This window comes from Silene latifolia, chromosome 6 (genome assembly GCF_048544455.1).
Source record: "Silene latifolia isolate original U9 population chromosome 6, ASM4854445v1, whole genome shotgun sequence".
Taxonomy (NCBI): domain Eukaryota; kingdom Viridiplantae; phylum Streptophyta; class Magnoliopsida; order Caryophyllales; family Caryophyllaceae; genus Silene; species Silene latifolia.
In genome coordinates, this window is record NC_133531.1 from 4554164 (window position 1) to 4660255 (window position 106092).

The 106092-nt window shown below is 38.2% G+C and overlaps 11 protein-coding genes across 12 annotated transcripts in view; 9 read left to right on the forward strand and 2 right to left on the reverse strand.

Annotated features, from left to right (window-relative positions):
- LOC141586077 (transcription factor MYB17) overlaps positions 1-2876 on the forward strand; it is a 3381-nt gene extending 505 nt beyond the window's left edge. The window contains exons 1-3 of the mRNA XM_074407199.1: positions 1-884; positions 1616-1745; positions 1923-2876. The exon at positions 1-884 is cut by the window's left edge and continues 505 nt beyond it. Of these exons, the coding sequence (XP_074263300.1) occupies positions 752-884; positions 1616-1745; positions 1923-2553 (894 nt within the window). The 5' untranslated portion in view covers positions 1-751 and the 3' untranslated portion in view covers positions 2554-2876. The remainder of the gene's footprint in view (positions 885-1615; positions 1746-1922) is intronic.
- A 39760-nt stretch (positions 2877-42636) lies between these two features.
- Positions 42637-43800, forward strand: LOC141587262 (uncharacterized). Its single transcript, XM_074408712.1, has 3 exons — positions 42637-42717; positions 42811-43502; positions 43566-43800. The coding sequence occupies exons 1-3, from the start codon at positions 42637-42639 to the stop codon at positions 43798-43800; spliced, it is 1008 nt and encodes a 335-aa protein (XP_074264813.1).
- Positions 43801-44105: 305 nt separating this feature from the next.
- Positions 44106-44570, reverse strand: LOC141587268 (uncharacterized). The gene has a single exon (XM_074408718.1). The coding sequence runs from the start codon at positions 44568-44570 to the stop codon at positions 44106-44108; it is 465 nt and encodes a 154-aa protein (XP_074264819.1).
- A 492-nt stretch (positions 44571-45062) lies between these two features.
- LOC141586079 (tRNA-specific adenosine deaminase TAD1) lies at positions 45063-49266 on the forward strand. 2 transcript variants are annotated; one of them, XM_074407202.1, is made up of 10 exons: positions 45063-45285; positions 45985-46105; positions 46629-46816; positions 46982-47110; positions 47518-47631; positions 47744-47855; positions 47969-48058; positions 48353-48472; positions 48833-48920; positions 49078-49266. In XM_074407202.1, the coding sequence occupies exons 1-10, from the start codon at positions 45141-45143 to the stop codon at positions 49186-49188; spliced, it is 1218 nt and encodes a 405-aa protein (XP_074263303.1). In that variant the 5' UTR covers positions 45063-45140; the 3' UTR covers positions 49189-49266. The 2 variants fall into 2 exon arrangements, with proteins under 2 accessions (XP_074263303.1, XP_074263302.1); XM_074407201.1 differs by having other exon boundaries at positions 45065-45285; positions 47744-47913; positions 47982-48058.
- A 95-nt stretch (positions 49267-49361) lies between these two features.
- Positions 49362-54853, forward strand: LOC141586078 (uncharacterized). The gene is made up of 6 exons (XM_074407200.1): positions 49362-51165; positions 51999-52555; positions 53132-53315; positions 53402-53466; positions 53688-53898; positions 54349-54853. Exons 1-6 carry the CDS (start codon positions 50962-50964, stop codon positions 54688-54690), a joined length of 1563 nt encoding a protein of 520 aa, XP_074263301.1. The 5' UTR covers positions 49362-50961; the 3' UTR covers positions 54691-54853.
- Positions 54854-55885: 1032 nt separating this feature from the next.
- Positions 55886-60448, forward strand: LOC141586080 (uncharacterized). The gene is made up of 6 exons (XM_074407203.1): positions 55886-56163; positions 57408-57955; positions 58321-58504; positions 58723-58787; positions 58941-59151; positions 59943-60448. Exons 1-6 carry the CDS (start codon positions 55981-55983, stop codon positions 60282-60284), a joined length of 1533 nt encoding a protein of 510 aa, XP_074263304.1. The 5' UTR covers positions 55886-55980; the 3' UTR covers positions 60285-60448.
- Positions 60449-61327: 879 nt separating this feature from the next.
- On the forward strand, positions 61328-65335 carry LOC141658489 (uncharacterized). The gene is made up of 6 exons (XM_074465429.1): positions 61328-61661; positions 63059-63606; positions 63691-63874; positions 64019-64083; positions 64173-64383; positions 64715-65335. The coding sequence occupies exons 1-6, from the start codon at positions 61398-61400 to the stop codon at positions 65057-65059; spliced, it is 1617 nt and encodes a 538-aa protein (XP_074321530.1). The 5' UTR covers positions 61328-61397; the 3' UTR covers positions 65060-65335.
- Positions 65336-65744: 409 nt separating this feature from the next.
- Positions 65745-68209, reverse strand: LOC141586081 (actin-depolymerizing factor 10). Its single transcript, XM_074407204.1, has 3 exons — positions 67873-68209; positions 66808-67073; positions 65745-66145 (listed from the first exon to the last, which is right to left on the reverse strand). The coding sequence occupies exons 1-3, from the start codon at positions 67873-67875 to the stop codon at positions 65995-65997; spliced, it is 420 nt and encodes a 139-aa protein (XP_074263305.1). The 5' UTR covers positions 67876-68209; the 3' UTR covers positions 65745-65994.
- A 4893-nt stretch (positions 68210-73102) lies between these two features.
- On the forward strand, positions 73103-75219 carry LOC141586083 (multiple C2 domain and transmembrane region protein 7-like). The gene is made up of 2 exons (XM_074407206.1): positions 73103-73240; positions 74524-75219. Exon 2 carries the CDS (start codon positions 74574-74576, stop codon positions 74976-74978), a length of 405 nt encoding a protein of 134 aa, XP_074263307.1. The 5' UTR covers positions 73103-73240; positions 74524-74573; the 3' UTR covers positions 74979-75219.
- Positions 75220-78044: 2825 nt separating this feature from the next.
- On the forward strand, positions 78045-82821 carry LOC141586082 (multiple C2 domain and transmembrane region protein 5-like). The gene is made up of 2 exons (XM_074407205.1): positions 78045-78274; positions 79606-82821. The coding sequence occupies exon 2, from the start codon at positions 79649-79651 to the stop codon at positions 82658-82660; it is 3012 nt and encodes a 1003-aa protein (XP_074263306.1). The 5' UTR covers positions 78045-78274; positions 79606-79648; the 3' UTR covers positions 82661-82821.
- Positions 82822-84969: 2148 nt separating this feature from the next.
- Positions 84970-92207, forward strand: LOC141587273 (uncharacterized). The gene is made up of 10 exons (XM_074408724.1): positions 84970-85065; positions 85672-85858; positions 86005-86260; positions 86354-86570; positions 86653-87005; positions 87113-87616; positions 87711-88887; positions 88981-89331; positions 89447-89684; positions 89887-92207. Exons 1-10 carry the CDS (start codon positions 84970-84972, stop codon positions 92205-92207), a joined length of 5700 nt encoding a protein of 1899 aa, XP_074264825.1.
- Positions 92208-106092: the final 13885 nt, after the last annotated feature.

Consider the following 106092-nt stretch of genomic DNA (forward strand, 5'->3'; position numbering starts at 1 on the left):
ACCTCTAGAAAAAGGGATTTTTGTTTAATTTAAAGCTCAAAGATTGAGTCTTTTTTTTGTGGGTTACATTAGTTATAGTTGTAGTTGTAGTGTTGCCGTACTTATAAAACCGTCTTACAGCTTAAGAAAAACAGTCTAAACGGTCTTACACAACAATTATTGACGTCTTTTTTTGACTGTAGGGTGATCTGACCCTAAAAAAAGGACTTTTCATGAATTTAAAGCTCAAAGATTGAGTCTTTTTTTGTGTTTTACATTAGTTACAGTTGTAGTGTTGCAGTATTACTAATAAAACCGTCTTACAGCGTAAGAAAAACAGTCTAACACGGTCTTACACAATAATTATTGGAGTCTTTTCTTTCCTGCAGGGTGATCTGACCCTATAAAAAAGGACTTTGCATGTATTTAAAGCTCAAAGATTGAGTCTTTTTTTTTCTAGGTTACATAAGTTATAGTTGTAGTGTTGCATTACTGGTCGTAAGAAAAACAGTCAAACGGTTTTACACAATAATTATTGACGACTTTTTTTTTACTGTAATGTGATCTGACCCAAAAGAAAGGGACTTTTGTTGAATTTAAAGCTTATTAAAAGATTGAATTTTTTTTATGTGTTTGTTTGGGTTGCATTAAATATAGTTTGTAGTGTTGCAGTACTACTGTATTTTCATTATTTTGCAGTCACTTCATTAAACTCTCTTGTGAATTTTTCATTTGACTACTGAAAGTTTAGAGAAAAAGTGAAAAAATAAATATGGGAAGAGCACCTTGTTGTGATAAACAAGGTCTGAAGAAAGGTCCATGGAGTTCTGAAGAAGATGACCTTCTTCTGAATTATGTTAATCTACATGGTCATGGTAATTGGCGTTCTCTTCCCAAAAATGCTGGTAACTTTTTCATCTCCTGTTTCTCTTATATTCATTCCGACTTGTTATTTGTTCACCTTTTATATTCATTGCGACAATACTTTGTTATTTGTGAATAGTTCTATTTTTAATGAACAAATCTTGTGGCTTATTTAATCAACAATCTAATTGAAGTAACATTATATATAGTTAACTCGGAAATATTAATCGATTTTTTTTTTTTTGTAAAATAGTGAAATTTCTTGTGTTTTGTACCAGATTCTATGTTACTCAAGACTCGTTTAGAAGTATCTGACACGGGTGCGTGTCCAAGTGTCGGACTCGGCTAAATTTTTGAAAAATATGCATATTTTGGTCTAAAATGAGGTGTCCAAGTGTCATACCCATGTCCGAGTGTCGAGTGTCGGACACGGGTCCGCGAGGAAATTAGAAGAGTCGGAGTACCATAGACCAGATTTAGGCTGTAACTTTTTTAGTACTCAAGAAGCTCTAAACCAGTTGTTTATTTTCACCTGTTTTTCTGAGTGAATGTTTAATTTTCATTTTGAATATGCACCTAATTCAGCTGAATTCGGCGAAAATTGAGAATTTCATACAATCTGCAACTCTGCAAGTATTGTTTAACCTTGCATTATGATTTATGATAAATCTAGAACAATTTTATTCTATGAATTTGTAGATAGCTGATACTGTGTTAAGATTTAAGAATGCTGTGATTCTGTGAACATGACTGAGACCGGGATTTCTTGCAGGTCTTCAGCGGTGTGGAAAGAGTTGTAGGCTTCGGTGGACTAATTATCTTAGGCCAGACATTAAACGTGGCCCGTTTACTGCTGAAGAGGAGAAACTTGTCATGCAGCTTCATGCCATTCTAGGCAACAGGTATTTCTTCTTGCAGATCGACACCCTTCGTCATTGATGTTTTAAGTCCGAATTACATAGTTTGTAGTTTCTAAAGGGATAAATGTTGCTGTACACTACTGTACAGTCGTCTTTGCTCATTCAGTTTCGTATGAATTATAATCGCATGATAACTTGGATTGAAAACTTGTGGTACAGGTGGGCTGCAATTGCTGCGCAATTGCCGGGAAGAACAGATAACGAGATTAAGAACTTATGGAACACCCATTTGAAGAAACGGCTAGTGAGCATGGGTCTGGACCCACAAACTCACGAACCAGCTTCAATATCATGTGGGCCATCTTCCAAGTATCAAGCATCGCCTTCAACCCGTCACATGGCTCAATGGGAGAGTGCTAGACTTGAAGCAGAAGCTCGGCTGTCACGTGAGTCGCTGATATATAATCCACAGTCATCTGTATTCTCTGATTCTGATTTCTTCCTCCAACTCTGGAACTCAGAAGTTGGAGAATCATTTCGGAAGGTCGACTCAAAGGAAAATCCTCCAAGCCCGGTCTCTCAAGCATCGTCTTCTACAAAAGATGCTTCAAATTCCGGTGTCACAGTTGATACATGCCGAGATTCAAAACCAGACGAGTGCAAGGACTCAAAATCCCAAGTAGTGCTTTTAAATGCGAGATCATATTCTTCGTGTACAGACGAAGTGGACGATTCATCAGAGTCGGCTTTACAACTGCTGTTGGATTTCCCCGGAAACAATGACATGAGTTTCTTGGAAGATCATATCAATGACTACTCCTTATACCCTCCTTTGTTGAGCAACATTTGAAAATCGTCTTAATTAATTATTAATGGTCCTAATTTTGACCTCCTAATCGTCGATTTAGTCATATTATGTATAGAGGTTTAACATTCATGTACCCGGTGTTAGTTCTCGACTCTCGAGAATCGTTAGGTTAAGCAAGGTGTGTTACATGGTAATATTGTTCAGCCATGATCTTTTGTATATCAGACTGTAACACAATGCACAACTAACCTGCCTGGTTATTATTAGTCTTCTTGTGTTTAGGGTTGGTTGTCTACTTGTAGGGACGAAGCTAGGTTCGAGTTCTACCTAGACTGAAATATCAATTTTATCTTTATTTCTAATCATCATAATTTTTTTTTTTTTTGTTTTTTTGGAAAATGGCAGTTGTGTATGTTTTCCTAAAACACTTACTCGGGTCATGGCCTGATCAGCCTGTGCTTAGCTTCATCCTTGTCTACTTGTTCGTGGCTTGCCTAACAATTTGGTGAAAGCGTAAACAATCCGGGTGATCAACGTTGCTACTAGAGGTCACCCGTATATGTTTTGGATTGGGGTAAGGTCTAATGAGTTGTATATATCAAAACCTTTCAATTTAACACGAGTTTACAAATTAAATTAATTAAAATCCTAAATTACATAACGGATTAGATTAAAATGCTAATTATTCAAAACATGACAATAAAAAGTAGAATTAAATCCCACTTTAATTTAATTAAATTATAGTATTTTCTACTTCCTTGATCATTTAATATCATTGCACGAATATTTTATGAATTAAGCTAAGTTATTCTAATTAATTACAAACTAAAAGACCAATAATAAGAAAGAAAAAATAAAAAAAAATTATACAAATGAACGAAATAATTGGAATTAAGTACAACTATGTTAGATGAATTAAGTACAACGTTAGTTGATTTTATTTAATTAAATCGTTCTTTTGATTGCAAGGACATGAGATAATCGGGAGCACGACCGATTAACGAGTTTCCAACTCCATCATAGATCAACACGATTCATACTCATACTATCCTAGTCTGCGAAGTTAGTAGGTTAGTAGTCAACAACGATAATCAAGTTGTTAGACGATAATAGATAAAGCAAATACAAAAAAAAAAAAAAAAAAAAAACAAGTGTTCATTAGTAAAGTCGGGATTTGTGTTACACTCTAAACGTAAATGTGAATCGGGACACCGTCTTGGGTCGTTAACGATTTTTAATTCTAATTGATTAGAGGTACGGTTTTTTTCAACAATTGATTTTCTCGAAATAGTCGGGTATGGTTTGGTGTTGATGAGCACGGGTTTAAGGGTCAATTTAATGTGGGTTTGGAGCTTGGCATATGAGCAAGACGGGTTGGTGGTATGGGCGGCTGCTGTTTCGACTTTGGGCCTCGAAAATAGGGGAGTTTTGGGTTTAAGATGGGTGCATGGGACTTTGGGCCTCGAGCAATATAGACGGGTTTAAGTGAGGAATAAAGCTCGGTCTGGACAACGGAAAACAGGGGAAGAGGCTGTTTACTGCGTGGGTTTTGGCCTTTGGGATGTGGATATGGCTGGGATGGGGCTCTCAAACAAGGGTCCATGTGGACATGTGGTGGCTAAGGTGAGAAAGAGAAACGGATCAAAATCGCATCACAAATCGAGCTAGAAAGTTGAAATCAAGCTTGAAAATCAAGTTTAAAATCCTTTTTAAACTTAGTTTAAAACGAAAAGTGAAACGATAATTTATATGAAATTCAAAATCGATTTATAAAAATATGAGATCCCTGGAGTTTAAAATAAGTTTAAATTTTTATTATTATAAATTAATTTGTCTTTAGAAGTTATTCGTCAAATAAAACTTTTTAAATTAACATTAAATAAATAAATAAATTTAAAACTTATTAAATCAAAATATACCCAATTAATTCACATTTACATTGTAAAACGAACTCCATTAACCGACGGTATCATCGGGTCTATTTGGCATTGCATTGTGCTTCCATTTTGCGTTCTTAGTAGACGTTTTCTATGCCTTTCTCCCCGTTTTTGCTATTGTATGTCGTTTGTGTAGGAAAGTACTCAAAAGTATGCATTTTGGAGCGTTACCTGTTACATTTGGAGGCTCGGAGGTGTTTGACCGGAGTTCGAGGTGCAAAAGGAGCTAGGAAGGTTGATTAGAAGTGCCGGAAGCTAGCGGAATTGTCACTGAAGCTAGAAAAGAAGCTTAGCACGCTATTTTAGACTTAGGTCGATCAACTGGGTCTATTTTTCGTCAATTTCAGTATTTTTAAGTTGAAATTTCTTTTAATAAACTCCCTATATAAGAGGAACAAAGGACTCAGACTTAGACGACGCTTTACATCTCAGTTTTAGAACCCTAATTATTTTTCTCTCGGCATTCGAATCTTGCTCTTTTAGATCGGATACTTGTACTCTTGTTAATTTTCCTTCGGTAATTCAATTAACCTTTATTTCTTTGTTCATCTTCTTTGCTTCTATTTAGTCTTTTCTTATTAATCTCTTTGTTTAATGTTTAATTGCTCGAATTGTTGTTTAGTTATGAATTCTTCCATATTGATTATTCTTATTGCTCTTGTCAATAATCAAATCATGCGTAGCTAATTCTTTCACTAGGATTTAGGGTATTTATGGATTAATTTGGGTGTTTGCATATGGTTAGTAAATCAATCAATAACTTTATTAGTCTAAATCGTTAATTGCATCTTTCAATTATAAATAGATCGTCATTCGCATCATTTTCTCTTGCTTATTGTTTAGTTAATCAAATCAAACAACCTCCAATTGTTACCAAGACGGACCGTTTATTAGCATTTAGAATACGATAGTCTTCCTATGGATTCGATCCCGATTTTTCCTGACTGCATTAGTTAGAGACCGTAGGGTTATTTTTGAGAGGTGTGCGATAGCTTGTCACGGGATTTCCGTAAATACAAATATCGACATATACGAGTATCACAAGTGGTAATTAGCCCCCTTAACTTTGGTTAATTGCGAGATTAACCCCCATAAGTCACAATTGTACTAACTAGGCCCCATAACTTTGATGAAAAGTTAAATTCAACCCAATTTTTATTTTTTAATCAAAATTACACCAAAAAAATTCAACTTCATTCATTAGGGGCCGTTTGGTTCAAAAGGTCGGAATTGATTGGAATGGAATGAGATACCATGAGAGGATGGATTTAGAACCCCATACCAATTAATTATTGTTTGGTTCACTCTAAAATTGTATGGAGGGAGAATGGAGTTAGAAACCTGAGTGGGAAGGTGGGCATGAGATTCCAAGGGGTTGGGTGGAATTAGAATCCATCAGGATTCTAACTCCATTCCAAAATGTCTCAACCAAACACTAGAATCACTCAAATCCATTTCATTCCATTCCAACACCCCCAACCAAACACCCCTTAAAAGTTCCCAAAAAGTATCAAACTAAATAAGGAAACAAAAAGACTTCTTCTTTAAATTCTTATCATGTCATAAAAATATAATCTTTTAATCAAATAATAATATTTTCTTCAAAATCTAAATTATAATATTTTAGTTAAAATAAGATAAATTCACTATAATTATAAAATGTAAATTTCTACATATTTATTATGTATTATTGTATATCAGAGAATAAATTGACACATTTTGTATAAAAATAACATTAAACTGATATTATTTGTATCATAAAAAAAAATCATTAACATAATTTGAGAAAATTATTATTTGTAAACATTAGTTTTATGTTAAAGAAAAACATTAATTAAACACATTTTATAGCTTTACTAAATTATCTTGATTAGTTCATAATTTTTTTCTCATATCGAAATACGATGAGTATATAACAATTTTATGACGTATCAATTTAAAATATTTAAATAATAACTAAAAAGTAAAAACAAAACTTTTAAATATACCGCAAATATGCGGGATCTACACTAGTTTATAAGCATACAATAGAACTTATTATAAATTTAAAAATTTCATATGCAATTTATTACACATTTTGAGAAAAAAAAAATTTGAATGAATTACACAAAAATGAAAGTTTGTAAATGTAATTATCTCTTATGAATGAAAATTATAAGAAAATTAGTAAAAAAATATTAACTATATTCTAAAAATTATGTTAATAAATTTAAAAAATTCTTTTAAATTTTTTAGTGTACAATGAGCTTATATATAAAAGCGACGACGATGACGAAAGTGGTGATTAGCCCCCAATTATTTTATTTTTAACTAAAATTACACCAAAAATTCAATTTTATTAATTTAAAAGCATACAACAAAACTTGTTATAAATTCAGAATTTGTGTAATACTCTAATGAACCGAAGACGTTATTCGGGCGGAGTACCCCCTTTAAGAGGTCCACTTATAAGCTTAAAATTTGACTAGTGCTTAAAGAGATTGAAATAAGTACAACTACTACTCTATCAACAAAATGCACTTTCTTTTCTGGCTATACATGCAAAAGAACTCCACAGTTAAGCGTGTTTGGCTGGGAGTAGTCTTAGGATGGGTAACCTACTGGGAAGGTTCCTGGGATGCGCATGAGTGAGGACAAAATGTGCTGGAAAGGACCCGTGTTAATCTATGGGCCATGTACACAACAACAACAACAACAACAACATCAGAGCCTTAATCCCAAAAAGATTTGGGGTCAGCTGACATGAATCATCCTTTAGAACCATCCATAGGTGACCGTACACCTCAAAAAGCGAATAGAAAAGGGAAAATGAAAAATAAAAGGGTGAGCGAAAATGTAATGGAAAGTCAAGGTAAACTTACAGGTTTTAAAATCGAATTTCAGATTTCTTTTATAAAAACTTAAAATTTAAATTGAGAGAAAAAATTAAAACGATTTTGAAAACCGAAATAGAGTTAAGGATCCGGAATGCCTTAAAAGTAAACCAAGTAAAATATATAAGAAAGTGGTCGGTAAAAAAATGTAATAAAGGAGAGAAGAACAAATAATTTAATTTTTTAAATTAATAAAAACACTAAATATATCAAAAAATCAAATACTAGAAATCAACATGTATCCTTTCCCTCCATTGTGCCCTCTCCGTCACCATACTCTCCTCAAGCCCCAGAAATCTCATATCGTGCTCTATCACTCTCAACCATGTCTGTCTCGGTCTTCCTCTACCTCTAGGGATCTTTTCTGTTCTCCAAGTCTCCGGCCTCCTAACTGGTGCGTCCATAGGTCTCCTTCTCACATGGCCAAACCATCTTAGTCGGTTTTCCATCATCTTGTCCTCTATTGGCGCCACTTTTAACTTTTCCCTAATCACCTCATTTCTTAATCGATCTTTTCTTGTATGTCCGCACATCCATCTCAACATACGCATCTCGCCACATTCATCTTTTGAATGTGACAATGTTTCACGGCCCAACACTCGGAACCGTAAAGTAAGGCAGGCCTAATTGTCGTGCGATAAAATTTTCCCTTTAATCTTTGGGGCATATCTTTATCGCATAAAAACCCCGAAGCACCCTTTCATTTCAACCATCCCGCTTTAATTCTGTGAGCCACATCTCCGTCTAACTCCCCATCTTTTTGAATAATAGATCCTAGATATCTGAAGAAATCTGACCCCTCAACAACATTCCCATAAAAAATAATACTCCTCGCCTCTGTCGATCTCAACCCCGCCACTTTAGTGAACGGACACCTCAAATACTCTATCTTACTCCTGCTCAACCTAAACCCACGAGTCTCTAAAGTCTGCCTCCACAATTCCAACTTTCTCTCCACCCCCTCTTTCGTCTCATCAATCAACACAATATCATCAGCAAACATCATACACCAAGGGATGTCGTCCTGAATATCCCTCGTCAACTCATCCATAACTATGGCAAAGAGAAAAGGGCTAAGTGCGGAACCCTGATGCACCTCGATGGTAATGGGAAATTCTTCCGTTCTCCCAACATTAGTGCGTACACTTGCACTAGCCCCCTCATACATGTCCTTTATGAGGTCAATATATTTTCGAGACACACCCTTTCTCGCCAAAACCCACCAAAGTACTTCTCTTGGTACCCTATCATATGCCTTTTCCAAGTCAATAAAAAGCATATGCAAGTCCTTCTTCTTGTCCCGATATTGTTCCATCAACTGCCTCATGATAAAAATCGCATCCATAGTCGATCTCCCGGGCATAAATCCAAATTGGTTATCCGAGATGTCTACACATCTCCTAAGCCTTTGCTCGATTACCCGCTCCCATAACTTCATCGTAAGACTCATAAGTTTGATTCCTGATAGTTGGAACACTCTTGAACATCATCTTTGTTCTTGTACAAAGGGACAAGAGTGCTTCTCCTCCAAGCTGATGGCATCTTGTTGCTCCTCCAAATTTTGTTGAAGAGCATGGTTACCCATTCGATCTCTTTCTCCCCGAAACACCTCCAAACTTCTATGGGTATACCATCCGGACCCTCTGCTTTCTTTGACCCCATCTTCCTTAACGCCTTTCGAACTTCACTCTTTTGTATTCTACGCACAAATTCCCGATTAACCATGCTTGGTGTTACTTCCACATCCCCAAAACCTTGTTCCTGATGTCCATTGAATAAAGTATCAAAGTAAGAGCTCCATCTAGCCTTTATTTAGTTATCCTGAACCAGAACCTTGTCGTCCATATCTTTCACACACCTAACTCTCCCGATATCTCTCGTCTTTCGGTCTCTTATGCGAGCCAGTTTATAGATATCCTTCTCTCCTTCTCTCGTGTCCAACCTGGCATACACTTCTTGGTTAACTTTTGCCCTCGCATCCCGTACCGCCTTTTTAGCGGCTCGTCTAGCCTTCTTGTACTTTTCAAAGTTCTCATCGCTCATGCATTTCCCCAAAACCTTATAGCATTCACGTTTTGTCTTTATCGCTTGTTTCACCTCATCGTTCCACCAAGATGTGTCCTTACTTGATGGTCTACTTCCTTTAGATTCCCCTAACACCTCCCTCGCCAAATCCTTTACAACATGCTCCAATTTATCCCACGTTTCATCAATATCTTTCTTTTTGCAATCCGACCAAATATCGCTACTTCCAACCTTATCCAAAAACTGTGGGTTAATATCCGTATACTACCCTTTAAATTTAGGACTATAACGTAAATTTAAACATGTGATTATCGTCATAAAACATAAATACAAGAGAAACGATAAGGAACAAGAATTAACCTCGGGTCCTTATGGTGCACGGCGTAAAGAACAGAAATCAACGAGATTCCCTCCTAATTGTTGCACCCAAGATGTGTCCGAGATATGCCCTTGTGCTAGAAGGTGTTCTCCGATTGCCTTGCAATATTGGGAGAACTTGTTGTGAGGTTTTCGAGATGTGAGATCTAGGTTTCAGAGAGAAACTATCTCCAAAACCCTAGTTTTCTATCAAATGAAAATGTCTATCTCACAAAAGAGAGAGATGCTCTCTTTTGTTAGCTCGGTCAGCCGTGGGTTTTAGGGGGAAGTGGGCTTTTCACTTTCTCCTAATATTTTAACCTGTGGTCCGATCAATTCTGCTAAAATGTATATGACGGGTTATATTATAAACTGTCATCGGTTATCGGAAATTAAGGCATCAGCTAATAATACGGTTAGCTGAATTATTAATACGTGTCCGACAAAACAGTATTGTATAATTATATTCAATATACATTTAATTAAATATAAAACGCTTATATTTAATTTTACGAATTAACTGGTTAATTCGCCTTAGCTCATGATATTTAATCCGTATTAAATATAATATCTCAACATCACATATTTGACTAATTACTAGTCAAATAACTCGGACTAACTGGTTAGTCAATTTTGGCATCTACATGACAGTATTTTCATACCGTCACATCTCTCGAACGTATCCTATAGGTGTGACTTTTAGGGACCAGTTGATCACCGCCATCTGTATGACAATAACGTCAAACTTATCTAGCAAGCCAACCGTTATTGATAAACGTGGATCAACTGATAATAATACCAAAAGTATGCCCTTTGATCCTTTTAGAGATTTATAAGTCCTTGCACTAACTGTTAAGGACACCAACCCCAACAAGCTCCCACTTGTCCGTACAAGTGCATGTGCAATGACGTTATCCGCACTAACCTCGGAGGACACAAGCTCAACAAACTCCCACTTGTCCGTACAAGTGTATGTGCGATAACCGATTCTCATATTCATTTAAAATTTCTCCCACTCAATGTAAAACAATTTGCGGATCCGGATCCGCAAAGGTCGTATTTTACAATCGATCTGTATCTAGAGTGGTTTCCCGACTAGAGAGTAACTTAACTGATAAAACGAATCCGTATTCGAGCATGGCCATGCATTTCGATTCTGACTCCTCGAGTGGCCCCGAGAAATATCGAGTACACGATAAAGGCTGAATATTTCCTTCAACTCGACTCCTTCCGATCTAAGCACGGCATGAAATGACCCAGAAAAAATCTACTTGGCCCCACATTACGGATGACCGTGAGAAAGAAACCAAAGTCACCCAAAATGCCTTAGTCTCAAGAGACGGTCGATAGTCAAAGAATCGACTCTTAGGATCACCATGGAAGTCCTATCCACGACCGGGCAACGAATGTTATAAAACATTTAGGACTCCACGTCGATGTCACAATAGTGTCCTACGAAATATCCGTATAAATCGCCTCTCTGATTGGTCAGTCAACCGGTTGACTTATGGCTCGTTGAACCCACCATCAACCAACGTCACAAAATAATTGCGAGTTATCACTCATGAGGGCAATTAAGGACCGAAAAAAAATATAATGTTCGTTCGAGTTCACTTTGTGGTGTTCAAAATTTGTCGTACAAATCCACATGAAAAACAAAATATATAAATATCAAAACGATGATGTTGTATAGAGTACAAAAGGGAATGAATCTGATCCATAAAAGAGTACTACAACTTAGGAACACGTTTAATTCCCATGGAATTAACGTGCCCTTCATGCTTATCTTGTCGTAATGGTTTTAGTGAGAGGATATGCTATATTAACATGTGTAGCAATCTTTTCTATCACTACTTCCTTTTGCTCCACGTAATCTCGGATTAGATGAGCTTTCCGTCGTACATGTCTAGACGCGACATAGTACTCGGACTCAGTCGTAGAATCTGCTGTAACACTTAGTTTGGAACTCTTCCGGTGGTGATCAAGCGCCATTAAGAGTAAAAACGAATCCAGACTGAGATTTCGAGTCATCTCGATCCGTTTGGAAGCTAGCATCTGCGTAACCGGTTGCGCATAGCTTTTGTGAGCCTCCATAAGTCAATGCCCAATCTTTAGTCCTCCGGAGGTACTTAAGAATGTTCTTGACAACTAACCGTGTGATTCACCTGGATCTTTGTTGGAATCGACTTGTCATACTCAATGCATATGCCACGTCCGGACGTGTGCATATCATGGCATACATGATTGATCCTATAGCCGAAGCATAAGGAATCCGTGTCATGCGCTCTTTTTCTTCCGGTGTCTCCGGTGCACGAGACTTGCTCAAATGCACCCCTGGAGCCATAGGAAGAAACCCCTTCTTGGAGTTAGTCATGCTGAATCTCTCTAGGACTTTGTCTATGTAAGACTCTGATCGAGAGATAACATCCGACGTGATCTATCTCGATAGATACGGATGCCTAGAATTCTTTGTGCCTCTCCCAGATCTTTCATCTGGAAATGGTTTTTCAACCATACTTTCACCGAAGTTAAGAGAGGTATGTCATTCCCAATCAGGAGTATGTCGTCAACATACAATATTAGGAAGACAATCTTGCTCCCACTCGACTTGATATATAGACATGGTTCCTCGATAGATCGAGTAAATCCATTTTCTTTTATCACTTGGTCGAAGCGATGATTCCAACTCCTTGATGCTTGCTTAAGTCCATAAATGGAACGCTTAAGCTTGCACACTTTCTTAGGATGTTCCGGATCGATGAAACCTTCGGGTTGTACCATGTACAACTCTTCCTCCAAAAAGCCGTTTAAGAAGGCGGTTTTCACGTCCATTTGCCAAATTTCATAGTCATGAAAAGCGGCAATCGCTAAGATAATCCGAATGGAACGCAGCATGACTACGGGTGCAAAAATCTCATCGTAGTGCAAACCTGGCACTTGGGTGAAACCTTTAGCAACTAGTCGTGCTTTGTAGATATCTTGTTGACCTTCCACAGAATGCTTTATCTTGTAAAGCCATTTGCATTGAAGGGGACGAACCTTAGCAGGTAAGTCAACAAGATCCCACACGTTGTTCTCATACATGGAGTCCATCTCGGATTGCATGGCCTCAAGCCATAGCTTTGAGTCAGAACTAGTCATGGTACCTTTATAGGTTGCGGGTTCACTACTTGTTAAGAGTAGAACGTCATCTATGTCATGTTCCTCGACCATACCGATGTATCTGTCCGGAGGAATAGAGACTCTTCCCGACCTCCTAGGTTCCTCAGGAATATTCACCGCAGCCGGGATTGAAGGAACAAGTTCCTCCAATGGTTGCTCGGTGTTTGGTTCTCGAATCTCCGACAGGTCGAAGGTTCTATCACTCTTTGCATTCTCGAGAAATTCCTTCTCTAAGAATGTCGCACTAGCCGCAACAAAAACGCGTTGTTCGGTTGGCGAATAGAAGTAATGACCAAGTGTTCCTTTAGGATAACCTATAAAGTATGTCTTGACCGATCGCGGGCCGAGCTTATCCTCGTGTCTCCACTAGACATAAGCCTCGCAGCCCCAAACCCGTATAAAGGACAAGTTAGGGACCGTTCCCTTCCATAGTTCATATGGAGTCTTGTCAATGACTTTAGACGGACTTGATTTAAGTATTAGAGCGGCGACATAAGAGCATAACCCCATAATGAATCGGAAAAACCGTGTGACTCATCATGGATCGAACCATATCAAGTAGTGTTCGATTTCTCCGTTCGGACACACCATTCAATTGAGGTGTTCCAGGTGGAGTTAACTGTAAGGCAATCCCACAGTCCTTAAGGTGTTGATCAAACTCGTGAGAAAGATACTCGCCACCACGATCTGAACGTAGTGTTTTAATCTTTCTACCCAATAGGTTTTGTACCCTATTCTGGTATTCCTTGAATTTCTCAAAGGATTCACTTTTGTGCTTCATTAAGTAGACATAGCCATATCTACTTAAATCGTCCGTGAAAGTGATGAAATACCTATAGCCTTCTCGTGCGGTGATTGACATAGGTCCACATACATCCGTGTGTATGAGTCCTAATAGGTCAGCAGCGCGCATTCCAACACCTTTGAAGGAAATACGAGTCATTTTACCAATGAGACATGATTCACACGTGCCAAATGATTGAAAATCAAAAGCCGAGATAGCTCCATTTTTGATGAGCTGTTTTACGCGTTTCTCATTAATGTGTCCCATACGGCAGTGCCATAGATATGTTTGATCTTTGTCACCAACCTTTAACTTTTTATTCATTACGTGTAATATTTCCGTGGTCTGATCTAAAACATAAATTCCGTTCATGGAGACTGCCTTGCCAAAAATCATATCGTGTAATGAGAAAATGCATTTATTATTCTCTATTACAAATGAAAATTCAAGCTTGTAAAGTGCAGAAACTGAAATAATGTTTTGGAAAGACTGGGTACATAATAGCAGTTATATAAAAATAACTCAAATCCGCTAGGAAGCTGGATCACATATGTCCCCTTTGAAATGGTAGCTACTCTTGCTCCATTCCTAACACGCAGGTCCACCTCACCCTTTACGTGGGGTTCGATGTTCCGGAGCCCCTGCACATGATTACACAGATGAGAACCACAACCAGTATCAAGTACCCAAGTTCCGTAACTTGCGTGGTTAATCTCAATCATATGAATAAAAGTAGAAGAAGATGAAGACATACCAACAGGTTTAACACGACCTGCCTTTAAGTCCTCATGATAAACAGGACATGTACGCCTCCAATGCCCAGTCTTGTGGCAGTGATGGCATTCCATGTTATCATTCTTGCTCTTTGTCGTGCCTGATGAGTTGCTCGACTCACCAGGCCCACTCTTACCTGATCCCGACTTCTTAAACTTCGGTTTGCCTACTGCTAGGCCTGGCTGAACTTTGCCCTTACCCTTGCCTTTGTTTGACACAACGAGAACATCCTGTTTCATGCTCCCACTGAACTTCATGTCCTTCTCGGTCTGTACGAGAAGGGAGTGCAGTTCATGGGGAGTTTTCTTCAAATCATTCATATAGTAATTCGCTCTAAAGAGCGCAAAACCATCGTGGAGTGAATGAAGCATGCGGTCGATCACAATGTTCTTGCTGATCTTACAATCAAAGGTCTCCAGTTTCTCGACATTCTCAATCATGCTGAGAATGTGTGGGCTAACCGGTTGGCCCTTCTGGAGTCTCGCATCAAAGAAGCGAGTGGTATGCTCATAGGTCACGATTCTCGGTGCTTTCGAGAATTCCTTGGTGAGCGTGGTGAAAATCTTGTTTGCACCTTGGGCTATGAAACGTTTCTGCAAATTGGGTTCCATTGCAAAAATGAGTACGTTTTTAATCGCACCCGCGTCCAAAGCGAAATCGTTATACTTGTCGATCTCGTTGAGTTCAGCCGTGGGGCCTGGGTTTGACGGCATGGGCTCAAGCAGAAATTTGAGCTTCCCATCAGCAGCGGCAGCATTCCGTAATGCTGCCTCCCAGTCCGCGAAGTTTGATCCATCATTCTTCAGTCGAGTAGACTGATTCATCTGATTCATGAAGATCCGAAGCCAGGACTCACGGTCCAATGTGGCACTTGGCATTGGGTCGTTCAAATGACCAGCCATTATGTTATAAGCAGTTTAATAATTCGTGTTCTACACTGAAAAAGAAGGAAAAACAAAACGAAATAAGCAACTCATCGAGGTGATTTAAGTCTATTTTAAAATTCATTTTAAACATGTAGACTCTTGCACTTGCATAATTGATCTCCCTCAAGAATGATACAAGTGATCCCAAGACTCAATTTCTGTAAATTGATAAGCCAACTGTTTAGCTAATTCTTCCGGAAGAACTCTTGGTCGATAGATTTCCGTAAATCCTATCTTTAGTCCACCATAGTCACAGGATCGTACGAGTGACCATAGTGTTGAGATAAAATAGGTCAATCAGTTCCAACTTACCCGACGTAGAAGGGGTCATAGTATGCCTACTGACGAAGAAGGGACTCATTGGAGTTTGACCTATAAAGACCGTTCTCAATTTTAGTTTATACGAGGAAGATCCCATCAACTAAGTTTTAATTCATTTTAAGTGAACGAATAACTAGCGTCCTGTCGTGAACAATTAATTTAGATGATGGCTTTAAAACGTGTGACATGAGAATGTCAATGAAAACTAACTCGTGACCTCTATATGTGTCAGTTTTCATGCAATACATGTATATATAGGTGGTTTGGTTTTTAGGCGGAATATGATGCATATTATCGTTGCAAAAATAAAAGAAAGAATGCAATACGTAAATAAAAGGTCCTAGTGTGGCCTATCCTAGTATAAGAACATAATACAACTTTGGAATCCACCGTTGGACCCGAAAAGCTTGTCTTGATGTTCCATCTTGATCCAAGTAGCGGGAGTGAGCATCCGGTCTCCATCTTTGGTCTTCTCAAAAATTACAATTAAAATTACAAAATATAAACCTAATTACATTCTAATTAAAAACTGTAATTACAAGTGAAAAATCCAAAACGGAGATACGAGATCTCAAAATACAACCAAGACCGTGTTCCATCATTACGGTAACACGTTCTACTAAGGCCACACTAAGTTACAACTGATTGTAAAATTAAATACGTAAATAAAGGCATTCACGACATTCAAGATAAACGATAAATAAAAATGCATCAACAAAAAAAACAAATTCATTCGTGACATAATTCCGTAATTATGTTAAAATTTATCCAAACCACCTTTTAATGATTAAAATTCATGTGATAAAACCGCTTCTATCATTTAATTTTAATCCATTACAATCCGTTACTTTAAATACGCTTTAAAATAACTTAATGGTACGTGTGTGAACCGTTTCACAATCATAGCGAGTGTACTATATCCGTATAAAGTACATATTGGAGCCAAAAGAAAATTTAAATCAAAAGAAACAAATTTTCAAAGCTGTCAAAACGGAAATCCCTCGATCCAGGGACACAGGTTCTCGATCGAGGAACAAAAGGGTTCGATCGAATGAGGTTGCCATTCGATCGAGGGGTTTGCCGATCAGGGGGTGCTCGATCGACTAAACATGAGGTCGATCGAGGACCTATATCAGCAAGACTGTTCGATCGAGTACGAGGGGGTCTCGATCGAGTAGTCAGGATTTAAAAATTGGTCGATCGAGTACAGCAGGGACTCGATCGAGTCAAAATATGACAGAAAAACACTCGATCGATTGAAAAACTTGTTCGATCGATAACAAAAATTTCTGGAAAACTTAAAACCCTCGTGAAACATTTTGTCGAGACAAAATCAAATGCAATTTCGATCAAAAACGCATCAAAACAAATTTGACAATTTACAAAACATGACATATTGTTATAATCTCTGTATAAAACAACAATATGCATAAATACAAATCGAAAAACAAGATGATAAAACCGTGTAAAACATGTCACGGTTTCAACAAGAACAAAACCGAATCAGCCGTGTATACATGGCACGGAATTCGAGACAAAACAGGTGAGCCGTGCATAGACATGACACGGTTTCAAAACCGCAACAACCAAATCAAAAAAAAATTTCTGCCGTGAGAAAAATTTGCTGATGCCGCACGGTTTTTGAGACAAAAACAACCGTTTCAAAATCGTTTTATGAAAAACACATAGAAAAATTTACGTGGCCTCGCTCTGATACCACTTGTGGGTTAATATCCGTATACTACCCTTTAAATTTAGGACTATAACGTAAATTTAAACATGTGATTATCGTCATAAAACATAAATACAAGAGAAACGATAAGGAACAAGAATTAACCTCGGGTCCTTATGGTGCACGGCGTAAAGAACAGAAATCAACGAGATTCCCTCCTAATTGTTGCACCCAAGATGTGTCCGAGATATGCCCTTGTGCTAGAAGGTGTTCTCCGATTGCCTTGCAATATTGGGAGAACTTGTTGTGAGGTTTTCGAGATGTGAGATCTAGGTTTCAGAGAGAAACTATCTCCAAAACCCTAGTTTTCTATCAAATGAAAATGTCTATCTCACAAAAGAGAGAGATGCTCTCTTTTGTTAGCTCGGTCAGCCGTGGGTTTTAGGGGGAAGTGGGCTTTTCACTTTCTCCTAATATTTTAACCTGTGGTCCGATCAATTCTGCTAAAATGTATATGACGGGTTATATTATAAACTGTCATCGGTTATCGGAAATTAAGGCATCAGCTAATAATACGGTTAGCTGAATTATTAATACGTGTCCGACAAAACAGTATTGTATAATTATATTCAATATACATTTAATTAAATATAAAACGCTTATATTTAATTTTACGAATTAACTGGTTAATTCGCCTTAGCTCATGATATTTAATCCGTATTAAATATAATATCTCAACATCACATATTTGACTAATTACTAGTCAAATAACTCGGACTAACTGGTTAGTCAATTTTGGCATCTACATGACAGTATTTTCATACCGTCACATCTCTCGAACGTATCCTATAGGTGTGACTTTTAGGGACCAGTTGATCACCGCCATCTGTATGACAATAACGTCAAACTTATCTAGCAAGCCAACCGTTATTGATAAACGTGGATCAACTGATAATAATACCAAAAGTATGCCCTTTGATCCTTTTAGAGATTTATAAGTCCTTGCACTAACTGTTAAGGACACCAACCCCAACAAAAACGCTTGTTGGTTTTCCCCTTGTAGCTTCCACCACTTGATTCGTGCCTCACCGATTGTCTTTCTCTTCCTCAAGTCTCTCTTACCCCGAAAATCAAGCACCACTAGTCTATGTTGTGTTGCGGCACTTTTCCCGAGTATGACCTTGCAATCGGTGTACTCTTTCCTCCACACATTCCTTACCAAAAGGAAGTCAATTTGACTAGCATTTCCTCCACTCCTATAAGTCACCAAATGAGAATGTCTTTTCTCGAACCAAGTGTTCATTACACCCAAGTCATATGCCAAAGCAAAATCTAATATGTCACTTCCCGCTTCATTTCTCTCCCCGAACCCAAAACCCCCATGAATGTTCTCGAAGCCAACTCGACTAGTACCCACATGCCCATTGAGGTCACCACCAATGATCAGTTTCTCTCCAAAAGGGACTCGTTCTACAACCTCTTCCAGATCTTCCCAGAAGGCTCGTCGAAAAGAAGCATCCAAACTTACTTGAGGTGCGTAAGCACTTATAACAGTCACCACCTCATCCCCAACTACAAGCTTAATGCTCATAATTCTATCAATCTTTCTTGATACTTCTACCACATCATCGATATAATCTTTATCAATGACAATACCTACTCCATTGCGACTTTTGTCTTTACCCGTGTACCAAAGCTTATAACCCCAAGGCGCTATCACCCTTGCTTTATCTCCGATCCACTTTGTCTCTTGTAGGCACATTATATGCACTCTCCTCCTTTTCATAACCTCCCCTACCTCAGCTAATCTCCCTGTCAAAGAGCCAACATTCCAAGTACCAAAACGTAACCTACTACCCTTCCTCAAGTCATGTCCTGATTTCTTTACCCGCTCTAGACCATGCTTCCTAGATCCAAACCTATTTGAAACCACACCCATACTTCGAGGTGGCGTGCCGCTTTTGGGCGACGACCTAACAACCCTTGCATATTTTTCACTACACCCGGGTCTAGAAGATGTAGCGCACCCTTGCCTATTTGACACCACCCCCAGATGTAAAGATGACGCGTCGCTTCCGGGCGACGACCTAGCAACCCTCACATACTTTTCACTACACCCGGGTCTAAGAAATGCAGCGCGTCGCTTCTGAGGAGACGCCCCAACGATGTTCAAATTTCGATTCATGTCCATAAAATGTGACTAAGTTTTTATGCCGGCTGCCACAGACCTACCGCAACCCTCCTCCTTTATCCGGGCTTGGGACCGGCAGTGAATGCCCGAAAACACTCACAGGCGGAGTTCTATGGGCCATGTACACAACCTGACAAATTATCGTGATTGACAGCTCCCGACCCATGGTTTAGGTCGGGTGTTATAATTTGCGTACGCAATTTATTAAACATTTTGGGAAATCAATTATCTGAATGAATTACACAAAATTGAAATTTGTAAACGTAATCTCTTATGTATGTGAATTATATTAAAATTCGTAATAAAATATTAACTTACATTAAAAATTATGGTAATAAATTAATAAAATGTTTTTAAATTCTTTTTATCATTATTTAATATACAATGAGCTTATATATAAAATGATTTAAATATAATTTAAGTTGAAAGGAGAAATTTGCTTGAACTTCATTTTTTGTCAAAGTTATGGGGCCTAATTACTACAATTGTAACTTATGAGGCTTAATTTCACAATTGGCCAAAGTTAAGGAGGCTAATCACCACTTTCGCGAATGACTTAATAACATTATTTAAGTTGAAAAGAGAAATAGAGTTGGCTTTCACTTTTTGTCAAAGTTATGAGGCCTAATAACTACATTTGTAACTTAAGGGGTTTAATTTCACAATTATCACAAAGTTAAGGGATCTAACTACCACTTTCGCGGGGATATCTACATGTAGGAAGCAAAATTCAATCGGAAATAAGCCAAGTTAGAACATTTAACATTGCAAACTAGTTTTTGTGCCTACTTTATAGTATTTGGGGTATATCGTGTTGTTTTTATTGTCGTTTTGGTTCGTTCTAAAAACCTTTGCCTTATTTTTATTTGGCAAAGAAGTAAAAGGGTGAACATCTAATTCTATTCCTTACTCCCACCGTCCCGGACATTTGTTTACCCATTTCATTTTACGATTCTCATTCGTTTTACCTTTCTATATTAGATAAGTTTTGTATGAGTAATTTGATCATACAAATTCCATTATATACACTTGACATCTACGAGAAATAGGAACATACATCGGATGTAGTACCTCATACCTCATTTATTTGCTCATACACATTCCATTAAAGTTTATAAAGTACATTTTAATTATTTGCCGTAAAAATTCAAATTTAAGCTTATATGTAATGTTTTTGAGTTATATTGTAATTTTTTGAGCTTAATATTTAGTGAATTTTGTAAATAACCTCCATTTATGTTCTAACTTTTACAAATAACCCCCACTTATGTCCGTTTTTACAAATTACCACCTTAAATATCACTTAATCCCAAAAATTACCACCAAATGTTGATTACGCTAACGACTTTTATAAAACCCGATCTATATACGACATTCCGTCTTAAACTTTTACAATATACCTAAACTACCCTTATTATCTATTAACTCCATCTCCCCCAAACTAACAGCATCCTTCTTCATCAACAAATGAAAATATGAACCCTAATTGAATTTCATTTACTTCCTCACCCAAATCTAATCGACAAACCCGACGCCCAAATCAATTGTTCATCCCTCTCTTTATCACAGGTATTTAACTCATTTACAACTCGAATTTCTTCTGCGTTTTCCCCAATTTAATACCTAATTTCAATTTCTAGCATTGTAAACGATCTGAGCAATCAGCTAGAAAGTGGCAGAAGCAAGGATGTGCAGTAGAGCAAGTCAGAAGTTCAGGGGACCATGTGTTAGTAAAAACAACTGCGAAAACACTTGCGCAACCGAAGGTTATACTGCCGGCGATTGTCACGGATTCCGCCGACGATGCATGTGCTCCAAGCCTTGTGTTTAATTACCGACGACCGCCTTCTATATATCACCATAAACACTATCATCACTAGCCTACTATATATAATAAATAAATGTGGTGGTAATTTTTGGGATTAAGTGAAATTAGATTTGGGTGAGGAAGTAAATGAAATTCAATTAGGGTTCATATTTTCATTTGGGGATTTTTGATGAAGAAGGATGATGTTAGTTTGGGGGAGATGGAGTTAATAGATAATAAGGGTAGTTTAGGTATATTGTAAAAGTTTAAGACGGAATGTCGTATATAGATCGGGTTTTATAAAAGTCGTTAGCGTAATCAACATTTGGTGGTAATTTTTGGGATTAAGTGATATTTAAGGTGGTAATTTGTAAAAACGGACATAGGTGGGGGTTATTTGTAAAAGTTAGAACATAAATGGGGGTTATTTACAAAATTCACTAATATTTAAGTAAATAAACTCATAAACTTTACAGTAAAACTCAGAAACTTTAAAACAAAACTCGAAAAATTTATTATAATGCTCGAAAACTCCAAAACCGGTGGTAGTACATCAGATGTATAACCCACTTACTGTCCACTAACTACCACAAAAAATTGGCCTGCTTCTTCCTTTCCTCGATTTTTGTGCCAAAATCAAAGATAAAACATAATGTATTTTAATTAAAAAAGAACGGTAAATTAAAGTAAACATGTAAAATCTCTATCTAAATGGATAGTAATGATATTTTATTACTTAATTTTACATATTGTCTTTGATCAATTAGAGATGATATGAATGATACGGAGACACTAGTAGAAAAACATTAATTTGCGGCTCTTTATTTGAGGCGTTTTTATCTAACTGCAGCAAATAAGAATTAAATTTAATATTTTTTTTAAGATACACAAAGTTATTTGAGGCATTAGGCAAAACAAGGTTCATGAGTTCACTATTGTTTTGAGTATATGCTGTTTTAGCAAGCTGATTAGAGCAAGATGCTAAACTTTTACATGTTACAACACCCGCTTTAGTACTAGACTTTCACATGTTAAAAACACCCGCTTTAGTGCTAGACTTGCATTGTTGCAAAGTACGCTCTGGTCTATATCAGTAGGATGATGATTATCGTTAATTTCTAATAGAACTGTAACCTTCTTTAGGTACTAATTATCCATTGTTGGAATTTGTCCAGAGAGCTGGTGTGGACAGTGGTGAAGAATGTCCAGAGAGCTGGTGTCGGTGGTGAAGAATGTGAATAAGTGAATTACGTATGAATATAAAGTAGAAATTTATATAAATTTAGTTAAAACATTTGTATTATTTTCAAACCATGTATGAATGTAAAGTATAAATTTTTATATATTTAATATATTTGTTTTAAATAAACTTCAGTTATTTGAAAGCAACAGACGTTTTTTAACCAAAAGAAATGCCTAAAATATTTTTTTTATTATTAAAAATTATTATTTGTGGCTCCTTTTTCCAAAAACGCCGCAAATAGGTGCCTTATTTGTGGCATTTTTAAGGAGCCGCAAATGAAATTCTTATTTGCGGCCCCCTTATTTGCTGCTACACTAAAAATGCCTCAAATAGCTTATTTTTAGGAGGCGCAAATTAATGTTTTTCTACTAGTGAGAAAACACTCTTTTAAAATTCAACTTATTTTTGTATTACTAGTTAGGCTAAAATTATATATTTATTTTCTTAAATGCAATGAAGTTTGTTAAACTTTTCTAATAAATACGGTTACAATATTAGTGAAATGACTTTTTTATATCTTCTACTTGGATGAAAGTATTTATATAGCTTATCGGTTCAGTGTTGGCTCACATAATATCTCTAGGGTCTAATTTGTACCCAATATCCTTGTAGGCATTTTTATAACTATTTATGTCATTTGTTAAATACGTGTATACATATCACTATCATGTTATACACTCCCATCCCAACCTTTTTTGTTTATGGAGTTAAAAAAGTGGCCAATAAAAGTGAAAATTTTGTACATACACATTGTTGACCTTGTAGCGCTGAGGTTCAGCTCCTTATTATGGTTTACCCACAGGTCATTACAAAATAAGGAGAGAGTTTACTATTTTACCGTATCCCGCAGAAAATAAGGAGTTTCTACTTCTTATCCATTAATTATAGGATAAAATTTTATTGGACTTACGAAACTGACTCTCTTTTACCACTTTACCTTCACGACTTCACTGTTAGTTTTATGGATCAATATTTCCATACAAAAACCATATTTTATAGCGAAAAACCTAAATGATATACCTAAACTATTAGCAAAGAGTTAATTTTTTTGGTCTAATTAGCAAAGAGTGAATTTAAAATAAATTTTATGTGAGCAATTTTTGAGCGGAGGATACACGAGAAAATGTATAAGTTGAATAATAACATCATCCTAGTTTCATTTATATACCTCTTGTCAATTAAAGGCATTTCTATATCTCTTATCGTTGGTGATGATCTTTTATATGCGTAGCTTTTAAATCTATTCCAATGAATTTCAAGGAACATAAAGGCCCGAGTAACTATGATTTGGTGTGGTTCGTCTTGTTTGGGCCAAGTCATTATTTACAAAACTAATTTGCCTACTAGAGTTAGATCAAACTATATCACAACTTAGAGCTTGCGTGAAATCCATTAAATAATTCGGAGGTAAATTTTAATTGGGAGATATTTACTAGGGAAGTTAGTTACTTGGCTAATGATTTATTTGATAATTAATATGTTTGGCATATAAGGGTAATGATTACTAAGCTAATCTTTTAGCCTATTAATCCTTACCGGGGGTAATTATTTGCCACGGGTGTGCCATAAGTCGTGGCTAAAGTCAAAATTTGCCACGGACGCGGCTATTACTCATGGCCCAATTAATTATTCGTGGGGACTATATTTTTCCTGTGGCGAACTTTCATAACATTTCACTACTACAAATCCAGGCAACTACAACGCCCCTTTAACAACGATTATTCACGAAAATCACAATAGACGTTGTAGAATGTATGGCGCGAATTTTACTAAAATGAATTACAACGGGTATGGTTATAAAAACCGTTGTTATTAGGTTTAACAACGGGTAACACATGCGGCACCGTTGTTAATAATTTGGCGCAAAATTGGCGCAAAGTTAGTGAAAAGTAATCACAACGGTTACTTTTGAAACCCGTTGTTAAAACATATTTGACAACGGGTGTTTTTTTATAACCGTTGTTAAAACTTATTTGACAACGGTTGTTTTTTACAACTAACCGATAAAAATAAGTTTATTAGTTTGAGCGGGTATATGTAGATGGATTGCCTAGAAGCTTCCGCCAAGATTTAGATACTTGTTTTAAGTTTATTAGGTCAGGCAGGGGTAGCTTGGGGAGTAACACTTCGACAACCAAATCAGAGAAAGATGATAGAATGTCTGACAAACAAATAAAAACAATAAGGACACTGTGACCAAATTCACAAAAATCACTCAAACCCTCAATTTCAATACTATCTGTTAGTTGTTACAATCAAGAACATGAAAAAAAAAAAGCGACAACAGAACGCTGGGTAGTCACCTCAAATCCCACAAATTCATCAAACCAAATACACAAATCACCTCAATCCCTCCTCAATTTCAATGAAATCTTAAAAATCCAACACAAAATGGGCAACGAAATTACAAAACTCTTGAATCAAATAGCCAAAATCTAACAAAAAGAATCAAAGTTTAAATTAAAAAAGATCGCAAATTCCGACGATTACGTTTCAATCCGAGAGATTATGCGTGAATGCGTATTCAAGAACAAAAGGGAATAAATAATATAAAAATAAATAAAAAGAGGTGCTAAATTTAGAGTTATACCAGACAATTGAGTAGGCTTCGCAGTGATAGACAAAGAACCCGCCATTTTCAATCCCTAAAAAAACTCGCACAAGAAACCCTATTAATTGTCTTCGCTTTTGGATTTTCCGGGAAGAAAAAGCGTTGAGTAATTAATCCTAATAAAGCTAACAAACATTAAACACACGAAATGGAAATGGGGAGAATTAAAGATTTGATTTTTGAGGGAAAAAAAAGAGATGAAGACAAAGGTGTGTATGATATTGTTGTTTGGAGTTAAGTGACAGTTGTGTCTGTTTTTTTAGAGTAACTAAGAAGGAGAAGAAGTTGTTGGTTTCTAGATTAATAGTCTTAAACCCGTGTAAATTGCACGGGAGTGCAATATAATTGTTGTTATTGTAAATTATATTTATTATTAGGAGATTTTAATTTTTAGACCTAAAATATATGTCGTATGATGTTTGATTGTTCAAGTACTCGTTAAAGCATGTTTTGTTCTCTTAATAGCTAATTTTGAGTTCTACTTGACATAATTATCAAAATTGAATAAAAACCGAGAAATATAAAATGAAATAGTACTTTTTTCATGGAAGATTAACATTGATTTAACGTATTCTGAATATATATGAATAGGAAGTAGTGAATAAGTTAATAAAAAGATTTATAACTGTTAAGTCACCTAAATGTCAAATATATTCTGAAATAAATTTGTTAAATTTTGACCTTATTTGATCCCGATCAGTATTTTTAGGGCCAACTCGTGAATATTGACTCGTGATCTAATATGCCTGACATGACTAGGGATGGCAGTGGGTCGATGATGCGATTCAAGTCGATATGATTCGGGTTTGGATAATGAGCTGGTAGTGAGTACGAATATGAGCAATGACGATTCTTATTTGGGTTGTTTCGTTCTCGTTTTGTAGCCTTACTTTCTTGGACAATGGGCTGATGTTGGTGATGGCACACGGCTCAAGATTGGCATCTATTACACGGTCCTTTGCAAGCTACTACACGGTCCATAATTACAAATATATTTATCTTATTTACTAGCTAATAATGTGTTTAACTTAATATGTAGTCAATAAACTCACAAGTGACCCAAGATGTGTGAGTCTAGTGGAATTCCAGGGTTACCTCAAAGCCTCCTAAGGAGGAATTGCGAGGTCCTGGGTTCGATTCCCTAGATGAACACTTTCCTGAGGACCTGACGCCCGGAGAGGGAATAATCCCCGCGGGAAAGAACTCACATGGTACAAGCGCCTAGCAGGGTGGGGTCCTGTATCCGGGGAGGATCCAACCTCCTCGTCATCAAAAAAAAAAAATAAACTCACAAGTGTTAGACCTTTCATTTTTGATTGCTTTTACGGTTGTAATTAGTGAAGGATTGATGACAACCCTTCACTAGGCTAGGAGTTTCGGTGTTGGCTACTATTTAAAGGCCATTTCAGTTTATCAGTGTAACGATTGATTTTAAGAAAAAGAAAAGTTGTTTGCTTTGATTGGTATTTGTTTTGTGCAATTACTGAGTCGAATTGATGAGCTCGATCCAAAACTAGTGATTAATTAGGACGCGTTTCCTAAATGTTACTCGATTGGAACCAATAGGTCTTGGTTAGCCAATCTCGTTCATCAAGTTATAAGTCTAACTTGGTATCTGCTTATCCCTTTTATTGTTTTTGGTATTTACAAATAAAAAAAAAAAAAAAAAACATAAAAATCTCCAATTCCGTTAATTAAACCCAGAATCGTTAAAACGAACAGTTCGTCCGACTGATCAATCTGGTCATTTCCTGCAAATCTATTTATGTTGAGATTTATTTCGCATCAGTCGGGGACCCGACCCAGGCCCTAATGGGTCAGGTATGGGTCTCATTTTTTCAGACCCAATGGGTATGGGTCGGGTATGGGTCTTAAGAAAATATTTCGGGTTCGGGTCTAAGTTATGAGAACCATACCCGACCCTTAGACCCTTAATTAAAAAAAATCAAAATCACAACTTTTATGAATTCATACTGGCAGAGCGTAGAAACCAAAGCAACTAAAGTGATAAAACTCAACCAAACTCTTCTGACAATACCACGACTCCACCACTACATCAATGATACGCGACTGACAACCACCTCTCTAATAGGCAGCGACCGACAACCACCATTGACGGTAACCATTGTTTCAAAGAAGTGAGTCTTTTTGTATCTCTATTTTTTATGATTTCACTCTTTCTTTTTCGTATTCTTTAATTTATATACGTTTTAAAGTGTTTTGAACATTATTTTATCGGTTATATATGTGAATATTGTTCTTAAAATCTTCAAGTTTGTAGATCTAGTGAACAATTAATTGATGGTGTCAAATATTTTTGTTTTTGTTTTCCGTTTTTAATTCGTTCATTTTTTTTAAAAATTTTATCAATCATTTTTCCTTTTTTAATGTTATTAAAAGTTGTAGTTATTAATAGTATCCTTTGTTAATATTTTTATATATGACATATTGTTTAATGGGTATGTTATAAAAAAATATACTCCAAATATTAGGCCATGCGTCATTTTTCTGGGCTTATTATAAAATTACGGAGTATAAATATATATGATGATTGATATTGATCATATTTAATATATTTATTATTGAAAATTATTTACGGACAATCGAACAATAGTTGTGAAATAAAATTGTGATAAATTTTATTATTTGAAATAATTGTTGTAGTTTATAATAATGTGAATTTCTATTTGAGTATTTATTCAAGCTGATGTAATTTGTAATTCAACATTGATATTCTCAAAGAACGCAAGTACAAAGTATGCAATTAATTCGGTTAAAGAACGTGGGTTCCATAAATTCAGGGAGGAAAATTGAATCTTTGAAAAGTTGACTTTCAACCACAGGCTGACACATCAGCGCTGTGGTTGTTCTTTTAATAAATAGGATACATGTTTGATTTCGATGATGTTCTACTAATCCAGCTATTTCTACTGTTGATCTCTTTTAAAATGCTAATTGTAATTTCAGAGTCCTTATATAAGTCCTTTTAATAATGTAACTTAAACTTTTCTTTTTTTAAATTATAGATCAGTCTGAATATGTAACTATTAAGCATAGGGGATCAACCACGGACTGGGGACGAGCTGGACATGGGGTATCATGGCCCTGAACTGGCCGGTTAGGCAAAAGGGGGGTGGGGAGGGCCATGCAGGACGGGAAAGACTGAGCCATGGACTAACCTACTTTGGGATAACAGTTTAGGCAAATCATGTTGGATTTGGACTTCCATTAGTCGGTTTTCTTATTTATGAAAACGGGTTGAATGTGACCGGTAAAGCCCACTAAAGTTATATGATCCATTGGGCCTAGGTCTGTCTCAGTCAGTACGGTTAAGTATATAGTGTGATGGTGACGATAAGTGTAGGGCACATTTATTATACGGTGGGCGGCAATGATGGGGGCCCAAATACAGTTCTATTATGGCTAGGTCTCTCTTCCTGGAATACCTCTAACCTATATAAATAGGTTATTGGGTTGACATGCCCCATTGATTTGTCAACATAAGGAAAACCTAGAAGAGGGAGGAGAAGATCCTAGTATACTAATTATCTTATTACTTATTATTATTATACGCTCCAGGCGATCTGACTATTGCTTCCGCTAAAGGTATGTGCCCTATACAATGATCCTATTAATTTATCTTACATGTGGTATCAGAGCAGGATTGTATTAGGGTTTATTATAATTCCATAATTATTTTTTCTACCCGTTTGATCCACCATTATTACGACGATGATTAATACTTTAGTTGTCTTGCGGAGTGATTCATATTTACTTTAGATTATAAATAATTATGATGAAGTCACTTATTATGGACTAAAGTAAGACATGAATTCATCTGTTTGTCTTGAGAGTTGACCATGTATTCTTGGTTTTCTTTGTTTTTTTTGTTGCACGTTACAATTTGGCCAACTTTCGATAATTCATCCCTTTCTAACCTTCATAATTAGTATCACCTGCATAATACGGAGAACTATATATCATACTCTTTCCCGTGTGTGAAATATTAATCGTATATGAATTATGGCTGTAAATTTCTAATATTGAGGATGAATTTGTTATTTTTTTTTTATGCGTTACCAAAGTATAATTGATCTTTGATTTTGGAGGTCAGTGCAATTGAATTAAAGAAATCATGGAATTTTGCAAAGTCATGACCTTTTGATGATGCGGCTTATTAATTTATAATATCAAAATCCATATAACAAACTTGGTCAGATCATTCTGTGTATATGCAAATGGTTGATACCTTGTTTGCCTAATTGAATTGATTCTATGTTGCATATCAACGACAAAGTTATAGAAAAGTGTATGGAATAAATATCAGTTTAATATAGAGCATGAGTTTAATATACGGGTTGTTTCGGTGATTTATTTTAATTGCAGTGGTTAGCTTGGCCAAAGCGGGCTATCTACTAATATTTAAGAAATCGTAAGGATTCCGAAATGTTTGTGCTTCTTAAATTAGTTTCTATAATTTCCTGCCCAAAGGGGGAAGTTGTATAAGTTAATTTGAGTAAGTGGTTAAGTAAATACAAGTGTGATAATTTGATTTCTTGGAAATTTATCTGCCCAAAGGTGATTTATTTTTGAGAAATTTCCTTGTCTATTTACTTGGAGGTAGTTATTATGTCTTGTGTATTCTGCCCAAAGGGGAATGCATAAGGTATAATATGATTCCTGTTGGAGGTAGTTATTGTGTTTTGTGTATTCTGCCCAAAGGTGAATGCATAAAATATAATATGAATTCCTGTGAGAATATTGCGACTCCCCTAGCATATTCTTGTGTAAAGTTATAAAGAAATTATACCCATATCATGCTAATAGTGGCCTTGATCTATTATTTTAGTTAATAAATTTTCTTTGAACAATGAAATTTGTGCTATTAAGAGTATAAAAGAGAATACTTTTGTTAAGTGGAAAATGATGTTAAGTTGGCCATTGGTTTATTTGATTAATATATGGATATATCGACTTAACTGGGCACAAATGTCTTGCACTCGTACTACATGAGAGTACTCAAGCTTAAAATGACTATCACCTTTATAGGTGGGAATTGGTACATACATAAATTGTGTATGTTGATAATGAAGAATTCGATGTCTGGGAATTTAAAGGAATTAATGGACTGCCCTATTAATTTAAATCATGTATGATGTGATTAGTAGTATTGAAGTGCATATCATCTTACTAAAGACAAAGTACCCGTTGTTGAGTTTATTCCTTGTCGGTTAAATTCTTAATTCTCTTCCGGGAAAGGAGTCACTTCAAAATAGCTTACTGCCCCAAATTGATACATGGACTGTCAAGGACTTATTTTATATGAGTGAGTATTGAAAAAGAAAAGGAGATAAAGTAAGAAGTTGTGAACTTATTCATTAAACAATTATTTTCAAAGGGGAGGTCAGGTAACATTTATACAAGAACACTAAAGAGAATAACTTCCAAAAGAACAAGTCTAACCCTTAACACAAACTTGGTCTCTATCAAAAGTATAGTCTGTGTCATACTTCTAAGGGTAATGTAGTAAAGAGTAATAAAGAATCTAGTATTACTATTGGACTTGCCTATTTGTCTTGCGACCAGACTAGTCATAAATTAATGACAGATAATTTATTGGCCTCAGTTTGTTTTGAATCATGTTTAGCAGATGTGTCACCTCATTCTTGATGGTTAGGTAGTAGATCATTTGTTTATGTTTGTATTCTCCTTCAAGGGTTCCAAAATAAATAAACATCAAGTGAGGTTATAGTCAGCGTGTCCGCAATGAATGGCGGGAAACTTGATGTGGATTTCATCAGAACAGTTGTCTTAAAGCTTAGTTCATGATTTTATTTGACTCTAGAAAATTTTCTTTATGTGTCGTATATGAGACGAAATATGATTTCTATTTCGTAATTTGACATGTGTGGATTTCTTTTGGTCACTTATAATTAAAAGGTTGAATTGTTTCATAACTCTCATATGATTGGAAATGTTTTCTTTTGTGATGATTTGTATTAATCTGGATTGGACTTGATTTCTGGTGATGTTTTCTTGAATGTTGAGAGTGTTGGAACTAAAGAAGATTGACCAAAGAGTTTTTTATTTTCTTTTATTTTATGGCATAGGATTCTTAACTATGTTTCTAAAGAGAAATTTCATGGACTTGTCAAATGTAAAATTGCATCTGGACTTAATTTTTAAGGAACTCTTAAAGGATATTCACACTAACATTAGTGAACCACTACTATTTGTGGAAATACGTCATATATCATGTTCATTGATGGTGATTCTAGATGTGGTTATGTTTACCTTATAAGTGGTAACTCTAAGGCTCTTGTTAAGTTTAAAGTATTAAGGTTTAGAGCTTCTTATGTATGACCATTATTAAGACTGAAAGATGATACCGAGTTGGAAAGTTGTTATGTCAAATTAAACATGATGATTCATGGTTGTATATGAGTTTTTTGTTTTATACTTATTGTTGGACAATATATAATGCCAAGTCTTCTTGAACAAAACGGTGTGAACAAAACGATGTGACTGAGCGTTGTAATTGTACCAATAAGGATAGGGTGAGGAGTTTGCTTCGTAATACAAATTAACGGCTTATAGCTAAATTAAAGCTTTTAAATCTGCCTTATATATCTTGGACCCAGTACCTGAAAACTTTTTTTTTAAGTGTCTTATGAACTATGGATGGATGAAAGCCAAGTTTGAACTTTTTTTTAGGGTGTGAAATTTGGCGAGTTAAGTTGGGAATTTATATTTATAATCTTTCTCGAAAATTTTGATCCTAAAACCACTCCTAAATCCTTTTGTTACTTATCCTACTGTAGATTTTAAAGATTAAGATTTGTAGAGTATATAACAGTTAAATTTTCTAGAGAATGGCTTAGAGACCTGTTGTTGTAACAGAAGGCTTATTTGTCTCATCATGAGTTTGTTGGTCTTTTATTTATGCATTAGAAAAATATTTTTTTTTTTTCTAATGGGGGAAGTATGATGACCAATAATGTTATTTCACATAACCCGTATGTTGTTGCATATTCTAAAGTGTTTTAAAAAAAGGCTTTAAGCATTTAACTATGTTGATTTTGTTGTCTATATCGGGGAAGTTGATTATGATTTGAGTGAAATAGTCAAGATTATAACCTATAAACAAGATATTTATTTTGTGCAAGCGGATAAATGAAAAGAGGTTATATATGTATGATGAGATGTAATCAATAAGACACATAATAAATTTTAGGAGTTAATTGTTACTCCAGTGGGTTTTGTTTGTTTTTTTTTTTAATCCAGTCGGGAGTAAAGTGAATTGCTAAAATAAAGTTGGTTTTTAAAGGTGATGTTAAGAAACCTAAGAAGAGATTTTGTGACAAAGGGTTATACTAAAAGAGAAGGTATGAATTTCAATGAAACAGTTTCACCTGTTACTTCAAAGGATTCTTAAAGTTATACTAAAATGGATATTCTCATTGTTCTTTTTTGAATGATTTTGTTGAGAAAGTTAAAGAACATATGGTATGTAAATTGAAGAAATCAATTTATGAATTGAAACAAGTTTCTTGTGAGTGGTATATATATATAGAGTTTCATAAATTTATGGAGTCTAATGGACTTGCTGAAAATATTAATGATATTTGCATATTTTTCAAGATCAGTGGGAGGATATTGAATTGATATTCCTTGTTCTTTATGTTGATGCTATTTTACTTGGTAGTAATGATCTTGGTTTGTTGCATGACACAAAAGCAAATCTTTTCATTGTCTTTGACATGAACGATTTGGGGGAAGAATGTTTTGTGCTTTGTATTAAGATTGTGTGTGACATGTCTAACAGAATGTTAGCTAGGATTATCTTAAGGGAGAAATAATGTTGAATAACCTGGTGTACCTCTCATATCTAAAAGTGACAATTTAAGTAAGAATGAATGTCGTCCTTAAAGTATACTTGATGAGAACACTATGTAGGAGATTTTTTATGATAGTGTTGTTTATAATTTGATGTATACTGAAGTGTGTATTAGACCTTCGAGGTTGTGTTTGATGATGTGAAATCCGGTATAGGATTTGTTTTTATGTTAACTGGTGGTGTTATCTCTTGAAAGAATATGTCTAGTTGTCTACCTATGTTATGGAGGCAAAGATTACAGCCTGTTATACATCCACTCGTCATGTCAAGAAATTGAGAGATAACATTTATAGCTTTATGGTCATTCTTCATATCACACAATCTATCACTATTAGTTGTGATAATAGGGGTTTAGCCTTATGCACTAAGAAGAATGTAAAATCTGGCAAATCTAAGTTTTTGATTTGAAAATTCATAAAGTTAAAGAATGGGTTGAACTTGAAAATGTCGAGTTTGTGTCTCTTTTAAACTAAGGAGATGATTGCAGACCCATTGACTAAAGCACTCATTGTTATTGAATTTTGAAAAGTATGTTAAAGATATGAGTATTATGATGCATTGAATTAGTGGGAGTTGTAATTGAGATATTTTGGTACTTGAGGTACTGTATATATGTTTTCAGTAATAAGGTTGATGTTTTAATTCTCACTAAATGTATGCATGTTAAATATAAGCTTAATGCATCTATGATTATTTTTATGGTTCAATTCTTGTCTCGTGAAGAGATGTTCTGCATTAAAGCTTTTGCCCTTTAGTGGGTGGATTTATCCTGAAATGGATGTTGGCTGTTGAGCCATTGCCAGTTGTGGTGTATTTGCCCATTAGTGGGTGGAGTTATCCTTTAATGGATGTTGGCGGTTTAGCCATTGCCTGTTTTGGTGTATTTACCCTTTACTGGGTGGTTTAATATCTAATATACCTTAAGTGGTATTTACCTTTTGAGGTAAATAAGGGGAATACTTCTTCACAAGTGGGTCTTGTTTGAGACTGTGACCGAATGTGGTTAAGCATGCTCATCTTAAAGTTTGGATCTATTATGCTAAAACCACACTACACTTTGTCACACTTGGGACTCATGTCGGTAAGCTTTTGGTGTTGTGATCATGGAAGTTCTTGTATGACTTAATTGTACTATGTCCGCTATGATTCACATTAAATTGCTTATTGGACCGAGTTCTGTTAACTGAGATGTTTATATGGCCATGTTGTTCAACCCGAGAGTCGTTTTACAAAATAAAAGTTTTCGAAATGTTTTCTTGAAACAAAATATTTTAATAAAACCAACAATGTCGCCCAAGTGGGAGAATGTTGGATTTGGACTTCCATTAGTCGGTTTTCTTATTTATGAAAACGGGTTGAATGTGACCGGTAAAGCCCACTAAAGTTATATGATCCATTGGGCCTAGGTCTGTCTCAGTCAGTACGGTTAAGTATATAGTGTGATGGTACTGATAAGTGTAGGGCATGTTTATTATACAGTGGGCAGCCTGATGGGGGGGCCCAAATACAGTTCTATTATGGCTAGGTCTCTCTTCCTGTCTAGAATACCTCTAACCTATATAAATAGGTTATTGGGTTGACATGCCCCATTGATTTGTCAACATAAGGAAAACCTAGAAGAGGGAGGAGAAGATCCTAGTATACTAATTATCTTATTACTTATTATTATTATACGCTCCAGGCGATCTGACTATTGCTTCCGCTAAAGGTATGTGCCCTATACAATGATCCTATTAATTTATCTTACAAATCATGGTAGCGAGCCGGAGAAAATTGGGACCTGTATTGTGGGTTGAGCCAACCCACACTTGTGTCTAGGTCTATGTACAAAAAATAAATCAATCATGTGCCTCCCTGCCATTCAACTCAAATGTTATTACTACTCCGTAAATTTTCTTACATTCCAACAATAAAAATAAATAAAACAATTCCGTAAATCAATCACAAAACTTGATGAATATCCAATTGGGACATTCTATTTAAATCTCTCTAATAATTACTTTCCAAAATTAAAGTTGACAATTAATTAGGTACTCTATCTGTTCCAATGATTTATTTTATCAAAGGAAAATAAAGCCACTATAAATTATTGATTAGACAGAGCTCACCGAAAAAGTATGAATTAGTTGAAAACTCGATATATGGACTGACGAAGAGGAGGAGGAGATATCTCATCTCTTATATTATAGACACTAATTAGATAACCATCTAGGTTGCCCCAAAATGATGTTTTTCCTCCTTCGTAGTCGGGAAAACTTGAACTCCCATCAAGAACAATATAATTTATATAAGGAAACATCTTGACGTCTTGCACATCAAAACAAAAACCAAAATTACGTCCGATAAAAATAACCCGGTTACCAATACTTTGAATCTCATTCCATTCCAATCCATCCTCGCTGATCTTATAAACTTTTATTACAGCCCGGTTAAATTGTGATGATCTCCGCCAAAGGATTAGCAAATACAATTCACCGGTCGCAAAATTCATCACTAGACGCTTCCTACATAAAACTAATTCATACCCTTTTCTTTCAGTCACACATATGTTCTTTCGATTGTGTACGGGTGCCACGATTTTCAACACTTGTAACGTGTTTTGATCAAAGATAAACCCGCCTCCATGTCGATCGACCAAAAAGAATTTGCCATTGTATACAACAACGTCGTCATACTTACACTTACTTTCAATGGTCTTCCATTGCATGGCACCTCGACGTAACATGGCTAGCTTTCCATCCAAAAGCGCAACCATGACGTCATTATTCACCACAATATTTAATTTCGGACCGCCCGTATATGTATAATAATAAGTGTAAACTTGTGACAAAGAAATACCATCGTTATTATTTATTACGTCTAACTCTTTGGGAAATTCTTGAGACGACGTCCTTGAGTCATGGAATAGATGATAAGCTCGAAACTTGAGCTTATTAATCGTACCATCGTTATTGTTACTACTGTTATTTTCATTACTGTAAACTTGTTCAAGGACAACAAAGGGATGATAATATTTACGTAGTCCATGAACTTGATAAATTGTTCTCTCCTCTAGAAGACAAGATTTTTTAAGGTCCAATGGTGACGGGATAATTGATGAAGAGTTAGGGGCTAGAGTGGACGGAGACGGGAGAGATGACCGCCATAGCTTACAAACCGATCTAAAGCGAACCGTCTCTAGTACACCATTGACATGTTGCGCTATCTCTAGCCAAAGCTCTGGTGGAAGGGTCTTCAATTCCATGACGTCTTTATTATTTTGGACTTGGTGATATTATTATTATGCTTATGGCACAAGTTAGAAAAACCGTTTCTTTTATTATTATGTTGTGAAATTATGAATGATTGTTTGGGCAAACAACGTATATATATGTTTTTGTTGGATGTGATGACACTACAATTAGGAAAGATTATTATATTTAATTTGTTGGAATTACACCATGATTAGGCAAAGACTTGTATCCCATCTATATAAGAATTATTTGTACTGCGCTGCTGCTAAAAAAAAAAAAATCACCTACTTTCCATATTTACGTAGGGTAGACCTAGCGGCCAAGACCACGTTTTAAGTTACCATAAGATAAATATGAAAAATAGGTCTATCTTTCACTTAACCAAAAGGAAAAATAGATATATTGGTTTTTTGAACATGTACCCTTAAAATACACCCGTACACGTTAATAAGCTAATTTTAGAAAAAAATGTCGAAAATATATCATAAAATATTGATAAACTACTTATACATATAAACAAATAATGTGCTTCTTGTAAATTTGATTAAGAAAGAACATCTTGTTAACAATACTTTATCCCCGTTAGTGCAATTTATAGAGTATACAACCAGTTGTATATGTTGTACGGTATAGAATCTGAGTTTTCTGATAAAGTATCTGAGCTTTATGTTAAAGAATATGAGCTTTATTAGAAAGTATTGAACTCATCCATTTACATATTAAAAACATGAACTTTAAATTAGTTCAGAAAGAATACATATAAGCTCGGATTCTTATACCTTGGTTGTACCATGTTTATGGTACAACTGGATGTATAATCCTATTTGTACCGTTATTATTATATTATTCTATTATTGTAAGGGTCTCATCAAGAAGGATGGAAAACCGGACGGCCAAGTCATGCAAGGCTATAGAATCAGTGGAGATCCTCTGTCCCATTTCATGTCCCATCTTGTGTCCCATCACTTCTCCTCTTGACACATAAACCACTTGATATATATTATTACCATTTTTATTGTCTTATGTGTGATGTGTCAGGATCTTAAGGTAGTGGGATACAAAATGGGACATAATAGTGGGACAGGTGATCTCAATTGCTATAGAATAGCTAACTGAGGAAGGGATTAGGATCCTCTCTATTTCCTTTTGGAAATGAAGAGGCCATTTTCTCACTCAATCCCTTTTAATAATGATTTTTTCATTCACTCTCATTTTTCCTTTATTTTTATGCGTAAATTGAGAACCGTTAAATATTACCAGAATGTGATCCAGACTATTAATAGGAAATGACCTCTCCATTTCTTTTTAGGAAATGGAGAGAATCTTGACTCCTGAGGAAGTGACTAGCTCGCTAATCACGACGTTCAATCATCCACTAATCTTACTATTTTAGACTATCCTTGGTAAATAGAAGTACATTCTTGGAGTAGCTACTCCTAGAGTCCTAGGGGTGGGCATAATCCGGTCCGGACCGGAAAAATGGACCGGTCCGAACCGGAATCTAGTGGACCGGAACCGGAATTAAAAATTCCGGTCCAGTCTCCAGTCCACCATTTTACAAGATTCCGGTTTCCGGTCCGGACCGGTTTGGATCGGAATTATTGTTATTTGCATTTTTTTTCTTAAAATTGTATTTTTATTCCGGTCTTGGGCCGGAATTTTTCCGGTTCGAAATTTTTGTAATCCGATCTAATTCCGGTCTATAAATTTTGTCGATTCCGGTCCAGTCCGGTCCGGTTTTAGACCGGTGCCTACCCGTAGCTACTCCGCGTATTATTTCTAATTCGGAAAATTCACGTGGTACCCTCGAACTTTGCCATTTTGCACATGGTATCTAACTTTTTAAGTTTGTGTACATTATACCCTCCATGTTTGATTTTCATGCACAACATATCCTTTTTGTCGCTGTAAAAAAATTCAATTGCGCATAACTCCTAAATCGGAATTCAGAATCGGCTAATTTTTTTCCGTTAAATGATTATCTCGTCATAATCTACAATTTTGAGAAAAAAAATTGCCGACTGACTTTTTATAGGGTTTTTTTAACAAAAATTTCAAATCAAACATATCTTGGATCTTAAATTTCCGAATGACCATTTTCGTTTTATCAATTTATAGATCGCGAAGAGTTAATCAATTTGAAAAAAAAAATTAGTCAATTCCGATTTCTAGTCTATAATTTATGTTCAATTGAAAATTTTAAAAACGATAAAGAGGACATGTTGCGCTTGAAAATCAAATTTCAAGGATATCATGTACACAAACTTAAAAAGTAGGGTATCACGTGAAAAATGGCAAAGTTCGAGGGTACCACGTGAATTTTCCGTTTCTAATTAGATTATCTTCGGGCTTGTCCTCTTCTTTACCCGTAAAAACCAATATAGCAGGTCAACCCAAATTCCATTAAGCAAGAAGCGGGACAAATAAAATTAAATTGGGATTTTCTCATTTATACCCTTCTATTATTGACTTTTCTCACTTGTACCCTCACGTATTTCAAAAGCCCACATATACCCTCAACCTTGCAAATGACTTCCATCCGTGACCAAAGGTGGTATTCCGTTAGTTAAAAACTGTTAAGTTATGATTTCACAGTTAATTAATCTCTAATCAATTTCAATTAATCCTTAATACTACATAATTATAATGAAATAAAAATAAAGTACTAATACTTTTAAAGAAGACCCTCAAATCCCCAATCACCAACTTCACTCACTACCACCGGCATCTTATCACCTTCAACCACCGTCATCACAACTCAGCCTACTTTGCCATTGAACCCCTTCGTCACACCTCGCAATAAAGTTACCGATCCGACTGCGTGCACCCTTCCTTGGTGTCGTCTCACAGTATCCCTCCCATTCAATGTCGCACCGAGGCGGTAGAATACATCATTTTTTCATAGATTAGGAGATGGTAGTAGTTGGGGAAATTGGTGGTATTTGGAGAGAAGGGCAAAATTGTGGTCGAGCGCGAATGACTATGCCGGCAGAGTAAGGTAAACCGGACTACTTTTGTAGGGTCGTCACCGATGGGAATGTTGGTGGGGGTGGTCGTCCGTGGGTTTGTCGGGCGGGGGTGGGTTGTGGAGGACTCTGGTGGTTGTAGTGGGTTGTGGGTTGTGGTGGGTTAGGAGCTGCTTTATTGTTTTTCAAAATGAATATGCTAATTTATAATGTATAAGTAGGATTTAGAGATACTTGAGGTTGATTAGCAATTAATAATATGCAATATCAGCCTTTAACGGATTAAAGTTGACGGAATTTAACTTTTGGTCGTAAATGAGAGTCACTTACAAAGTTGAGGGTATATATGGGCTTTTGAAATACGCAAGGGTACAGGTGAGAAAAGTCAATAACAGAAGGGTACAAATGAGAATTTCCCAATTAAATTAAGAGAAAATTGTTGATTACAGCCTTTTATAAACCTCATTTTGAAAATTACAGCCTTATAAATTTTTTTTTGCAAATTACAGCCAAAAGTTTACTTTTCTTCCAAAATTACACCACCATCCTCTTTCCGGCCAAATTTTCTAAAAAGTGACCGAACTACCCCTGCCTAATTAACTCCCTACTTTACCCAATTTGTTTCTTTTTACTTCTCATTCCTTACACATTTTACACTCAATTAACCTAAACCCCCTCATCTTCTTAACATAATCCCCAAATTATCCCCTAATTTGTACTGTACCTCTATCCTCTATTGTGTTTGATCCTCCATTGTCAAAGAAAGGCAGCAGATCATGAGTGGGGAGGCGGTGCCAAAGTCAGATGATACAACTGCAAAAAGTAAGTATCGAAACACCTTTTTTTTTGTTTTTTTATCTTAAATCTATCTTCAATTTGGTTGTTGTTGGTAGTGTTGCTGTAAATTTGTGTTTTCCCCAAAATGTTGTATTTCAATTGATTGAATCGTAATTTAGGGTTTATGTCTCAATTTAGATTTTGTTCTTAATTTCATTTTTTACTGCATTTAAAAGTGGTAGATATAATGGGTGTTGATTATTTTGTAGAAATTGAATCTTTAATTACTCAATTTACTCGACTGAATTTGTAGGGGCTTCATATTTTGAAGTGATGAGCAATATTCGCATATACCATTCTGGGAGGTTTGTAAATAGGAAGGGTGAATTAGCATATGTGGGTGGTGCTGTTGAATTTAAATGTGCAATCTGGCATAATAGGCTGAATATGGAGTTTTTGAGCTCTATTTGTGACAAATTCTATGATGAAGATATAGATGGTTTAGTGCTGTCATATTTCACTACTGAGATACTATTGCCAAAAGCCAGAAAGTTTCTTAAAATCCACGAGGATATAAGGGTTTGGTTGGATACAAAGGATGAGACAAATTTCATAAACCTCTACATTACCAAGAAGAAATCAATCCCTCCTCCAATACCAACTGAAACTTCTGAAACTTCTGAAATTATAACCCAACAAAAATCACAGCCCATTTCTTTAGCCCAACATAAATCACAGCCCATATCTTTAGCCCAAGAAAAATCACAGCCCAGCATCTCTTTAGCCCAAGAAAAAAGTGAGTCCATCAACTCTTCAGTCCAAAAAAAATCACAGCCTGATATTGTCATTGGTCAAAGTTCTAGGACCACTTTACAACCCACCACTCTTGCCTTTAATCCACACAGACAGGAAGTCAGTGGCATTGCAATAAATCCACAAAAAATCACAGCTTTAAGAAGGAGCCCTAGGAGAAATACCAGCAGCCCTATTATCAATCTTTCTCCTGAACAAATAAAAGAAAATTTTCCTGAACTTCCTATAGATCTTGGGGGGAGACCTGGTAAACTGCCACCTAGAAGGAAGTTGTTTATTGAAGAGCCAGTTGAAAGTGTTGTTACAAATAAGAAGGTTGAAGTGGTATCTGCTAAGAGTAAAGGGAAAGAGAAAGTTGGTGTGACTGTGAAGAACAAAGGCAAGGAGAAGGTGGTTGTTACTGAGAAGAACAAAGTAAATGAGAAGGGTGTTGTCTCTGAGAATAAAAAGGGAAAGAGGGTAAAATCTGTTGCTGTTAGAAATAAGGGAAATGGGAAGAGGGTAAAATCTGTTGTTGTTCAGTTCAGTGATTCAGAAGAGAGTGAGACAAATCTAAGTGATGATGGTGTGTCAGATCCAGAATATGAACTTGATTTGTTTTTAAACAACAATGACATTGAAGAGGTTGATATATTAGAAAGAGTTGAGAAAAGCTTGGGAGTTGAGGGAGATTTACAACCTGGTATTAGGGATGTTGATGATCTGAATGTTTTTGTTGGGGAAGATGTTGATTATAACTCAGATGAGCTTAATAGTATACAAGGCTCGGATGATGAAGCGAGAGGTTATCAAGTCTTCAATCCAGAATGATTTCAAAGAAGCCAATTGTTCTAAAGGTTGGCCTCATATTTCCAAGTAATAAGGTATTTAGAAAAGCTCTTATTTATCATTCTGTGCAAAATGGCTATGATTTTTGGTACTCTCACAATTTTAGTGGTAGGGTGACTGCATACTGTGTGCAAAGGTGTCAGTTTGAGTGGAATTCTAAAAGATCTAAACTTGGGTTTGGGGAGTGTAAGTGTGAGGGTTGGAATTGTCATTACAAGGTTCATGCTACAAAGTTAGATATGACTGATAATTTTCAAATTAAAACATCTAATCTTGAGCATACTTGTAGTTTTAGAACCCATAATAGAAAAGTGACCTCTCAATTTCTTTGTGAAAAATACATTGAATTCTGGAGGACAAACATGGACTGAAAATTGAAAAAATTCAAGGACCATGTTCTAAAGGACTTGGGAGTTGAGGTTAGCTATGATAAGTGTTGGTGGGCAAGATGTAGGGCTAAATTGATCATTTATGGAAACAACAAAGACCAGTATGCCAAGGTTTATGACTATGCTAATGCTTTAAGGAAGTATAACCCTGGTAGTACAGCTTCTGTTCAGTGTGAGGGCATTGAAAGGCCTCCAATTGTTTTCAAGAGGTTGTATGTTTGCCTCAATGCTTGTAAGGTGGGCTTCATCAATGGTTGTAGGCCACTATTGGGAGTTGATGGGTGCCATTTGAAGGGAGCATATCCAGGGATGTGTCTTGTTGCAGTTGGCCAAGATGGGAACCATAACCTCTATCCTATAGCATGGGCAGTAGTAGAGGTTGAAAACAAGGACTCTTGGTGTTGGTTTCTGGAGTTGTTATCGGTGATTTAGGCAAGGTGGAAGGGGAAGGTCGACATTTATGTCGAGACAGGAAGGGACTACTTGATGCACTAAATAGAGTGGTGCCAAAAGCTGAGGTTAGGTATTGTGTGAGACACATGTGGTCTAACTTCAAGCTTACTTGGTCTGGTGAAGTTTACAAAGATACTTTCTGGTCAGCAGCAAGAGCAACAACTGAGGTAAGATCTGGGATTTTCTGGAATTATATAAGATTTGAAACTCTATCTGTTCAATTTATATTAGAGTTTTCCTAATTTTCTATTTATATGTAGGCTGAATTTAAAGCTCAAATGAAAGGAATGGAGATGTTATCCAAAGAAGCTCATCAATGGTTGAATAAAATCCCACCTAGTGCATGGTCAAGACATGCATTTTCCACTCAAAGTAAGTCAAACATGCTCCTCAACAACTTGTGTGAGTCCTTTAATAATGTTTTGAGAGAGGTAAGGGACAAGCCTATCCTCACCCACATGGAGTGGATGAGGAGATATGTGATGAAGAGAAACTTTGAGAAAAGGGAAGGAGTTGGGAAATATAAAGCCAAGTTCATGCCTTATGCTGAAAAGTACACTAAGAAAGTTATTGAAGAGTCTAGGTTTTGTTTGGTTGAACGTGCAACAACAGAGTTGTTTGAGGTGGGATATAGGGGAGAGTTTCACAGTGTTAATTTACACACAAGATCATGCACTTGTCGTCATTGGGACCTCACTGGACTCCCTTCTATTCATGCTGTTGCTTCTATACTGAAGCAAAGACAAGTTGTGCGTGATTATATTGATGAAGCCTACTCTAAAGCCAAGTATGAGTCAGCATATGCACCTGTTGTTTTACCTATGCCTGGGTCTAAACAATGGGAGAAGAGTGGCTTACCTGAACCTCTACCACCACATGAGAGGAAGATGCCTGGCAGGCCTTCAAAGAAGAAAAGGAGGAAAGAAGCTGGTGAAGCACTGACTGAGAGAAAGTAAAAGAGCGCGAAGAGGTCAAACAAATGCAGTAACTGTGGTGGGTTAGGACACTCTAAAAGGACCTGCAAGAATCCAGCAGCAGAGGCTAGAGCTCCTAAAAATGCAGGTGGCAGACCATTGGTGAATACAGAATGGGCAACGGAAAGAAGAGACAAGGTTGCAACAAGAAAGGCAATAAAGGAAGCATACAAAGCTGCTCATCCTTCTCAATTTGCAAGTCAAGTTAATTCATCTCAGGCAGCCACACAAGGAAGCTCAGTAGCTGAGCCGAGTTGGGTTAGGGAAAATTGTTGAAGGATTAGTTTAGAAATCTGTAATTAAATTTCAAGTTATGTGTTTTGTTTGTTGTTTCTCAAAATCTGTTTCCTTAAACTTCTGATTTTGGACAAGTTTGCCTGATTTTGGCCAAGTATTGAATGTAATATTGAACAAGTATTTGGAATGCAATGTGAAAGCTTATTTTGGAACAAATCAGTCTTTTTTTGTTATATTTCTCAAGATTAATAACCAATTTCACTACAAGTACATTTATCAACTTACCTAAATGGCTAAACCATCAATACATATGGAAATTGACAAGTACAAGCAACAATTTTAACCTACAACAATTTCCATACAACCAACAACAATATTGCTGTGACAATAACAGCTTTGCAAATGCCATGTCTTCCATTTCTACCATTCTTCTCATCCATCTTCTTCACTTCTGATTTAAGGTTGTCCAACTCCATCTTCATCATTTTCCTCTCTTCCTGAAGTGACTGAACCTCACAATTTAACATACGCACCTCACTTTTCAAGCGATTTTTTTGAAACAAGATTTCATTCGCAACATCCCTTTGCCAGTTAGTGGGATTAAGATCAATCCACTGAAAAAACTTGCAACCACGCACCTTACTGACTGGGTTGTATGTAGCACAAGCTTGAAACCTCCTACCTGGGTTATTAGTCGTCCATGAAGTGGCAATAGCAGTTGGGTTGCCACAGTAGCATGTTCGTCTACCTCCAATACTACATCCTGAGCTACAAGGGGAAGAGCTATTCTCAGACCAATTTGAAGACATTTTACCCAAATTTGATGAACCCTAATTAACTTCAATTTGGGGAAATATGATTTACAAGGTATAAAATTGAAAATAGGGGAGAAATTTCGAATATAATAGAAATATGGTAGAATAAAATAAAGAAAATTTAAATAGGGTAGAACTAAATTGAAATGATTTGGTAATATTGATGAAGAAATTTCAATTGAAAATTTGAAGAGATGATGAAGGAGTGAAAATAGAAGGGGGAGTATAATAGAAGAAGGAGATGAACCAGGGATTATAAAGAAGGAGGGTAAGGGCATTTTGGTCATAAAACATGAACTTAAGTGACAAAAATTCAATTTGATATCAATTGTCCACCGGAGTAAAAACTTTGTATGTAATTTCTCATCAGAAGTAAACTTTTGTCTGTAATTTGCAAAAAAAAATTTATAAGACTGTAATTTTCAAAATGAGGTTTATAAAAGGCTGTAATCAACAATTTTCTCTTAAATTAAAGGATGTCAAGTTATCTACAATTTATTTTGTTCTATTTGATTACACACTAATAAAATTTCCGTGCCTTCCGAGACTCGAAGAGGGTCATCAATGGAGTTCAACGCAGGAGAGAAATGGGGAGAGAGTGTTTCATCAAAGGTCTTTTCTCTCTTCAACTCTCTTCCTAAGAAGGGTAAACCTCAAGGTCGTGAAATCTCCGTTCTTTCTGCATTTCTCCTCTCTTCTCCCTCTAAAGGTATACCCTTTTCTTTATTCTCTACTTCTAATTTGCTATTTTACCAATTCTTGTACGAGACCGTCTCATAATAAGTTTATCGTAAGCCCGAACCCATAGTTGAATTGGGTTTGTTCAATCAATGATCTTTAGTTGATTAGTCATTTGATGAGTAAATTTTATTAGGATTTTCATGAAGATGCTAATTTACAATCCAATTTTAATCATACCCTTTTGATTGTGAGAGATTGAAGTTTTGATTTTTGGTTGTCTTTGATGAAGCTTTTACTGTACTACCATAAGTTTGCCAAATTACCGAGTATAGGAAGGGGAGGTCGGATGTAGGCAGTCTTACCCTTGTATTCACAGAACAAAGATGTTATTTCCGAATGACCCGGAATGAATATCGCGTAAAATTGTATTGAATGACTCCTATTTCACGTTTAAAAGAAACGTAGCCAGTTTAGTTAGCCATTTTGCTATATTCCATCATAATCCCAAATTAAAGAATGACGAGTCTTTGGCTCCAATGGAAATAATATGTGGTCTAAATAATGATTTTCTAAGGTAGTAGAGAGTATGACTTACCCTGATTTGAAGTTAATCGAAATATTTTTATCATTTTTAGTGTGTATTGCATACTTGCATTTTGATAAGTGTTGTGTAGGTGGGTTTTGGGGGAAAACTGAGCTAATAGAAGACGATTACTTGAATATGCAGAATTAGAGGTTGTTGCTTTAGGGACTGGAACTAAATGTCTACCAAGATCTCTACGGAGTCCAAATGGTGATGTGGTGAATGATTCTCATGCTGAAGTTATTGCTAGACGAGCTTTATTAAGGTATGTTGTCCAATTCGCAAAACTAGGGCTGTCTTGTTGCTGACTAGCTCAGTCGTTGGCTGATCAGCTGAAGCGTACATTGAAATATTAAACTCGACTTGTGGAAGAATTGGTTGTTTTGAATTTACATATGAAATGGGTTTTCATCACTGGTAAACTAATAATCACGTTTATGGGCCTTCGGCATGTGCGCTGTAACCGGTGTCCAATTATTAGGGTGTTCAATGTGTTCTTGTAACAAAGGCCATCGAAAATTTTGAATTAAGGGGCTCAAAGTCATCGTACTCCCTTGCTAGTTGTTTAGCTCTAATAAAACAATACGACAATACGTCTAGCTTTCTGATTAACAAAGCTCAAATTTATAGTGTGTTTGAAGCAACTACAAGTTTCTCCATTTATCTCATTAAGCTAGGGGCGTGACTGTGCTCTTATCTGGCTCTGCTAAGATATGTCTTCTAGCTTCCTGATTAATTGTAATGGCTTCCAGTATGATACCGTTTGTTTCCTTTTGGCGGAATTTCAGGTTTATTTATTCACAGATTCATACCCACCACAATATTATTGATAAAGATGAAGTCAGTGGTACAAATTGGTCCGAAGGTGTCGATGCGACAAACCTGCCTATTTATTTGGAGACTGACAAGTCTGGTCATGGCAAGTACAAGCTCAAAGATGGCTGGAATTTACACATGTACATTTCTCAGCTGCCGTGTGAGTCCCAGCTCCCAAATTATGTTTTGCTTGTGTTGAAAGATTTAGGCGCAGTCTTTTTTGTTTTGACTAAATGTTTAAATCTAGTGAGCAGGTGTTCTTAGGAATATTTGTTCCAGGCATCTTCCCTGTTTGATTCTTGGGTGTACTTTGTTTTTTGAATAGGCGGGGATGCGTCACTTAGTTTGCCACCATCTTTGAGAAGTATTTCCTTTGGAGAAGAGGTATCCGTCCCAGCAAACTCTTCTCACCATCGGAGTGAACAGTCTTCTGAGTCATTATTGAAGAGCAATGGTGGAATGTATTGTTTCTTCTTCCTCTTCCGTGTCTCTTTAGTAGATTTAGTTGTTTACACTTTCACTTTAGCATTGTACTCATGGTATTATTAAGTCTTTTTCGGCTCTTGCTGCAGTCATCCGTGCAGCCTGCTATTGTTCTTGCAAATATAGTTGCTTGGACGTGTGCAACCAACCTATTTTGTGATAGTCACTATTTCTAATTGACTTAAATGGAAACCGGATGATATTCTTCTACTTCTCAAAAGAAAAAAAAAGCAGACCGTCAGGTTTTAAGAGTAAATTTATTGAGTCTATTAAATACCAAAGCTTAAGTATCAATGATTATTTGACTCCTCTAGAAATGAACGAAAACACCTCTCCGTCATTAAGAATGGAAGCAAGGACTAATGATGTTCTCTACAGACGACTCTGCAAGGTTTACTGGTTTGGTTCAAAGAAAGCCTGGTCGTGGCGTCACAACTTCATCTGTTAGCTGCTCAGACAAGATAGCACGTTGGAATGTTGTCGGAACTCAAGGTCAGCCACTTCTGAAGATAAACTGTGTCTCAATGGTTTGAATCCTCCAGAAATTATGAATTTTTCTATGGTGTATATCTGATTTCATCTTCACCTTTTACTTTCTTCGCAGGTGCTTTGCTATCCTACCTGCTGCAACCGGTCTATATTTCCTCAATCACTGTGGGTCAATCGTGCAATAGCTCTCAAACTCTTTCCGTGCAGGACAACTTGAGGAGAGCTTTGTATGATAGAATAAAACCTTTATCCAATACATTAGATTGTCCTTTTTTTGTGAATAAGGTATGTTTTTGTCTCTGTATGCCAATATTGAATGCTCTGTGTAATGTACTGATAGTTCCATGTGGCAGCCATTATTTTTCGAAGCTCCCATCCCCCCGAAGGAATTTCAACATCTTGGGTCTTCCGAGGCTACTGTAACATGCGGGTGAGCATCTTTTTGTATTTCTTGAATTTTGACACAAATACTTTTCTCTGACAGCATTTTAGAAGTGTTGTCTGAAAACTGCATTTTATTTGACCCGACCTCTAATTAAAGAATTTTCAGTGAAGACAATATCCGTATATGTGACTTTTAACGAATGATTTTACAATATCTTAGTGTAAAGCCGTCTTCAATGGATTTGAACATGTGATTGCAGTATTCCACAAGGGCAGATCGTATCCTGCTAGCTTGTCACTTTCAGGTGACATTATATGTGCTGTGGTTTGAATTTCGTAGGTACTCAATATGCTGGAATAAATGTGGATTGCATGAAGTCATCCTTGGAACGACTGGAAGAAAACAGGGGACCTCTTCTAAGGGATCCCTATCTCCATCCACGGAATCATCCTTGTGCAAGTAATATTCATCTGTATATTTATAATTTATGCTTGTTACTACCTCCATTTCAACCAATTTTATACATTTTAAAATCGTGTAGGCTAATTTGAAAAATGTATACAATTGATTGGAATGGAGAAAGTAAAATCTTACTGCCGAGAAAAAAACGAATTCTCAATCAATTCAAGTGTTTTCCACCCCAATCCTTATGCATTCCTTATGCATTCCTCGTAAATTTTATATAGCTAATAAGTCGGTCTCACTTGTAAGGCCGTGTTATATCTAAGTCTTTGTGTTCATGGCTTGGTGTTGACTGCTGACATCCTTATGTACATGCGTTTATATTCCCTTTTCTTATGCCTCGACTTACTGTTGCAGGAGAAGAATGCTGGAATGTTTTATGTCGTTGAGGGGTAACACTTTGGTCGACAAGATAGATGCCACAGTTTCTTATAAAGATCTTAAGGTAACATATCGTTCGACTCTGCATTTAATCTTGTAGTTTTAAGCGTTTCGTTTCCTTGATATTACCAACACCGAGAACAGACGATGTTCCTGGATGATCAAGCATAAAGATTGTTTCGAGAATTGCAATTAATGACCACGCCGTGTACTTCTTGCAGGAGATGGCTCAAGATTACCATCAAACATCAAGGATCTTGAAAGGAAGCCCACTTTTCGGCAATTGGCTCTTGAAACCAGTAGATTCCGATATGTTCACCATCCAAATTTAATATTTTTATTTATCGTCTTTTTTCAAACATTACTTTTGATTGCATATATGGACGAAATGAGTCGGCATTTGAACTCAACCATGATTGTCATTACTTGGAACGGTACTTTAATTGGTTGCAGTTAGAATGTCCGACTCTATGAGCCGTAGGGTGTTCACTCAATGGTTCGGACTGAAGACCAGACCGGACTGCATAATTTGGTAGGGACTATTCGAGTATTCGGGTCTAGTTAGACTAGATCTAGATTGGATTCCAGACTATGGATCCATTTTGACAGGGATCCGAGGTCGAAATTCTTCAAGATCTAGATGGACTTGGATCCACAGGCTCCAATAGATTTGGAATCTAAAAAAAGAGACCAAGATTTGAATCCTTTTCACTAAAAAGTGATTTGTATATAACCTGGACCGCTGGGCCCAGAAATTTTGTCCACCAGACCAACTGGTCAGGATCGAGTCCAATAAATCCGAGTACCAGATGAACTGGTCAGTATCGAGTCCAGTAAATCCGGGCTATCTATTGTCGTCACAATTTACTTTCACTTGAAACTATCCTTGTTAATCTCTATACCAATGAACTTTGCTTAAACGTTACATATGATCGTTTACTAATAACTCACTAATTGTCGATCCCGAGGCTAAATCTCTCCTAATACTTTAAAACTTTCAAGCTTGAGCTTTACAAGTGTTTAAGTTAGTAATTGCATGCATCACTTTGTTTACCAAGTAAGCAACACATGTTGACTTCTCAAGTTAATATCGAATAGCCCAAATATATCCGCAAATTCATCTTTAAAATGGAAATATTCGTCATAAACTTAAAATAGGTTAACTAGTGAGGTATTTTAGAAAGCATAACGCTTGGAGTTAGGGAAAACTTTGTCTTATTTACGTAAATATCCAATTATTTGGCCGATTTAAAGTTTAAGACAGATGTGTTTCTTACTAAACGGATTTTTTTGGTGGATATTAATTAAAATGATTTGTGACCAAACACACTAATCTCCACTAGAGAATTCAAACCAATAAAAGAGACCACAGGAACAAAAAAAAGTCCTAAACATCACACAATGAAAATCTGGTTGGGTTGACCATTTGATACTCAACTTAATTTAAAAATACATATAAACCTTTTTTAGGTAGATTTTTAATGAAAAATATACACTCACTCTCAAACTTTCAATCATTTGTTTACCTTCGACTTTTCAAGACTTTGACCAAAATATTCTCACAAAATAAGAGTAGTTTATCGAAAAACATTGTTATAAAAGTTCATGGTTAGAATTGAGATTTGAGAATATCATGTAAATTATTTAGTTTTCTTAGACGGTTTCATTTAAACTATTTATTTCATTGAACTAAAAGGTTAAAGGACCAAGTAATTTTCGTAAACTTGCCCATATTATTTTTTGATTTTTGTAAAGGGATCTACAAAGACGAATATGATATTGACGGAATTTGAACACGAGGCACTATAGTCTATAAGTTTGACTCTTTGAGGGTTGCTCACGTAAAAGCGTGTATTAAACCATGTTAAAATGAAATACTACCTTCCTAAGTCCCCCATAATACTAACTCAACGCCTCAAAAAAGCCTTATTTTCTTATTTCATTACTAGCTTTTGTACTTTTATTCATCAATAATTAGTCAAATTAAATCCCTAAGGATTCTTTTCCATAAAGTATAAAATCCTCATTAATTATTTGTAGTTATATTACAAACATTAATAATATTAACTATGTCTATATGTTCAAATTGAAATATAAAGAAAAATATGGAAGACTCTACTACTACTACTAATACTACTTCTTCCCCTTCAAATGACCAGAAGAAATCATCATGGGGTTTGTTCAAGTGCTCATCATCGTCGTCATTGTCGTCATCGTCGATATCAAGCAAGTTCTCAGTAGCAACAGCTTCATTCTTGCTGTTTTTCCTCTTCTTATGTACACTTGTTTTGACTCGTTGGTCTGATATTGTAAGTCACCTCTTCTTTTACTGCTTTGGCTTCTGTTTTTTCCTCGATTTTTTTTTGGGTGTAAAGGGAGTCGTAACTCATAAGGGCGCGGTTTTTAACTTTTTATGATTTGCATCCAAATCATGAGTAACAGCTCTCATAACTTTATCAACTAAGCTAGCTGTTATATGCATTTTTTTTCCTTCGTTTGTCCAATATATACTCACCATTTATTTTATGCGGAAATTAATATATGTTCGGAGTATCATATTTTCCCTTGATTGTCACGTGCACAGTAGTGTTAATGTAACACCCCACAGTAATTGAAGAGGTCCAATGTAATTTAAGAGGTCCAATGATAAGCTTAAATGACTAGTGCTTAAAGGGATTGGAAGTACTACTCATATCAACAAAGTGCAATTTCTTTTATGGTCATCCATGCGACAGAACTCCAAAGTTAAGCGTGCTTGACTGGGAGTAGTCTTAGGATGGGTGACCTCCTGAGAAGGTTTCCGGGATGCGCATGAGTGAGGACAAAATGCGCTATAAAGAACCCGTGTTGATCTGTGGGCCATGTACACAGCCTGGTGAGCTATCATAAGTAACCGCTCCCGACCCGGTTTGGGCCGGGGTGTTACAGTTAATTGATCGTAATCATCAAAATATTTGAATTATTCAAGTCAATGCTACTTCACTACGTAAAAGTTTATACAAATGATAACTAGCTTAGTTGGTAAAGTCATGAGCGATGATACTTATGACCTGAGTTCAAACCCTGTTAGCCGTTAGTATCAAGTATGTTTACAAGCGATAACATTAACACATTTTATTTTTGCTTTGATGAATTTCTCCAGTCTACATTAGCAAGCAACTCAATACCATACACCTTCTCAATGTTCTCCAAACCATACAATGCCTACCCAAAGAGAGACCAATACCTTCTAAATTGCACATCAAGCAACATGACACTAACTTGCCCTTCAAACTACCCTCCTACCACTACCACCACCAATCTCGACTCATTCTCGAGCAACGAGACGTGCCCTGAGTACTTCAAATGGATCCATGAAGACCTAAGCACATGGAAAGAACAAGGAATAACAAAAGAGTTAGTAGATAGTTTACAACATGAAGCTCATTTTAGGTTGACTATAGTCAATGGAACAGCTTATGTTAAACAATATCAAAAGGCCTTCCAAACTAGGGATGTTTATACCCTTTGGGGTATATTGCAACTTTTGAAGCTGTACCCTGGGAGATTACCTGACCTTGACTTGATGTTTCAATGCCACGATCAAGCCTCGATCAAGCGAGACAAGTATAAGAATGGTGGCGCGCCACCACAATTCCATTATTGCGCGGATGACTCCACTTTGGACATTGTCTTTCCAGATTGGTCTTTTTGGGGATGGTAATGTTCTTTCATCTTTGCTCCTTTCTTCAGTTGGTAATTTTTCTTAACATCGTTTGCCTTTTGGGGTCAAAGTTGTTTAGCTGTAAAATGTACTCCGTAATTGTTTGACCAACAAAGTCAAATTTGTTCGCAAGTAAATTAAATAAATTAAAAGAGTATGTGTAAGGCAATACGAATATGATTAATATGAAAATTTTAAGATTGAGATTTCTAAGTTGGTATATTTTTTTTTAAAGTATATCTCGGGTTTTACATGTACGATACATTGATGAGAAGTGTATTGATTGAAATTTAAATGGTTTAACAATAAACAGAAAATTTACATGGTACTCCTGATAATACTCCTATTTTTCAAAAAATAAACTTTGAATAACCATAACTCGTGTCCATGAGCTCAGGAAATGACGACTCTTTTCTGAACTCCTAGACGTACACGAGTTATGATCATTCAAAGTATGCCCATATTACATGCAAAATGACAAATCTCACTATCTCAAGGGTACCACGTAAATTTTCTGAAAGTCAAATGTATATGAAAATGGTATGATTATGATGTGAATGTTGTGTGTTTAGGCAAGAACTCAGTATAAAACCATGGGTGCCATTAGTGAAGGATTTGGAAGATGGTAATAAAATAAAGGAGTTTAATGCAAGAGAACACTTTGCATTTTGGAAAGGGAACTTGCATACTGGTGCTAGAAAGAGGCTTGCTCAATGCAACTCCATTGAGGAATGGGGTGCTCAACTTATTCAGCAGGTAATTCATTTACGTACGACTCTCGATCATGATATCGCCATCTCGTTGGCACGAGGTTATGCTAACAATCTAGCTCAAACTTGCAGAATTGGGGAAAGGAAACAAGAGAGGGATTTAAAAACTCTGATTTGTCAAAGCAATGTGTTCACAGGTAGGTTTGTTAATTATAATGTTTTCCAGTGTTGTCGTCACAAAGAGACTGTTTCTTAATGACGCAGGATATAAATTTTATCGAGAACTGCATCGAATGACACCTACTTCACAATAGAAAGAATTATTGCAACCATTTTAATGAGTCCCTTTATTTTGTTATGTCATAATCCAGAACCATCGAGTAACGAATCGGTGATAATGTGGCTTTTATGTATGCAGATTCAAGATTTATATGGAGGGATATGCATGGTCAGTTAGTGAAAAGTACATATTAGCTTGTGATTCAATGACATTACTTGTAAACCCTATTTTCTATGATTTCTTCACAAGAAGCTTAATCCCAATGAAGCATTATTGGCCTGTGAACCCTAACAACATGTGCAAATCTATCAAATTTGCTGTTGATTGGGGTAATAATAACACTCAAAAGGTATGTACATATATTTAGCCCATCAATATACTCCGTAACAACTTAACCTGATGTCTCAAAGACTCCCGAGTCCTGCCTATAACTGTTAGATATGTTAAAAACACGAAACGACTAATTTCACATTTTTCCTCGAAAAACTAATGATGCCTCAAACTCATAGACCTGGCAAACGAGTCAATCAGATAGGGTTCAGGTCGGATTGAATAGGATCAGGTCAATTCGGATTTCGGGCCATATTCAGGTGCGGGTTGGGTTATTCGGGCCTAGTCACTCAGGTAGGGTCAGTTTTGCCATGTCTACTCAAAGACTCTCGAGTCCTGTCTATAACCAATGGAATGTTAAAAACACGAAACGACTAATTTCACATTACCTAGAATGAAAATTGCATCGGCTTGAATTGTAATCATGAAATCGAAAAACTAATGAGCTTATGTTATTGAATTTGAACAGGCACAAGAGATTGGAAGAGAAGGAAGTGAGTATATATTTAATAAAATAAAGATGGAACATGTATATGACTACATGTTTCATGTTCTTAATGAATATGGAAAGTTGTTTAAGTACAAGCCATCAGTGCCTGAGGGAGCAGAGGAGCTCTGCTCAGAGAGATTTGCTTGTAGCCCACCGGGCCTCGAAACCAAGTACAAGGTTGAAACTACTGTAACCGCCCCATCGGAGCGAGGACCGTGTGTCCTACCTTCGCCTTATGATCGAGATACTCTTCAGTCGATTAGAGATCGAAATGCCAAGATCAAGGAAGTAGTGGAGATGTGGGAAAGGGGAAGTGGTTGAGAGTTGAGACTTATATTCGAGTACTTTGTTTTTGAATGTTTAGCGGAATATGTGGTTTGCGGCTATCACATATATCTAAGTCACTAAGTGTTTACCCGGTGCGCACCTAATGGTAGCAGATGTAAGTTCCCTTGTCCAAAGAAAATGTATAGTTGGCCTAGCAAAAAAACGAAGCAGATTTATTAAACTTTTCATTTGAGTAAAGCTCTAAATCAAAGTTTAATTAGCGACCGGGTTCATTTCAAACTATTTCTAACGTTCAATTGCTACTCGAAATTGCGAAGTCACACTCGTATGTAGAGCTGGCAAGTCTGACCTGACCCGAGTGACCCGACCCGAACCCGAAAATATTGTGACCCAAAACCGACCCGACCGATGACGACCCGTAACCCGATCCGACCCGATTATCAGTGACCCGACCCGATATTGACCCGACCCGATACTGATCCGATTAAATTGATGACCCGACAATTATTAAGGTTAATTTTGATCAAAATGAAAGTGATCTTGTGTTTAAATTGATATGTTTGACTTAGTAATGGATTAACTAAACCAAATAATAGGTTAAAAACTAAATTTAATGGTAAAAAAATATAATAATGCGATTAAGTTACCGGACCCGATAATGACCCGACCCGACCCGACCCGATACATCATTTGACCCGAAATGACCCGACCCGACTCGACCCGAAAGGGTATGCTGATCCGATATGACCCGAACCCGATATGACCCGACCCGACTGACCCGATTGCCACCTCTACTCGTATGGTAAGAATTTTAGGTCTAGTTCTCGATATCAAATCTTATACAAATTTTATGAATTTATATAACATTATACGAAGTACTCCGTATAAGTGTATTATTGAATAAGACAAATTACTTACGAGTAGTTTTTTTGACCCGTTTCATTTAAATATATATTGTACTCAGTTTATTTCATTGAGCTAAAGAGACCAAGTTCTCTTCGTAAATTTATCCATATTATTTTTTGGTGTAAAGGGACTCAAAGGCCGCCAGGAAGCTACATGGGTAAATATGATACAAACGAAAGTTGAACACAGGTCATGAACACGACCCCTTGTAACAATGACATACTACCTTCCCAATTAGTACCCCATAATACTCATTCAACGCCTCAAAATAGCCTTATTTAATCATAACATTTGTACTTTTCTTCATCAATAATCACAAAAAAAATACTCTGATCAAAATATAGAATCCTCATTGAATATTTCTAGTTAATTATACTAACTACGAGTATATGTTCAAATTGAAATACAAGGAAAAATATGGGAGATTCGACTATTTCTTCTCCTTCATATGATAAGAAGAAGTCGTCATGGGGTTTGTTGAAGAGCTCATCATCTTCGTCGTTGTCGTCGATATCAAGCAAGTTTTCAGTAGCAACAGCTTCAATCTTGCTGTTTTTTCTCTTCTTATGTACCCTTGTTTTGACTCGTTGGTCTGATATTGTAAGTCACCTTATTACGTTCATACTTATTCTTGCTTTACTTCTTTGTACTTCTTCGTCCAATAATTTTTTTTTATTAAAATAATAATCCTTATACTGAATATAAAGATAAATAAATGATTAAGACGGAGAGAACATTTTTTTTCCCAAGTTTGATAAGTGATATAATAGTGTTGAATGTTTATTATGTACAATCTTACCAATTTATTTTACACGGAAATCAATATATGTTTTCGGGAGTAATATAAGAATAAAAGTATAGCCACGTTTACTACTTAAAAAGTAACATAAGGAGACGATTATGGTGAAACCGAAAAATAACTAAAGAGGATAGTTAGAAGATTATAGAGTATTACGGAATAAAAACTATTTATAAAATAAAATTAAGGTACCCGGATCCTGATAATTGATTGTAAAACGTAAAAGTTATAAATATTTCCTCGTAAAAGGTTTCATCGGAAGACCCATTTTTTTCTTTTAATTTCCATTAAACGGAGTATAAGAGTAATGTTGCGTACACCTGACCGTTCAATCTCAATAGGATAGTCATGCACAAACAAGATTACAAGAGTCTGGATTGAGTGATTGACTCTTCCAATCTTTAACGAAGAATAGTCATGATAATATTATGATTTATGTATACCTAATGTTTGTATAAATATAATTTCCCTTGGTTGTCACGTGCACGGTAGTGTTAATTGATGATCGTGATATCTCCCCATGGACTTTTCTCGTTACCGACATACTCTTTCTATTTTAATTTTATTAACATGTGTCCGTGGACCATGGATATACGTTCGAAACACCGATTGATTACTTGGTAGTATGAATATAGAGTATTATAGGAGTAGATGTTTCTTGAGTTTTTTTAGGGAAGATGTTTCTTGAGTTTTGATGGAGCTAGGATTTTACAGTTAAGATCATATAACCGGTGGATGAGTAAGGATTTTAAATCCACGGGACCAAAATGATAGCAATATAGGTACGGTTAATCTTGATCACACCGGCTCTTATACCTTGTGAGAAGATCATTTCAATCAAAAATTCAGAGTGATGGTTGAAACCTAATCAATGATCTATACTCTAAAACACTATGTGCAGAGTATTTCTTAGCAAGAGTCTGCTACCCTTGTTAAAAAAAATGTGAATTTTATATTCGTGATTTGCAGGCTAATTAAACGATGGTTAAAAACGAATAAAGCAATACCACTAATGCATTTTTTTTTCTTTTGCTGAATTCCTCAGTCTACATTAGCAGGCAACTCAATACCATACACCACTTCAATGTTCTCTAAACCCTACAAAACCTACCCAAAGAGAGACCAATACCTTCTAACTTGCAAATCAAGCAACATGACACTAACATGCCCATCAAACTACCCTCCTACCACCAATCTCGACTCATTCTCGAACAATGAGACGTGCCCCGAGTACTTCAAATGGATCCATGAAGACCTAAGCACATGGAAAGAACAAGGAATAACAAAAGAATTAGTAGATAGTTTACAAGATACAGCTCATTTTAGGTTGACTATAGTCAACGGAACAACTTATGTTAAACACTACCAAAAGGCCTTCCAAACTAGGGATGTGTATACCCTTTGGGGTATATTGCAACTTTTGAAATTGTACCCCGGGAGACTTCCTGACCTTGACTTGATGTTTCAATGCCACGATCCGGCCTTGATCAAGAAAAGAAAGTATAAGCGTGGTGGTGCGCCACCACAGTTCCATTATTGTGGGGATGACTCCACTTTGGACATTCTTTTTCCGGATTGGTCGTTCTGGGGCTGGTAATCTTCTTCATCTTTGCCCGATTTCTTAGTTTTATGATTTTTATCGTGCCTGTTTGACTTTTGTGGTCAAAGTTATTGTGGTTTGGTTATTCAAGACAACTATTTTGGTAAGAAAATACTCCGTACTTGTCAACATTACTAACATTACTACCGTGTTAAAGTTTGACCATAAAAGTCAAATGTGGAAGGCAAAAAGGGGTGGAGGGCGAACGTGTGATGTAACATGTACTGCTTTATCTGTTCCATTGAATTGTTTATGTTTTCATTATTCTTCACACATATCTTGAAAAACGTAAGCAATTCAAAAGAACAGACGAAGTATATGAATATGATATGATTATGATGTAAATGTTGGTTTTTAGGCCAGAAATCAGTATAAAGCCATGGGTGCCATTTGCAAAGGATTTAAAAGATGGTAATAAAATAAAAGAGTGGAGTGCTAGGGAAAACTATGCATTTTGGAGAGGGAACTTGAATACTGGTCATAGAAAGAGGCTTAAACATTGCAACTCCATTGAGAAATGGGGTACTCAACTTGTTCAACAGGTATAATTGATTTACGACACTCGTGCTATCGCCATGTCGTTGGCACGGGGTGATTTTGTACACTTCCATGGTCGATTTTTACATTCTAGGCCACTTTGTACGGGTACATTTCTCAATGTGCCTAGAAAGAGGAGTGTAAAAATCGACTCTGGAAGTGTACCAGTTGTTTCGAGAATTAATCTCAGTTATTCATGCTAACAATCTAGCTCAATTTGCAGAATTGGGGGAAGGAAATGAGAGACGGGTTTAAAAACTCCGATTTGACAAAGCAATGTCTTCACAGGTGAGTATCTCAATGGCTCACGCAAATTACAGAATACGTAGGGGTCTAATATGTCTGTTTCTGAATGACCTCAGATGAAAAATGTATCAAGAATTGTATCGAAGGACTGCTATTTCACAATGGAAACTACTGACATGGTTTTTATGTATGCAGATACAAGATTTATATGGAGGGAAATGCATGGTCAGTGAGTGAAAAGTACATATTAGCTTGTGATTCAATGACACTCATTGTAAACCCTGTTTACTATGACTTCTTCACAAGAAGCTTAATCCCAATGAAGCATTATTGGCCTGTGAATACGAATAACGTGTGCAAATCTATCAAATTTGCTGTTGATTGGGGTAATAACAACACTGTTAAGGTATGTGAACATGATTAGCTAATGCAACAACTTTATTCTAGTACTTGAAACTAGTTTAGATCCCATATAATATATGCCCGGAATTTTATTGAGTACTTTTTAGTGTAATCCGTATTATTTAAAAATTTTAAATTAACAGTTCACTTATTTTTGTATGTTTCTCATCACTTTATTTTAATTTGAGCAATAAAAATTAAAATTGTAAAATGTCATGAAATGAGTATTTTAATGAAAGTTTTCTTTTTACCGAGAAATTAATGATGTTATTTTTAGAATATTTTACTATTAACATTTTTTGTGCAACTTCTTATCATTAAAGGTCAATGAAATGAAGATAAATTTATGTATAATGTGAAATAATATAGAATGTTTTAAATATTAAATTTATTAAAAGATTGTGCCATTAATCACCTACCATACATATAATATATGCTAAAAATACTACACTTTATTTTAGGAAATATGATTTAGGCGGAAAAAAATAAGAGTTTAACCTATTCATTTAGTAAACAGGGGAATAGGGGATGCTCGCGCTTGTGATACGCTAAGGTAAAAATGATCGGAACATTAACCCGGAACAAAAATGGCCTTGACTAAATAATCATGATTGCGAAAAAAATGTAGTATAATGTATAAATAAGCCACTTTAATTATTGACACATGACGTACCCATGATTACTTAGATCAACTTGTAATAGGTTGTTCTAGTTTAACGAGAGGTTTTAAGTTCAAACTTTAGGTATGCAGCACTGTTAAAACTTATGACGGAGAGCTTTACTGAATTTTGACAGGCACAAAAGATTGGAAAAGAAGGAAGTGAGTATATATTTAATAAATTAAAGATGGAACATGTATATGACTACATGTTTCATGTTCTTAATGAATATGGGAAGTTGTTTAAGTACAAGCCAACAGTGCCAGAGGGAGCAGAGGAGCTCTGTTCAGAGAGATTTGCATGTAGCCCACCAGGGCTTGAGACTAAGTACAAGGCTGAAGCCACCGTAACCGGACCATCAGACCGAGGTCCATGCGTCCTACCTTCGCCTTATGATCGAGATACTCTTCAGTCGATTCGAGATCGAAATGCCAAGATCAAGGAAGTGGTGGAGATGTGGGAAAGGGGAAGTGGTTGAGACTTGTATACTTTGTTTTTGAAATGTTTTGTAATGTGTATAGTTGGCCTAGCAAAATGTTCCTTTTGACACGTTATAAGCTTGTAACGAACTAACGAAAAAATGTGATCATTTTATGATAAAATGTAAGCATTATTTGATAAATAAGAATTTGTGAATAATTACTTTTTTCATAAAATTTTCATATTTCCTCCGTCATACCAGAGACCAGCTGTAACCAAAAAAAAAAAAACCAGAGACCAGCTATATTTGTACTCGGGGTATATTTGGAAAAGTCGTACAAATTTAATGAACAAATGAGTATATTTCATTATTTCCATAATTTTTGAAGCAAGTTTTGTTGTTTCAAGATTAAAATTGGGGGATTACTATTGGGCCAAGCAGGCCTAGAAAATGAAAGGATTGAGGTGAGTTGGGCCGAACCGAACCGACATCCGAACTGAGGACCCGAGCATGATTTATAACCCTGAATCAATGACCCGATTCAAATAATTATTGTTGCAATCAGACCATTATCTATGAAAAACTTTATAAATAATAAATCCGAAAATGACCTGCATTCAAAATGACACGACTCGATCAGAGCTGACCGAGATGGAGGAAGTAACTTTAGGCTATTCTCTTTTTGAGCTAGTCCTATATTATAGGACGGTTTTATAGGAGAGATTGTCATTATACGGAGTATAAACCCAAAATGTTTTTCTACTTTGGTATAATGTTCAAATAGTACAACTAAAAACAATGAAACAAGTGGCTAATTATAGATAGCTTAAAATATTACTCCCTCTGTTTTTTTTATATATGACTTTCTCACATTTCGAGACACCCACTTCTCTATTCAATATCTCTTAAAATAAAAGACTAAATATTATTATATGTATACTCATATGAAAGAGTTTTTCGTAAGGAATTTAATGATACCATTTTTATATTTTTTGAACAAATATATTTTTGTAAATATTAAAGTCAAAGGCTTACCTCGTAAATGTAAAACGTCATATATAAAAAAAATGGAGGGAGTATCAACTGGCAGTCATATAAAAATGACATAATAATTCCTCCCTAAAATAAAACATACTCCAACAAAATTGTTGGTCAATAAAAGCAAGAAAAATGATGGAGACAGAAATGCAAGACAAGGCATCTCCTCCTCATTCCCCAAATTCTCCTAATACTCATTCATCATCAAATGCCAAATTTAAATTCTGGGATTGTTTATTCAACTGGCAACTTCCTTCATCTTCATCTTCATCTTCATCTTCATCGTCGTCGTCGACAGAAACATTAAATAATGACAGTTTCTCAGCAACAACTGCTTCCTTTTGGTTCTTGTTCCTTTTCGTTTGCACCCTAGTCTTAACTCGTTGGTCCGACATCGTAAGTACTTCATTTTTTATTTTCACTCTTTTATTATTTAGCTATAGTCGTAAAAAATCTCCGTCTTAAACACTAGACTAGTTAAGACGAGTTTATGGGTTAGTTAATCAATGGTAGTGTATTTGGTTGATTAGAGCACAAGAGGAATATTGTTGTTGCTAGATTAGACGGAGTTATGAACGTAATTTTTAGTATTATAATGTTGGAAACACGTGGTTGATACGTGATTGGTGGAGGAAAATCTCTACTTTGTGTCCACTACATTTTGTTTGTTTGACTTGCATTTACATACAAATTTATTTCACATATTCTTGTTTTAAACCGAACATTTTCGTTTTTTTTTAAAGGACGGTGATCATAATAGTTCAGCTAATTTTCCAAAAGTTATCAAATTTAACTGTAAAATAATTTTAAAATTCCGTCTTTTTTAAAAAGAGCAGAATAGTCCGTCTTAAGAGAGACCAAATGCTGTCAAAAAAAAAAGACCGACCAAAACTGCATATATTTTGACTTTTCTTAGGTGATGTGAATTTGGTTAATTTCATCATTAGTTCATCAGTTTTAATTGGTCTGAAGGCAAATTTAGTTATTTTTAGAAATTATATTTTCGGACTCAGCTAAAATTTCAAACTCCGTGATTGTTTGAAAACACGATTAATAAATAGTGGCATTAGTGTAATTATTGGGTATGATCGTTGTACAGCTTTTTACATGTAATAACAAATTTGTTATAAGACAGTTTTATTCAATAATATGTGGTGCATTAGGTAGTACACCATGTAGTTTGTTAGGCGCCCATAGTCACAAAAGTGTGACATGGTTTGGCAAATTGGCAGGAAGGCGGCTACGTTACTTTGTTGACATCATGATTGATCATGTTTAGAAGAATACTATATAGTCTACCTTTTCTTTTTAAATTCCAACTTGTTGGTATTTTTTTTAGTGTTATGGTCCTTGTTGATTGTGTTAAAGGTATGTATTTAGTCAGAAAAGATGTTCAATTTATTATGGATCATACAAAATTATAATGGACCGGTTTCAGGTTGTGTGTTACAGTGTTACATTACTTGATAAGAATATGACTCGGTTATGGTACATTCAGAACCTGATTTGAATCTGATCCATTATCATGGGATTCATGGCTAGTCACTTGTATCGAAGAGCTTTTATCCTAGTAGTAAGACTAAGGTTTCATGACAATAGGTCACGAGTTCGATTCCCCCTCCCCTTTATATTATACTGGCCTTGCGCCTTATTTGACACCTAAAAAAAATCATCGCTAGTCAATTGTGGTCTTCCATGGTGAATTGGTGATTCAAAGCTAAATGAACAATGAAACCTAACATTGTTAACTAAACAAGAATACTAATCCTCATCATTTGCTCAAATAATCGCAGTCGGCTTTCGCAGGAAGTTCAGTACCATTCACCTTCACAATGTCAATCAGGAACTACACTGACTACCCAAACAAAGACTCATTTCTGCTAAACTGCAGCACAAGTAGCTTAAGTATCACATGCCCTTCAAACTACCCTGCTCGTACGACCAATCTCGACACCAAAACCTGCCCTGACTACTTTCGATGGATCCACGAGGACTTAAACACCTGGAAGAAACAAGGGATTACTAAAGGAATGGTGGAGGGTTTGAAAGGTGTTGCTCATTTCAGACTCATTATCGTCAATGGAACAGCTTATGTTAAGCAATATCAAAAGGCGTACCAAACAAGGGATGTGTATACACTGTGGGGAATCTTGCAGCTCATTAAGCTTTATCCTGGTCGACTCCCGGACCTTGACTTAATGTTCCAATGCCATGATCAATCTTCTGTTAAACGAACTACATATGGCGGTTGGATGTCGGCTTTTGCTCCTCCACAGTTTCATTACTGTGCTGATGAGTCTACTTATGATATCGTCTTTCCTGACTGGTCTTACTGGGGCTGGTATGTAGTGTTCATTCAGCTTTCGTCATTTCTGTCGCATCATGGACCGTGAATACTGTATGAATATGACGATATTGTTTGTAGGCCAGAGGTCAATGTAAAACCCTGGGTGCCCTTGGAGAAGGATTTGAAAGACGGTAATGCAATGCAAAATTGGACTTCTAGGGAACCCTTTGCTTTCTGGAAAGGGAATTTGCATACCGGTAAAAGGAAGGAGCTTGCGAAATGCAATTCCGTCAAGGATTGGAATGCTCAAATCTTAGACCAGGTACTTAAAACATTCTTTCATTAACCAATGCACTTCTACACTTCTGGTTCTGGTCGCTGGTCAAAATTTCCGAGTTTATGACCTAAAAACAGTCCTGAGGGGTTATACACTTATACTAATGCAATAGCACTGTACAATTTGCAGGACTGGGTGCAGGAAGGAAGAGAAGGATTCAAGAACTCAGATTTGTCAAAGCAATGTATTTACCGGTTTGTGTGCATTGCAGCCTGATTTCGTGTTTTTTTTCAGAGGCAATGTAGCGATTTTTTTCTTAGTATATCAGTTTGATAACATGCAGATACAGGCTGTATTTGGAAGGAAATGCATGGTCAGTAAGTGAAAAATATATTCTAGCCTGTGATTCAATGACCCTTCTTGTAAATCCTCGATACTACGACTTCTTCTCTAGAAGCCTAATTCCTCTGGAGCATTACTGGCCTGTCAATCTGAAAAATCCTTGCAATTCCATCAAATTTGCTGTTGATTGGGGAAATAACAATACTGAGACGGTATGCATTTTAATTCTCTTTTTTTCCTTGTAGGATCGACATTTTGCAAAATGACTCAATTTACCGTCTGCTATTCTTATTTTGCATTATGTCGATCCTACAAGGAAAATACATTATTGGTCGTCTGAAGGTCAGGCATACTTCAGATGACCAATAATGTATTTTCATCAAAAAATGGGATCGACATAGCAGTCAATCCCGTTTTTTGATGAAAATTCATTATTGATCATCTGAAGTACGTCTGACCTTCTAATCTTCCGTAAATGGTAGTCTTTGTCCCTTTAGAGGCACTGTGGTAGTATGATAGATTGATGGGAATGAATTTGAACAGGCACAAGAGATCGGAAGAGCAGGGAGCGAGTTCATATTCCAGAATGTAACGATAGAACATGTATATGACTACATGTTCCATGTCCTGAATGAATATTCAAAGCTATTAAGGTACAGGCCAACAGTTCCTGAGGGAGCAGAGGAACTCTGCTCCGAGAAATTTGCCTGCAGCCCACCATGGGGCCTGGAAACGGAGTATAAGACCGAGACCATGGTTACTGGACCGTCAGAACATGACCCATGTGAACTACCCCCGCCTTATGATCCTCAAACTCTTGAAGCTCTCAAAGATCAGAATGCCAAAACTAAGAAAACGGTAGAAATGTGGGAAAAGGAAAGTGGCTGAAACCTAAAACAGGCATTCAGGTTTCCTCACAGAGGAAACGGTTAGATGGTACTTTGTATATAGTTTAGGTAGGACTGTAGGAGTATTGTTAGGCCTCGACCAAGCGAGATATACACCAGAAGGGAGACCGATTCTTTTGTCAATACCACGCGGCTGTATTTTTAGGCCTTGTTTATGTATTCGTTCTTTTTGGAAATTTTACATCGATAATTTGAAGAGTTATACACAGAAGGAATTGCACATTGGACAATTTTTGCAGTGTACTAGTTTTTCGACCATTTATTCTTCAAACATTGCCTGATTACATTCATGTTTTCTGTCTTTTGCATTTAGCACAACAGAATGTTCACAGTCTGCTGCTAGAAGAGTAAATTTTTTCGAGTCTGAGATGCATTTTTACTAACATCCAGCTGGTCTAACATTCTGAGTAGTGAGTCTAAAATTCGTCCAACTCCTCTAAACGGTCCCAAGCCTTATCGCTGTGTTTACGAACAGCAGATGGTCTGTAATGGCCTAAAGTAACAAAAAATTAAAAATCTCATATGAAATTGCAGCAAACTGAAATCATACTTCAGACATCAGATTATAAGAAGTACAAACAGTTAAGCAGTCATTTTACGTCATTTTGTATTTTCGTCACTTTAAAAGCCAAAGAATAGTAAGCCTGAATGTCGAATAAGAACAGTTGACAAAACAAATTAAATTCTTTTAGAAACAAGTCTACAGAACAACAAATGTGCCAAAACAAAAGCAAATACAGGAATTGCAACATTCTAGTTTGCAGTCTAACAATCTGTAAATCACTCCAAATGCTACATTAAAACGAAACATAATGAACCAAATTCAGGTAAAAACAATTGAAACATTAGGAAAAAAAAATATTGCAGGAAACAGTAAATTTGATGCTGCATGATTGAGGAAAGGAACTCCATCCATTAAAGAGCTCTCTCTTTGACGATGTCTAGACTCATTTCACTAGCATCAGTGGCTTGTAATTCACACTGAATTCCGTCGAGCTCTCTCTTGAAGGTATCCTTTGTGCTTGCATACAACATCTTACTTCTCACTCTTGAAGTATCTGGTGACCTGCAACAATATTGATAATAGCATCAGAGCCTTAGTCCCAAAATAATTTGGGGTCGGCTGACATGAATCATTGAAACCGTCTAGGGCATCCAGTAGGGCCGCAGTAACATTCATCATTGATGAAATTTAGATGGAAAATATGATCAGGACTCAGTAGACCTGGCAAAGCTGACCCAACCCGATAAGGCTGACACGAGACCCGAAAATGACCCGAAATGCATCACCCGTGACCCGGTAGACCCGAAGTGACCCGACCCGAAATGACACGAAATGGCTTAATTAAGGCAAAATCATGATCCGAAATGACCCAAACGACCCAGATTGACCCGACCAAAATGACCTGATCCGAAGTGACCCGACCCAAAAAGGACCCGATAAGTTATTAACCCGAAAATAACCCGACCCGATATGACCTGACCCAAACCCGACCCGAATGACCCATCTGCCAGGCCTAATCAGGAGTAGACCTAGCAAAAGGGTTTCTCGAGTCAAACATGGGTTTGCTCCATTTCTGTTCAGGTCATTTCAGGTGTGGGTTAAGTATGGCCTTATGGGGATGTCCCTTTGTGTTCACCGCTTATAGTGGCTTATGCACCTCATTATATAAGAATCGGAAACTACGTAGAATGCAAAAAAACAAAGAGGGGAGTAAAAGCATATACCAAGCAAAGAAGAAAATCTTGCTCTTTTGACAGTTTTCATTGGTAGTGAAATCATAATCATAGACAGCATAACGGCATTCATTCTCAGGCAAAGAGTTAGTGAAATCGTCGTAAGTATCGTCTGGATTACCAAGCTTCTCCACCATTACTTGTTGCATCTTCTCTTCTATTTTGAATACAATAAACCTATGGTTTCTCTTTGCCTTCAACTCCATGAACTTCAACTTACATTCATCATCTACTGCCATTCCCGATTTTGCGTTCGCCTTTAAACAAGCAAACAATCCAGCATTTTAGAAACATGTAAGATCATAAGGTCTATCTAATTTGATTGTTCATTTGTTCATTAATCAATGTCAACAACAGCAACATCAGAGCCTTAATCCCGAAATGATTTGAGGTCAGCTGACATGAATATCCTTTAGAACCGTCCATGGTAATAAACAACAGCAGCGATATCACAGTGCCTCAAAGATTCGTGCAAATGGCTAGCTAAGGGGTCGGATGTACAGCATTGCCTCTATGTTATATACATTGTTCAAACAACTATTCTTGCTTTTGACGAAAAGTGAATTGAGGCATGTCACAAACAATATTTTAATCGGCTGCATCACAAACTTGTATTGCAACACAAATATGAATTTTATTGTCACATTACCTAAATTCTAAGTAACATCGTCCATATATAGGATTCATTACCAACAATAATATTACTCAAATGCCTTTATAAAAGATTGACCTCTAGGTTACTAAGAAATGTATTAAGCATGAAATATACTCCATATAAATTACTTTCAAACATTATTAAAACTTGCAAAATGAAAATTCCTTGACTTTAATTAGACAAACATAAATTTATGTTAATAATGAGATCTTGGTCTGCTGATTATGATGTATTATTTGACGCGTTAAATATCAGGTTTCTGAATTATTATTATTATTATTATTCCGAATTTGAATATACCACCATTAGCGATTCACATAATACAAACAAATAAGAAAAACACAAACGTATAGCATCAATTATATATTTTTAATAAACCAAGAAGTATAAGATAACATTACCATTTTTTAACGCCTTATAAATGAAAGCAACCTCCTTAGAATAATCAAATTAACAAAAAAATGGAAGAATTGCAAATTAATCAAGTTTTCCTAGAAACCAAGAAATGAACAAGTTTTAATATGAAGGGAGAAGAGTTTTTGTAGGGAAATAATTATTGGATAAATAAATTTGTTATTAATTTGAAGGAATATTATTATTTCTTGTTTCTTAAGACATAGAAATATAGAGTTTTTTGTGTTGTGACATGCATGAATATGGCTCCCACGTTATTTATACTATGTTACGTGACCTCACCCTAGCTAATGTATTTATGTCGTCCCACTCTTTCCCCATTTTTGTAGTCCATAGGCCTAGCTAATTATTTGGCCGTTCTATTTATAAATTAGAAACAAATAATGTCTAAATTAGTTTGACCTTACATGATACATTCCTACAATAATAATTGAGTTTCGAATTTGTAAGTGTCTTTATAGGCGCGCTAAAACTTTTGAGAAACGGTCTCTTATTAAATTTTTATAGGCCATGTGTAGTCAAATGAAAGTCGTTCAAAATCGCAGAAGCCATGGGTTAAAATGTTCCAATTTACAATTTGGTGAATAGGATTATAACTATAAAGAGGTGTGAATTTATGGTCTAAACGGAACCATATAAAAATAATTTTATTACTAGTGGTTTATAAATCTAGGTTATAAGTACACTACTTCTCATGAAATCATAACTATGTAGATTAATCTGATAGGTAATTAATAGCCTAATCGGGTCAACTTCAAATAAAAGCATGTATTAGAGGTCGCAATCGGGCCGTTCTGGTCCGGTCATATTATGTCATGTGCGCCTTGGTCGGGTTCAAGCCGCTTAAGGGTCAGGTTAGTCAGGTCAATTATTTTCTCATGTTCGGGTCGGATCGGGTAAATTCATTGTTGGGTCGAGTCATTTAGATAGATTTTTCGAGTCGGGGTCAGACTCATTTCTGGAACTCGTCTTTCTCGGATCCGGTAATTATGATTATTTGTTGGGTTTGCTTGGTTTGGCTCATCAATTTATTATCCGGTCTATTTTTTCCGATTGTTTTACTAATTTGAGTTGAGTTATAGTCATTATTTAGTGAATTTATAAGGTTAGTTAATCTTAAATAATTTATAAGAGTCGTTCATAATGTTTGTTTATTTTGGCTTTTATCGCCTTTACTTTTCGTTTATGTCAGGGTTATATATCGAGTTAATATTGGGTTATTTTTTGGACCGGGGTCAACTTTCGGGTTATCTTTCGACTCGAGTCAATTCTCGGGTCGGATCAAACATTTCTTGGGTCGATTCGGGTTTCAAATCATCTCGGCTTGGATCGGATTTGGTTTCGGGCCTTATTCAGGTTTTGTCAGGTTACAGATCATCATTGGATCGTGTCAAATCGACTTCGGTTTGAAACATTTTTTGGATCCATATAACTCGGATTCGGGTCGGGTCACTCGAATCGAGTCAGACTTGCCAACTCTAATGGTAGATACCAACTTTTGAGAGAAGGTCAACATTTTGGCCTCCAATGTCCCAAGGCTTGAGAGACTAATGTTACCATTTTTGGGTTTCAAATCTTGCAATATAGAAGCCCGTAGACTTTCCCAAAGATTGATTGGGCTACTTATAATGGGCTTAATCGCATTAAATGGGTTTGGTCTACAAGGCCAACCAGATTGGCTTTTAAATACGGAGTCCCTTCGAAAAGGGCTGGAATTAACCGTTTAGGCGATGCTTATGGCCCACGGGCATGCAATACATGATTTTTTTTTTCTAGTGTAAAGGATCGCAAGTGTGATTTTGATGCTAACGGGATTTAAAATCGGGTTATGAGCAAAGATTTACCAATTAAGTTAGTTGATATCTGCGACGTATATAATATATGAGTAACGATTCATATCTGGTCTCAGGATTGAAAGAGGAGGTGAGCAACCACCATACCATACAAAATCCGCTTGGTAAAATAAACAGCTTTATAAAAGACGAGGCTTGATCTTATTAAGATATCTTTTTTACGTGCTCATATGAGCCATAAAGGCATTATAATACAAGAGTGGGGAATTCAAACCTAAAACTTAATATATTAAAACATCTTTAACTGATAAACCCACAAAAATATTATACCTTCATTTTAATCATTAGATTAAGATATTTTTGGTCGATGTGATTCCTATCATTTGCATCCATATTAAAATAAGTTAGTTTGGTAAAGTACTTGGTTATTTTCGACAATGGTGAATCCACGGTAAACATATTTATTAATGATATATATCGTGTTACGTGTTGATGTGGTTAAATAGCATTATCACGTTTCAATCATAAGGCTCCGTTTGGCACAACACTTAAAGTAGCTTATTTGACCAAAGTAACTTATTTGACCAAAATTTCAGCTACCTGATTTTTTTTGCAAGTGTTTGGCAAGTAGCTTATTTGGTCAAATAAGGTACCTGAAATAAAATGCTACCTCAGGTAACATTTGAGAAATCAGGTACCTGAAATGACTTATTTTCCATTTTGTACCCCTTTATTCTATAATATTAAATAATTTTCATATCTTTTTACGTCATTTTACCAAAATCAGCTACCTTTTTAACTAGTTTGTCAAACACATTTTTATATAATCAGTTACCTTATCAGCTCTTACTTTTCAGCTACCTTATCAGTTACCTTTTCAATTTTCAGCTACCTTTTCAGGTTTCAGCTACCTTTTCAGGTTGTTTTGCCAAACACAGCCTTAGTTTTTTAATTTTATTTTTTTTGGTGAATCTTCAATTACAAGTTGGTGAGTCTAAATTAAATAATATATTTTCTCTATAATAATAGTATTAATTAATCGTAATGTCGTAATCTAATTGTAGTTATGAATGAATAAAATGATGACGTCATTCTAAACCTTTGTTTAAAATTGTTTAACTCAAGCTATACGGGAGTAAAATATACTTGTACTCTTTTTTTTCTCCGGTGTAAGGAGAATTACAGGCTCACAATCACGAATGTAAAGTTAAGGAGATTTAATACTAGGTCATAAATATCCTCGCTTATAAGTTAACTGAGAGCTACAATTCTGCATATACTCAATACTCTTTAAGTCTTAACCTGTTAGTTGATTGGTCAAAGCTTGTTTTGAGTTCGGTCAAAACAAACTCAAACTAAGTTTGACCAAATTCAAACCGACCCCAAACCCATCAAGGCTCAAATGGACCGTTATTAGAGTTCAGTTTAAGATCTTTTTTAAGGTATAATTTTATTTAATAATGTTTAAAAAAAAAACATATTTTAGCTCATCGTATATAATGTTAAACTGAGCTAATCTTGAGTCCATTTAAGCTTGAGCTTAGATCACTTAGTCTATTAATTAAAATCTATTTTTTTTTTTTCAAAATACTACCTACCGTATAATTATTATTAATATTAGGGTGATTTGCATACTACTACCTATTAAACTCCAAAATTTTCAAATTACTACCTAATAAGTCTAATTATGCAAATTACTATCTAATACATTACAACTAAATATATTATACTACTTTGTTGACGGAATTTGCGAATTTGGTACTTATAATTTGCCGGAGCATGTTAAATGACAAGTCTACCCTTAATTAACACACTCCCCTCAATTACCCACCTCTGCCACTCAATCTCTAAAACTTCTCACATACTCCTCCTCATCTCACTGTAAAAGACATTCATCCACCAAAAATCATCTCACATTCATTCAACGCCAAAAACCTTCTCCTTGGGTTTTGTGTTGTCCACGCCTTCACCAAAGTAGCAGACTTACCACAGTGACATGTTAATGGACTTAAGCTTTGTGAGTGAGAGTTTCTTGAAGACATTAAATTCCAGACCTACAAGGCTACAACATCAAAACCCAGAAAAATTAAAAACGAAAGGTAACTAGTTAACCGGAACAAGAAAGGACAAGAATAATGGTAGAAAAAGAGAAACTAATTAATGGAAACAAGTGTAAAGTTTAAGAGAGATAAAACTTACCTTTAATGGAGGAGAGAAGAGATGGATTGAAGAAGAAGAAGAAGCTGATAATGGAGGGAGAGTTGTGTTTTGAATGCTTATGGTGAATTGGAGAAGGGTAATATGGGTATAAAGGATGAGGAAAGAAAAGAAAAATTGAAAGAAAGCAAATCTTACCTGAGATTGGTAGAATTAGTTGCGTTTTCCGTCGATTAGGTAGTAGTCAGAGGTAGGGGTGAGCAAGTTTAGGTCCGGACCGGAAAAATGGACCGGACCGGACCATTTGGTCTGGACCAAACCCGGACCGAATTTTTTAGGTCCGGTCCTCGGTCCTCATTTTTTGAGTTTTCGGTCTTCGGTCCGGTCCGGACCAAACCCGGATATTTTAGGTCCGGACCAAATGGACCGAATTTTATCTTTCTAAAGACTATCATTAGAATATTATAAACTAAATTACCATTTTATCTTCACAAGACATTATAAATTAATATTGAGTATTTTTTTCTCAAAAACAATCGTCTAATTATTCATCGACATTTAATTTAGTGAAACTTAAATGTAATTATCATACACGAAATAGTGAAAGAATTAGTTCTAGGTCCATTTCGGTCTAAGACCGGACCGGACCGAATATTTTGGGTTTGGTTCGGTCCAAGACCGAAAGTTTTATGTCCGGTCTTCGGTCCACAAAAATTTCATTTTCGGTCTTCGGTCCGGTCCGGTTTGGTCCGGTCCGGTCCGGTCTTGGACCGATGCTCAGCCTTAGTCAGAGGTTATTTGTAGTTTAATAGGTAGTAGTTCGCAGTTTTCAACATAATATGTAGTAAAATAAAAAAACCGAACTTTAATAGGTACTTCCTCCATTCAACTCCACTCTACCACTTTGTTTTTTCACGTTTGTCAACGCGTATTTTACGCGGTAAATATCGTTAGCTACGTATTTGCAAAAATTATAAAAGTTGGATATTTTTAATATACTCGTAAAGACGAATCAAACAAGATCCCACATGAATATATTTTCACTTATGTATTAAGAGAAAATCGAGATTGAATGTGTTCTTGTGAATAATGTAGAAAATGAAAACAGGTAGAGTGGAGTTGAATGGAGGAAGTAGTATTTTGCTATTTTTCCTTAATAGTATATCAGGTTAACCAGTAACCACCCATATAATATTTAAAAAACCATTTTATAACAATATCTCATTTCCTACATTTTAGTCCACAAAAACAGACATTTCCTTGCTTACCATAATATACAAGTCTCCGACGACTCCCTCTCTGCTTCTTCCTTCACATTTCACACCACTTTTTTCTTCTATAATTTTCCATTTCTTCTTCCTTATATTTTTCATCAACTTTGGAGTTTCATCTTTTACATTAACAGGTATTTTTTTGATCATTTCTATTTTCATTTTTGATTATACACCCGAGTTTTATTTAATATTTAGTTGGTATTATGGTTGAGTCTCAGTCAATGGTTTTATACCTTGACATGTTTCTCTTAAAACGAGTCAAATAACATTACTAATCACTACTTGGATAGAGTTGAGACATAGTGTCGTTGTCTCATTTATCCTATTTAACATGTTTTATGTTCAAGATGAATATGACAGTCTTATATAAGAATTTGGGTTTAATATCCGATTGTTTTGAATGTTTTGAGTTTATGGGGATATAGGATACTTGATCATGTTTACCAATTTTGTGTACCTTTGAAAAAGACTTATTTCGAATAACTGTCCCATTTGTCATTTCCGTTTATTCACATAACTGTCATATTTGCCATATTTAGACATGTTTTTTTACTTTCTTACCTTGACTCTTTTATTTATTTACCACCCCAACCACCCATAAACCATCATATTCAATACTTTTCATTATTTAACTCATATATTCTTACCCATATACAATATTTTTCATTATTTTAACTTCATTCCTTAATTTTCGTCTCATTGTCCAAATTGGGCAGTTATTCGGAATAGGAGGCAATATATGATGGTTAAATTAAATTATTTTAGAAGAATCTAATTTATGGGAAAAAGTTTTAATTTGCTTTTAGTAATAGATTGTTCTTTTTTGTACCCAAAAAGATTCATTACTTTTGGTTATCCTAGGAGAATTACTGTCCAAAATTAACTCGATCCAACCCTTATAAATGTCACATACGAGTGTCTTACATTAGTATACGTCCTTTTTTAACGTGTGTGGCTCTGACCCGTAATTTAGAAAACAGGGCTCAATCTACTGGAGGAGCAACATATTAGAAAACAGTAGATTAGAGCTCAATCTACTGTTTCAATATGTCATCTACCAAACACGTAATTTAGTAGATTGTTGAGTCAAACATGCTAAAAGTCTTGAATATGTTGAAATTTCATCAATCTACTGTTTATCAAACACCCTCAATATCATTAGTTGAAAAGCGACCGTTGGCTTGTTCCTTTTGGCAAGAAAAAATTATGTTTTTTGCTTAAATATCACCAGGTTGCACTATTTCATTTTCTCGTCTAGAAATCTTTGATACTTGTTATTGGAACATAATATTCTTAGACTGTAATTATGAAAATGTCAATATTTTCAGTTCTTATATAAAACGGTTATATTATTCAACAAAGACACTGACGATACAAGTCATTTAGATTTTTACAGTCATTTTTTTTCGTGCAGGAAGATCAGAACTCGATTATTTCCAGTTCAGTTCAGAAGGGGAGCGCGCGATGAACTATAAGCTAGGAGTGGAAGTTACAGCAGCACATGACCTTATTGCTAAAGACAGTGACGGATCATCAAGCGCGTATGTAGAGCTCAACTTCGACGATCAGAGATTCAAAACCAGCATCAAGGATAAAGACCTTAACCCGGTTTGGAACGAGTCATTCTATTTCAACATTTCTGATCCAAACAACCTCTCTAATCTTACCTTGGATGCCTATGTATACAATTATGTCAGATCGACTAACTCGAAGAATTTCCTTGGTAAAGTTCATATTAATGGTTCATCATTTGTACCTTACTCTGAATCTTCTGAATTTTACTACCCTTTAGAGAAACGCAGCGTTTACTCTCGTGTTACAGGGGAACTTGGCCTAAAAGTATTCATCACAGACAATCCTTCTGTGTGATGATACACATAAAAAATGAGACTAAAGGTAGTTTAGTCATTTATCCCTTTTGTTTCTTATTTCTCAAGTTATTATTAGTAGTCTATATAAGGGCATTAGTTACTTTGTAATAATCAATGAATGAATTTATGAACAAATTGTGAGAATCTTCGCTCATTTAGAGCTTAGATGGAATTTTCCATTACAGTTCTACTCTTGTAGCCTATCAGATTTTATATTTGAACATCTACATTTTCTATCCTTTTATTTGCGTCTTAATTTAAATCGTATCATCCGACAGTCAGACCGGCCTCCTGTAATGGAGGCTTTTGGCAGGTCAGACTCGACGCAGCGTTTTTTGGATCCTGTCAGATCGGTAGCTCGGATTCGGGGTCGGGTCACTCAAATCGGGTCAGACTTGCCAACTCTAATTGTAGATACCAACTTTGAGAGAAGGTCAACATTTTGGCCTCCAGTGTTCCCGATGCTTGAGAGACTAATGTTACCATTTTTGGGTTTCAAATCTTGCAATGTAGAAGCCCATGGATTTTCCCAAAAATTGATTGGGCTACTTATAATGGGCTTAGTCGCGTTAAAAGGGTTTGGTCTACAAGCCCAACCAGATTGGCCTTTAAATACGGAGTCCCTTCGAAAAGGGCTGGAATTAACCGTTTAGGCGATGCTTATGGCCCACGGGCATGCAATACATGATTTTTTTTTTTTTTTTTTTAGTGTAGTGTAAAAGGAACGCATGTATGATCTTGATGCTAACGGGATTTAAAATCGGATTATGAGCAAGGATTTACTAATTAAGTTAGCTGACATATGCGATGTACCATATATAATACATGAGTAATGATTGATATCTGGTCTCAGGATTGAAAGAGGAGGTGAGCAACCACCATACCATACAAAATCCGCTTGGTAAAATAAACAGCTTTATAAAAGACGAGACTTGATCTAATTGAGAAATCTTTTTTTCGGGCTCATATGAGTCACAAAGGCATTATAATACAAGAATAGGAGATTCAAACCTAGAACCTAATATATTAAGACATTTTTAGCCGATCTCTTTCAAATATTATGCCTTCATTTTAACCATTAAAGACATCTTTAGTCGATTTCTCTGTGATTTTATGTACACTTAATTGAACTCTCAAATCGTGTGTTTTCTCACCTTTGAGATATAATACTTTTATTTTAAGCACTAGATTAAGACATTTTTAATCGATCTCTTTCTAATGTTATGTACACTTAATTGAACTTTGCAATAGTGTGTTTCCTATCTTTTGCATCCACATTAAAATAATTTAGTTTGGTAAGTACTTGGTTATTTTCGACAATGGTCAATCCACGGTAAACATATTTATTAATGATTTATATTGAGTTACGTGTTGATGTGGTTAAATAGCATTATCACGTTTCAATCATAACTTGGTTTTTTAATTTTATTTTTTTGGTGAATCTTCAATTACAAGTTGGTGAGTTGAAATTAAATAATATATTTTCTCTATATTAATAGTACTCCCTCCAAGTTTTTTCAATCCTCCCTTTTACTTTTTGCACCAAAAATAAGGAAAACAATAAAAAATGGATAAAGTAGTGTGAGTTGTGGAGAGAGAAAATAATAAAGAATGAATAATGGATAAAAAATGAATAAAGTAGGATAAAGTAGGGAAAATTGTTGACTTTTTAGGAGAGATGATGAATAAATAATGAATAAAAGATAACCAAAAAAGGAAAGGGGAAGATAAGAAAATAAGCTCAAAAGAGAAATAGGGAAGATTGATCAAACTTGGAGGGAGTATTAATTAATCGTAATGTCGTAATCTAATTAACTCGGCAACCTTGTCTTTTTAGTTATTTCTACGATAGGGTTAATTAATATACGTGCATAGCATGCATCACCATGTAATGTTGATGTTGAAGATAGTACAAGTAATTAACTAATTAGTAGATCGATCTTATGTCACCCGTAATTTGTGATAATTAGATAACTATCTTACATTTAAAATTTATAAACCGATAAATGATTACGAAGTACTGTAATTTAGATGGGTTCACTCTTTATGTTTGACTTATATTTTGTTTCGGAGTATTCAGCTTAAATAATTACTTATTACGTTTTAGTTTCATTTGAAGTAGTCCAATTTTAAATTTATCAAACCGCCCTAAATAATAAGCTAATTTCGCCTCATTAGCGAAAAAAACACAATAACATTGACTATAAGAATAAAGAATGCAATAGTATTTGGTTTGTGTCGCTATCAAGTCATACAAAGCAATTGTACTTATGACATCATTTTAATTAAATATTTGCTTAAAATTGTTTAATTCAAGTTATACGGTAGTAAAATATACTTGCACTCTTTTTTTCTCTGGTGTAAAGGGAGTTACAGGCTCACAACCATGAATGTAAAGTTAACGGGGTTTAATATAAGGTCATAAATATCATCGCTTATAACTTTACCAGTTAAGTTAACTGTAATCTGCAATTCTGCATATACTCAGTACTCTTTAACATGTTAGTTGATTCGTCAAATTAAAGCTTGTTTTGAGTTCGGTCAAAATGATCTCGAGCTGAGTTTGACCAAATTTGAACCGACCTCAAACTCAACAAGGCTCAAATCGACAGTTCATTAAATTTCATTTTAAAATTTTCAAGTATAATTTTATTTATGTTTTAAAAAACATATTTTAACTCATAAATATAATACTCCGTATTAAACTTGAGCTGACCTTGAGTACGTTTGAGCTTGAGCTTAGATCGCTCAGTCTATTAATTATATCCCTATTTTTTTTTTCAAAATACTACGTACTGACTTACTGTATTATTTTTATTAATATCATACCGAGTACAATACAATCTCTTAAGAAATTAACCCGTAACCACCCATATAATATTTTAGAAAACCATTTCATAACAAAGTCTCATTTCCTACATTTTTTCCCTCCAAGTGGTTCATTCACAATAAACTCATGTAGTCATGTTGTATACAAAGTATGTAACAACCTTAATTTAAAAAACAAAAAACGTAATTTTCTAACGGATTAAAAAAAAAAAAGAGTAATTAATGAGAGATTAGTATAACACCCGTTAGGTACATACATAGTCCACAAAAACAGACATTTCCTTGCTTACCATTTTCCTTACCATAATATACAAGTCTCCGACGACTCTCTCTGCTTCTTCCTTCACATTTCACAATTCATACCTCTCTTTTCTTCTTTATTTTTCCAAACTTTCTTCATTTTATTTTTCATCAACTTAGGAGTTTCATCTTCTTTATCAATTTTATCATACGTTTCATTAACAGGTATTTTTTTTATCATTTCTATTTTCTTTTTCGATTAAACTCCCGAGTTTTATTTAATATTCAGTTGGTTTGGTTAAGGTATAAGACCGTGAGAAGACCGTTTCAACCTAAACCTTGGGGTGACGGTTGAATACCTATTGAGCTTGTTAAGGTATAAGACAATTGACTATCACCTTAAGATTATGGTTGAGACTCTCAATGGTTTTATACCCAGCGGGGGCAAAAAATTTCAGCGGGGTATTGGTATAAGGGAAACTTGAATTTTTTTCGAAAATTCTAACTAGAACTTTTGCGATTTTCATCCACCAGGGGGCGAGCGCCCCTGCTAACCCCCTAGCTCCACCACTGTTTATACCTTAGCATGTTTCTCTTAAAACGAGTAAAATAACACCACCAATCACTACTTGGATAGATGAGACATACTGCCGTTGTCTCATTTATCCAATTTAACATGTTTTATGTTTAAGACGAATATGATCGTCTTATATAAGAATTTGGGTTTAATATCGGTTTGTTTTGAATGTTTTGAATTTATGGGATATAGAATACTTGATCATGTTTACCAATTTTGCGTTTCTTTGAAAAAGTCCTGTTTATTTGTCGTTTGAGTTGACATGCTACCTACCTATGATTAACGAGCCATGCCTTGTAGATTTTGTTTTATGGTAATCATATGATTCGTAAAGATTCTGACTTTTTGAGCTTTTGCCACAGAAAATAATCTGCGGGTCCATATGGTATATGATAGTTAAATAATTCCAGAAGAATCTAATTTATGGGGAAAAGTTTTAATTTGCTTTTAGTAATAGATTGTTCTTTCTTGTACCCCAAAAAGATTGATTACTTTTGGTCATCCTAGGAAAATTGTCCAAAATTAACTCGGACCCATATAAATGTCACATACGAGTGTCTTACATTAGTTCAAATCCTTTTTGAATGTGTGTGGCCCTGACCCGTTTATGAATTTCACAATATCATTAGTTGAAAAGCAATTGTTGGCTTGTTGTTTTTGGCAAGAAAGGCTCTCTTGGCCCCATGGGCCACGTCGACTGAAATCATGTTTTTCTGTTTAGATATTATCAGGTTGCGTTATTTCATTTTCTCGTTTAGTAACCTTTGATACTTGTTATTGGAACATAATGTCTTAGACTGTAATTATGAAAATGTCAATATTTTCAGTTCTTATATAAGACGGTTATATTATTTGAAAGAGATCATATCGAAAATTGAAATTGATAACGTCTTAGACTGTAATTTGTTCACAATAAAGTCATTAATATAGATGATAATACAGGTCATTTAGATTCTTACAGTCATTTTTTTTCGTGCAGGAAGAACTCGATTATTTTCAGTTCAGTTCAGAAGGAAAGCGCGATGAACTATAAGCTAGGAGTGGAAGTTACAGCAGCACATGACCTTATTGCTAAAGACACTGACGGATCATCAAGCGCTTATGTAGAGCTCAACTTCGACGATCAGAGATTCAAAACCAGCATCAAGGATAAAGACCTTAACCCGGTTTGGAACGAGTCATTCTATTTCAACATTTCTGATCCAAACAACCTCTCTAATCTTACCCTGGATGCATGTGTATTCAGTTATACCAGATCGACTAACTCGAGGAATTTCCTTGGTAAAGTTCATATTAATGGTTCATCATTTGTACCTTACTCTGAAGCTTCTGAATTTTACTACCCTTTAGAGAAACGCAGCGTTTTCTCTCGTGTTAAAGGGGAACTTGGCCTAAAAGTATTCATCACAGACGACCCTTCTGTCCGACTGTCAGACCCGCCTCCTGTAATGGAGGCTTTTGGCAGGTCAGACTCGACACTGGTTGATGAAATTCAGTTTGGCGAAGTTGAGCCACCTAGATCGTCTTCCCGGGGTAGAAATGGAAAAAGACATACCTTTTTTCACCTGCCTAAATCCGACAACAATCCAAATCCAAACCCAAACCCAAACTCAAACCCAAATCCGCAGGCTCAGTTTTTTTCTACTGTGACATCAGCTGCTAGAGCTGAAGCACCAGCGCCGAAATCAGTTCAGGGTGTAGTATCAAAACCCGGGTCAGATTACAAGCTTAGAGAGACGAGCCCGTTTTTAGGAGGTGGACAGATTGTTGGTGGGCGGGTAATGCGTACTAACAAGCCAGTAAGCACATATGATCTTGTAGAGCAGATGATGTTTCTCTTTGTTCGGGTGGTCAAGGCTCGTGACCTTCCTACAATGGATGTCACGGGAAGCCTTGACCCGTATGTGGAGGTCAAGGTTGGGAATTACAAAGGAGTGACGAAGTATTTTGAGAAAAGGAGTAGTCCGGAATGGAATGAGGTTTTTGCTTTCTCTAGAGAAAGGATTCAGTCGTCTGTGCTCGAGGTTGTGGTCAAGGATAAGGATCTAGTGAAGGATGATTATGTGGGTAATATTCGATTTGATCTAAACGAGGTTCCCACCAGAGTCCCTCCGGATAGTCCGTTAGCTCCTCAATGGTATCGGCTTGAAGATAGGAAGGGGGATAAAATCGAAAATGGGGAGCTTATGCTTGCAGTTTGGTATGGTACTCAAGCTGATGAAGCCTTTTCTGATGCTTGGCATTCTGATGCTATTACTCCTCCTGATATCTCTGGCGCGTCCTCGAGTCAAATTCGGTCTAAAGTTTACCATTCTCCGAGGTTATGGTATCTTCGAGTTAATCTCATTGAGGCACAAGACTTGATTCCCTTTGAAAAGGGTAGGTTTCCTGATGTCTATATTAAAGCTCAACTCGGATTTCAAATCTTAAGGACAAAACCAGTCCAAACCCGGATGGGAAACCCGTTCTGGAACGAGGATTTGATGTTTGTAGCTGCTGAGCCTTTCGATGAGCACTTGATTATTACAGTTGAAGACCGTGTAGGTCCTTCAAAAGAGGACACCATTGGAAAACTGATTATACCGTTGGGAGTCATACGAAAGCGGCCTGATGATAAAAATTTCCCAACACAATGGTACAATTTTCAGAACCCTAGGACTGCTGATATTGAAGAGGAAAAAAGAGTGAAGTTTGCTAGTAAGTTACATGCTCGAATCAGTCTCGATGGTGGTTACCATGTCCTGGATGAATCTACATATTACGCTAGTGATCTCAGACCGAGTATGAAACAACTGTGGAAGTCATCAATAGGAGTTCTTGAGTTAGGGATACTGAATGCTGACGGAATACTACCTCAGAAAACCAGAGACGGAAGAGGGACTGCTGATACCTTTTGTGTAGCGAAATACTGTCAGAAATGGGTTAGGACTCGAACAATCATCGACAGTCTAAGTCCGAAGTATAATGAACAATATACTTGGGAAGTCTTTGATCCTTCAACTGTTCTGACCATAGGTGTCTTTGATAACGGCCATTTTGGTGGCACTAACAAAGACACCAGAATTGGCAAAGTTCGTGTCAGACTCTCGACACTTGAAGCAGGACGGGTCTACACTCACGCATACCCGTTACTCGTTCTCCAACCTTCTGGTGTGAAGAAAATGGGGGAATTGCATCTTGCAGTAAGGTTCTCATGTACAAATGTGACTAACCTTATGTACTTATACTCAAAACCCCTTTTGCCGAAAATGCATTACACAAAACCGTTATCTCTTATGCAAACAAATCTTCTTCGGAACCATGCTATTAATGTCCTAGCATCAAGACTAAACCGAGCAGAACCACCACTAAAAAAGGAAGTGGTCGACTACATGTGTGACGTAGACGCCCATTTTTGGAGTATGAGACGAAGCAAAGCTAATTTTTACAGGATAGTCTCTTTATTGCAGGGATTTTTAGCTGCAGGAAAATGGTTTACTGGTGTATGTGCTTGGAAAAACTCGGTCACAACAATCTTAGTCCACCTGCTCTTCATAATGCTAGTCTGTTTTCCCGAGTTAGTCCTGCCAACCGTCTTTCTATACATGTTTCTAATCGGACTTTGGAATTATCGATTTAGGGCACGTCACCCACCCCACATGGACACCAGGATCTCATACGCTGACATAGCCGTAGCAGACGAGCTTGATGAAGAGTTTGACTCATTTCCTACTAGTAAAGGTGCCAGTGTAGTCCGAATGAGGTATGATCGGCTTAGAAGCATTGGCGCGAAGGTACAGTCAGTCTTGGGTGACATTGCAGCACAAGGGGAGCGCGCCCAGGCATTACTGAGTTGGCGCGATCCTAGAGCATCGACTTTGTTCCTGACATTTTGTCTTGTGGCAGCTGTTGTTCTGTATGTTACTCCTTTACAAGTAATGGCTCTTTTTGGCGGGTTTTATACAATGAGGCATCCTAAGTTTCGTCATAAGTTGCCTTCGGCTCCTATCAATTTCTTCAGAAGGTTGCCTTCTAAAACAGATTGCTTGCTGTAAATAGCATAATATCTATTTTTGGTGCTTGTAATTTGTATATTTAGAGGATTTTATTGTTATGAAATTATGAATGTATAATCTTGCTTATATATCAGTAAGAACTTACAAAAAATGTTCTCAAGTTTGGATTAAATATGTGGAAAGTTTTGTTCTTGTGATAAGAATGTGCTTTGTTCCTGCAATTCAGTAGAGACTGGCACTATGTTTTCCATAAGACATGTAACGCACAGACACGCACTAGTTTTTCTTGTCATGACAATTTTGAACTGATCATCAATAACATTCTCTAGAGTTGGCTATTAGCACGGGCTGACCCGACCCGTCTTGACCCGTTATTTTATGCAACTTGGCCCGACCTGGAACCGGCTCGGCCTTGGCCCGCCGTTTACCCAGACCTGGCACGGGTCCTAAAATTCCAGCCCGGCCCGCCCTTGGCCCGCCATTTTAGCAAAAATAATAATAAATTGTTAAGGCCCGTCAGCCCTAGGCCCTGGCCCGGGTCAAGCATATCCCGGCCCGGCCTGGCCAAGCCCATCCCTCCCCCTGGCCTGGTCCGGGTCTGACCAGGAGAGCCTAGCCCGCCCCCTGGCGAGCCCGATCCGAGTACAGGTCTATCTAAGAGAATAACTTTTCCACTTGAGGTAGCTAACAAGTACTTTTTTTTGAGGGGAAGCTAACAAGTACTTTTAAATTAAAATTTCCCCGGAAAGGATATATTTCCTCCGTACCAGAATAATGGTAACACTTATCTAATACGACCGTTCCACACCAATGGTAACATTTCTTATTTGACCCACAACATTACCAAATTTATACTTATACTCATTTGATATTTACACAAAATGTTATTATATACCCCATCTAACAACCCACAATTACATACCCACCTATTTTTTCCATCTTTACCTCTGCTTTTACCCTCTTTTCTTAAAAGTTCCTTTTTTTACCATGTTACCATTGATCTGGTATGGAGGGAGTATATATCAAATATATAGGTGGACATAGACAAAATGATTTGTTTAGGGGACATATCAATTTTAAAGTGGAAAAATATCAAACTTAATCTCATTTAAATAAGGTGTTATTTAACTTCTTTTAATCTTATTGACAAATATATTCGTATTAAAAGAGAGATCAACACTCATCACCGCCTCCATAATTTTTGTTAGGCCTACCTAACAAAATTGACTTGACCCCGCCAAAACCGACTAGCACCTGTATCGATGACCAGGATGCTGGGGCTGAGCAAAAACTGATTATCCAAACCGATCTGATATCCGCCTTTAATTATTCTTACATTTATTCTCGATTTTTGATTTTATGAGTATATTTATAAGACAAAATTACAGAAGAAGACAGTTTATAGTTTATATGACAGAACAACCTAAAACATGGTTAAAATACGAGAATAACATGCAAGTGTTACATAAAATTTATGTTGAGATCTTTGAAGTTGCGAAACAAACGCAAATCGTTGTGTAAGATGACGAATATAACGTTGAAACAAACGCAAATCGTTGTGTAAGATGACGAATATAACGTTAGGATCGGATATGGATATTATTGGATATCCGAAACATTAGGATCGGATATGGATATTTAATTTTAGGATTTTCTAATTTGGATATCTAATCCAAACTAGCACATTAGATCAAATATCTGATTTGTTTACCGAATATAACCATAAATTCGAATTAACTCAACCCTATCAAACCTATTCCGATTATTTTTTGTTACATAGTGACCGTTATCCCCGATTAAATTAATAACAACCAATCAAAAAATAATTCGATTAATATGAACTCACCTAAATTCTTGCAAATCCGAAATAATCCTACCCGATGGAGTATGGACCTCTTTGTCAGTCTAATTTTTGTTGCGTGAACGGTTGCAACTGTAATGATGAAGGCGGGAAATTGTCACAGAACCCCAAGCTAGCAAGTTGCAACTGCTAACATTTCCCATCACTTGAAATTTGTATCGTCTTATCATCATTAACGCAAGCAACACTAATAAACTAAAATTAAATTAGTTAAATTTTCAATATAATCCCACTCCAATTTTCAAATTTAGTTAAACATTGGCACACATTAAATCTTTCATATTCCTCCTAAATCTTTTAAACTACTACACTTTTAGCTCTCACAACCGATTAAAATAAAGGTGAAATAGCGGTTTTAAACAAGATCAACTATTATCTCTTATATTCATGATTTTAGTAGTTTTGTTGATTAAATGTGATGCATAATAAAATGTTTTTTTTTTTTAATTTAATTATTTAAATTTTGGTGCATGCAAAACAGATAAATATGGAGTTAGGGTTTGTTGATAAAGATTCAATCTTTGTTGATCAGCTGTTTTCTTGGACCGTTAGTGATTTACTTGATCATTTTTTTATGAACAAGGTATGAATTTATGAATGTTTAATATTTGATTATTTATGAAAATAATTGTTAATTTTATTTGTTTTTATTTTTATAATTTTGCTCTTTAGATAGTGAACTTAATTACGTTTCTCTTCCGTAAATCATTACTACGTAATTACGTATTGTTTCTATTGACAAATTCTTGTGTAAGACGGTTTTACGCTGCTCTTTAATGGATAGTTCTACGCTAATCTAGTGTAAAACCGTTTTAACAAATCAAATGAAATTGAAAGTCAAGGACTTACCTCGAAAAATGACATATGATCTTGTTTGTGATAGATGAACCATCTCAACCAAAACCTTAAGGTGATGGTTGAAACCCAACTATTATAAATATTCCTATTACGCTCCCTCACTCAAATGCCCGTCGGGCTTGAAGCGTGTGCTGGGTTTCCACTTCGAGTTTTTGAGGAGTTGTTTTGAGGTTGCCAGGATTTGAACCCGTGACCTTCGGTCACACTGGCTCTGATACCATGAGAGATGGTTGAAACTCAACTATTATAAATATTCCTATTAGTTTGTTAGTTATGTGGTTTGATCGCTAAATTGAAAAGGTATTTGGTTGTATTGTAAATCTGTAATCAGACTTTGGATGAAGTTGGTGCGAGTTGTAAGAGCTATGACCGACATTGTCGTCTTGGGAAACTGTATGGTCCATTTTGCTTCATAAACATTTCAGAGGGAAGAGAGGAAAAGGATGATAACAATCATGGATGTCGAAATTTGGTTGAAGTTGCACTAGTTATCAAAATAGTGCAGCGATTGTACCAAGGTATGTATCAAAAGCGACTTCATTTTTGTGTCCTGAAGTTTTGGTAAGGTCGCCGTTCAAATTTGAAATTTAGAGTACTGACTCTATTAGGCCAATTCAGGCGTATTGTATTAAACCGTCTTCTGATCTATCCGGCTTGTTAACAGAATGGCGCGGCTGTAGTCAACAGCTTCATGTGACTGTCATATCTCCGTATGCTGCACAAGTTGCAGAGATTGAGAGAAGGCTCGGGGAAACATTTGGAAACTTGATTAATTTTGTGCTTACAGTGAAAACAACCGAAGAATTTCAAAATGACGAAGCTGATGTCGTTGTATTGTCTACTGTTAAGTCGAATTGTACTGAATCCAGTAACTTTACCTCACATTTTCAGAAAAGTAATGATCTTTTTTCTAGAGCCAGGTATGTCTTTGATTTGTCGTTCCCGAAAATTTTACTGTACTTTCTTCAATTCATTTAACTTCTTCGTTTTGTTTTTGTTTTTTCTTCACCCAGGCATTGCCTATGGATACTCGGAAGTGCAAATGCCCTCTCTCAAGTTAATTCCCTTTGGGAAACCGTAATTACGAATGCCAAAAAGCTGAGATGTCTCTTAAATGCTAATGAAGATGAAGAAATGGCTCAAATCATTACAAATGTTAAGAGTCAGCTAGATGAACTCGAAGATTTGTTAGATATGAAAAGTCTGATCTTCAAAGATGCGCGATGGAAGGTATATATTTCTCGACTTTCTCTTATATTAACTTATTCTGATCAAACTTTGATTTTTGTTTTCCCTTTGAAATTATAATTAGGTCATGTTCTCTGAAATTTTCGTGAAGTCGTTTTCAAAACTACCCTCGACCTACTCCAAGAAGATTGTACTGAATTTCTTATTGAAACTTGCAAACGGATGGCGGCCGAGAAAATATAAGGCTGATGCAACTGGAAGCTCTCTGAGTATTGTGAAACAATATAGAGTCGAGGGTTGCTTTATCATTTGCACAAACGATATTTGCAAAGATTCAGGATATGAATCCCAAGTGCTGAAGGTGTGGGATATTTTACACTTAGTAGATGTACCACCATTGGTCAAGAAACTCGAGAATTTATACCGTACCTTCCCCGATGATTATCTTAAACGTTGCAAGGCCAAAGCCCTCGAGGGGTATGTACCATGTACAAATGATTAACTAAAGTCGTAGTCACCTTCCTGCTTATATCTCCTGCTGTTCTTTTGTTTAGCTGTAACTTAACTTGTTGCTGTTTTTGTAGGTATTTGGAGATTCCGAGGTGCTATTACTTTCGTAATGATTCTTGGCACAAAGGTATCAACAATTCCGATTTAACAGACTTTTCGTGTGGAACAAGCTATACTGAGAACAGCAAAGTCAAGGAGAGCTTGTTGTTGATGAAATTCTACTCTTTTTCGGCTGGTGTGGTTAGCCACTTGCTTTCTGCATGTGATGGCACACCGATAAATGTCCCATTTGAAGTAACTAATCAAGAGAGGGAGATAATTCTCCACCAAAGGAGCTCTTTTGTACTCGGACGATCTGGCACTGGGAAAACTACTGTGTTAGTGATGAAGCTCTTCCAGAAGGAACAGCTACATCAAATGGCTTCTGAGGGGTTTTCTGAACTGAACAGTATTGCTGTTACGAGCAACTCGTTAGTCTTTCAAATGGGTACAAGCGGAACTTCAATGAGACAGCTTTTCGTAACAGTCAATCCAAAACTCTGTATTGCTGTGAAACGACACATCTCCAACTTTCAAAGGTATTTAAATGTTTTTAGCAGATAGAGTCTAAATTGTGCATCAAAATATGCTATGCTATCGGTTTGGCATCAATGACAGTTAATTTCACTGCAGATTTACACGTGGTGAGAACTTTGGTGAGGAAAGGATTACTGTTAATGTAAGTGATCTGGATGAAGATGCAAACTTCAACGACATTCCAACTTCTTTCCTTGATTCTCCGCAAAAAATGTACCCTCTTGTTGTCACATATAAAATGTTCTTGCTCGTGCTTGACAGAACAATAGGTACATCATATTTCAGTAGATTTCCTGATATCAGGAAAATATATTCTCAAGAAACTCCCGGTTCTAGATCTATTCACCAGAAATTGGTGAAACGGAGAGAAGTTGGCTATGAAAAGTTCAGAGAATCGTACTGGCCGCATTTCAATATGAAGCTGACACATAAACTGGACCCTTCAAGGGTTTTCACTGAGATTAACACTCACATAAAGGGATCTCTTCATTTTCGACAGATTGGCGAAACTACACTCTCTCTGGAGAAGTACATTCAATTATCTGACAAAAAAGGGTCAAGTTTTGATAAGCTTGAGAGAAGTCGCATATACGATATATTTTTAGACTATGAGAAGATGAAGGTGACTCGAGAAGAATTTGACTTGTCGGATCTGGTGAATGATATATATCATCGGTTCAAGCATGATAAATATGAAGGTGATCTCATGGATTTTGTTTATGTGGATGAAGTCCAGGATTTGACAATGAAGCAACTTGTTATTCTGAAGTATATCTGCAAAAATGTCAAGGAGGGGTTTGTTTTTGCGGGTGATACCGCTCAGACCATAGCAAAAGGCGTCCACTTCAGGTTCGAGGATATAAAATGTTTATTCTACAAGGAGTTTTTACATGAAGAGAGACAAGAGCTTAATTGGAACTATCCTCTGTTGAAATTAACCCAAAATTTCCGGACTCATGCTGGGGTTCTGAATCTAGCACAAAGTATTACAGAACTCATTTATCATTTTTTCCCGGAATCAATTGATAAACTAAACCCTGAAACAAGCCTAGTGCGTGGCGAAGCTCCTGTTTTCCTTGATTCTGGATGTGATGGAGATGCCATGTCAGTGATTTTTGGGAATCGGGGAAATAACATCGAGAACCTCACTAGCTTTGGATCTGAGCAGGTAATACTTGTGAGAGATGATTATGTAAAGGGTGAAATTACCAAACATATTGGGAAAAGGGCCATTGTGCTGACGATTTTTGAGTGCAAAGGGCTTGAGTTTCAGGTAATGAGACGACTTTTACATAAACGTGTTTCCTTGATTATTGCACTGCAAATCCATCTCTCGATGTTCATGGCTGAATATATTTGAATGCAGGATGTATTGCTGTACAACTTCTTCGGGACATCACCGTTAGAAGATCAGTGGAGGATAATATACGAGTACATGGTTGAGAATCGGCTTCTTCCAGCAAAACAAGAGTCTCTTCCTCAATTTTCTCATTCTAAACACAATATCTTGTGCTATGAACTAAAACAGCTGTATGTAGCTGTAACCCGAGCAAAGCAAAGATTATGGATATGTGAAGAAAGTGATGGTTTTTCACTGCCTATGGTTCGCTACTGGCAGAAGTTGAATACCATCCAAGTCAAGGAATTGGATGAATCTTATGCTCGGGAAATGCCAATTATGAGTAGTGCATATGACTGGAAACTTCAGGGCTTTAAGGTTTGCGGGATTATTGAAATTTATTTCGTAAAATTATAAATATACTTTTTTCTGTTTCGGAATGTACCCCCAAGATGACAGGATGGTTTAAAGTGTGTGCATGTTTTTATTGTAGATGCTTGAAGTGCAGAATTACAAGATAGCAGCTCAGTGCTTCATACGTGCAGGAGAAAATGACTGGGAAACCTATACTAGAGCTTCCGAACTTAAAGAAGCTGCACAGAATGTTAGAAACTTGAGCGTAGAGAAGTCCTTGATAATGCTTGAAGAAGCTGCACAGTTGTTTGAAAGCATCGGGAACAGAAAGAAAGCTGCTGAATGTTACCTTGATGCAGAAGATTTTGAAAAAGCAGGTAATTGAGCCTTCTTAACTAATCCTAAAGACGATAGATCAGAACTTTATATCGCCCTCTTCTTGTAATAATACTACCCTGCTGCCTCCTTTCACGCCAAAGAAAGATGTAACCCGCTAAACTAGCTACGCTTATTTTCCCCATTTATCATTTTTGTTAGGGTTTTAGTCTCTGACCATTCATAAACTTTTGTCCATGCCAGGGTTAATATATATTGGAGAATCTGATAACCAACGAGCTGGTCAATGTTTCACATTGGCTGGGCGTTATGAAACAGCCGCTGAGATCTATGCCAAAGCTAACCTTTTTGATGAATGTCTGGACGCATGTTCCAAAGGCAAGCTTTTTGACTTGGGGCTGCAATACATACGAACCTGGCGACGAGACTTGAATGATCTTATACAAGAAGCCGGAATGGACATAAATGCCAATGAGCAAAAGTTTCTTGAGAAATGTGCGTATGCTGCTTATAAACAGCAAGACAAGTTAGCAATGATGAAACATGTCAAGGATTTTCGCTCCTTCGAATTAATGGTATCCTTTTTAATTAAGTGGGATTGCCAAAATGAGCTTTTGGACTTGCTAATAGATTTGGAGAAGTATATTGATGCTGCCAAACTCGCAAGACATATGGGAAACATCATCGTTGAAGCCAATTTATTAGAGAAAGGTCATCATTATCAGGAGGTCTCTTCGCTGTGTCTTGATTCTGTGTTGGCCGGCAGCCTTTGGGCCGATGATGGAGAAGGTTGGCCGTTAAAAGATTTTCCATCAAAGGAGGAGCTTTCACTGAAAGCAAAAGCTTCTGCTAGTAGATACACGCCCCATTTCCATGAAATTGTTTCTGCAAACATCCAGCTTTTATCATATGACAAGTATGGATTTCATGACCTGCAACAATTGTTAACTCTGTCAAGAAAGAATCGGAATTTAATGGGAGAAATCTTGGCTAACTGGAAAGTTTTGGATCTATTGCTTTCATATTCAGAAGTGAAGGGTCCAAAGAACAAGGTACCCATCACCAAATTATGTTGGCACTGGAATTTGTGGAAAGATAATGTTGGAAAAATTCTGAGTTACCTCAGATCTCTTAAACGAAAAGAACCTGCTGAATACACGGAACATGGAGAGTTCTGCTTGAAATACCTTGGTGTAAGAGAACGTGCAAATGATAAAGCCGATGAAGGTTACTTTATGCTCTATCCTGATGCAAAATGGGTGAAAACCATCCCCAGAAGGTCTGATAAGAAGGATAGCCTAACTAAATGGCAACTTATGAATGCAGGTGAAAGATATTGGTCGTCTGAGCTACTTGTTATCGGCAGGAAAGTTTTGGATACCCTGGAACTTGTTCTCAAGTTGGGTGCTAGAAGCTCCATGCCCGTGTACTATCACCATTATATACTCGTTCAAATTTTTCAAACGGCGGCATTTCTGTTAATGCATTGCAGGTTTCTGAAACCTGCAAGCATTGACTGGCATTCTCTGATGAGCTACATTGACATTTCGGCAGAACAGTATTTTGCGTCAGTGTTTTCTCTGGATAAAATGACGTTAGTGACAAAGGAGAGCATAATTCAAGCTGGTTTTTCTCGAAACATTTTGAGAGACGCAATTTTAAGGAGATTCAGCTCTCTGCTCGTCTATGGAGATGTGTCTGTTAAGAAGAAACCGTCCCTTGTACAACTCGTTCAGGTGGTTGTAGTACTGATGGGGTCAAGCGTCTCAAGCAAACAACTTTCTGAGCATTATGAGGAAATCCCAAGGAAGTTTCAGGTAGGCTCACCTTGGCAGCCATTGTTAAACGACCTTGTCAAGGGTGCAGGACAGATTTGCCATTTCCGTGATGCATTAAGAGAGACGTACAAATCGAAATCCAAAGGATATCATCTCGTATCACCTTCCTGTTTCGTTTATCTTTTGGAACGACTGCTAGTAATGGTTTCTAGCTCTCATGGGTGTTTATTTGCCACAAGATCATCGTTCATTGACTGGCTTATATACCTTGACTGGATGGTCGATCCAGACACGTTTCTTCCGGGTTCTGAAGAAACGTCTTTGGAGATTTCTACCTATGACTTCTTAGCTGAAACTGTCCATGAGCTCCTAGTGAACCGACAGGACATGGAGGAATGGGTTCATAAAAATGGGCCGAAACACAATCAGTCCCTGCCCACGGTCACCTCTAGTACTATCAGCCTTCTCAGTCTAAAACTAGTGATTCTGCTTGGCTTGATTTGCCTGAACACTGGTTGCTATTCAGACCTGCTCGATGATGCGTTGCTTAGGTGTGATGTTACCGAACAACTGCCAACCGAATTTCAAGAAGTGGTGATTGAAAGAAATTGGGATAGGTTTCAGAATGTGATTGCTGAAGTTTTAAAGAGCATCGGTGATGGCCTAGTGGTAGTTAGGAATGAAAGGTTTGCTCAGGAGATGTGTACAAGAAATGCTGTTTTTCTGAATGTTTACCGACTGCGTAAAAACAAGATCTTGGAGAAACTGTGTCAAAGGAGCGACTAGGTAAAGTTGATTTACCCCTCCAGGAAGTAGCTCGGATCATTTTGACTTAGTGGAAAATGTAAATGTTCTTCTTCATTTTGATGTGCCTTGTACAAATTTGTTTTTTTTTTGTGACAGCAATCCTTGTACAAATTTGTTGATGTTACTGATCGAAATACTGTCCTGGAGGTGTTTTAGTTTTGGTTTCGTTTTGTGTGTAAAAGGAGACGCGTGACTAGTACAATATATACTCCCTCCGTCCAGATTATTTGTTGTCTTTTGGTTTTGGCGCAAAGAAGGAAAGAGGAGGAGGTCAATTACTAAATGACAAGTGGACTAAATTGAGTGTGAATGATCAAATTGCTCATCAACTTCATTCTTAAAATAGAAAGGCTAACAATTAACTGAGACACCCAAGATGGAAAAGGACAACTGTTCCGGGTATATTTCCAGAGCAGATATTTGTTACCACTCGTAGCTCGTAGAATGATGTCTTTGCTTGGATCTTCCTTGCGGTCTCCTGAAACGATGAACAAACTGAGGGCTCGGCTTTGGCCGAGCGTACTCACTCCGACGCTCAAGTCAGTTAACTTAGAGAGGTAAGTTGTTGTTACTTGGCTAAGAGTATAATGTAGAGAGATAAGGAAGATATTACCAGATGAATAGTGGTTATTAGGTCAATTTGTGGATCCTTTCCTCAATGAAAGTTGAGGAGTATTTATAGACTTTCACCTTTTGTCACGTAGTGGCCAAGTGACCAAGTGGCTAGCAGGTGGAAAGACCGTTTCACCCTCGGCCGATGGACCCGTGGCAGGCCGACCGAGGGGCCTTGGATATGAGTACGCGGACATGTGCCCCGGCTGGCTAGTTGTCTGGCCGAGACCCAGGTGACAGGCCGATGGGCTCCATCGGCTAGGCAGTCTAAGTTGTTTGACTTTGCTGTGGATACCCTTGACCTTGCTCAATATGTTGACTTGGTCGGTGCGTAATATGCCCCATCAATTTGCCCCAAGGCGTAGTCTATGCCGTGGTATGGGCTCAGATGTATGTTGAGCGTATATTCTGCGCAAGTATTTTGCAAATTTTTTTTTCAGACGGCTTTTCTTCAGACGGCTTCTTCTACTTCGGTCTGGTTTTCATTAGGCCGTACCATATCCCCCCTCCACATGGATGTGTAAAGGGCATCCGATGTGGATAAGAAAGTGACGCTGGCCGAGACCAGGGTTGAGAGTGCCGGTTATTTTTGATTGTCCCCGGCCGGTGCTTCTTAGCTTGGTTGGTCATGTGGCCGGCGGAGACCAGACAACCTAGGGATTTGTTGAGGAAGATGAATAGGCGAAGAGATGTGAATAGGCGTGTTGAATACGCTTGGTCACTGTTGCATTGATTGACGTTTAACTGTTGCAACGATTGACATTCCGCGGGTTGCATGTCCGACACGTGTCTGTTCTTGATTGGCACGACGCTTCATGGGTCGTTCTCGATTGGTCCTTCTTCATGGGCTTTTCCCTATAAATAGGCGCTTATTCCGTGATTTTGGCCACCAATTTCATTTTCTCAAATTTTTCTCCAAAATCCTTATCTCTCTAGATTTTCAAGGGCTTCCTTTTCTTCCAATCTTCATAGTCTTTGATCCGGCGAGTGTTTTTCTTCAAGGTAAACAAGCAAATTTTCTTTTATTTTGTTAGTAATTGTTGCGAACATGTCTTCTGCTAACGCTGGGCCTAGTAAACCTGCGTCGGGGGGCCCTAGGTCTCCTTCTCCTGAAGTTGATCCTCAAATTTTGGAGGAATGGGAGGATGATGATTCCTTTGGTGATTTTGGCGATGATTTCGGTGATGATGTGGAAAGGCCTCGTCCTAATGAGGGGAGGCAGTACGTTATGGATCACGGCGACGCCTGTAAGGTCCGTCTTGACCGTGCTTGGACTCATAAGCTCGCGAGTTGTTCCGGCGAGAAATTTTTCGAGGGCCACTTTTTCTTTGGTAGGGGATACAAAATTGTTATCCCTAAGGAAGGTCAGGCCGTCTGTTGCCCTCCACCGGGCTACACCGGCGTATATATGCGGCATTTGGAGTACGGGCTCCGATTTCCGCTGAACGGGTACGTTATGGCCATCATTAGAGCCATGAACGTCGCCGTTGCCCAACTGCACCCGTTGGCTATGAGGACCGTAATCGGCTTTGTCTGGCTCTGTCTTTTCAAGGGAAAGACCCCAACGGTGAATTTATTCCGCCGGCTTCACCATCTCAAACCATCATTCTCTCGGCCGCGTCGGATGGTACGGTGTGCAAATGGAGCGGGGTTACGTCTCGTTGACAAACTTTCTTCTTGCAAGGACGGCGTGGTCGGTGGGTGTACGTTAAGGTGCCGGATGACTATCCGCTGCCCCGCTCCTTCCAGCACCAAGTTAATTTGCGGTGTGAGACTAAGGCGGAGCATGATAGATGGGTCAAGCGGAAAAAGCTCAAGATGGATGCCAGCAAGGTCCTTCTTAATGAGGACGAGAAGCTGGCGATGAGGCTTTTTGAGGTGGACAAGAGTGGGCTGCCGAAAAAATGGATCCCCCCGACGCAGATCATTCTTCAGGATGAGCCGCTTTGCCATGTTGGCCTCATACCTACCCGCACAGGTGAGTGTGGTCGGTGTGAGGCCCATCACCGTTCTCATTGTGTCTCGAACCTTGATTTATTTCTTCTTCTTAAACTCTTGCTTTGTTTCTTTTTGCACCACTTTGGGCCGGACACTCGAGGATTTCCTCCGGAGAATGGGGCTGCACAAAGATAAAACCGTTGCTAACTTGCATCCCAAGGCTCTAACCCATGACCGCAGGACATCGCCGAATGATCTTATGGAACAACGGCTGAAGGGCTTGAGCATGGAGGAGGCCCAGGCGAAGGTTGTTAGCGGCGTAGTGCGTCGGAGGCGGAAAACAAAGTCTTCGGCGGCGACGGCTTCGACACCGGTTCCACCTCCCATCCCCCCCCTTAAGAAGGGGACGGTGGAGATTGTTGATATTCCTGATGAGGGGGACTCTGATGTGGAGGAATCTCCCCTCATCCGTAAGAGGAAAGAGACTGCCTCTACCGCTGGCAAGGAAGTGCCGCCCCCGGCCAAGAAGGCCAAGCATGGTACCTATCTATCCTGTGGCTCAAATTTGGCCGGGTCATTAGGTGCTCCTGATGACAGACTTTCTTATCATGTCGATATATGTTGATACTGATGCCTTTATTAAATTTTTGTAGACCAGCCGCTGTCGGCTGTCGCTCTCAGTGGGCAGCAAATGGAGGGGATCTCTCGCAGTTGGTGATCGTGGCGCCATCGTCAACTCTTCATCCCGAAGGCTTCCTCTACCACCGCAGCTGGTGGTCAAAGTGTCACCGCCGTCCCTTCATCCTGAAGGCTTCCGTCTCCCGCCTTATAGAGGAAGGCATGAAGCCGATTAGGAGCGGCGAGGTAGAACGTGATTACGGTGCTCGTCTCATGGAGCAGAGAAGGCCGTAGCTCGAGCAAGTTTGAGCGTAACGCCACCAAGCGGTGGCTACGTCGGCGAAGCCGGATCTCCTCAATGAGCAGAGGCTTAGGGAGATGCGAGAAGGCGCTCTTGGCGAGAGAAAACTCGGGAGGACGCTGAAAGGGAGGTCTCGCGAGAGAGCAAGGCGAGGCCGCGCAGCTGAAAGTCGCGAAGCTTTGGAGAAGTGTAACCTTGTTCAGAGGCGCGCCGACCTTTATCTCCAGCAGAGGAACGAATCCAGGGACCTGTTTAAAGCCCAGGCGGAGGTGATTCGAGGCAAAGAGGCCATTATCAGGCAAAAGGAGAAAGACATTGAGATGCTCCAAACCGTCATGCTCCCTAACATGTGTGCTGAATTCCGGGATTTGGCCGAAGGAGCTGCTAGGGAAGTGATTGGGGAGCTCTTCCCTCTTGATGGTTCCTTTCCGTGGGGCAAATATGACGAGCTGCTTGATGATAAGCTCGAAGCCAAGGAGAAAGCCGTGGCGGAGAAGGCCAAGGAGGCGGTGAGGGCGAAGATAGAGAAGGAGGGGGCCGCGGAGAAAGCAACTCTTGCTGAGAAGGCTAAGGCGGCCAAGGAGGAAGCCGAGAGGATGAGGGCAGCTGATGATGCCGAGGCTAAGGCTGAGGCTGCTAGGAAAGCTGCTGGGTTGCCTATTGAAGAAGATGCTGCTACCGTTGCCGATGGCAAGTGGCAACAGACATAAGGAAGCTCACCCGGCGTCTTGGATAGCTTCAGCTCCTCACATACTACCATGTGCTGCTTGATGAGAACAAGTTTACAGCAGATCTGCTTCAGCTCCTCACACACAACTATGTGCTGCTTGATGAGAACAAGTTTACAGCAGATCATGCTTCAGCTGTTCTGGAGCTAATTACTAGGCCCTTCCTTCCTGCCATCTTTCGGTGCTTCAAATGACTCATTTGTAACGTTTTGCTTTTCTTTCCGTATTTTGTACAACTTTGGTACGTTGTGTTTCGGTTTATCCCTATGGGGACGGCCGTCGTCTGTATTCTCTTCACCTGTGACCTGTTATCATTTTAAACAAGAGTTCGTTTTCTTTTGCCTTCGGCATAGCCGAGGCCTTTTTCTTATTTCTGTTACTTGCGCTTAATTTTTGAGCGTCTCAACTGTATTTAGCGTTTCCGCTTTGCCTCTGGCTTAGCCGAGGTCTTTTCTCGTTTTTGTTTGAGTGACTCCCACGTTATTAATTGAGCGTCTCCTTTTATTTCCGCCTTGGTTTGGCCGAGGCAGTTTGGAGTACGTATCTCAACTGTGTTCAACGCTTATTTTTTTTTTTTTTTTTTTTTTTTTTTTTTTTTTTTTGCGAGTATCAACTGTGTTGGCCGCGACTGTCGCGGCGTCTGCTTCTTGATAGAGACCGCCGCTCTTGTCGGATTGACAGTGTGAGCCGGCGTCTGCTTCTAGATAGCGTGTTACGTGGCGTCTACCATTTGGAGTGACTACAACGGCGCCACACATCTGGGGGTGACTGCCGTTACGTCTACTACTTTAGATGACTGCCACAGCGCTACATTTCTTCATGGAGATCGCCGCTTTGCTCTTGTCGGATCGACAGTGTGAGTCGGCGTCTGTTCCTGGATAGCGTGTTACGCGGCGTCTACCATTTGGAGTGACTGCAACGGCGCCACACATCTGGGGGTGACTGCCGTTACGTCTACTACTTTAGATGACTGCCACAGCGCTACATTTCTTCATGGAGACTGCCGCTCTTGTCGGATCGACAGTGTGAGTCGGCGTCTGTTCCTGGATAGCGTGTTACGCGGCGTCTACCATTTGGAGTGACTGCAACGGCGCCACACATCTGGGGGTGACTGCCGTTACGTCTACTACTTTAGATGACTGCCACAGCGCTACATTTCTTCATGGAGACTGCCGCTCTTGTCGGATCGACAGTGTGAGACGGCGCCTGTTCCTGGATAGCGTGTTACGCGGCGTCTACCATTTGGAGTGACTCGCAACGGGCGCCACACATCGGGGGGGGTGACTGCCGTTACGTCTACTACTTTAGATGACTGCCACAGCGCTACATTTCTTCATGGAGACTGCCGCTCTTGTCGGATCGACAGTGTGAGTCGGCGTCTGTTCCTGGATAGCGTGTTACGCGGCGTCTACCATTTGGAGTGACTGCAACGGCGCCACACATCTGGGGGTGACTGCCGTTACGTCTACTACTTTAGATGACTGCCACAGCGCTACATTTCTTCATGGAGACTGCCGCTCTTGTCGGATCGACAGTGTGAGACGGCGCCTGTTCCTGGATAGAGACCGCCTGAAAATGAACATTTTGATGAAAGACTAGCTCGATTTTACATTAGATATGAATATGCGTCGGGGTGCCCACAGCTGTTTTGGACACCTCCGCCGCTATACAAGGTCTACCAGCTTCCTAATGCCTCGTTAGAGGCGCTCCTTCCCTATAAGCCGTCAGCCGCATCCATGAGGTCATCCTGTTGTAAGGACGGGCTTTTCCCCTTCTCCGACTGCTTTGCCACTTTGAGGGACTGCATGTTGCATCCTCTGGCAGATATCTGGACGTTGACCACCTCGTCCTTCTCGTCCTTGGAGACGAGCTTATGCGCTTCCCCCCGGTCCGAGACATACATAAGTGTAAGAGCCCGGATGGACATCACCGCGTCGGCCTCGCTCAGAGTGACTCGGCCTATGAGAGCGTTGTAGGCGGACGAGCCGTCTATGACTACGAACTCAGCTAGGACATTCTTAGCCGCATTCCCCTCGCCGAACATCACCGGTAGTCTGATTGAACCCAGGGGTACCAGGCCAGCCCCGGAGAAGCTGTACAGTGGATGGATGAAGGGGCTCAAATCCTTGATTCTCGGCCGAGGTGTGGAAGCACCGAACATGATGTTCGTGTAGGCGCTGTGTCAATCGGACACCTCTTCACCAGGTGGTTGGATATGTCCAAGTTGACTACAAGTGGGGTTGTGAGGGGCGATGACTCCTCGTAGTCCTTCCTTCCAATAGTCATATCGGGAATGTTGGAAGCGGGGGTCGCTGCGTTGGGCACAAAGTTGATGGCCTGATACAGCTCGTTCAGGTGCCGTTTATGCCCGTGAGCTGACCCACCGTTCTCATTACCTCCGATGACTACATGGATCACTCCTATCCGTTGAAAGACGGATTTCTTATCCGGCCATGGCGTCGGTCTTTTGGCCTTTGGCCACATACTTGTCGAGGCTTCCTTCCGGATCGCTCTTCGATGGCGTTCTTCAGATGCCGGCAGTTGTCTGTGAGGTGGCTGGTGCACCCGTGGTACTCGCAGTACTGGCTCGTGTCGCCGTCTCCTTTTGGCTTGGGGGGCCGTTCCCACTTCTGGCCCTCGTTTCTGCTCAGGGCGAAGACTTCGGCGGCCGATTTGACCAGAGGGGTTTTATCATGGTAATGCCTTTGGTAAAACATTCCCGAACTCCCCCCGGCGCCCGCCGAGTCCTGTTTCTTGGCAGATCTATCAGACCGTGACCTGTTATTGTCACGGCGTTTCTCATCGGATCGTGACCCGTTATTGTCACGGCGTCTCTCATCCGGGTTGTCATCCCGGCGGCTTTTCCTTTCTGAGGGCTCGGCCTCGCTGGGGCCTACCCAGGTCTTGTGGTAATCTTCCACCTTGATGGCCTGGTCGGCCATCTTCCTCGCGGCGTCTAGGCCCAGGCCCCCGTGCTTGATGAGCTCGTCTTTTAAGTTTCCCTTTGGGAGGCCTTTCATCAAGTCGAAGCCGCGCGGTTCGGGGTTGATCTCCCGAATCTGCTGAACCTTGCCGTCGAACCTCTTCACATAGCTTCGTAGAGACTCGCCCTCCTCCTGTTTGATAGTTAGGAGGTCCGATGTCTCCACGGCCCTCCTCTTGTTGCAAGAGTACTGGGCTAGGAAGGCGTCCTTTAGGTCGGCGAAACAGTATACTGAACCGTCGGGAAGCCCCTTGTACCAATTTTGAGCCATCCCATGCAGAGTCGTTGGGAAGACTCGGCACCAGACCTCATCGGGCTGCTCCCATACCGACATGTAAGACTCAAAAGCCTCGGCGTGGTCGGTTGGGTCACTATCTCCTTTGTATGTGATCGCCGGCAACTTTAGTTTGGTTGGCACGGCGGTTTCAAGGATGTAAGCACTGAGGGGCTGTCTGACCACGTGTCGAATGACACGCGCGATCGGCTCCTCGCATTCTGGTCCGACTCTCTCCTCGTAGCGGGAAGGACTCCTTCTCCGACTCGGGCTTCTTCTCCGACTCCGAGTCGGACTTCTCTGGTTCCTCCGGGGTGTGCCTCGTCGGTGCTGTGGCGACGCTGTCCTCTCACGAGTGCGGGAAGGGCTTAGGTCTACTACGACTACTTTGGGCTCCTCCGGCGTCTTGGCGTGCTCTGCTTCCCCCAATGCTCCGTTCAAGTTTCTTGGAGTCACTTTCTGGGCCCTGGTCTCTTGGACGGTTTCCGCGGCTCTCGTCGGTGTGACAGGGTGAGCCGGCGTACTCCCAATTAGGTCCGGGGAGCATCTTCGATTTCTTTGTGTCAACCACATGTCCCATGATGGTGACCTGGTTGACGGGCAGCGGCGTATCTGGTATTATCGGCATTCCGAATTCCGGTTGGATCACTCCGCCGGTGGAGGGCTGCACGACTCCATAATTGTGAAAAGTATCATCTCGGTGAAGTGGGGTTTCGTCGGTCACGACTACTTCTTGTTGTTTTGACATCTTAGCTTTTTGGGGTGGGTTTTTTGTGTGGGTTTTTTTTTTGTTTGGGAATGAATGTGACTAGCTTCTAGTGTCTATTCCCACAGACGGCGCCAATTGTTCCGGGTATAATTCCAGAGCAGATATTTGTTACCACTCGTAGCTCGTAGAATGATGTCTTTGCTTGGATCTTCCTTGCGGTCTCCTGAAACGATGAACAAACTGAGGGCTCGGCTTTGGCCGAGCGTACTCACTCCGACGCTCAAGTCAGTTAACTTAGAGAGGTAAGTTGTTGTTACTTGGCTAAGAGTATAATGTAGAGAGATAAGGAAGATATTACCAGATGAATAGTGGTTATTAGGTCAATTTGTGGATCCTTTCCTCAATGAAGGTTGAGGAGTATTTATAGACTTTCACCTTTTGTCACGTAGTGGCCAAGTGACCAAGTGGCTAGCAGGTGGAAAGACCGTTTCACCCTCGGCCGATGGACCCGTGGCAGGCCGACCGAGGGGCCTTGGATATGAGTACGCGGACATGTGCCCCGGCTGGCTAGTTGTCTGGCCGAGACCCAGGTGACAGGCCGATGGGCTCCATCGGCTAGGCAGTCTAAGTTGTTTGACTTTGCTGTGGATACCCTTGACCTTGCTCAATATGTTGACTTGGTCAGCGGTGCAGAATATGCCCCATCAATTTGCCCCCAGCGTAGTCTATGCCGTGGTATGGGCTCCGATGTATGTTGAGCGTATATTCTGCGCAAGTATTTTGCAAATTTTTTCTGCATCGGCTTCTTCTGCATCGGCTTCTTCTACTTCGGTCTGGTTTTCATTAGGCCGTACCATATCCCCCCTCCACATGGATGTGTAAAGGGCATCCAATGTGGATAAGAAAGTGACGCTGGCCGAGACCAGGGTTGAGAGTGCCGGTTATTTTTGATTGTCCCCGGCCGGTGCTTCTTAGCTTGGTTGGTCATGTGGCCGGCGGAGACCAGACAACCTAGGAATTTGTTGAGGAAGATGAATAGGCGAAGAGATGTGAATAGGCGTGTTGAATACGCTTGGTCACTGTTGCATTGATTGACGTTTAACTGTTGCAACGATTGACATTCCGTGGTTGCATGTCTGACACGTGTCTGTTTGCTGATTGGCTGACGCTTCATGGGCTGTTCCCTGATTGGTCCTTCTTCATGGGCTTTTCCCTATAAATAGGGCAGTTATTCCGTGATTTTGGCCACCAATTTCATTTTCTCAAATTTTTCTCCAAAATCCTTATCTCTCTAGATTTTCAAGGGCTTCCTTTTCTTCCAATCTTCATAGTCTTTGATCCGGCGAGTGTTTTTCTTCAAGGTAAACAAGCAAATTTTCTTTTATTTTGTTAGTAATTGTTGCGAACATGTCTTCTGCTAACGCTGGGCCTAGTAAACCTGCGTCGGGGGGCCCTAGGTCTCCTTCTCCTGAAGCTGATCCTCAAATTTTGGAGGAATGGGAGGATGATGATTCCTTTGGTGATTTTGGCGATGATTTCGGTGATGATGTGGAAAGGCCTCGTCCTAATGAGGGGAGGCAGTACGTTATGGATCACGGCGACGCCTGTAAGGTCCGTCTTGACCGTGCTTGGACTCATAAGCTCGCGAGTTGTTCCGGCGAGAAATTTTTCGAGGGCCACTTTTTCTTTGGTAGGGGATACAAAATTGTTATCCCTAAGGAAGGTCAGGCCGTCTGTTGCCCTCCACCGGGCTACACCGGCGTATATATGCGGCATTTGGAGTACGGGCTCCGATTTCCGCTGAACGGGTACGTTATGGCCATCATTAGAGCCATGAACGTCGCCGTTGCCCAACTGCACCCGTTGGCTATGAGGACCGTAATCGGCTTTGTCTGGCTCTGTCTTTTCAAGGGAGAGACCCCAACGGTGAATTTATTCCGCCGGCTTCACCATCTCAAACCATCATTCTCTGGCCGCGTCGGATGGTACAGTGTGCAAATGGAGCAGGGTTACGTCTCTGTTGACAAACTTTCTTCTTGCAAGGACTGGCAGGGTCGGTGGGTGTACGTTAAGGTGTCGGATGACTATCCGCTGCCCCGCTCCTTCCAGCACCAAGTTAATTTGCGGTGTGAGACTAAGGCGGAGCATGATAGATGGGTCAAGCGGAAAAAGCTCAAGATGGATGCCAGCAAGGTCCTTCTTAATGAGGACGAGAAGCTGGCGATGAGGCTTTTTGAGGTGGACAAGAGTGGTCTGCCGAAAAAATGGATCCCCCCGACGCAGATCATTCTTCAGGATGAGCCGCTTTGCCATGTTGGCCTCATACCGGCCCTGGCACAGGGTGAGTGTGGTCGGTGTGAGGCCCATCACCGTTCTCATTGTGTCTCGAACCTTGATTTATTTCTTCTTCTTAAACTCTTGCTTTGTTTCTTTCGCAGACCACTTTGGGCCGGACCTGTCTGAGGATTTCCTCCGGAGAATGGGGCTGCACAAAGATAAAACTACCCGCTTATCGGTGTGAGGCCCATCACCGTCTGTGGGCTGTTCCCTGATTGGTCCTTCTTCATGGGCTTTTCCCTATAAATAGGGCAGTTATTCCGTGATTTTGGCCACCAATTTCATTTTCTCAAATTTTTCTCCAAAATCTTCATCTCTCTAAATTTTCAAGGGTTTCCTTTTCTTCCAATCTTCATAGTCTTTGATCCGGCGAGTGTTTTTCTTCAAGGTAATAAAACAAATTTTCTTTTATTTTGTTAGTAATTTGTTGCGAACATGTCTTCTGCTGACGCCGGGGAGAAGCCTGCCTCAGCTGGCCATCCAACTAAGAGGCTCCAAACCGGTACGGATTTAACTTGTGGTTCGGATTTAGCCGGTTCGTTGGACATTCCTGATGACAGACTTTCTGACGTGTCAATGCATGGTGACATGGATGCTCTGTGTAAATTTTTTGTAGATCCTCCGTCGGCAGCCGCCGTTCTCTCTGAACGGCAAATAGGGAAGCAGCCTGAGAAAGCTGTTGAGAAGGTGGGTGATATAAATGTCACCGTGGACTCCTCAGCTCAGAAGATTCCTCCCACCGAGCTCGTGGCGGAGGGTGAGAAGATATATAAGCGGTTGGGGAAATGGACCCGTCTAGCCGCCTCCTACATCATGGAGCAGGAAAAGGCCGTGGCCCAATCTGGGCCACTGATTGCAAAGCTTAAGCTTGATCTCTCTGCCGCAAGGGGGGAAGCTGGGAAGGCTAAGCGGGATCTCCATGCTGCCGAGAAGCGTGTGGAGGAGGCCGAGAAGCTGCTGAGGGCCGAGAGGGCCAAAGTTGAGGATGCTGATGCCGCCACGGCCAAGATGATGGATGAGCGGGATAGGTATAAGGGTGCTTACGACGCTGTGGTTACCAAGAGGGACGAGTGGAAGGATCTGTCCCAGAACCAGGCGGAGGCGCTCAGGCACACACAGGCTATCCTTGCTCAAAAGGAGAAGGATATTGAAATGCTTCAAGACGATCTCCTCCCTAAAATGTGTGTTCAATTCCGGAATCAGGCCGAGGAGGCGGCCAAGGAGGCAATCAGAAGGCTCATCCCCGACGGCTCCTTTCCATGGGAAAAATTTGACGAGCTCCTGGATGAGTTGGCTGATGCTGCGGAAAAAGCGGCGGCGGAGAAGGCAGAGGCGGCAAAGGTGGGTCAGATAGCTGAGGCCAAGGCGGCCTATGATGCAAAGGTGAAGGAGGGTGAGAGGCCAAAGGAGCTTGAAAATGTCGAGCCTTCTCCAGAGCCGGCCACCGAATATGCTGCTGCTACCGACGGAGGGCAGCAACAGGCATAGGGAGGCGGGCGGTCGTCACCAGACTCACCCGGCGTCTCGGATAGCTTTAGCTGTTCGGGGGCCAACTACTGAGCCTTTCCTCCCTGCCATCTTTTGGCGCTTCAATTGACATGTTTGTAATCTTTTGCTTTTCTTTTCCTTGTTTGTAAAAAAACTTCTTGGTAGGTTGTGTTTAGGCTTATCCCTATAGGGACGGCCGTCGTCTGTACTCCTCTTTCAATTATTTTCAGCAAAGTTTGTCCTATTGGCCTTTGGCTTTGGCCGAGGCTTTGATCATAGTCCTTTATTTTTCTTGCGTTATTAATCGAGTGCCTTTGTTTTTACCTTTGGTATGGCGGAGGCAGTTTGAATGCCTATCTCAACTGTGTGATGTCTTTAGCGTATCGACCGTTGTGTCCCCGTCGCTCTCGGCAAGTAGCCGAGGTAATCGGGGTTACGGCTCGATAGCAATTCTTCTAGCATACCGGTCGTTGTGTCCCCGATCGCTCTCGGCAAGTAGCCGAGGTAATCGGGGTTACGGCTCGATGGCAATTCTTCTAGCTTACCGGTCGTTGTGTCCCCGATCGCTCTCGGCAAGTAGCCGAGGTAATCGGGGTTACGGCTCGATAGCAATTCTTCTTAGCGTACCGGTCGTTGTGTCCCCGATCGCTCTCGGCAAGTAGCCGAGGTAATCGGGGTTACGGCTCGATGGCAATTCTTCTAGCATACCGGTCGTTGTGTCCCCGATCGCTCTCGGCAAGTAGCCGAGGTAATCGGGGTTACGGCTCGATAGCAATTCTTCTAGCATACCGGTCGTTGTGTCCCCGATCGCTCTCGGCAAGTAGCCGAGGTAATCGGGGTTACGGCTCGATAGCAATTCTTCTAGCATACCGGTCGTTGTGTCCCCGATCGCTCTCGGCAAGTAGCCGAGGTAATCGGGGTTACGGCTCGATAGCAATTCTTCTTTTTGGGTGGCAATTATGGAGGGGACAAGCTCTTGGATGGAAAACTTGGTTGTTTCTTCATTTTATGATCATGCGTTGGGGTGTCCACATTGGGTTTGGACACCTCCGCCGCTATACAAAGTACTTTCTCAAGTTGTCGGTGTTCCAATGGCTCATCAAAGGCACACCCTCCATGTCCGTCGGCCCGGTATGTACCGGCCTCATTTCTTCAACCACTTTGTAGGGACCCTCCCGGTTGCCGTCGGTTTGCCATGAATATTTCCTTTGTTGGTGGCGGCCGACTTTCTTAGGACTAGATCTCTTACTTTTAAGTCCCTTTTGTGGACTCTTCGGTTGTAGGCTCTTCTCATCCGGTTATGGTATACTGCCAAGTTGAGGCGTGCTGTATCTCGGCTTTCTTCGACCAGGTCCAGGGAGGCTTTCAGTGCCTTCCTCATTTTCGATCGGGTTAAAGGTAGCCGTTCGAATGTTGGCACCGTCGCTTCAATTGGTAGGGCGCCGGATCCGTAGACTAAGTGGAAAGGAGTGTACCCCGTTGCTTCCTTCTCTGTGGTCCGGAGGGACCATAGGACGCCGGGTAGTTCATCGGCCCATCTTCCTTTAAGGTCTTCCACTGTCTTCTTCAAACCGTTGAGGATCGTTTTATTGGCTGCCTCCGCCTGCCCGTTGCTTTGTGGGTGGCAGACGGAGGAGTATGCAAACTTGATGCCAAGCTCTTCTAACCAGTTCATTATCAGGTCACTCCAAAACTCTCGGCCGTGGTCAAATACCATGACTTGGGGTAATCCAAAACGGGTTATGACATTTTCCCAGATTACCTTTCTGACGGCCGCTGTGGTCTTCGCCGGTACTGCTACAGCTTCAACCCATTTGGTGAAGTAATCAACGGCGACGATCAAGAACTTCCTCCCTCCGGAGGCCGTTGGAAACGG

Bases quoted from the DNA above. Each gene is read 5' to 3' on its own strand.
- LOC141586082 (XM_074407205.1), top strand. From the start codon at position 79,649: ATGAACTATAAGCTAGGAGTGGAAGTTACAGCAGCACATGACCTTATT.
- LOC141586079 (XM_074407201.1), top strand. From the start codon at position 45,141: ATGGAGTTCAACGCAGGAGAGAAATGGGGAGAGAGTGTTTCATCAAAG. The intron at 45,286-45,984 runs GTATACCCTTTT...TTGAATATGCAG, and splicing joins CCTCTCTTCTCCCTCTAAAG to AATTAGAGGTTGTTGCTTTA. The intron at 48,473-48,832 runs GTAATATTCATC...TTACTGTTGCAG, and splicing joins ACGGAATCATCCTTGTGCAA to GAGAAGAATGCTGGAATGTT.
- LOC141586078 (XM_074407200.1), top strand. From the start codon at position 50,962: ATGGAAGACTCTACTACTACTACTAATACTACTTCTTCCCCTTCAAAT. The intron at 52,556-53,131 runs GTAATGTTCTTT...TTGTGTGTTTAG, and splicing joins GATTGGTCTTTTTGGGGATG to GCAAGAACTCAGTATAAAAC. The intron at 53,316-53,401 runs GTAATTCATTTA...TCAAACTTGCAG, and splicing joins GTGCTCAACTTATTCAGCAG to AATTGGGGAAAGGAAACAAG.
- LOC141587273 (XM_074408724.1), top strand. From the start codon at position 84,970: ATGGAGTTAGGGTTTGTTGATAAAGATTCAATCTTTGTTGATCAGCTG. The intron at 85,066-85,671 runs GTATGAATTTAT...ATCTGTAATCAG, and splicing joins ATCATTTTTTTATGAACAAG to ACTTTGGATGAAGTTGGTGC. The intron at 87,006-87,112 runs GTATGTACCATG...CTGTTTTTGTAG, and splicing joins AAGGCCAAAGCCCTCGAGGG to GTATTTGGAGATTCCGAGGT.
- LOC141586080 (XM_074407203.1), top strand. From the start codon at position 55,981: ATGGGAGATTCGACTATTTCTTCTCCTTCATATGATAAGAAGAAGTCG. The intron at 56,164-57,407 runs GTAAGTCACCTT...TGAATTCCTCAG, and splicing joins TGACTCGTTGGTCTGATATT to TCTACATTAGCAGGCAACTC. The intron at 59,152-59,942 runs GTATGTGAACAT...GAATTTTGACAG, and splicing joins GTAATAACAACACTGTTAAG to GCACAAAAGATTGGAAAAGA.
- LOC141587262 (XM_074408712.1), top strand. From the start codon at position 42,637: ATGTGGTCTAACTTCAAGCTTACTTGGTCTGGTGAAGTTTACAAAGAT. The intron at 42,718-42,810 runs GTAAGATCTGGG...ATTTATATGTAG, and splicing joins CAGCAAGAGCAACAACTGAG to GCTGAATTTAAAGCTCAAAT. The intron at 43,503-43,565 runs GTAAAAGAGCGC...ACACTCTAAAAG, and splicing joins GAAGCACTGACTGAGAGAAA to GACCTGCAAGAATCCAGCAG.
- LOC141587268 (XM_074408718.1), bottom strand. From the start codon at position 44,570: ATGTCTTCAAATTGGTCTGAGAATAGCTCTTCCCCTTGTAGCTCAGGA.
- LOC141586083 (XM_074407206.1), top strand. From the start codon at position 74,574: ATGAACTATAAGCTAGGAGTGGAAGTTACAGCAGCACATGACCTTATT.
- LOC141658489 (XM_074465429.1), top strand. From the start codon at position 61,398: ATGATGGAGACAGAAATGCAAGACAAGGCATCTCCTCCTCATTCCCCA. The intron at 61,662-63,058 runs GTAAGTACTTCA...AAATAATCGCAG, and splicing joins TAACTCGTTGGTCCGACATC to TCGGCTTTCGCAGGAAGTTC. The intron at 64,084-64,172 runs GTTTGTGTGCAT...GATAACATGCAG, and splicing joins TCAAAGCAATGTATTTACCG to ATACAGGCTGTATTTGGAAG.
- LOC141586081 (XM_074407204.1), bottom strand. The intron at 66,146-66,807 runs GTATATGCTTTT...ATATTGTTGCAG, and splicing joins AAGATTTTCTTCTTTGCTTG to GTCACCAGATACTTCAAGAG.